The sequence below is a fragment of the Schistocerca nitens genome, chromosome 7 (genome assembly GCF_023898315.1).
Source record: "Schistocerca nitens isolate TAMUIC-IGC-003100 chromosome 7, iqSchNite1.1, whole genome shotgun sequence".
In the NCBI taxonomy this organism is placed as follows: Eukaryota; Metazoa; Arthropoda; class Insecta; order Orthoptera; family Acrididae; genus Schistocerca; species Schistocerca nitens.
Genome location: NC_064620.1, coordinates 440,786,243 through 440,930,421, shown reverse-complemented (window position 1 = coordinate 440,930,421; position 144,179 = coordinate 440,786,243).

Here is a 144,179-nt window from a genome sequence, read left to right as displayed (position 1 = left end):
AGCCAGGAACGAGTGGAGGGGCAGAGATTGGAGAAGGTGCTGGGAGTGTTGCAGGGTGGGGGCAAGGGCAAGGAAGGCAGTGTCATCGGCATACTGGAGAAGGTGCAAGGGAGGTGAAGGCGGCAGCATGTCTACGATGTAAAGAAGGTAGAGAAGGGGGGAGAGGACGGGACCTTGGGGCACACCTGCAGAGGGGTAGAAAGTGTAGAAGTCCGTGTTATGGATGGTGATGTAGGAAGGACGGAGGGAAAGAAAGGAGGCGATCAGGCAGACATAGTTAATAGGAAGGGCGAAGGTTTGGAACCTGAAGAGGAGACGCAAATGCCAGACATGGTCGTAGGCACGTTCAAGGTCAAGGGAGAGGAAGATGGATGAGCGATGGGTGTTGAGTTGTTCAAAGAGGAGGTGAGTGAGGTGAAGGAGATGGTCATCAGCAGAGAAGGACAGCCGAAAGCCACATTTGGTAGTGGAAAGGAGGCGTGGAGATGCTGTGAATGCGTTGGGTGAGGATGGATTCCAAGACCTTGCTGATGACTGAGGTAAGGCTGATGGGACAGTAGGAGGAAACAGCAGATGGCGGTTTGTCAGGTTTCAGGAACATCTGGATCCAGGAGGTGTTCCACAGGTCAGAGTAGAAGCCGGTGGACAAGACCACATTATATAGTTTGGCCAGGGTGGAGAGGAAGGAGACGGGAGGTTCATGGAGGTGATGCTAGGTAACACAGTTGTGACCAGGAGCAGTGTTGCATTATGCGTGGAGTGTAGAAATGATATCTTGAGTAGTGATCGGGGCACTGAGTTCCGTGTGTGTAATGTTGTCCAAGTACTGGAAGCCAGGAACGAGTGGAGGGGCAGAGATTGGAGAAGGTGCTGGGAGTGTTGCAGGGTGGGGGCAAGGGCAAGGAAGGCAGTGTCATCGGCATACTGGAGAAGGTGCAAGGGAGGTGAAGGCGGCAGCATGTCTACGATGTAAAGAAGGTAGAGAAGGGGGGAGAGGACGGGACCTTGGGGCACACCTGCAGAGGGGTAGAAAGTGTAGAAGTCCGTGTTATGGATGGTGATGTAGGAAGGACGGAGGGAAAGAAAGGAGGCGATCAGGCAGACATAGTTAATAGGAAGGGCGAAGGTTTGGAACCTGAAGAGGAGACGCAAATGCCAGACATGGTCGTAGGCACGTTCGAGGTCAAGGGAGAGGAAGATGGATGAGCGATAGGTGTTGAGTTGTTCAAAGAGGAGGTGAGTGAGGTGAAGGAGATGGTCATCAGCAGAGAAGGACAGCCGAAAGCCACATTTGATAGTGGAAAGGAGGCGTGGAGATGCTGTGAATGCGTTGGGTGAGGATGGATTCCAAGACCTTGCTGATGACTGAGGTAAGGCTGATGGGACAGTAGGAGGAAACAGCAGATGGCGGTTTGTCAGGTTTCAGGAACATCTGGATCCAGGAGGTGTTCCACAGGTCAGAGTAGAAGCCGGTGGACAAGACCACATTATATAGTTTGGCCAGGGTGGAGAGGAAGGAGACGGGAGGTTCATGGAGGTGATGCTAGGTAACACAGTTGTGACCAGGAGCAGTGTTGCATTATGCGTGGAGTGTAGAAATGATATCTTGAGTAGTGATCGGGGCACTGAGTTCCGTGTGTGTAATGTTGTCCAAGTACTGGAAGCCAGGAACGAGTGGAGGGGCAGAGATGTCAGTTCCATCATGGACATCTGGGAAGAGGGAGTAATCAAACTGGTCATCATGAGCGAGAGGGTACTAGGGGGGTGGTTTAGATCCGGTAAGGCGGTGGAAGGCTGACCAGTACTTAGACAAGTTGATAGGTAGAGTAGCATTAAGACGGGTGCATGTCTCTCGCCAGTCCCGGCATTTGTTGCTGGAGTTGCTGGTGGCGTCGTAATGTGTCCCGGCCACGTGTGTGAAGGAAGGCATGATATAAATGGCAGGATTCACGGAAGAGGAGGACGGCCTGTGGGGGTAAAGTGGGACGGTGCGGGTGGATGGCGACGGTAGGGATGTGGGCCTCCACGGCCTCAGACAAGGTCTGCTAGAGAAAGGTGGCTGCACAGGTAATGTCATCAGGATGGTGGTAGATGAGGGGGTGGATATCGATCCGGGTGGTGAGGTTATTGCGGTAGGCATCCCAGTTGGCACGGGAATAGTCATGGACATATTTCGGGGGAGGGTCGATGCGAGGGTCAGGACGGGGCGACGGCTGTCTGATATGGTGAGGAGGACAGGGAGATGGTCACTGCCAATAGGATGGAGGACGTCCACTGCTACGCGGCCAAGGAGACTAGGGGAGGCCAGGACGACATCGGGAGTGGTATTGGATTCGGGGTGGGTGTGTTGGGGAATGGGAATGAGGTCACCTTGGAGGGTGGAGAGGAACCGATGCCACCACCATAGCTGGGCAGCAGAACGACTATGGATGATGAGATTGGAAGCGATCATGCAGGAGGAGAAAGTATGGTCAATGTGGGAAAGGAAGTCGAAAAGAATAGGGTCCGAGGGGCAGACATAGATGGTGGCACAGGTAATTGTAAGGCCAGGGAGGAAGAGACTGACGATCAGGTGTTCCATGGGAAGGAGGGGTTGGAGCCCAACAGAGATCTGACAGTGGTGGCCAATCTACATCTACATCTACATCCATACTCCGCAAGCCACCTGACGGTGTGTGGCGGAGGGTACCCTGAGTACCTCTATCGGTTCTCCCTTCTATTTCAGTCTCGTATTGTTCGTGGAAAGAAGGATTGTCGGTATGCTTCTGTGTGGGCTCTAATCTCTCTGATTTTATCCTCATGGTCTCTTCGCGAGATATACGTAAGAGGGAGCAATATACTGCTTGACTATTCGGTGAAGGTATGTTCTCGAAACTTTAACAAAAGCCCGTACCGAGCTACTGAGCGTCTCTCCTGCAGAGTCTTCCACTGGAGTTTATCATCTCCGTAACGCTTTCGTGATTACTAAATGATCCTGTAACGAAGCGCGCTGCTCTCCGTTGGATCTTTTCTATCTCTTCTATCAACCCTATCTGGTATGGATACCACACTGCTGAGCAGTACTCAAGCAGTGGGCGAATAAGCGTACTGTAACCTACTTCCTTTGTTTCGGATTTCACTTCCTTATGATTCTTCCAATGAATCTCAGTGTGGCATCTGCTTTACCGACGATCAACTTTATATGATCATTCCATTTTAAATCACTCCTAATGCGTACTCCCAGATAATTTATGGAATTAACTGCTTCCAGTTGCTGACCTGCTATTTTGTAGCTAAATGATAAGGGATCTATCTTTCTATGTATTCGCAGCACATTACACTTGTCTACATTGAGATTCAATTGCCATTCCCTGCACCATGCGTCAATTCTCTGCAGATCCTCCTGCATTTCAGTACAATTTTCCATTGTTTCAACCTCTCGATACACCACAGCATCATCTGCAAAAAGCCTCAGTGAACTTCCGATGTCATCTGCACTACTGGAAGGAGATTATCGGAGTGGTGAAGGAGGTAGGGCAATGTGTCGATGGGATGTTGGGGCTGGAGAAAGGCTTAGTTCAGGTGGAAGGCATCCACATGGTAGGGTGTGAGGGTATGCATGAGGAGGTTCTTGTTAACAGGAAGGGAGTGGATGTTGTTGAACAGGATACGGTGCTGTCGCACCACAACAAGAACTTAGACGAGGGTGTTGAGATGGGAGAAGGTGAAGTGGGCTTGGTTATAGGAGTAATTGGCATAGGTATTTACGTGGAAAACGGAGCAGGCAGCGAGGGATATCTGCTGGAGGGCGTGGGGGCGCTGGAAAGGATGGATGTTTTGGAGGATGCTCGTAACGAACCTAATGATGTCCTCAGCAGTGGGGGATTTGCCAGGAGGAGTGGGGGCATCCAGAGAGTGGACGGGGACAGTGAGTTCAGGAGTGGAGGGGGGAGATCAGGCATTGCACTTCTGGGAGTAGGTGGAGTGAGAAAGGTTGCAGGTGTTTAAGGAAGGAGGGGTCTGGAGATTGGGACACTGCCAGAGGAAATGCGCCTGTTTGCAGTGTGGGCAGACTGGGGCCTTGTGGCACACAGATGTTAGGTGTGCATTGTAGGGCAAACATCTCTGGCAGCAGATGGAACAGGGGGGAACAGGAGGCGTGCACCTTGTAGCGGCGATGAAACAGGAGGGCACCCTCCTTTAGGAGAAGGTCTATAGAGGAAGCATACTCAGAGAATACCTGCATAAGGTCTGTGGGGCCGGCGGGACTGTAGATCCGGTAGACAGCACGCACATCTAGGTAGGGGTGTGCCTTAAGCTCTGCAACACCTCCCCATCCGTGATCATTGGACTAATCTGAGGTGGCGTGGTGGTTGGGGCTGGTGGGAGGAGGAAGTGGGCTGGGCAGGGTGAGGGTGGCCTTGGGACCGAAGTGGATAATTGGGATACGGGCAAGGATATCAGTGTGGAGGGTAGGGCTAGTGGATTTGTTGAGGGCAGAGTCAAATCGCAGGACAAGGAGGGAGATGGCGGTGGTAGGATAGTACTTACGGAGTAGGAGAGTGAGGTTCCAGGCTTCCAGGAGGTGGGTGTCTGGGTAGGAGAGGATGTAGGTGTGGATAGGTGAAGTGGTAGAAGAAGCTGGAGGGGAGGGGTGAGATCCATGTGATCTTCAGGTGGGCATGAGGGAGGGGGGGGCGGCAGGGGTTTTCTTGGACCTTGTGGATTGGGTAGGGGTGGTGTTGGGGCGTTTCTTGGGAGCAGGGTGGGAGGCAGATTGGGGGACGGGAGTTACAGGCAGGTGGCAGGAGGTGGAAGGCCCCATTGCTGTAGCTGGTGGTTGTGGCGGCGGAAGTGTCGGTTGGTGAGAGAGAAATTGCAGCATGTAGTGTGGCCCTACATGCCACAACCCATGCTGGGGTTGTGGACGCAGGAATCGCAGGGGGAGGAGTAAGGAGAGGGAAGTGATCACTCCATGTAGCGGGAGTAGGTGAGGCTGTAGGGGTGGAAGTGAGAGTGAGCGGAGTGGGGGGTAGGGATGGACATGAGGGGTGGAATGGACACGGGAGGGTTACCCTGTGCACAGCACGTAATGGTGGTAGCTGAAGCAGAGGGAGAAGTGTAGACGACAGAGGTGGTGGGATTGGACATGGTAGCATAGAATGAAGCGACACAAGACGAAGATGAAGACTAACACGAAGACACAGACGATGAAAGTGTCCAGGTGGAGCCCACGGCCCCGCCCTGCTGCTGCGGCAGCGAAGGACGGACGTCAGCTGCGGTCTGGTGGAGCCGGCGGCAGCAGCAGCAGCAGCAGCAGCAGCGAGCACCAGGAGAGGGCTACACGACGACCAGGCGGCGGCGGCGGCGGCGGCGAACTCCGGGCGGCGAGTACCGCGCGGCGGGCAGCAGGCAGCAGTGACGGCGTGCAGACAGAAAGACGACAGAACTGGCTGGGGCCCTTCCGAATCGACGATACACTCTTAGTGCAGCCCAGGCAGAGTAATTCCTCGACTCGGAACTGAGGGAATCCAACCCTCGAATCGTGGTGAGAACGTCCTACGTTCTACAATATATAGCTTGGCTGCAAAAGGCGGGTGTAACGTTGATGTTCAGTGCAGCGTTCTTTCACGGTGCGTGTGGTTTTACCTATGTAAGCTATACCACGTTGGCATGGTTCAATATTTTCTTGATTATCCAGTCTTATTAAATGTGGTCACGCCACTACTATGAAATTTTATATTTCTTCCGTACCCTAATACTAAGATGCCTAAATAAATGTAAAGGTGTCATTGGGATATAATAACAGAAATTTAATGTTGCAAACAAGCCTGCTTGTTGCTTCAGATGTTTAGCTTGCAAGATCGGCTTTTATACCTGAACTATCGTTGCTGTCGATTCTGGTGAGAACAAATCTATGACTTAACTGTTCACAGAAACTCATTCTCTGTCCTACCTTCCTATTCACAACGAATCATACTCCCAATATCATTTTCTGCTCCTAGTGATATTACTTTACACTAATCTGACCAGAAATCCTAGATTGAGTCTCTGCAATTCCGTTTCAGATTTTTTAGCTTCCCTACCACGTCCAAATTTCCAACATAGCACTCCCCGATTCGCAGAACGCTACGCTTACGTTGGTTGTTCTATCTTTTTGTCATGGTCACTCCACCATTGGTGTTCGCCTCCCAGAGATCTGTATGGGGGACAGTTCGAAATCTTTTAGCAATGGAGAGATCATCAAGACACTTTTTCAAGTAAAGACCACGCCTCCTGCGGAAACACAGTATGTGTCTTTAATGCCTTTACACCCTCATGCCGTCGACAATACTGATTTTTCTGCCTTTTACCGGCAGTTTCCCAGCCAAAGGGCAGGCAAGTGCCCTGTCCACTCTTCCGGCATCTTTGGCAAGGCTGGCTGTTAGCAGCGCATGATTGACTGATGCTAGAAGTCTTTGTCCACCAATGCTGATGATCTTTATTCAAAATTCAAGCAGTGACAAGCTTTGAACCCAAAACTTATCTGTTGTTGTTTATAATATTTGTAATGTGTGTCTTATCAACTTAAAATTATTGATTGAACACTGCGTGAGCTTTAAATCAAAACTGTGTGTGACAAAACCTTTTACTTAATAATGCGTCTTATTATCATTAATGTGTAGCTTGTACACTTAAGCTGAAGTAATATCTTTTATTTTATGTTTCTCTCTGTATGATATTTAGTGTGGTTTACTAGTTTCGTAATGATTCGAAAATCTTTGTTAAGCTGTGCCAACTGCAAATTCAAAGTCACTTCCAATCTGTGTTTTCATAAAATAAATTATACTCTTTAATGCTGCAAATATACAATGTCTCAATGAAGTATTAGCAACGCAACAGCAACTACTCTAAATTCTGATTACACACTATCGCCAGTGCATTATGAGGTGGTACAGGCAAGCTACACTACATTAAAATATTAATATTAACTTCGTAAATTTGATTAAATGTGTATAATGCAGATTGCTCCAAACTGAATCTGACAATCTACAAGTAAAATTGAATACAAGGAATGATGTTAGCAATTTGTAGAATGGCTTCCTCATCAAACAATCACAACACACTGATTTACTGTCGCATATTGAATCAGAATTACGTGAAAATTTACGAATCACTATAATTTCCTAACTCCACCTCACAACGTTCGTTTTGGCCCTGCGATTAATTCTTACTTGCGCAGTGGACGGCTCAGCTCTACTGAAAACTTTTTGAGGGAGCTTGATTTTCCGGAAAGAAATCACGCCACAGCAAGTATACTTAAAAATTAGGTCGTTTCCTTTTTTAAGAGCTCCTCGTACTGGTTCAAAATGGTTCAAATGGCTCTGAGCACTATGGGACTCAACTGCTGAGGTCATAAGTCCCCTAGAACTTAGAACTACTTAAACCTAACTAACCTAAGGACAACACACACATCCATGCCCGAGGCAGGATTCGAACCTGCGACCGTAGCGGTCGCGCGGTTCCAGACTGTAGCGCCAGAACCGCTCGGCCACCAGCGGCCGGCTCCTCGTACTGGATACTGCCAGCTGACCATGCAGTAGTGCAAGGTATGTCAGTTGTGTTAGGAGCAGCATTCAACCTGTGAGGAGAAATTTATTGAACTGTTGGCAAATCAATGACAAGATTGCTTTAAACTGAACCCGTAATGCGATTTCAATAACACCGAAATGGATCATATTAAGTTGAAACAATGCCGTTTTCATAAGCAATGAAAACTGATTCAGAGACATAGTATTTAAATTACGAAATTTACTCTTTGCATTTCTTATGAAACACTTTTAACTGAAAGGGCGAAGGTCAAGCATAGTTATCAAACTCTGAACACATGACCGATAATTTTACAATGGGTACCATATATTGCTATTGTTGACTGGAATAATACCTCTCCATTACGGCAATATGCGGAAGTTAAATGAGTAATACTTGCTTGCAGTCGATAAGAACTTTGTTCATGTTACCTCTTTTTGAATGTACAGTCACTCCATGAAAGCATCTCGTAAAGCATACTCTGTCCTCCGTTATACCAGAGAGCAGCTCAAAGAAAAATCCTTCTTTATTCGCTACGTCCGCCATCGCAGTTCCTCGCTCACCGACGACTCGACACAGACTCTCGCAGCAGAATGATAGCGACGTTGTACGCTCCAAACACAACCTGTGACATCGAAAGAGTAATAAATCACTCATTCATTCTGGTATCTAGAGACACTTGGAATGGCAAACATTCTAAACAAAACTGCCTTTTTCACGATATGGGATGTTTCAAATGTTCCATGGATACACAGTTCTCAGCTATGGACGATCACTAGGCAATTATGTTTACGCATATTTCATGAATTGGGCATATGATTCGGCCAATGTAGGCTATGCCATGGTGAATTGTATACTGTAGATTTTAGCCTTCTGCAAGCCCAACTCATCCCTTACTGAGACGAGGAGAGTACAGGTCACTTTTAGTAACCAGAAGATTAACATAATGTTTCTGGAGGACTGTGGCTAGTTTAGAAGAAATGTTTCTCTGGACATGAACAGTTAGTTCTTCCCTTTATATTGTAAGTTGTTACGTTTAGATCTAATCTTTGTTAAAGCTATCCTAATCTGATGTGAAGAATATTGATTTTCTTCGAACACAGTATTTGTGTGTTCCAAATTTGCAAGGCTGCTTCTACCAGACACAAAATGTGCCCAGTGCACTAGCGTTCGAAGAACACCCATAGTTTTTGAAGGGTGGAAACAGCTAAAGAGCTGGCGAGAGAGTATCGCTGGCAGTTTTTCTGGAATCGATGCAGCTACTTCGGGCCTCTACTTCAATCACGTAACGCCATTTCGCATGCGTCTCTTTGTCAACGCCTCTTCGTTGTCGCAGCTATATACAAGACTATTGTGTTCGCCAGCAGCCTTTGCGCCTCGAAGTTGTAGAATCTGAACTGCAGTATAATTAGTGCAATTTCACATACGCAATTCCACAAATGAACAAATGAAGGTTGCTTCAAGTTTCAGAAATGTCATCGGGCCAATCGGAGAATCAGTTCGTGCATCTGCTGTTTTAAACGTTCCCATTATTCCATAGCTATCCAAAATAATAATGATACAAGGACGCTACTGCAGCTTCGTTTGACAAATTACAAAGAGAAGTCACAAAAATAACCAGGAACGGGCGTATTAAAATTGTTTCAAAAACGAAGTTGAGTACAGAGAGTTTGCAAATTCCTATGATATATCCCGAATGGGAGCTTATGACACTCTAGTTTCCATAATATAAGAACCTGCTCGTAATATAATCGTTTTTCTGTCTCACGTCTGCTATATGAAAAACCAATAATAGCGGATCATGATTTTGAGAATAGTAAAATTTTAAACCAATTTATCAGTCTGGTAATAAGTATCTTTAAAAATTAGCTAAATCCGCCCGGACAGGCCATGAATGCCCAACGGTACCGACCGGCCGCCGTGTTATCCTCAGCCTTCAGGCATCACTGGATGCGAATATGGAGGGGCATGTGGTCAGCACACCGCTCTCCCGGTCGTATGACAGTTTAAGAGACAGGAGCCGTTATTTCTCAATTAAGTAGGTCCTCAGTTTGCCTCACAAGGGCTGAGTGCACCCCACTTGACAACAGCGCTCGGCAGAAAAGATGGTCACCCATCCAAGTACTAACCCAGCCTGACAGCAATAAATATCTTTGCTAACCTTTACATTAGTGGAGAACGATACGACTGTCAATGAGCGAAAAGCCATTGAGTGTACTGAGAAACGGCATGGCTGAATTTTTCCATTTACCTTAGCAATAACTATGTTTATTATACAGCATCTGCACATGTGGCTGGCATTGTATTGGATCATGCAGAGTGTGCCAGTACACTTCCCCTCACATTTAACTCAGTTTTAGGAAGCCTGACATTTCCTGAACTTCACTTTATTCTTTACTAAATATAAAGTTTGTGGTATAAGCCCGTAACCATGGGAGTAGCTTGTTTACTGTTAGAGTACAAGCTTTCTTCATCACATCACTAGAAGGGGATGGGTGGTGGTCTCAGTGTCCTGACCGCCTTTTAATCCAGGAAAAGATCCCCAGTGCTAATTTGATGGCATGCTGAGTGGACCTGGGGCTGTTCTCTTAGGGATGGAACAGCTAAAGATCACTTACCCTATCCAGGACTGAACCACAGGACTCGAGTCTAGTGCTATACCCGGTACATCACCATGGCCACTTACTAAATCAGTTACATAACCAAAGCAGAGTGTTTCTGCATATTTGAGTATGTCTGTAACCTCCTTACAACCAAATCTGTCACAGAAACAGTGACCTCAAGAGTACCAACACTGTGGGGTTTATAGCCTCCTTGCTTCAACAGGAGCAGAGATGTGGGCAAAAACCGTGTTTTTTCAGCCCCTAGTGTATAGGCTGCCCTGCATGACAGACATGTTGTATGAGAAAAGTACCAGCCTGAGAAATCAACCTGTTTTACAGTGCATCCTACATGTGTGAAACAAGGAATTGATTCCAGGGCCACATAAATTTGTCACAGGAACAACAGACCTCAATAGTATCAACACTGTGGGGTTTATAGCCCTCTAGTTGCAACAGGAGCAGAGATACCGGCAAAAAACGTGTTTATTCCAACCCCTGGTGTATAGGCTGCCCTCCATGACAGATATGTCATGTGGGAACAGTATCAGCCTGCCAGATAAACCTGCTTTACAGGGCACCCTACAATTGAAGGGCAAGGAACTGGTCCCTGTGCCACTACATGTAGGCTGCCCTATATGACATGTTCTGGGTGTAGTATTGGCCCACTCTATTGAACTTCATGGGAAGTACTGCACCTACCAGCAACCACAGCTGCAGTCAGGTTGAGATGAACACAGGGAGGCACAGACATAGCAAGAAGGAGAAGGAGAGTGAGGGGGAGAGGGGGAAGATGCTTGAGGGTGGTGCAAAATGAAGAGTGGTAGTGGTCAAGTATAAATGAAGAGGTGGAGGCAGATATGAAAGCAGAGGGGAGGATTAGGATATGGCCAGAGGAAGGGGGAGGAAGATATGGTCAGAGATGGGGGGGTGTAGTAAGTGGAGAAAGGAGGGGGAAGGAGGTGGAGGAGATGAAGAGATTGAGAGTATGGGGAGGGGAAGATGGCCAGATACAGATGAGAGGTTGAGGTGGACAGACAGAGGGAGGAAGAAGTGAACACAGAGATGTGGAAGAGGAGCTGTGTTCAGTACATATATTGAACTGATATGCAGGTGAAGCTATGGGGAAAGTCTAGTATTATGATGATGATGATGATGATGATGATAATTGTTATTATCATTAATAGTGTTGTTGATGTACTATGGAAAGTCTAGTATAATGATGATGATGATGATGATGATAATTGTTATTATCATTAACAGTGTTGTTGATGTACTATTACATATTTGTGATGCTGAGCATTAATAACGTCGTGTTACATCCGAAGTGAAACAAATGCATAAATAAATAAATGCCTGAATATTCTGTTCTCGAATGGAACCCAAAAAGAAAGACTATACCCTTTTTTATGGGTCCATTGTATTTCTCTGTATCTAAAGTAGTGTTTCTTCAGTCGTTTCTGACCGAAAGTAGCTCTCTGCGAAGAATAACGATTACCAAGCAGATCGTTGAGAACCTCTATGATGCTTCCACGCCATCTATACAAAACCAGACCAGTTATACTGCTCACCTTTGAATCACTTGTATCTCTTGCGAATACACGTTAGCGACCAGCGAAAAACAGAAGAATTGGTCGAGCGACGCCTTTGTAAACGATTTCAATTGTACGTGGATTACACTCTCTCAAGCTTCTTCCACGAAACCTGAGTCTGTCTCCTAACTTCACCACAGCTAAATTCATTCCAGCTTAAATCGCTTCGGGTAGGTACATTAGCAAGTTGTTTAAAAATGCAATAACTAACTAGGTCAAAGTGAATGCCTATTGCTCATTCCAGCAGCAAACGAGGAGCTGTGTGGTTGCTCATGTAGCTTGGTAACGGAACCTTTTCTTTCTTGGGCTGCCTAAACACACCCACTACAGACCCTCAAAAGCTGTATTGGGTTGATGCATAAGTTAGTAGCATTTTTCCGTAAGTTTAATAATGACGAAAGATAAACATAAGAGAGACTTTAGTTATCAATAATACTTTCCCCTTTACTATTTACAACCGTCTGCCAAAGCTAGGGTAAGTTTTCAATAACTGTAGAAACCAGATGGCTCCTCGAGCCATCTTCGGAGCGCATTTTCACCCAGAAAGGAAGTTCCTTTAAGATATCAATAAATACCAAAAAAGATGAAAATCTTAGAGCGCAAGATCAGGTAAATAAGGCAGGTGCGGAATGACTTCCCCATCCCACTCCTGTACAGTGTTTTTTGTCAGTCTTTCAGAATGCGGGCTGGCCTTATCGTGGAATAGCGTACAGTCTTCCTGGTTCTAAGCACTATGGGACTTGACATCTCAGGTCATCAGTCCCCTAGAACTTAAAACTACTTAAACCGAACTAACCTAAGGACATCACACACATCCATGCCCGAGGCAGGATTCGAACCTGCGACCGTAGCGGTCGCGCGGTTCCAGACTGAAGCGCCTAGAACAGCTCGGCCACCAGTGGCCGGCAGTCTTCCTGGTCGTTGTGCTTGGATTAAATCTGCAAAACGTCTGTTATTGACAATAAATATTAACAGTGACCGTTACACGTCGGGGAAGCAATTCGTCGCACATTACACAATCGCTGTTTCACTAGATGCACAACATTATTTTTGTGGTTAAGCGCAAGGTTTTGTACTCAGAGTAGATGCTTTGTTTGAGCTCAGCCATTCCTTTATTTTACTTATGTTAGCATAAAGACACTATTTCGCTTCATCTGTAGCGATACAGTATAAGAATGGTTGGTGTTGTTAACTAGGCAATTTATGAAGAGCAAGCAGATATGCACATATGGCCACCCCCTGGTTATTATGATTTTTGGCTTACAGCATGTTGTGCCCATACATTCGATTTTTGAACCTTTCCCACTACACACAAGATGGTGGAAGGGTTACTGTTCATCACAGTTGCCAGTTCTCTAGTACACTGACGTGGATTATTGTGGACTAATGTGTTTAAACGATCTCCCTAAGGTCTTCCCGAACGTGGACAGTCACCAATGTCAAAACGACCCTCCTTAAAACGAGAAAACCATTTTCTTGCCGTCCTTTGTCCACTGGCATTATCCTCATACACGGCGCAAATGTTTCTGAGTGCCTCCACCGCTGTCACCTCTGTACTGAACTCAAACAGAAGAATATAGCGGAGGTGTTCCGATTTCTCCACTTGGCACTTCATTTTTTAGCGTCCACAGCTCCACTCACTACCTCCAAACGATAAAAATGACAGTATGTAAACTCAAATAGCGAAAGTGAGCTACAAATAAAAAATGGCAATCGATACATGAACCCATAGCAACCGGAATACCAAGGTGCAAAACAAAAACGCTACGAACTAATGCACTAATCTTATAACAGGAATTTAGAAACAATCAGAATAATGGAGTTTTCACACTCAGTATTAGCCTTTTGTTAGCCACCGAAATTACACTACTGTTTGAGAAAATTAGAATACCAGTAAGGAGCCTTGTGACTACCGTTAAACTTTTTCCACAGTTGGAGACCAGACAACACATAGGTGGTTAAAATTATAGAGTTGTACATGCAGTCTGACAGAGAAAATTCAGCACCGCGTGAAGCAGTGATCCAATCGGAAACTCTAGAGATCTTGGCACAGAAACTCAGAGGACCTGGATAAGTTGCCGGGTAACACACTGCCAATTGGTTTGTAGGCGTGTGCAGAGAGTATCGTCAGTCACTGCAGAAGGACCAGAAGTAACAAGTTCCCGACCGATCATATCTCTAACGATTTGGCTTTTGACAGTGTGGAATGAGGGAAGTTAAAATGTGAGAATATTTCGTTGGAAGGGAAAAGTCAATAGCGTAAACTGTTCAGAGACCAGTCTCTGTTTAACGAGTCGTGACTACAAAGAGCTGTCCTGTGCTGATTGGAATAATAAGCTAAATTCGTTTTTGTAGGGTCCACTTCTGCAGACTCATTCGTGGTTGAGTGTTGTAACTGTTGTTTGGTGTAGGAATTTGGTACACTCTGTCTGAATTGAATGTTCGACTCAGAAACTTGTGTAGTTACGCACACAATGAGGTAGTAGTGTGGTGCATTATAATTGTAACAGTTTATTTAATTTCGCACTGGATAACAGTAACTCGGAAGCGATGAGTAGTTTTTTGCTAGCACTAACGAATTAAGGGACGTATTGATTGGTTCGTTCTACAGTATGTTCACTCAGTACCAAGATCTTGCCTCGAAAGTTGAGTAACAATTAATTGGAACCATTTACACATACAAGTCAAGGCTTTATCACTACATTTTTTAAGTTTAACTTTAAAGTAGGAACAGAGAGAGGGTCGTGATCAGTCAGCACCTGAGGAGGCATAATTTTGCTTTGATTTGTTTAAATTTCATGGCATGAGATGGTGGTAGCACGTAGGTTCCCTCTCTCTCCCTCTCCCTCTCTCAATCACTTAAAAAAATATATCGGACCGTTTACTTGGGGCTTAAAATTTTTCGGTCACTTGTTCACTATCATTGACTGCTTCTGTATGTTAAAGCAGAAATAAAGTTGACGTGTGTTAAAGTGAAATAACATTCCGACTGTTATTTACCATGTAATAGGAAAGAAAGAAAGCTAAAGATATTTTCCCGTCAAGAAAGCAAAAGAATTATTTGAATGAAAATTACAAAAAGTAAAATTAAAGTAAATTTTAGTGAATGACCAGTCAGGGACTTTTTTGACGTTAAAATTTACCTGCGCGAAGGCACAAACCGTAGAAGAGGTTGTAGTTAATCAGTAATATTAACGAATTGTTCTTGAGTTAAAAGATTACAAAATATTGTAATCAGGCCTCCTCACTTAAGCATGTAAAATAAATAAAAAGATAATAATATTGGACGGTTACTTGAAAGATAAAAGAACGAAATAAACCACGTAACAAAAATATTGATTTCAGTACGAGAAAGAAAGAAACAGAGAATTTTTTATGAGACAATTTTATCGCCGTCTGAGCGATCTGGTACATCTCTGGATTTTAAATTTCTTAGCGTATATAAATGTAAATATTCAGGTCTTTAACTACAGTTGTATCTTAAATAATGATTTGTTTGCTAGATGTATCAGGTAATAACGTAGCATCGCAGGCAAAAGGCAATTTTCAATTGTGTAATTAAATGGAATATGATTCGATTTCATCTCACGTTAATGTTAAGTGCAAGGATATAGATTAAGCCACTGCGTATATAGAAGTATTTCCGGATTATCATTTCCATAGGAATATTTATTTATTAGTAACAAACTTGATTTGAAGGAGTTACACTGAGATTCCGAATTAATTATTAGATTTCAGTAATTACTTAGGGTGAGAGTAGAGCTTTCAACGTCAGCCGTGACCTACAAAGTAGTAGGTTCAGTTAAATACACTTTTGCAAGCGACTACACGCTAGTAAAGTGGCATCATCTAGTTAGGCTTTGTAACGCTGGAGTCAATTGTAATATTAGGATTTATCCTCCACTGACGATTTCACGAGTACAAACAAAGTTTGCTGGAACACTGGACTTTTTTATCACTATCAGTTCAGATGCATTGACGTAATGTTGTGTGCCTACGATGTTAGTAACTTAATAATTAAATGATCTTGAGCTGGAACACAGTAACCGACGAATAATCTGGGCTTTAGCACACATTTATAGCTTTGACGTGTGCAGTAACTATAAGTCCCTGGGATCTGCCCTGCTACCCCCTGGAGTTCGCTTTCGTCACCTCCTTCAGCACCTTGATTTTTCATTCCCTGCAAACTTTACAGTGGGCAGGAGCCAAACGCCACCTTGACTCCAGGCTCAGGTTCCCGTTCACCTTGACGACAGCTCGCTCCCAAAGGAGGTTACCACAGCTTCGGTATACCGCTCGTGGTTTGTCAAACTTCGTTCGAAGTTCATTAATACGATCATCATTTATGCAGATGGCTCTAAAACCAATGTCGGTGTCGGGTGTTCTTTTATTGTCGGGGCACACAGTTTCAAATACCGGCTCCATGGCCGTTGTTCGGTCTTCACAGCTGAGCTATTTGCCCTCTATCAGGCTGTTCTTTACATCCGCCGCCACAGACATTCTGCTTATGTCATTTGCTCTGATTCCCTGTGCGCCATCCAGAGTGACTCTCCGGTTCACCCTTTCGTGCATTCTGCTTATGTCATCTGCTCTGATTCCCTGTGCGCCATCCAGAGTGACTCTCCGGTTCACCCTTTCGTGCATTCTGCTTATGTCATCTGCTCTGATTCCCTGTGCGCCATCCAGAGTGACTCTCCGGTTCACCCTTTCGTGCATTCTGCTTATGTCATCTGCTCTGATTCCCTGTGCGCCATCCAGAGTGACTCTCCGGTTCACCCTTTCGTGCATTCTGCTTATGTCATCTGCTCTGATTCCCTGTGCGCCATCCAGAGTGGCTCTCCGGTTCACCCTTTCGTGCATTCTGCTTATGTCATCTGCTCTGATTCCCTGTGCGCCATCCAGAGTGACTCTCCGGTTCACCCTTTCGTGCATTCTGCTTATGTCATCTGCTCTGATTCCCTGTGCGCCATCCAGAGTGACTCTCCGGTTCACCCTTTCGTGCATTCTGCTTATGTCATCTGCTCTGATTCCCTGTGCGCCATCCAGAGTGACTCTCCGGTTCACCCTTTCGTGCATTCTGCTTATGTCATCTGCTCTGATTCCCTGTGCGCCATCCAGAGTGACTCTCCGGTTCACCCTTTCGTGCATTCTGCTTATGTCATCTGCTCTGATTCCCTGTGCGCCATCCAGAGTGACTCTCCGGTTCACCCTTTCGTGCATTCTGCTTATGTCATCTGCTCTGATTCCCTGTGCGCCATCCAGAGTGACTCTCCGGTTCACCCTTTCGTGCATTCTGCTTATGTCATGTGCTCTGATTCCCTGTGCGCCATCCAGAGTGACTCTCCGGTTCAGCCTTTCGTGCATTCAGCTTATGTCATGTGCTCTGATTCCCTGTGCGCCATCCAGAGTGTCTCTCCGGTTCAACCTTTCGTGCATTCTGCTTATGTCATGTGCTCTGATTCCCTGTGCGCCATCCAGAGTGACTCTCCGGTTCACCCTTTCGTGCATTCTGCTTATGTCATCTGCTCTGATTCCCTGTGCGCCATCCAGAGTGACTCTCCGGTTCACCCTTTCGTTCATTCTGCTTATGTCATCTGCTCTGATTCCCTGTGCGCCATCCAGAGTGACTCTCCGGTTCACCCTTTCGTGCATTCTGCTTATGTCATCTGCTCTGAGTCCCTGTGCGCCATCCAGATTGACTCTCCGGTTCACCCTTTCGTGCATTCTGCTTATGTCATCTGCTCTGATTCCCTGTGCGCCATTCAGAGTGACTCTCTTGTTCACCCTTTCGTGCATTCTGCTTATGTCATCTGCTCTGATTCCCTGTGCGCCATCCAGAGTGACTCTCCGGTTCACCCTTTCGTGCATTCTGCTTATGTCATCTGCTCTGATTCCCTGTGCGCCATCCAGAGTGACTCTCCGGTTCACCCTTTCGTGCATTCTGCTTATGTCATCTGCTCTGATTCCCTGTGCGCCATCCAGACTGACTCTCCGGTTCACCCTTTCGTGCATTCTGCTTATGTCATCTGCTCTGATTCCCTGTGCGCCATCCAGAGTGACTCTCCGGTTCACCCTTTCGTGCATTCTGCTTATGTCATCTGCTCTGATTCCCTGTGCGCCATCCAGAGTGACTCTCCGGTTCACCCTTTCGTGCATTCTGCTTATGTCATCTGCTCTGATTCCCTGTGCGGCATCCAGAGTGACTCTCCAGTTCACCCTTTCGTGCATTCTGCTTATGTCATCTGCTCTGATTCCCTGTGCGCCATCCACAGAGACTCTCCGGTTCACCCTTTCGTGCATTCTGCTTATGTCATCTGCTCTGATTCCCTGTGCGCCATTCAGAGTGACTCTCTTGTTCACCATTTCGTGCATTCTGCTTATGTCATCTGCTCTGATTCCCTGTGCGTCATCCAGAGTGACTCTCCAGTTCACCCTTTCGTGCATTCTGCTTATGTCATCTGCTCTGATTCCCTGTGTGCCATCCATAGTGACTCTCCGGTTCACCCTTTCGTGCATTCTGCTTATCTCATCTGCTCTGATTCCCTGTGCGCCATCCAGACTGACTCTCCGGTTCACCCTTTCGTGCATTCTGCTTATGTCATCTGCTCTGATTCCCTGTGCGCCATCCAGAGTGACTCTCCGGTTCACCCTTTCGTGCATTCTGCTTATGTCATCTGCTCTGAGTCCCTGTGCGCCATCCAGATTGACTCTCCGGTTCACCCTTTCGTGCATTCTGCTTATGTCATCTGCTCTGATTCCCTGTGCGCCATTCAGAGTGACTCTCTTGTTCACCATTTCGTGCATTCTGCTTATGTCATCTGCTCTGATTCCCTGTGAGCCATCCAGAGTGACTCTCCGGTTCACCCTTTCGTGCATTCTGCTTATGTCATCTGCTCTGATTCCCTGTGCGCCATCCAGAGTGACTCTCCGGTTCACCCTTTCGTGCATTCTGCTTATGTCATCTGCTCTGATTCCCTGTGCGCCATCCAGAGTGACTCTCCGGTTCACCCTTTCGTGCATTCTGCTTATGTCATCTGCTCTGATTCCCTGTGCGCCATCCAGAGTGACTCTCCGGTTCACCCTTTCGTGCATTCTGCTTATGTCATCTGCTCTGATTCCCTGTGCGTCATCCAGAGTGACTCTCCGGTTCACCCTTTCGTGCATTCTGCTTATGTCATCTGCTCTGATTCCCTGTGCGGCATCCAGAGTGACTCTCCAGTTCACCCTTTCGTGCATTCTGCTTATGTCATCTGCTCTGATTCCCTGTGCGCCATCCAGAGTGACTCTCCGGTTCACCCTTTCGTGCATTCTGCTTATGTCATCTGCTCTGATTCCCTGTGCGCCATCCAGAGTGACTCTCCGGTTCACCCTTTCGTGCATTCTGCTTATGTCATCTGCTCTGATTCCCTGTGCGCCATCCAGAGTGACTCTCCGGTTCACCCTTTCGTGCATTCTGCTTATGTCATCTGCTCTGATTCCCTGTGCGCCATCCAGAGTGACTCTCCGGTTCACCCTTTCGTGCATTCTGCTTATGTCATCTGCTCTGATTCCCTGTGCGTCATCCAGAGTGACTCTCCAGTTCACCCTTTCGTGCATTCTGCTTATGTCATCTGCTCTGATTCCCTGTGTGCCATCCATAGTGACTCTCCGGTTCACCCTTTCGTGCATTCTGCTTATGTCATCTGCTCTGATTCCCTGTGCGCCATCCAGAGTGACTCTCCGGTTCACCCTTTCGTGCATTCTGCTTATGTCATCTGCTCTGATTCCCTGTGCGCCATCCAGAGTGACTCTCCGGTTCACCCTTTCGTGCATTCTGCTTATGTCATCTGCTCTGATTCACTGTGCGCCATCCAGAGTGACTCTCCGGTTCACCCTTTCGTGCATTCTGCTTATGTCATCTGCTCTGATTCCCTGTGCGCCATCCAGAGTGACTCTCCGGTTCACCCTTTCGTGCATTCTGCTTATGTCATCTGCTCTGATTCCCTGTGCGCCATCCAGAGTGACTCTCCGTTTCACCCTTTCGTGCATTCTGCTTATGTCATCTGCTCTGATTCCCTGTGCGCCATTCAGAGTGACTCTCTTGTTCACCCTTTCGTGCATTCTGCTTATGTCATCTGCTCTGATTCCCTGTGCGCCATCCAGAGTGACTCTCCGGTTCACCCTTTCGTGCATTCTGCTTATGTCATCTGCTCTGATTCCCTGTGCGCCATCCAGAGTGACTCTCCGGTTCACCCTTTCGTGCATTCTGCTTATGTCATCTGCTCTGATTCCCTGTGCGCCATCCAGAGTGACTCTCCGGTTCACCCTTTCGTGCATTCTGCTTATGTCATCTTATCTGATTCCGTGTGCGCCATTCAGAGTGACTCTCCAGTTCACCCTTTCGTGCATTCTGCTTATGTCATCTGCTCTGATTCCCTGTGCGCCATCCAGAGTGACTCTCCGGTTCACCCTTTCGTGCATTCTGCTTATGTCATCTGCTCTGATTCCCTGTGCGCCATCCAGAGTGACTCTCCGGTTCACCCTTTCGTGCATTCTGCTTATGTCATCTGCCCTGATTCCCTGTGCGCCATCCAGAGTGACTCTCCGGTTCACCCTTTCGTGCATTCTGCATATGTCATCTGCTCTGTTCCCTGTGCGCCATCCAGAGTGACTCTCCGGTTCACCCTTTCGTGCATTCTGCTTATGTCATCTGCTCTTATTCCCTGTGCACCATCCAGAGTGACTCTCCAGTTCACCCTTTCGTGCATTCTGCTTATGTCATCTGCTCTGATTCCCTGTGCGCCATCCAGAGTGACTCTCCGGTTCACCCTTTCGTGCATTCTGCTTATGTCATCTGCTCTATTTCCCTGTGCGCCATCCAGAGTGACTCTCCGGTTCACCCTTTCGTGCATTCTGCTTATGTCATCTGCTCTGATTCCCTGTGCGCCATCCAGAGTGACTCTCCGGTTCACCCTTTCGTGCATTCTGCTTATGTCATCTGCTCTGATTCCCTGTGCGCCATCCAGAGTGACTCTCCGGTTCACCCTTTCGTGCATTCTGCTTATGTCATCTGCTCTGATTCCCTGTGCGCCATCCAAAGTGACTCTCCGGTTCACCCTTTCGTGCATTCTGATTATGTCATCTGCTCTGATTCCCTGTGCGCCATCCAGAGTGACTCTCCGGTTCACCCTTTCGTGCATTCTGCTTATGTCATCTGCTCTGATTCCCTGTGCGCCATCCAGAGTGATTCTCCGGTTCACCCTTTCGTGCATTCTGCTTATGTCATCTGCTCTGATTCCCTGTGCGCCATCCAGAGTAACTCTCCGGTTCACCCTTTCGTGCATTCTGCTTATGTCATCTGCTCTGATTCCCTGTGCGCCATCCAGAGTGACTCTCCGGTTCACCCTTTCGTGCATTCTGCTTATGTCATCTGCTCTGATTCCCTGTGCGCCATCCAGAGTGACTCTCCGGTTCACCCTTTCGTGCATTCAGCTTATGTCATCTGCTCTGATTCCCTGTGCGCCATCCAGAGTGACTCTCCGGTTCACCCTTTCGTGCATTCTGCTTATGTCATCTGCTCTGATTCCCTGTGCGCCATCCAGACTGACTCTCCGGTTCACCCTTTCGTGCATTCTGCTTATGTCATCTGCTCTGATTCCCTGTGCGCCATCCAGAGTGACTCTCCGGTTCACCCTTTCGTGCATTCTGCTTATGTCATCTGCTCTGATTCCCTGTGCGCCATCCAGAGTGACTCTCCGGTTCACCCTTTCGTGCATTCTGCTTATGTCATCTGCTCTGATTCCCTGTGCGCCATCCAGAGTGACTCTCCGGTTCACCCTTTCGTGCATTCTGCTTATGTCATCTGCTCTGATTCCCTGTGCGCCATCCAGAGTGACCCTCCGGTTCACCCTTTCGTGCATTCTGCTTATGTCATCTGCTCTGATTCCCTGTGCGCCATCCAGAGTGACTCTCCGGTTCACCCTTTCGTGCATTCTGCTTATGTCATCTGCTCTGATTCCCTGTGCGCCATCCAGAGTGACTCTCCGGTTCACCCTTTCGTGCATTCTGCTTATGTCATCTGCTCTGATTCCCTGTGCGCCATCCAGAGTGACTCTCCGGTTCACCCTTTCGTGCATTCTGCTTATGTCATCTGCTCTGATTCCCTGTGCGCCATCCAGAGTGACTCTCCGGTTCACCCTTTCGTGCATTCTGCTTATGTCATCTGCTCTGATTCCCTGTGCGCCATCCAGAGTGACTCTCCGGTTCACCCTTTCGTGCATTCTGCTTATGTCATCTGCTCTGATTCCCTGTGCGCCATCCAGACTGACTCTCCGGTTCACCCTTTCGTGCATTCTGCTTATGTCATCTGCTCTGATTCCCTGTGCGCCATCCAGAGTGACTCTCCGGTTCACCCTTTCGTGCATTCTGCTTATGTCATCTGCTCTGATTCCCTGTGCGCCATCCAGAGTGACTCTCCGGTTCACCCTTTCGTGCATTCTGCTTATGTCATCTGCTCTGATTCCCTGTGCGCCATCCAGAGTGACTCTCCGGTTCACCCTTTCGTGCATTCTGCTTATGTCATCTGCTCTGATTCCCTGTGCGCCATCCAGAGTGACTCTCCGGTTCACCCTTTCGTGCATTCTGCTTATGTCATCTGCTCTGATTCCCTGTGCGCCATCCAGAGTGACTCTCCGGTTCACCCTTTCGTGCATTCTGCTTATGTCATCTGCTCTGTTTCCCTGTGCGTCATCCAGAGTGACTCTCCGGTTCACCCTTTCGTGCATTCTGCTTATGTCATCTGCTCTGATTCCCTGTGCGCCATCCAGAGTGACTCTCCGGTTCTCCCTTTCGTGCATTCTGCTTATGTCATCTGCTCTGATTCCCTGTGCGCCATCCAGAGTGACTCTCCGGTTCACCCTTTCGTGCATTCTGCTTATGTCATCTGCTCTGATTCCCTGTGCGCCATCCAGAGTGACTCTCCGGTTCACCCTTTCGTGCATTCTGCTTATGTCATCTGCTCTGATTCCCTGTGCGCCATTCAGAGTGACTCTCCGGTTCACCCTTTCGTGCATTCTGCTTATGTCATCTGCTCTGATTCCCTGTGCGCCATCCAGACTGACTCTCCGGTTCACCCTTTCGTGCATTCTGCTTATGTCATCTGCTCTGATTCCCTGTGCGCCATCCAGAGTGACTCTCCGGTTCACCCTTTCGTGCATTCTGCTTATGTCATCTGCTCTGATTCCCTGTGCGCCATCCAGAGTGACTCTCCGGTACACCCTTTCGTGCATTCTGCTTATGTCATCTGCGCTGATTCCCTGTGCGCCATCCAGAGTGACTCTCCGGTTCACCCTTTCGTGCATTCTGCTTATGTCATCTGCTCTGATTCCCTGTGCGCCATCCAGACTGACTCTCCGGTTCACCCTTTCGTGCATTCTGCTTATGTCATCTGCTCTGATTCCCTGTGCGCCATCCAGAGTGACTCTCCGGTTCACCCTTTCGTGCATTCTGCTTATGTCATCTGCTCTGATTCCCTGTGCGCCATCCAGAGTTACTCTCCGGTTCACCCTTTCATGCATTCTGCTTATGTCATCTGCTCTGATTCCCTGTGCGCCATCCAGAGTGACTCTCCGGTTCACCCTTTCGTGCATTCTGCTTATGTCATCTGCTCTGATTCCCTGTGTGCCATCCAGAGTGACTCTCCGGTTCACCCTTTCGTGCATTCTGCTTATGTCATCTGCTCTGATTCCCTGTGCGCCATCCAGAGTGACTCTCCGGTTCACCCTTTCGTGCATTCTGCTTATGTCATCTGCTCTGATTCCCTGTGCGCCATCCAGAGTGACTCTCCGGTTCACCCTTTCGTGCATTCTGCTTATGTCATCTGCTCTGATTCCCTGTGCGCCATCCAGAGTGACTCTCCGGTTCACCCTTTCGTGCATTCTGCTTATGTCATCTGCTCTGATTCCCTGTGCGCCATCCAGAGTGACTCTCCGGTTCACCCTTTCGTGCATTCTGCTTATGTCATCTGCTCTGATTCCCTGTGCGCCATCCAGAGTGACTCTCCGGTTCACCCTTTCGTGCATTCTGCTTATGTCATCTGCTCTGATTCCCTGTGCGCCATCCAGAGTGACTCTCCGGTTCACCCTTTCGTGCATTCTGCTTATGTCATCTGCTCTGATTCCCTGTGCGCCATCCAGAGTGACTCTCCGGTTCACCCTTTCGTGCATTCTGCTCATGTCATCTGCTCTGATTCCCTGTGCGTCATCCAGAGTGACTCTCCGGTTCACCCTTTCGTGCATTCTGCTTATGTCATCTGCTCTGATTCCCTGTGCGCCATCCAGAGTGACTCTCCGGTTCACCCTTTCGTGCATTCTGCTTATGTCATCTGCTCTGATTCCCTGTGCGCCATCCAGAGTGACTCTCCAGTTCACCCTTTCGTGCATTCTGCTTATGTCATCTGCTCTGATTCCCTGTGCGCCATCCAGAGTGACTCTCCGGTTCACCCTTTCGTGCATTCTGCTTATGTCATCTGCTCTGATTCCCTGTGCGCCATCCAGAGTGACTCTCCGGTTCACCCTTTCGTGCATTCTGCTTATGTCATCTGCTCTGATTCCCTGTGCGCCATCCAGAGTGACTCTCCGGTTCACCCTTTCGTGCATTCTGCTTATATCATCTGCTCTGATTCCCTGTGCGCCATCCAGAGTGACTCTCCGGTTCACCCTTTCGTGCATTCTGCTTATGTCATCTGCTCTGATTCCCTGTGCGCCATCCAGAGTGACTCTCCGGTTCACCCTTTCGTGCATTCTGCTTATGTCATCTGCTCTGATTCCCTGTGCGCCATCCAGAGTGACTCTCCGGTTCACCCTTTCGTGCATTCTGCTTATGTCATCTGCTCTGATTCCCTGTGCGCCATCCAGAGTGACTCTCCGGTTCACCCTTTCGTGCATTCTGCTTATGTCATCTGCTCTGATTCCCTGTGCGCCATCCAGAGTGACTCTCCGGTTCACCCTTTCGTGCATTCTGCTTATGTCATCTGCTATGATTCCCTGTGCGCCATCCAGAGTGACACTCCGGTTCACCCTTTCGTGCACCGGATCCAACGGTCTCTTCAGCAGCTGGCGGACGACGATTCTCCGGTTACCTTTATGTGGGTTCCTGGCCATGCCGTTATCCCTTGGAACGAAGCTGCAGATGCCGCGGCCAAGGCTGCGGTCCTCCATCCTCAGACAGCTTCTTGTTGTGTGCCTTGATCTGATTTTAGCAGGGTCATTTGTCTGCGCTTTTTATCGCTGTGGCATGCCGATTGGTCTTCACTTACTGAAAACAAGCCTCAGGCCTTGAAACCTCTCTCCACGGCTTGGACGACCTCTTCACGCCCTTCTCGGCGGGAGGAGGTCGTTTTGGCCCGGTTACGGATTGGACACTGCCGGTTAGCCACCGCCATCTGCTGACGGCTGCGCCGGCGCTGTTCTGCCCATGTGGGCAACTGCTGACGGTACGCCACATTTTAACGTCCTGTCCGAATTTTAATACACTGCGCATTGATCTTGGCCTTCCATGTACTCTGGATGAAATTTTTGCGGATGACCCAGGGGCAGCTGCTCCCGTTCTTCGTTTTATCCACTTGACAAACCTGTCTAGGGACATTTGATTACGCTGTTTTCTTTTAATCCCTCGCCTGTTAATGTGCCTTTTATAGTGTTGTCCTTTTTAGTTGCTGTTTTAACATTGTGCCTCGCAGTGCATTCATAACTTAGTCTGGGCGCTAATGACCACTGTAGTTGTGCGCCCTAAAACCACAAAAAAAAGTCCTTGGTATGGCATTAAGGAGTAACGTATTCTGATATTTATTTTGTGTGAGTGACTACAGTTTTAAGCAAATTTCTACCTTGTTTCCGTTTACGCGAGACAGTGTGGGAAGCGCCAACCATCGTTAGAACGCTCTTCTTACAAATCAGCACAAGGAAGCGTCGATAGTTATTACGTAGATACGGGAAGATTGTTCCGCCATAGTGCAGCCTCCGCAGCAGGCGCCTGGTCCATGTACCCTTGCTGACAGCTGTCCATCGCCGACCAAGGCTGGAATTTGCACGCCAATAGCACAAATGGACATACCCTGAGTGGCGACAGTTGGCTTTTCACGTGAAACACGTTTTATGCTCCGTCGGACAGATAGCGTGAAACGTCCGGAAGCAAACTAGGTTCAGGCCAGAGGAGGGAGCGTTATGGTCTGGGCGCTCTCATAATTCTGGAAGGCACAATGGATCAAAAGACGTATGTATCTATCCTTGGGGACCATGTTAATCGCAACACCGAGTTTATTTTCCCTAGACACGGTGGCATCATCCAGCAGGACAATGCGACGTCTCATACAGCTCGCACTCTATGTGCATGGTTCGAAGAGCAACAGTATGAGTGTACCAGGCTCCTCTGGTCACCAGACTCCCCGGATTTAAGCCCAATCGCGAATCTGTGGGACCACATTGATCGAGTTGTTCGCGCAATGGATCCTTAACTGAAAAATCTGGCACAGCTGGCCACGACACTGGCATCGGCAGGGCTCCACGTCCCTGTTCATACCTTCCATAACCTCAATGACTCCCTTCCTGCTCGTCTCGCATCGGTCTATGCAGCTATTCAGGCTTTTGAAATGTTCAAATGTGTGTGAAATCTTATGGGACTTAACTGCTAAGGTCGTCAGTCCCTAAGCTTACACACAACTGTTGTGCACATAGTTCCACGTAGTCAGCGCGTACACAACTTTCGCAATAGAGCGCGCCCCGCTAAGCACAACAGCGCAGGCGCAGCGCTCGTCCGTCTCCGCACTATGAGATGGCGCTGTCTTAGAGACGGACCAAATTCTGCTTCCGCCGATCCACGTATTAATATGTAACGCAGCCAATGAGATTGCTGCTAACGTAGAACCTTTTCTCCTCGCAGATCACACTCACGGTGTGATACCTGAACGCTCGAGGTATTATAACGAGTGTACAGACCTGCGATTAGTCAGTCTGCATTAGTCTGTACCAGTCTATAGTCAAGTTTCAGTCTGCACCTAATAAGATTAGCATATTCCTGTACATAGCCATGAAGACAAATGTATAGACACTTTTGTCAAGTATCAGAGATATATGTGAGAATAAGATTAACATACCAAGACCAAAGGAACTTCAGATTGTCAATTGTAAATAGCATCCAGAACCAAGTTAAGTTATTTTTATGATTGTTATTATTTTAATAAATGTGTGTGAAAATTAATCAAGTTCTGTTTAAAGTTGGTCACCGTCAATCTGCTACTCTAAGCGTGCAAGTGGCATTTCTATCGTCTGACATAACGGCAGAAGATAAACATGCCACGATAAGACCACGAGACATATTGCTGACACTCGCCTACTTCATTAGAGCGACGAGTCAAATAATCTGATGGTGTGTGTACCGAAGGTCTTACAGTACGCACACCACAACTACTTAACACAATTTATCCTAAGGACAAACACACCCATGCCCGAGGGAGGACTCGAACCTCCTCCGGGGCCAGCCGCACAGTTCATAACTGCAGCGCCCAAGACCGCTCAGCTAATGCCGCGCGGCTCAGGCTTTTGACACGTGGTCACATTAACGTCACTGGGCGGTGTATATCTGAGACGTGTTCGTGGGCGCCACGTCAGGCGAACATGTGGGCTAGGGAAGCAATGGTACCCGTCGCTCTTGAAGAGGACTTGCACATTCCTTATCACATGTGGCAGGATGTTGTCCCCATTAATTGTAGTAGCAGGAGCTGCCTTGGACTCTAAAACCTCCTACATGTAGCGGTTGCTATTCAAATTCCCCTCAGTACGTGGGGAACGAGATGGCACGTTATAGACAATAGCATCCCAAATAATCACACAGCATTTGTCCACTATGTGGCTCAACAATGCTGTCTGTGCGACTGCGTTCTCCACGGTGGCGTCTAACGTGTACACGTTTGTAACCTCCCAACAGTTAAATTCCGTAACCTCCCAGTAAAATTGTGACTAACCTCCCAATGAAAATGTGACTCATACATAACCTTTCAATAAGTAACTGACTGTGAATCTAAACTGTAAAATCTAGACGTCAGCAATGCTGCGTCATGGCCCTGAAAAGTCATTCTGAATAAACTGAAGAGTCTTCCCTCAATTACGTCGCCGGATAACTCGTATATATCTGTCCCTATAAGACATTTTTTCTGGCACAGCCCAGTACAATGCTGGCAACTAGATTTTGTTGTGTTTAAAAAAACAAACAACTGATTTTTCTTTACGATAATTGACATGACTAGGAGAAATTAGTAAAAACTTTAAATTCAGATAAATGACTATCAAAAGTTATCTTTATAAGAAAGATTATTATTGAAAAATTATTGATAATTATTTACATATGACTTTGATGTAACAATAGTAAAAAATGAGTTGTATCAAATTACATATGCATGCGGCAATAAATAATATTAATTTTTGCTTTTACCTTATACTACATCGCTCAGGCACCTCCATCGCTCTCCACGACCGGCCTTGGTAATTCCATACAGAACACAGGTGCTCTCTGACAGCTATACGCCGGCCGCGGTGGTCTCGCGGTTCTAGGCGCGCAGTCCGGAACCGTGCGACTGCTACGGTCGCAGGTTCGAATCCTGCCTCGGGCATGGATGTGTGTGATGTCCTTAGGTTAGTTAGGTATAAGTAGTTCTAAGTTCTAGGGGACATAACCACAGCAGTTGAGTCCCATAGTGCTCAGAGCCATTTTGTCAGCTATACAACTCGACAACTGTTCTCTAAGAGCGACCCGACCTAACCGCCTGACTGCGAGCTACTACCACTTCTGCTGCCGACACTGCTCTCTGGTCTGCGATTCTATTGTAGCATACATATCGCAGGCAGCGCGTGAACACTCCATCGAAGTTGTGTCTGCTCGAGTGCGCTAGTAATAAATTCCTTAGTCATGGACCTCTTACAACGTTCATGTGCACATTTCAGTCTGAAGCGTTGGTGGTTTTCTGATCGATGGAAGTTGACGTAATGGCATGCGAGTCACCAGTCCAGGCTTCAGAAGACGACGTCGAACCACCGACGTAGACATGTCCACAGCCGTTGCAGTGTTCAATGTCGAGGCAACGCTGTGGACTGAGGGGCTCTATTGGTCACGGCCGTGTCATTGAACTAGCAGTCATCCCAAGCTGTCGTCACACTGTGAGTCGAGTACATGTTCGTCGCCGTGTGAGACACTTTTCTGTCCACTGCTTCCACACGCGCCTCGCTGTCATAGCAGTGTTTCCCGTATAAGCCGCAATGTCACGGTATGACAAGCCCATTTCCCGGAGACTAAGCGTTCTGCCCCGTTCGAACTCAGCCACGTGATTATATTGCATTCTTTAACGTCGACGAGACATACCGCCATATGCTTGCCCTGTTCCACTTCATTTGACGACTCTGCACTGACTGACCATGGCGTAACACTGGCTTGTAAACTCACGTACAAGATGGCACAGTTAGGCCCACGTTTAAGCCATCTCTTTGCAATCGTAATCACTTACTACGGTTTCGTTACCCGTCACATTCTGATCTCAATCCGTTCCTTCTTGGTGTTGCTGTTTATGCAAACACTTGCGTGTATTACCATCTTTTCCTTATTAACTATCAAAAGATACATTATGACACCAGTGACTTCTGGGAACCTGAAGAAACTATTTAAATTTGAGAAATGCCAACTTCTTTGTGTACGAATTCAATAATAAGCTCCTCAACAATCCTACTAATTATTACTGTGATAGAAACATTGTTTTTACAAAAATGATACAAATAGCTCTGAGCACTACGGGACTTAACTGCTGAGGTCATCAGTTCCCTAGAACTTAGAACTACTTAAACCTAAGTAACCTAAGAACATCATACACATCCATGCCCGAGGCAGGATTCGAACCTGCGACAATAGCGGTCTCGCGGTTCCAGACTGTAGCGCCTAGAACCGCTTGGCCACTACGGCCGACAGCATTGTTATCATCCAAGTCAGGCAAATCGTAGTATTTAATAAAGGAAGGCGTACCAAATACTAATCATAAGATCTCCAAACACCATGTCGCTATAGAGAACACATGTGAATGAGATGTTAGATGAACGGAGTTGGAGTATAGAGAGATTAGTACTTTAAAGTCAGAACAAACAAACACCGCGGAACAGGCCTCGAAAGCCCAACGGTACCGACCGGCCGCCGGGTCTTCCTTAGCCATTAGGAGTCATTTAATGCGAGTACTGAGGGGCATGTGGTCAGCACACAGCACTCCCGGCCGTTGTCAGTTTCCGTGACCCTTGCCGCTACTTCTCAGTCAACTAGCTCCTTAATTGATCTCACAAGGGATGAGTGCACGCCGCTTCCTAACAGCACTCGGCAGACCTGGGCAGTGACCCCATCCAAGTGCTAGCCAAGCCCGACAGCGATTAATTTCATGTTCTGACAGGAACCGATGTTACCACTGCGGCGACGCTGTTGGCATTGTACAGTCACCATTTGTACATAATAATAGTGTAATTAAATAAAAAGAGAGAATGTCCTGTGAAGAACGGTATTCGACAGGACTGCAATTTTACCCGGCCAACGTTTAAGTTACGTTTTGACACGGTAATGAAGTAAGGAAAAGAAAATTACAAAACAGAAGCAAAATGGGACCGAAGGTGGGGGTAGGTGAGGGCGATTGATTATAGTATTAATCTTCATAAAGGGAAAAGACTTTATAACATAAAATGAGGAAATTACCTAAAAACTGCTGACAGAAAAAGAGATGAAGTGACTACTCCTGTATGTGCGTTGGAGATAAACGAAGTAAAGTTGAAAGTGATTATGAGTAGTGCTGAAGGTAATGAAATCAATACTCAGAACTGTGGAAGAGTGGAAGGGAAGAACCATCATGTCTGGGAAGCCAGACTACGCAAAATACACTCCTGGAAATGGAAAAAAGAACACATTGACACCGGTGTGTCAGACCCACCATACTTGCTCCGGACACTGCGAGAGGGCTGTACAAGCAATGATCACACGCACGGCACAGCGGACACACCAGGAACCGCGGTGTTGGCCGTCGAATGGCGCTAGCTGCGCAGCATTTGTGCACCGCCGCCGTCAGTGTCAGCCAGTTTGCCGTGGCATACGGAGCTCCATCGCAGTCTTTAACACTGGTAGCATGCCGCGACAGCGTGGACGTGAACCGTATGTGCAGTTGACGGACTTTGAGCGAGGGCGTATAGTGGGCATGCGGGAGGCCGGGTGGACGTACCGCCGAATTGCTCAACACGTGGGGCGTGAGGTCTCCACAGTACATCGATGTTGTCGCCAGTGGTCGGCGGAAGGTGCACGTGCCCGTCGACCTGGGACCGGACCGCAGCGACGCACGGATGCACGCCAAGACCGTAGGATCCTACGCAGTGCCGTAGGGGACCGCACCGCCACTTCCCAGCAAATTAGGGACACTGTTGCTCCTGGGGTATCGGCGAGGACCATTCGGAACCGTCTCCATGAAGCTGGGCTACGGTCCCGCACACCGTTAGGCTGTCTTCCGCTCACGCCCCAACATCGTGCAGCCCGCCTCCAGTGGTGTCGCGACAGGCGTGAATGGAGGGACGAATGGAGACGTGTCGTCTTCAGCGATGAGAGTCGCTTCTGCCTTGGTGCCAATGATGGTCGTATGCGTGTTTGGCGCCGTGCAGGTGAGCGCCACAATCAGGACTGCATACGACCGAGGCACACAGGGCCAACACCCGGCATCACGGTGTGGGGAGCGATCTCCTACACTGGCCGTACACCACTGGTGATCGTCGAGGGGACACTGAATAGTGCACGGTACATCCAAACCGTCATCGAACCCATCGTTCTACCATTCCTAGACCGGCAAGGGAACTTGTTGTTCCAACAGGACAATGCACGTCCGCATGTATCCCGTGCCACCCAACGTGCTCTAGAAGGTGTAAGTCAACTACCCTGGCCAGCAAGATCTCCGGATCTGTCCCCCATTGAGCATGTTTGGGACTGGATGAAGCGTCGTCTCACGCGGTCTGCACGTCCAGCACGAACGCTGGTCCAACTGAGGCGCCAGGTGGAAATGGCATGGCAAGCCGTTCCACAGGACTACATCCAGCATCTCTACGATCGTCTCCATGGGAGAATAGCAGCCTGCATTGCTGCGAAAGGTGGATATACACTGTACTAGTGCCGACATTGTGCATGCTCTGTTGCCTGTGTCTATGTGCCTGTGGTTCTGTCAGTGTGATCATGTGATGTATCTGACCCCAGGAATGTGTCAATAAAGTTTCCCCTTCCTGGGACAATGAATTCACGGTGTTCTTATTTCAATTTCCAGGAGTGTATTATAAACAAAGGCGATGTCAGGTACGCTTACAGTCGTGTGAAAACAGTTGTCTCAATCAAAAAGAGTGTGCTGGCAGAAAAATGGCATGAAATTAAAATTTTTGTTTCAGAAACAACACACAAACAGCGTTGTGTAGGAGGAAACATTTATTATGGGGAACTCGACGAAGATAAACTGCAAAGATCTGGAATGTGGTACTGCATAACGATGTTAAAAATTATGTTGGCAGATAAAGTACAGTACGAAGATTCATTAGAAATAACGCACAAGCAAGCTAGCCAACGAGAAGATCTTCCCGTAAAAGGATCAGATTATTGGCACATCTGCAAAGGCGTCCAGTAACAGGAGCAGTAGTGGAAGAAAACTGTAAAAATTGCATTGTGTAAAACACTAGTATTTGACTCTAGTATATGTGTAGGCTTTGTGACAGTGTTACTTGACTGTCCCACAACATGAATGTACAAAACGTGTAAGAAATAGTCAACATAAACTGGAATAAATTACTCAGCACTGGGTAAAGAAATAGAATTAGTACTAGTGACTGCTATCTCATAAATACTTGTATTTTGATTCCATATTTTATATTGCACGCACTGCTGAATGAAAGGCCATTGGGAAAGCAAGTCGTACGTCGGTAAGAGCGAGGAAGGCTGTATAGGTCGTAAAACTCACAAAAAGTTTACCTCCGCGCCATTCAGAGAAATTCCCTCTTGCCTGTCCGAACGCGAGGAGGAGGAAGAGGGAAAACTGCGAACGCGCTGCGTGCAAATGGCAGTGCATTCGCACTGCGTTCGACTTGGTTTTATATTACACATTTCTTAGCAACATAGGTCACAAATAAAATAAATCTTCAGTATTATTTGACTACTTTCGGAGCGTTGAAGACATAGTATAATTTTCATCTCTCACAAACTGCCAGAATACGGATGGGCACAGACAATTTCACAGTTTCGCATTAAAGTAGGTACATAATCGTGACATATATTTAGTTTCTTAACCCAAAAAAGCTCTTTCTGACAAGTATGTTAATGGAAATGTTGTAGCAGTTTGGTAACCTCATCATATAAATGTGGAAACTTTGTCTAAGGAAACCAATGTAGATGTCCTGGTCAGTTTTAACGTAAAAACGTTTGCCATAACTGGAATTACCTTGCAAGCCAATAAGTTACATCTGCACATGCACAGGGACACTTTCAAATGAAGTGGCAAACGGCCTCGAAAACAGCTCAGAAGCATATGCAAGATCGTCAGTGGCCTCAAAATCCTTAAAAAATTATTCCTGAAATTCTCTCTAGGCCACAATGAGTTCATCAACCCTCGCATTTTCTTTAATGTCAGTGAGCTTAGGGTACTGGACTGTCTTTGTGGCCGCCTTGATATCTCTGATGATGCAGTTGAGCCGAGGTTTTGTGTCTCGGTGGCGGGTGATATACCATTCACGGAACAGCCAGTTCTTCACAATGATTGCCTCCAGATGTGTGGCGGCTATTCCTGTTAGATGTGACATCTCTGTGTACTAAACGACGCATGCTGTATGCTGCCAAGCTACCAACACATTTAGTCGAGTATTCTTTGTAACATACGTCTTGTTGCTTTAAACTTCAGTCTGAAGACTTATCTGATGCAGCTCTCTACGCTAGTCTGTCCTGCACAAGCCTCAACAGCTCTGCATAACTACTGCAATATATGCCAATTTGAATCTGTTTATTGACTTCAGGCAGTGGTCTACGTCTACAATTTTTACGCCATCTCCCTGCACTTCTGTCCATTACCAAAGTGGCGAGTCCTTGATGCAAAATGGTTCCAATCGCTCTAAGCACTATGGGACTTAACATATGAGGTCATCAGTTCCCCAGACTTAGAACTACTTAAACCTAACTAAACTAAGGACATCACACACATCCATGCCCGAGGCAGGATTCGAACCTGCGACCGTAGAGCAGCGCGGTTCCTGACTGAAGGGCCTAGAACCGCTCGGCCACAACGGCCGGAAGTCCTTGATGCCTTAGACAGTGTCCTATCAACCGAGCCCTTCTTTCAGTCAACTTATCCCATACATTTCTTTTTTATCCACATTTTACATTTCTTTTTTATCTTATCCGAGCTACATATATAACGCCAGCACTCTTATGCAGCACCACATTGCAAAATCTTCTATTCACTTCTTGCGTGAATTGCTTATTGCCCACGTTTCACTTCATTAGAAGACTGCACACCAAGGAACACCTTCAGAAAAGAGTTCATACCACTTAAATTCACATTACTTGTCAACAAATTCTTGCTGCGTCTGAATTTTATACCCTTTACTTTGGTCATCGTCAGTTGTTTTGTTGTCCAAATGGTAAAACCCATCAATTATTTTTTGTATCACCTCCAAATCTAATTCCCTCTGCCTCATCTGATTCAATCGGACAACTTTTCATTAACCCCTATTGTAGTTGAGATCTTTTCAGAACAGTGCCCATTCTATAAAACGGCTCTTTCAATATCTTCGCCATCAGTAATAGAATTACAGTGTCATCAGCAAGTCGCAAAGTTTTATTTCATTCTCCCTTAACTTCAGTTATCTTTCCAACTTCCTCTTAGAATTCCTTTACTGATGGCTCAGTGTGTAGACTGAATAACATCAGGGATAAGCTACAACTCCATCTCAGTCTCTGCTTTCCGTTCATGTCCTTCTGTAGCACGATTGTTGGGTGAATATCTCCAGCTGTGGCTGGGATCTCTCTCGCCTCTCCTCTGAAGAGTCTGAACAAATACATTATCGAATGATGGGACAAACGCTATCACTATACCCTAGCAATTTGCTCACCTGTTGATCTTCTACTTCAAAGGTCGGACTTCGTTCCTTACAGCAGATGTTTCGTCGCCTAGTAAAAAACTGATTAACGATGAGGGACAGCGGGGAAGCTACAGACCAATGAAAGTGTAGTCTGGAAATACATATGTTTAGAAATGGAAACTTAAATGAGAGATGACCCTACACACGTTTCTTAAACAGTCACTCGCAATAACGCAGCCACAGGGCTAGCAATGTACTGGTTGTTGAACAGGTCAAAAGAACAACATTCCACACGAACGATAATGCCTTCAGTATAAAGACCAGTCCCTAGAGAAAGCGCAGAAATGAATTAACGTGACTCACTATAACGCAAGAAGCTAGCCTTGGGTCACGAATCAGAGTTACAGGGGTCGGACAATAGAGCTTACGAAGCTGTACGTCAGTTTGCAGCAACGATATCTCGCGGTCCAAACGTAGCGATAGCACTGTTGCAACCGTCGTAGTTGCGGCTTGCTTCTTAATCCTAAACAGCAAGACCAGCTCGCCGATGGCTAGAGTCTGCACAGGATACAGTGGCTGATGCGCAGTGACCAATTTTCAACGTAACCGCTGGACGGGTTCATCGTTCGTTCAGGAATGGAGGCCGACAGGGTTTGTCCGCTTTCGGCCGGCTGCGCTGACGGAATCAAGGCGATCGTTCTGCAACCATCATCAAGCGATTTTATAGAAACTACTTTGCAAAAAAAAAAAAAATCAGTTCTGCTTTACTCGTATTAGGCTCATTATGATGTACCCATCATTTCGTCAATGGTCATAGCTACCTGGAAGTAAGACACTGCGTCAGTCCCCTAGAACTTAAAACTACTTAAACCTAACTAACCTAAGGACATCACACACATCCGTGCCCGAGGCAGGATTCGAACCTGCGAGCGTAACAGTCCCGCGGTTCCGGACTGAAGCGTCTAGAACCGCACGGCCACCGCGGCCGGCCCCATTATCATTACTTGTTTCTAAATTTTGTTATCATATTCCCATTTTTCTAAAAAAAAAAAAAAAAAAAAAAAAAAAAAAGAGGAAAGTCGCTTACAGCCTCACTTTCGTCTTGCAGGTGCCACACTGAACAGCAGACAGCTATCACAAAACACACAAGTTTGGCGCTGACATGCAAACGAAATTGACCACTCGAAACGAACGAGACTTAGTATAGGAATAAAACGACAGGGGCGCTATAGTAGACTCACTTGTCTCAAGTAGTCAGTTGAGACACGGGCTTCAATTGGCAGCAGCGTACATTCTCCCAGCAGTGGCAATATGGCCACAGATCCGTCCCTCCGAGTTATGTCTAACCTTTCAAAGTGTATCTAGAAAAATTTTCATTAAGCAACAAATTTAGCGCCACAGCTTGTGGCTTTCTGTAGTGGCATCGTGGGCAACCGTTCACACAGGACGTCACAAATCCTACGTGGTTGTAGAGATTTCAGTATGGCGTCAATTGAAACCATATTGGCGATTATGAATTTTATAGTGCGGGTTATGGTATTAGAGCTGTGACAAGAGTTAAATACAAGGAAGACGAAACCCTAATGTTGGTTCCAAAAACAGATTTCGCAAAGAGATAAATCAGGGACCACAAACACATTTATAAAAGAAATAACACTCGGAGACGAAACTGCTTTCTTCAATGGCAAACTAACCAACAGGTAGCATTTAAATATCTTTTGCAGACACGCCACTCTTCCAAGATTTTAAAATCTTATCGTATTCATTGATAGAGGCATTCTGAACAACAAATTTTTGGTTTAACAGCTGCCACATCACACTCTGGAGCTATTTGCTTCATATAATCCACAATTTGTGCAGTACTTGGTCCCTCAAATCACGAGGTTCACATGACTCGCTTTTTTGGTTATATATACTGAGTATTTTTTTTATTTATTCATCCAAAAATCTTTTAAGATTGTGGTAAAGGCCATTGGTTTGGAAATATTGCACTCAGAAACACACACACACACACACACACAAATATATATACATAGAGGCAAAGGTGGAAAAATGGGCCCCTACTGGTATTATGGGCACCCTACATACACTCCTGGAAATGGAAAAAAGAACACATTGACACCGGTGTGTCAGACCCACCATACTTGCTCCGGACACTGCGAGAAGGCTGTACAAGCAATGATCACACGCACGGCACAGCGGACACACCAGGAACCGCGGTGTTGGCCGTCGAATGGCGCTAGCTGCGCAGCATTTGTGCACCGCCGCCGTCAGTGTCAGCCAGTTTGCTGTGGCATACGGAGCTCCATCGCAGTCTTTAACACTGGTAGCATGCCGCGACAGCGTGGACGTGAACCGCAAGTGCAGTTGACGGACTTTGAGCGAGGGCGTATAGTGGGCATGCGGGAGGCCGGGTGGACGTACCGCCGAATTGCTCAACACGTGGGGCGTGAGGTCTCCACAGTACATCGATGTTGTCGCCAGTGGTCGGCGGAAGGTGCACGTGCCCGTCGACCTGGGACCGGACCGCAGCGACGCACGGATGCACGCCAAGACCGTAGGATCCTACGCAGTGCCGTAGGGGACCGCACCGCCACTTCCCAGCAAATTAGGGACACTGTTGCTCCTGGGGTATCGGCGAGGACCATTCGCAACCGTCTCCATGAAGCTGGGCTACGGTCCCGCACACCGTTAGGCCGTCTTCCGCTCACGCCCCAACATCGTGCAGGCCGCCTCCAGTGGTGTCGCGACAGGCGTGAATGGAGGGACGAATGGAGACGTGTCGTCTTCAGCGATGAGAGTCGCTTCTGCCTTGGTGCCAATGATGGTCGTATGCGTGTTTGGCGCCGTGCAGGTGAGCGCCACAATCAGGACTGCATACGACCGAGGCGCACAGGGCCAACACCCGGCATCATGGTGTGGGGAGCGATCTCCTACACTGGCCGTACACCACTGGTGATCGTCGAGGGGACACTGAATAGTGCACGGTACATCCAAACCGTCATCGAACCCATCGTTCTACCATTCCTAGACCGGCAAGGGAACTTGCTGTTCCAACAGGACAATGCACGTCCGCATGTATCCCGTGCCACCCAACGTGCTCTAGAATGTGTAAGTCAACTACCCTGGCCAGCAAGATCTCCGGATCTGTCCCCCATTGAGCATGTTTGGGACTGGATGAAGCGTCGTCTCACGCGGTCTGCACGTCCAGCACGAACGCTGGTCCAACTGAGGCGCCAGGTGGAAATGGCATGGCAAGCCGTTCCACAGGACTACATCCAGCATCTCTACGATCGTCTCCATGGGAGAATAGCAGCCTGCATTGCTGCGAAAGGTGGATATACACTGTACTAGTGCCGACATTGTGCATGCTCTGTTGCCTGTGTCTATGTGCCTGTGGTTCTGTCAGTGTGATCATGTGATGTATCTGACCCCAGGAATGTGTCAATAAAGCTTCCCCTTCCTGGGACAATGAATTCACGGTCTTCTTATTTCAATTTCCAGGAGTGTATTTGGAAGTACAGGCCATGAATTCTAGAGGAGAGCACATGAACTACTGGAACTAGTTGCCAAACTTCACTGTAGAGTGTGCAGACGTAGTAGCTGTCATGGTTTGTGAGTAGTTGAACTGTGAATTTTTTCGCTGTCATCAAAAGTTTGAAAGGTTAGTGTTTATTTGAATAAAACTCAAATTTCTAACATGTTATTACTAAAACTAAGGTAAGGTACGTATTTGGCTTGTTGTTGGGATGCCGTTTTACATTAATTAACGTCGGTTGCGAACCAAACTAACCGTAGGCAAAATCGATTTTCCCAAGATGTCGAGGGTGGATATATGGGCCCCTTTTGCTGATGGTATTATGGGCCCCGTAAAATTTATCAGATTTTATGGGACCATTTACAAATATTGCTACTCTTTATGTTTTAGATGCCTCGAAGACATCTTGTACCACCAAAAAAATCGAAACGGCAATCGTGGGACAAAGCAAATATGTCAAATGCTATTGTAGCTATTAAAGAGAAAAAAATTGCGTTGAAAAAAGCGGTTAAAGTGTATTCTGTCCCTCGTTCTACGCTCCAAAGGCTTTCACGAATCGATAAACCGGTCGAAGAAATAGTTAATATTAAACTGGGCCGTCCACCGGTTTTACCACAGGGACTTGAGGACGAACTGGTTAAATATCTTCTCATTATGGAATCCAAATTCTACAGCCTTACCAGAAATGATGACTGGCGCATGGCCTACCAGCTTTGCACAAGAAATAAAATCCCTCATCCATTTGTAAAGGGCGAAGTTTCTGGTCGAACTTGGTTTGACCATTTTATGTCACGGCACAAAAATATGCTGTCTATTTTGAAGCCATCCGCAACTTCGATTTCACGTGCTAATGAGTTTAATAAACAAGCTGTTGACAATTTCTTCAGTTTACTTGAAGCTGTGTTCAGTAACTATAAATATCCTGCAGACAGAGTTTTTAATGTAGACGAATCAAAAAATGGCTCTGAGCACTATGGGACTTAACTGCTGAGGTCATCAGTCCCCTAGAACTTAGAACTACTTAAACCTAACTAACCTAAGGACATCACACACATCCGTGCTCGAGGCAGGATTCGAACCTGCGACCGTAGCGGTCGCGCGGTTCCAGAATGTAGCGCCTAGAACCGCTCGACCACCCCAGCCGGCAGACGAGTCAGGTCTTAGTGTCGTTCAAAGAAAAATTTCTCGTGTATCGGCCTGAGGGGAAAAAGGCAAGTTGGTGCATTATCTGCAGCTGAAACAGGCTCACTTGATGCTTATGTGTGTGACTTTTGTGAATAGACTAGGCGTAGGCTGTGAAAATCATTCCACCAGTAGACTAATTAACAATGTTCAGAGTGAATCTTTCTTTCATTATACACAAAAATTAAATAAAATTATTTTTTCAAATTTTTGTTTCTTTTTATTTCAAACTACCTCGGGGCCCATATTACCAGCACAAATTCTTGACGCAACAAACTGCAGACTATCAGGAAAAATAAAATTTTGTTTTAACTATTAAAAAGTTGAACCAAAACATGTAACTATTTGCAGGACATACTAGAGAAATGCTTTATGTTAATTTCAGGTGATTATACTAAAAATAAAAGGTGTTATATAAAAAAAAAAGTAGGGGCCCATTTATCCACCTTTACATATATATTTACGATGAAGAAAATCAAACATAGGTTGCTGTTCTTGTAGTTTCAGAAGCTACAAAACTGTACCTGCCAACCGATGTTTACACTTCCTTCAGTAATACAATGAAAACACTCTGAGATCAAATGAAGTCCAGCAGCAATTACTCCATGATTACTGCAACAGAACGCTTGTATTTGAAATACTGCCACCAGGGAGCTGTGGTGGAATGAAAGTGGCACAATTAAATGCAACCAAGTTTAACTCTGTGTGGCATGACAAAAGTTGCTTCTCTTAAGTTGCACAACAAAAACCAGGAGTTCACACATACAACTGCATTGCAATTTCACTATGCCACTAGCTGTGGAGGCACTTTTGTTGCATGTCTAAACGCGGCTTTATGTACGGAAAGCTGGGACGGCCACGACGCGTTTGTGCCACTCCGCTCTGAACTGCGCTTGTGTCGCGCCCGCTAGCGGCGTATTTTCCGCGACACTTGGTGTGACAGACCCCTGTAGTGGCGTGACAGTGGCGACCCCTCAGGCTTTTAGCGTGGAGCGGCGACAGTCGCAGCTCACAACGCTGTGACAAAATCCGGCTCGTAATCTCCTCGTGTCGTGCGTGGAGTCTGCTGGGAAACTACCGAGGGAGTGCTCTCTAGAGGGTCCGCCTGCGAGTGAGGAGTGTAAGAACGAGGGGGCAGCAGCGGACACTTCTTACGCGCAGGGAAGACGTACAGCAAGACTAGGAAACTACCACTGCCGGAGCAGACAAAACACCCAGACCCAAAACAAGGTAAAATCACTGCAGTAGTCATGTTCGTTGTTGAGAAGCGCATGTCGCACAGAAAATCTTCCTCTCCCCAAATGCTGTGGCTCTGTATAAATTTTGAGCTATGGTCGATTTACTTTAAGCCTTAGAACCCCATTACTTCGTGCTTTGATTACATTACTTAGATTACTTACTTTAATTAATCGCAAGCACAACAAAATTATATAATGCAAAGTGGAAACACAAGAACAGAACACACAGAATTAAGAAGGACTACAGAAATGAAAGCTCGGGCTCGGTATACTAAGGTGCTTAAACAGACTCCCCTGAGGAAATGAACTTTGAATTAAAGAATTCATTACATAAATCATTTAGAAAATTAATTAGAAATGGAAAATCATAAAATCAAATCATTACAACACAGCGTTCAACAACTGATTCCAGCTGTGGAAGCAGCCAGGTGCAGGCCCTCACTGAACTCCAGTACTGGCCACCTGACACCAGCTTTATACACCGTTTACAGCTGTATCAACAGGAATTTCTAAAATAGACGTAAAATGAAACAACCGTCAGACATGAAAATATTTCTGTAAACCACTGAGTTTATATAAAACTCCCTTTAAAAAGAAATCCCACTCAAGATCGGGCCATATGTGACTTTCAACCAACAAATTGATAAATAATTAATACGACCTAAACGTGATAAAACACACGGACTGCCCGAACTGCAAAGATTAGAACGAGCAGAAAAAAAAATTCGATAAATCAAATGAAACTTTAAATCAAGACAACGAGTACAGCAATTAAAATTAACGGCTCACATCTAAGATTTTAAATAGCTGCACTAACTGTTGGCCACTCGAGTAGGCACAGTTTTGAATTAAATGAGCCAGATAATTAATAACACACAAATAAAGCTGCACGTGGCTTGGCACTGCTACTTTACGATTTCAAAATGAACAGTAAAACATTTTTTCAAAAGTAGTAATGCTGCACAGCTAGAACAGCAAATTGCCTCAACATTACACGGAAGCCCGTTCCTAATAGCTCAACACAATTGTATCATAACAATGACGGCATTTAAAGGGAGCACTACTTTCAACCAGTTATCTCACGTGGAAAGCAAGAGATCGTTTACAGTATACTGGTCGATAATCACAGTTTTCAACAAGCAGCCTTGTAGGGACTCCACAAGTAACTTCCAAGAGCCAGTAAGCCGTCCAGTGTGGCTCGACAACCGTGAAGACACGATTCAGCTGACGTCTCCATTTAGACAAATTCAATCCACCACACTCCTTTTATTCTGGACCGTCAACGCCACCTCATATCGTGGCTATACCGACCGGCCCTATCTAAAGTTTAATGTGGCAATGGATACACGACACACCGTGTCTCAGTAAAGGTCCCACATCACAACGAGCGTAGTACGATCTCATTCACACAAAACGAAAGCATTCAAGACTAGCTAACACTTCAGCAAAGGCACAAGACAGTCCGCACCGTCATAACCGTCTCTGAGCCGGCAGACTTACCAACTTTCACTATCGATGCACAACACGCCCGCTTCCTAACGGGCAGCGATATCATTCATCCTCGAGGTGGAAGCAGATATTTGGGATGACTATGGACCGGCTCAAATTTGACATCAGTAAGTGAGAAGTTCTGTATAATGTTGTGTCTGAGCACGGTTCGAACGGCTAGGACAATTTATGTCACAGCTCCGGAAATCTTGTACTCTCCTCGGCTTTTCATCGCCCTGTTATCTAGCGAATTCTTAGTGCAGTCAACACAACGAGTCTTGGTATAATTAATGTACCATGGATTTTCCGTAACGAACATAATTTTGAAACACGGACTAACAGCATCTTGAAAAAACAGCAGCTAATAAGTAAATAAATAAATGAAGGGTCGCCATTATGATTGAAGCTTTCGCTCGTTCTGGGGTCTAGTGAAATCTGTTGGTAATATCTCCACAATCAGTCTTGCCGCTATAATGCAGTAATGGTGTAATGTAGTTATCTCTACCGAAATATTGCCTGAAAAAAGCAGAATACATATTCAGTCACACGTGGATAAGATTTCAGAGTAGCGCAAAGACTGAAAAGTTGCTTTACTTGTGCAGAAATTTAAAATTATGCACAAAACAAAACACAAAACTAAGAACATAGTAGCCTTTGAGCAAAATATCAGTGATTCACTTAGAGTCACTCAGCTCATACCAATACTCGATGTAACGGTTTGTAGGGATATGACATGGAACGATGAGATGGGATCAGTCGTAGGTAAAGCAGTTGACAGACGTAGGTTATAGGCAGCGTACTGGAAAGTTCTGGAATTCTATAAAAGAGACTACTTACCGATTGCAAAACAGTTGCACGTTCCATCTTAGACCATTGCTCAAGTGTGTTGGTCCCATATCAGATACGACTAACAAGGAGTATTGAACTTATACAGAAAAGTCATATGTTTGCCTGAGTCGCGGGAGATCATTGCAGAAAAGCTGGAGAACTTGAATTGCTGACTTTTGAAGATAGACGCAAACTGTTGGGAAAAGCATGCTCAGAAAAATATCAACTAGCACTCCATGGCGTAGAAAAGATCTCCAGATCCTAAAATCAAAGGAAGAACCTAGAGATGACCGTGAAGGTAAAATTAGATTAATTACTCCACACGGAGACGCATTTAGGCAGTCATTCCACAGGCGAATTGAATAGTAAGAGAGCCGAACATTTCGTTCCAAAAAAAAAACGCGTAACAGAATACTATAGTTACATAGAGACATCGGTACTGCTCATCTAAAAATACTCATCACCCTTGTAACGGAAAAAGAAAAAAATAGATTTCTTACACATCACAACAGAAAACACAGAAAATGTGTACCATCCAGTAAAATTATTTACCAGTCAGCGCACAAACAGTGCAGCCTCGGATACCTCCTATACAGATTAAATAGAATTCCAGTCCAAGATCTAAACATAATCATACGGATTGCCACAGAAAGTGGTTACAGAATAAACATTATTCACAAATTGATCCATAAAATTAAAACAAACTGACAGCGAAAACACAACAGTATCACAGGACAACACACTAGTAAAACTCACACAACGCAGAACACACAGAGTACATAAGATGAAGAAACCACAAAGAACAAGAAAACATGTCACAGTCCAACATTTGGCAACGAAACTACACACAGACTAGGAAACAGAATAAACATTATTCACAAATTGATCCATAAAATTAAAACAAACTGGCATTGAAAACACAACAGTATCACAGGACAACACACTAGTAAAACTCACACAACGCAGAACACACAGAGTACATAAGATGAAGAAATCACAAAGAACAAGAAAACATGTCACAGTCCAACATTTGGCAACGAAACTACACACAGACTAGGAAACATTATGAGAGAGAGAGAAGATTAAAAATTCCGATCAGCACCAAAAATAAACTCAACAAAGCACGTATATACCAGCTAACCTGCAAAGACTGTGATTCGATATTGCCTACAACGGAGATACATGTAGAAATTTCAGGAAAATATACTCAGAACATCTAAGAGCACTGAAACGTGACAGCAGACATTTTATATTTGGAGAGCAGCTCATTAAAAACAACCAGCACTCCATGGCGTAGAAAAGATCTCCAGATCCTAAAATACAACAATTATCTACACCATTTTTATCAACAGAAGAAAATGATCACATCCAAAGTGCTGTCACATTGGGTAAAGCAGTCATCAATGATCAAACAGTAGACCTACCCTACAATAAAATACACTCTAAACTACCAGGCAACACAAAACAAAACACACACACATACACACCCACACAGACGCACACAAACACGCACACACACACACACACACCACACACACACACACACACACACACACACATATATATATATATATATATATATATATATATATATATATATATATATATATATATATATATATATATCACCACCACACAATCGAAATGAAAACAAAAGCAACAAATTTAAAAGCTCGCAGACGTCAAACCAACATAAAACTGTGAAACAAACGACAGTCCGAAGCGAATCAGAAACGTACATTGTACAGTGCAACATGTGCCCAAACCACAGAAACACACCAAAACACATTATTCACGTATGAGCAAATGAAAACATGAGTAAACACTGTCAAAATAGGAAGCATAATCCATGAATAACGAACCATCTGAAGCAGTTACCCATTCCAAAGCTTCACAAAAAATTTTACCGATGTTCACAGATCATTCTAACTACTCAAAAACTAGAAGAACACGTTTCGCACACAAAATCGGATCAGGTACAGTTCAGTATAAGGCACATACAGCAATGGTAATGCCAAAAACGAGCATATGCAACGATTGTTATGGGAATAAATAGTTTAAAGTTTGAATTATAAACAAATATGCAATATAGACGATATCCTAGCGTCCCTTATGCTTGCAGGTGGTATGCTGTACTAATTTAGACCTGTGTCTTGATTTCGGTTGGCGGCCACAGGACACATACAAAATAAAATAATAGGTAAAATACATATGTAATTTAAATAAGAATAAACTCCAATGTAACATATTTCCCAAAAAAATAGAATGTGTATGTATGTATTTCAGAAAAATAAAAAAAAACACCTACTGAGGATGCCACAACTGTGGTGAAACATTTTTGGGTATTACAGCAAAACGATAATTGTGTACCTACAAAAAGGAGGACCTATACCTAATTTACTAGTATATACCCTCCGCCATACAGTTCACAGTGGTTTGCACGACATGTACGTAGACATAGAATTTATTCACGTGAACGCAACGACACCTAGTTTAATACGCTTTGGTTAGTTTGTTTTCCTTGTTTCATCTGATTCTTACAAAGCTGATATATCGCTTACGCTTTATTCTAAGACGCGATCAGGGATAAAAAGGCTCATTTGAAATCCATTCGACAAAATATTTGTAGTGTGGTAATCAAATAAAGGAATGTTTCCGCATGTGCTGGGTTGAATGTCAAGTAACATTTTATGAAGGACAATTTCGATTCTTAACTTTACTTAAAAGCCACAATATACGTTTATAACTGTTGCGGCGTAACATCAAGCACCGGCACGTCGGCCTGGCTGTGAGACGACGTCGGCCAGTAGTATGCTGCCTAGGACAACATCACGATAGGAACGGCCCCTATACGAAGAGAATATAGGAGCCGCTCTGCCTAGCCGTGGCCACAAATATAAGACGAGCCGTCATCCAAACGCTTTGGCCGTGACTTATGAACTGATGTGTTTTGCTTGCATTGAAAGTGTATTAACCAAGGTACATTGATTATTTGCATGTCGCCAATTGCTTGCGACATCTCTTTGTGTAAACGCAAAGTTACTGTAATAAACTCCATTAATAAGATTTACTTAAATTGTTGTCTAGCTATTTGTTGTCTAGCTATCCAAGAAAACAGTTTCCTAGGCACCGTATATTAGTGGGAAGGATACGACATTTGACGACGAGGATTCAAAGAAAAACCCCGCGCCTCGCGGTCATGGAATTTTCTTTTGTTTTTTACTGTCTCTCTTGTCTTTTCTTTGCAGGGGTGTTTACTTGCTTTAAGAGTCTCTTCTCATGTTTTTGCTAATCAGTATTTTCAGGTGGCCATAATTTTTTTTGCGTTTGTACTTACTGTCTTGCTTGCCTTGTCTGTTTCTTGCATTTGTCTCTTCCAACATGCCCACCACGCCTATCCCACCCCCTGCTAAGGCTCCACAGCTGCCAGCGTTAGATGCAACACAGCTAATACAGATGTTCCAGTTCCAGACTCAGCAAACATCCACATTGCTCAACACAGTGCAGCAACTACTGACCAACACTGTGCACCCAGCAGAATGAGCAACATCTACAGTAGCTATACCACCTTTTCACCAATTTCAGCAACAAGAAGAGGAATGGCTTGAGTGGTTGCAACAGTTTCAAGCCCATGTTATTGCTCAAAACGTACCAGGTACTGTGAAACTACCCTATTTCTTGTCCACGGTAGGAAGTGCAGAGTTCAGAGTTATTGAGAAAGTATATGCTAACACCACTCCGAGTGAACTTCCGTATGATCAGGTTGTAGGTCAACTAACTAACTATTATGACCAACTACTGAATGTGGTAGAAACTAGGTATAAATTCTTTACTTGTAAAAAATGGTCAGAACAAACTTAGTGCAAGTGGGCAACAGATTTGCAGGGTGTGATGAGGTTATGAAAATTCAAATGTGCTTGTGGTGCTTATGTAGCACGATGTGATCATGTGTGAACTCAAAGAACAGATTTTGAAACAGTCCGATCCACCATTTCAGCAGGTAGGGTAAATACTAGATCAGCATGATTCAGGTGCCCTGTCGGCCGATAAATCTGAGCAGTCAGTAATTTGTTTGGTTGAGTCCCTTGTCTACATCTGGCCCATTCAGCAGCAGCAGCTTGTGCTTGCCACACCACGTAAGCATCTCGCTGAACAGGTGGCTACACAGGTGAACGGAATTAAGTCTTGCCCTCAGCACAAATGTTAAGACCGCCCCTCTGGACAAGCTCAGTGTTATGCTTGAGGCAAGAAAGGACATGTAAAATCCGTATGTCTGCAGTGATACAAACATAAGAATGCAGCTCACTCACTAAAATCTAATCACAAGGCCCATGTCATTAATGCAGTACATTCAAAGTCAGTGAGAGGCATTCGCAAAACTGGCATGCGAGGAATTTCTTCAGTGATATGCCAGTCCAACAAACTTATTGTTCATTTGTGTCTTTGTGGGAAACTTGTGAAATTTCAGTTGGACACAGGTGCCTCTGTCACATTGCTAAATCGTCGCAATATATGAAATGTTAGGCTCCCCATGCCTGTTTACAACTAGAACGCAACTGATGGCTTCTAATGGACAAGACATTCCCACTCTCAGAAAATGTACTTTGCCTACCGTGTATCGCTCGCATACTTGAACAGTGACTTTTACGGTGCTACAATCACGTGATTATGAGAACATATTTGGTCTTGATTCATTTGATTTATTTGGTTTTAATATTCAGGACAATGTGTTGTCAGTGTCTGCATTCCAAGCAAAAGACAGTATAGCTAGCTCGCAAAAAGAGCTCCCAAAACTCTTTTCTGAAGGTTAAGGCGAGGCTAACTATTTTGTTACACATATTACTCTGAAAGAAAATGCTCAGCCGAAATTTTGTCGGCCCAGAACTGTTCCCATTGCATTGTGGGACAAAGTCACTGTTGAACTCAAAGAACTGCAATATACTACAGGTATTGCGCTTATACAAGCTAGTCAATGGACAAGTCCACTGGTTTTGCTCCCTAAATCTTCAGGTCACATTCGCCTCTGTGTTACGAGATTTACCAGTTCCTAGCAATGTCATAGAATTGCAGTCAGTCTTGGGGAAAATGAACTATTATATTCGGTTCTTACCGTGCATTGCTCAATGATCGATGCTTAGTTCAGCTTGATCCTAACAAAACAGTTGTATTGCAAGTTGACGCTTCCTCTTACGGAATTTGTGCAACGCTTTCACACAGATCTGGTGATCTGATGGGCTTTGTTGTTGTCTCAATAGCAGTACGAGATTGTGTATCGTCCGGCGGCTCAACATGGTGATGCGGACTCACTTTCATTTCTTCCGACTGGCCCTTGTACACACTTTGAAGCTTCTGCTGCATCTTGTTGTCACATTTATGCTCAGGATTCTGATTTGCTTCAATCTTTTCCGCTGAACTATAGGAAAATTGCAAAGACTACGGAAGCTGATTCAGATTTGAACACTTTTCTAACATGCATTCGCACATCTTGGCTTCGTTCCTTGTATAGCATAAAGAACTCTGAAGTGCGCCGATACCTTCCACGTCGTCATAACCTCACTATGCAGAAAGGAGTGATTCTTGTTCAAAATGACAGTGTACAGTTACGTGTGTTGACCCCTAAAGCTTTGGAAAAAGAAGTGTTGCAGTTACTTCATCAAGGAGACTGGGAGATTGTTCGTACGAAACAGTTAGTGCGTCGACACTGTACTTGGCATGGTATGAACACCCAAATAGAACGGATGACATCACAGTGTAACGCGTGTGCGGAAAATCAATCCCCTGCGCCACAAAAATTCTCTGCTTGGCCTTAGTCGCAATCACCATAGCAACGTGTGCACATAGACTTTTCAGGACCTTTTTGGAACACTCGTTGGTAGATTGTGGTTGACTCGTATAGCAACTTTCCTTTTGCTGTGCCAATGAACTCGACAACGTCACGTAGCACAATTCAGGTAAAGTCCTCTAATTTTTGCCCCCAAGATTTACCTGAAGTCATAGTGTCAGGCAACGGCCCTCAGTTCACGTCAAATGAATTTGAAACATCCTGTGAACGGAATGGCACACAGCATCTAACTAGTGCACCGTTCCATCCACAGTCAAATGGCGAAGCGGAACGTTTTGTCAGAACCTTCAAGCAGCAGATCGCCAAACTTCGCTCCGCACACACCAGGGATCAAGTATTGCAACTGATTCTCTCCTCCCACCGTTCGCACCCACGAGATGGACAATCGCTGGCGGAATTGCTTCACGGCTGCCGCCATCGGACACTGCTCCAACTGCTGCCCCCTCCTCAGCATCCGGCGCCGAAGGAAGGCCGCAAGTATCACTTCGCATCGCATGATATTATCTTTTATAGGGTTTTCAACGGAAACAGACGGTGGGCGTGAGGCGACGTCGTCCGCCGTCTTGACGCTTGCATGTATCTTCTTTCAGGTCCAGACGGATTTCAGCGCCGACGTCATAATCAACTTCACCACCGTCATATGCACGGTGAAACTTCTGTGTCTCTTCCCCCAGATTCACGGATACCGAGGACAGCATGGTCACATCAGCCGCCACAGGGTGTCACCATGACACCGCGGGACGACCTCGTGGAAACGGGTCCTTCGCCTCTTCCGTCTCCTCTCGTACTACCGATGGATCTGGACCCAACCTCACCGCAGCAGCCGCGCCTTCCACATCTGGTTATTAGCCTCCAGAGCCTTCTGGGCGGACGTTTCCGCCAGAGCGAAGGACAGATGGCTGGGTAGGACCGGAAGCTTGACGTCCCCTGCAGCCTCAGCTTCCGGTCCAGCTCTTGACAAATGCACACACGTAATTAGCATATATCAGCTGTGGCAATGTGTAGATAATACAAAACTGAATCCAACTGGTTTCTCGACAACCGTTGGTACTGCTATCTATAAATTTTCCAGAGATTTTAATGTAAATTTTCATTCTGGAGTCATCAGATAATTAAAATTGCAGTTCCCGTCTTTATCTGTGCTATTACATTTTAAATCAAATACATTGTTGCGGATTAACATAGTTGTGTCATGAAATTGACATAGGTTGAAAAAATGTCATTCAAAGTAAATCGCTCTTTTCATTTACTATTTTTGTTTAAATTTTGCATAATATCGAATTTAAAGAACATTACATTAATACGAGTGTCCTTTTCAGTGTTTCTATGAATAAACGTGAAACAGTGAATAATAATTCCTTGCTAGAATAGTCGCAGAACGGAATTAGGTATTTCGTGAGTAACGGAATATCTCTACCCACTTCTGTTGTCGAATTTACACAAAGTACGTGTTGCGAGAGGGGTGTGAATGTTATAAACGAAGTAATTAATAATCTAATTAGTGTGAATATCATTTTGAATCATTTTTTGACTCGTTCTTCGCTTCTCTTAAACACTGCTAAATATTACGAGACATTAGTAAACATACACATTAATTGTTTATAGTGTGATATTTTTATGGAATTAAGTTAGGGTATCATAGTTTGTAGTAAATTATTCCCCTTGACGTGATCTGTTAGAAAGCATGAAGTAAACGCAACATTTCGGGCAACGTCTAAGTTAGCGGAAGTTGCACAGTGATTGCCAATTGTTAGTCAAAGAGGGAGGAAAGAAGTGCAGAGCGATTCAGGAATGCACCCACCACCTCATTTGGACGCATGATAAGCTAGCAATTGGTGATAAATTTCCTTGAATTAAGAGTGTGAAAATCTTAATATTCATCTGAAGTCTTTGCGTGCCTCCTACAAAATGGCTTGTGAACAGTGCGTTGCTCACCATATTTAGCATATTGGTGCCCATAAATGGCTGCAGGGGTGATTGCCAAACGCTGAGTCATCTGGTCTGCGCCAGATCTCCCTGTCCTTCAGAGTCTGGAATCGTAGTGCCTTTCTCGGCTGAAACATATCCTGGCGAGTGTCTGATGGAAGTCGTTCTATACAGCACTCCCAGTAAGAAGCTAAATTTTAGCGCTTATTTTCTGAGTATGCGCCTTATACATGGTTTCGATCACCAGTTACAGTGATCCTTCCAAGTGTTGTCCAATCAGTCACGTTCTAATAAGGCATCAGTATTCCTTTCACACTGAATTTTAATATAATTAACCAATCATGGAGGTTTTCAGTGCTGGAGCTCAGAAACAGGCACTCTCTGATTCCCATTACCTGTTCTATTTCGCATTTCAGCCAGTAAAGCCTTCTCCACATATGTAAACTCGAATTCTAGTCATTCACTCCAAAATTTATTTGTAATACCAATGGTAACTACTCTTACTGTTTCTTGACAGAGTAAACAACAATTCAGTTAGCTTTGCGCCAGTCTTATGGTTGTGGCCGCCGCACTCTCAAGCACAAAAGAGTCAAATAGTCTCATCTCACTTCACTTTACAGATCTTATCTTCGAGCCGTTCTGTGCCCCGCAGTTCCCAGAATACAGACTTCCTGCAGGGCACAGAGCATTATGATACGGCATGCCCAGGCACTGTTAGCTCGCGACGCACCTCCTTTTCGCCAGTGGACAAGTTATGTTAAAAACAGTCTTTCATTACACAGTAGCTTTCCGTCATTTAGGACGCAAACACAAGCGGTGCCTATCGGGCGTAGGTAGGCCAGCATGCAACACACCAGCCCTGGCTGCTTCTTCTCCTCTCATCGTAGTGATGCCTGTCTTTTAAAAAAAGATTTCGGCCCCCTAATGGCGCGACACTATCTCCGCCTGAGCCTCTGCTCAGAATGTACTGAACAGGATTCCCAATTACATATTAAAAATCCACCAGAATAAGAAATTAATGTGGTGTTTTAGTTGTTACATATGGCAATCGTTGTCGTTGACTTTAACCGTATGCTTCCTCCCATTTGTAGCTGGGAATCAGTTTGTTGAGTATGATTATGGTACATGATAGCTTTGGCAAAAGCGGTACTTTCATCACTGAAGCATACCTATAAAACAAACTGTTATTGTGAAAAATGAAAATGAAATATCTTTTATAAGACAAAGATCCCCAGTTATCCATAGTGAAGTGCCTGTCTTTCTTAGCCCAATCATATCATTGTTTCATCAACCAGGCGTTTAGTCTGGGTTTACAAACAGGTCTGCAACTTCTGCAGCCCAAGTCTGTCAGTCTTCTACGAATTTTTCTGGTATAATTGGAAGCCTCTCCAATGTCATATTTCTTTCTGATACCGTCATATCTTTCGAGACCGTTTTTTACAACTGGCGCATGACATAAGGGGGTAGCTTCTTTTTCTGGCACATGTATCCTTTTAATTGGGTGTCAAGGATTAACTGCTGCGCGACTTATTATTAAAATCAGCTACTGAAGTTTTGGAAATTTTTGAGCTACTTCAAGTTGTAGATAATTGGTTTCAGTAAAGAGGTCTTTAACAACTCCCTTTTTTGTTGGTGAAAGATCTTCAACTGACGTCAAATCTGAAGCTATTAAGATATTATATAAGATTTGTTAAATAGTAATTTGCCACTTGAATACAGCAATCCTACTCATAAAAAATGAACTAAAATTATTTCTCATACACACTTGGAATAAAAATATTTATTCTAACCAATTTACTATTTTATTTTCGATAGTTACGGTGACGATATACTCGTAAAACACTGGATACATGTCTTTTCTTCTATTAACACAAATGATGCCAACATTTCAACAAAACTAAAATCAATTGTTTTTTTTATGAAACTGAAAGAATGCAACTGGTCGCTAATACTACCTACAGTATTCCTAAAAATGTTTTTCTCGTTGAAATTATGTAATATTACGTAATTTCTATAATTTTCTTAAGTGGTCATATTAATTTCGATGGGGCTGTACTTAGATTACAACAGAGCTGTTACTCATTGCATGATTACTCAACGACGATACTTTTCTTTATAGAAATAAATTATTTGGAAGCTATCATGGCGTATATGCTGCTGAAACTGTTTGGGACCTCACCTGTACCGCAGTAGGCTTCACACTGTGTTTCAACGGCTCAAACAACAGCCCAAATATCGAAACAACATATTCGACAAGTGGAATAAGACAATTCCTCGATTCCAGAATGAGATTTTCACTCTGCAGCGGAGTGTGCGCTGATACGAAACTTCCTGGCAGATTAAAATTGTGTGCCCGACAGAGACTCGAACTCGGGACCTTTGCCTTTCGTGGGCAAGTGCTCTACCATCTGAGCTACCGAAGCACGACTCACGCCCGGCCCTCACAGCTTTACTTCTGCCAGTATCTCGTCTCCTACCTTCCAAACTTTACAGAAGCTCTCCTGCGAACCTTGCAGAACTAGCACTCCTGAAAGAAAGGATACTGCGGAGACATGGCTTAGCCACAGCCTGGGGGATGTTTCCAGAATGAGATTTTCACTCTGCAGCGGAGTGTGCGCTGATATGAAACTGCTGTGTGGACCGGGCGTGAGTCGTGCTTCGGTAGCTCAGATGGTAGAGCACTTGCCCGCGAAAGGCAAAGGTCCCGAGTTAGAGTCTCGGTCGGGCACACAGTCTTAATCTGCCAGGAAGTTTCATATTAGCGCACACTCCACTGCAGAGTGAAAATCTCATTCTGGAAACATCCCCCAGGCTGTGGCTAAGCCATGTCTCCGCAGTAACCTTTCTTTCAGGAGTGCTAGTTCTGCAAGGTTCGCAGGAGAGCTTCTGTAAAGTTTGGAAGGTAGGAGACGAGATACTGGCAGAAGTAAAGCTGTGAGGCCCGGGCGTGAGTCGTGCTTCGGTAGCTCAGATGGTAGAGCACTTGCCCGCGGAAGGCAAAGGTCCCGAGTTCGAGTCTCTGTCGGGCACACAGTTTTAATCTGCCAGGAAGTTTCATATCAGCGCACACTCCGCTGCAGAGTGAAAATCTCATTCTGGAAACATCCCCCAGGCTGGGGCTAAGCCATGTCTCCGCAGTATCCTTTCTTTCATGAGTGCTAGTTCTGCAAGGTTCGCAGGAGAGCTTCTGTAAAGTTTGGAAGGTAGGAGACGAGATACTGGCAGAAGTAAAGCTGTGAGGCCCGGGCGTGAGTCGTGCTTCGGTAGCTCAGATGGCAGAGCACTTGCCCGCGAAAGGTAAAGGTCCCGAGTTCGAGTCTCGGTCGGGCACACAGTCTTAATCTGCCAGGAAGTTTCATATCAGCGCACACTCCGCTGCAGAGTGAAAATCTCATTCTGGAAACATCCCCCAGGCTGTGGCTACGCCATGTCTCCGCAGTATCCTTTCTTTCATGAGTGCTAGTTCTGCAAGGTTCGCAGGAGAGCTTCTGTAAAGTTTGGAAGGTAGGAGACGAGATACTGGCAGAAGTAAAGCTGTGAGGCCCGGGCGTGAGTCGTGCTTCGGTAGCTCTGATGGTAGAGCACTTGCCCGCGAAAGGCAAAGGTCCCGAGTTCGAGTCTCGGTCGGGCACACAGTTTTAATCTGCCAGGTAGTTTCAAATTCTCGATTATTAACGACGTTAAACGATTCTTATATATTGAAGTGCTTGCTTCATATCTTTTAAAAATTTGCTGATGAATTTTATTCTGTATCTAAGGCACATGAATAGTTTAGCGAAACTTTACTCAAAACGAACCCGACGTAACGTTAAAAGTGAAGATGAAATGATGAAGTAAATAGTCTCTCGTCTCCATTGAAGGCAATGCACACTTAGCACATTTGTATCGTATTTTCAAAATTTTTCGGAACAAATTAACAGACACTTCGTCAATGTACTGAAGAGTTCCTCCGTCTTATAAATAAAGTAGACTGCAAGCCATTAAAATTCCAAAACCAAGATAACGGCGTGCAACGAACATCAGATTCTCAAAAAGTGTACTATATGCTAAATGCAGACGATTAGCATATCAACGTATCACCTAGCCGTAATTTGAAGAGCAGGAGTCACATTTCCAACTTATTAATGCCGATCTCTGAGACCTATCTTCAGAGTCTGACACCAAATTTCAACAAGATAATGCAAGACTCCTTGTTGCCCCTGCTGGCCTGACCTATCTCTTCTATACGGAGGCTGTTTGACTATTACCCTTCACAGTGTGTTTCCCAAATCGTGTTACGTTCCAAAATAATTTTGCACGGTACGTCACGGATCATGTGTCGCCTCTATTCATTATGATAGAATTACAGTCAGTTATGAATCCAGAAAGTATGGATGTCATAGTAGAGTGCACCATGATGTTACATGTGTAGTACGTGTATTGTTGTAGAGAGAGAAACAAGAAACAGATTTCTGGTGGGGTCTGAGATGCTCGCGTAATGCCCGTCTCTCGTGGTCGTGCGGTAGCGTTCTCGCTTCCCACGCCCGGGTTCCCGGGTTCGATTCCCGGCGGGGTCAGGGATTTTCTCTGCCTCGTGATGGCTGGGTGGTGTGTGCTGTTCTTAGGTTAGTTAGGTTTAAGTAGTTCTAGGGGACTGATGACCATAGATGTTAAGTCCCATAGTGCTCAGAGCCATTTGAACAATTTTTTTGCTCTCGTAATAACATTACAAACGCCAAAGACGCAGAGAAGGCAACGGGAACGGGCAGCTATTCCACATCGCGGGGACTAAATTTAATAATCTCTGCATTTTTAAAAGTTGCCTATATTCATTTATTCGTATTAATGGTCCCAACATCATATTATATAATTTTGATGGCAGTGTAATTGGGAACAGAGACGAGTATAAAGAGCTCCGTGAGTACGTATCGATCTGTACGAGGTCGGTTTGTAAAGGTACAGTTCCGGGAAGTTCAAACTGAACGCTGAATTGTTAATTTTATTCGTGGTTCAGTCACTATAAACAGTGAGTTCTGTTAAGTTTTACAGTGGTTTCATAGTATAACTTGTGTGAGGAAGTACATTATAAAGGGAGCACATTCAGGGTTAGATCTTGTGCAGCTTTGGAGAGCTGCTAGAAGAAAAGCTGTTTTATCACGAGCCACCGGAGGTGGTAGTTATTTAAAGTCGGCAAGGTTTCCGTTTCTGTTCCAGTTTTAAAACCTAGTGCCCTGTTGCGAACACACTCGTGGGGAGAGCTGTTTCGATTTTTTGATGATTGTGGTATACGGTAGCAGTGAGATCGAAGGGCGACTTATTGTGCTGCATTTAGAAGGCAAGCACTTCGTAAGTCATACTGGAACAATTTGGCTTCATGGTACCGCATTGTTAGCTCACCATTAAGCAAGTCGGTTGATTAATACTGGACCTAAAGAAAACATTAACCCGGGTGACGAGCAGTGTTAGTACCCATTTACAAAGTGTCCATACGAGTCTAAAAACTGGGGTAAAGTATTGTAGAGCAGACGCCAAAGCCTGTAGTGGCGTGGCTCTAATAAATGCTGTTTTATTTAGGCTCAATACTATGGAGACAAAATATTATTTACTTTATTTCCTTGTTGGTTAACACGCCAGTTTAGTAACAGGTTTGGGAGACACGGTCAATCGTGCGCAACGATGAATCATGTATGTGGCTATTGTTAAATAAATTTAAATAAAGTTTCGAAAATAAATTTAAGTGTTCCGACTTCGTACTTTAGTTTTTCTAAATAAACAAACATTTCAATAACCCTATCCTATTTTGAAAAAAAAGCAAACAGAGATAAAAAAGAATAGAAAACAAAAAATAATATTTTGCTGAAGTCATTAATGTTTACTAATTAACACACTTACACAGCGATAGTCTTTGAAAAAGTTGGCGAAGCAGCAATCACAGATAATAATATTCGGAATAAATTAAAGCCCAATGACATTCATAATACGATCAGAGAATTAAATAAATCACTGATACAATTCTATAGTGTTTATTTGAAAGGGCAGAGAGTCAAAATAAAAAGCACACGAAAAAGTATTTTGTTGGTTTACTATCAAATAATTACTGAGAGTGTGAATACTGTATCGCAGAGTGGTCGATAGTCTAATTTCTGTTCGCGAGAGTTACGGAGAGCCTCGCAGTGCGATACATAGTTAACATTACAAAACATTTGTTTTATTCTATACTGCCTGATCAACCAGTATCTATATTTGAGAGAAGAGGCTTAACTTGATAGTAATATAATACTAAAGCGAGTTTATCTGATGTTTTGAGCGGTGGTGTGTGAATTAGTAAACGGTACCATAGAAATTTGAACGTGTGTTTAAGGCTACTGGAAGACATTTAAGAGTTTTTCTTCCTAATAAAGTTAAGAAACTTGATATTCTGAAAGTAATTCATTAGTTAATGTTCCCCCATAACATTCCCTATGTGATGGTTGTAATTTAAGACTTTTGTGACTGTAATTCCGAAGTATTTTGTTGAATCCAAAAAGAAAGCAACTTCTCATTACATAATAACATACAAATTTAGAGATGGAAGTAAGTAGTTTACATATTATTGCAGTGATCATGTGTGAAATATGACGTCACACAAGTGCCCTCGACGAGTCTGTAGACACATTCTCGTTCTTTGGTTGAAATTTTCCGTAACATTTCATTATACTTGCACCTTTCGTTCTGAAGTTACACGCTGAATTTTGATCTCTGGAAAATATATTGGTTTGTTGGCATACAAACGAGATTTTAAACACCTCTGCCGGAAGAAAATCACATCGCGTCAAAGCACAAGTTCTTGGTAGTCGATTTACTTCACTCTTCCGAGAAATCATCCGTTGAAATCAAACCTATCCTATTAAACATTCACACGACCCAGTTCAAACTACAATAGCTCTCTTAATATATTGCGATATGCATTTTCGGCACCATCTTCGGGGAAGTACGGTCCAATTACGCCCTCAGCCCAAATGCCACAACACACAGTCATACAGTGCGTTGTGGGTGTAATAGCTTCTCCACAATTATTCGAGGCTATCCGTGCCTCAAACTCTGCAATTTTGCTCGTTTACGCAACCGATCAACAGAAAATGCGCCTCACCAGAAACATTATTGTCTCGATGAAATTTTTGTCCCCTCATAATGTCTGTTACCGAACCTGTATCCATTAACTTCGAGTGGGAATTCCCTAAGGTATTTGGGTCTGTCGAGGCACGAGGTTGTTTCATACTTCGTCACCATCTCTGTACTTGTATCATGGATCGTCAAACTTCGTACCGGGATGCCAGCTGAGCCCGCTCACCCAAGGTTAGACGGTACACCATGGTCCGCCACTGATATTCACAGTGATATAAATGAGATATAATGCACTAAAGTCTGCCATTGTAAAGAAGAATATGATTTGTGTTCCATGAAAATTAGTTAAGTATTAAAAATGTTACAAATAATTTTCAGTATGGAGTCAATTCTCTCCCCGCCCAGCAGATTAAGAGCAGCAGAGGACCTATGAGACTTCTTTAGGGAATCCCAAATATTTCAGTTTTACTGTGTGATATCCCGTCATTTATACGAACTGTGACTTTTATTAAAGGAAGTGGCTAAACCAGACGCACAGCTAAGACGATAATCGACAAGTATGCAGTTCGATCAGAAACCGTTTGTGATTCGTTGAAGAAGATGGAGGCTCCTTCTCCATTGTTTATTAAACTGAGCACGTGATCTGTAATGATCATGATATCGACGCGACTTAAGCTTGAAACCTTCATTCCGCCATCTTCGAGAGCTTAGGAGAGAGTATCATTAGGTCCAGGCACGATACAGCGTTTCCACATTGTAGTCGGGAAACAGTGCGCTCCAGCCGGGCGCTGACTGTGCACCGAGCGTCTAGACTGCGTCCGCCGCGCCGCAGCCACAATCCGCGCTCCGGTGCGTACTGAAGTGCGCAGGCAAGCCGCCGCGAAAAGTGCAAATACACTCGGAGGAGGCGCCTCTCTGGCTGGATACGGGAGGTGGCGAGATGCCGCCGGTTGAGTCGAGGGACGGGGCGGGAAGAGTGGGGAAGAGGAAGGTGCAGCTGAGGAAGCGCCGCGGCGCCCAGGAAGTTAAACACTGGACCACTAATTAAACGCAAACACTGTAAATTGCTTTCTCCCGGCGCTGAAATGGACGAACCGAAAACATCGGAAACGGCTTGCAGCGCCATAGTGCGGGTGCTCAGTCAGTCACGATGAAACGGGAGATAAAGCACCCTGGCGGACGCGGATTATACCCAAATAAACAGGGCATCGCCATCGTTTGCAAACGTCGCTGGCACTGAGAATTTTTTTGCTGATCTTCGTCACTTATCGAGTGAGCAGCGAATTGATCTGTTCTGACTGCGAATCAAACAAGTGCTATGAAGTACACAGAGGAAAATTTGCTGTGACCAACAGCAGTCTGACAGAATACACCAGGAAAAGTGTACTCTCCAAATATTTCATAGTTATCGAAAGAAGGTTTTTGACAAACCGTGGTAGGCAAACAGACTAGCAACGTATACATCCAGTCACATTAATGTGACCACCTGTCAAAAGTCTGAGTAACGACAGTTTGCATCACTAACCACTGTGAGACGAACAGGAAGGAAGTCAATGAGGTTCTGGAAGGTACCGACGGGGATGTGGAGCCATACCGACTCCAGTGTTGTGACCAGCTGTGCTAGAGTTCTCGACTGAGGACTCATGACGCATACAGCCCGACAGACGTGTTCCCACAGACTCTCGATTGCATTTAAATCTGGATAGTTTGTTGGCCAGAGAAGTATGGTAAACTCATCCTGGTGTTCTTAGAACCACGCACATACTCTTTGAGCAGCGTGACAAGTTGCGTTGTCCTGCTGGTAGATGCCATCGTGCCTAGGAAAAATGAAATGGATGTTCGGGACGACATGGCCCCAAGGACAGATACATATTTGTGTTGATCAATTGTGCCTTCCAGAATGACGAGACCATCCAGAGAATTCCACTACAACGTTCCCCAGACCATAACGCTCGCCCCTGCGCCATGCACCCTTCCGAAGATTATTGCGGGGTGTTTGGTTTCGGACTTTTCACGTTGTACACGCCAACGGCAATCTGTCAAATCGAGTATAAAACGTGATTCATCTCTAAAGGTCACCTGTGGCCACTCAATGGAGGTCTAGCTGCGATATTGGTGTGCAAATTCCAGCCAACGTCACCAGTGAACAGTGGTCAGCATGGGTGCAAGAACCAGGTGCCTGCTGAGGAGGCTCATATACAGCAATGTTCGCTGAGCGATGGTTGGACAAAAAATATGGAAATGAGCGTTTGGCGTCATTGGCCGGGAGGCCCCTTGTGGGGCAGGTCCGGCCGCCTTGGTGCCGGTCTGATTACATTCGACGCCACATTTGGCGACCTGCGCGCCGGATGGGGATGAAATAATGATGAAGACTACACAACACCCAGTCCCTGAGCGGAGAAAATGTCCCACGCAGCCGTGAATCGAACCCAGGCCCGTAGGACGGCAATCCGTCACCCTGAGCACTCAGCTATCGAGGCGGACATGGCTGGACAGACATTGTTGGTGGCCCCTTGATTCATTTGGGTGATCAGTTACTCAATAGTTCCACTTTTTTTACCCGCACTAATCTCTGCAGCCGTCGTTCAACCATGTCATCTATGGTCCATGATGCACGACGGTTGCCTCGGCGCCGGTTTCGGATAGCGCCATTTTGGCATGCACTGTAAAGTTCAGCCACGGCGACATGCGAACGGTTTCCAAACTTAGCCGTTGCAGAAATGTTTATACCCTAGGCCAAAAGCCGTGATTATGCTCTGTTGGACTTCAGATGAATCTCTCCCTTTCCCCTTTACGACAAGGACTGTACTATTACCAGTGTTCCCTCGACACTGCTAGAGGTGCCACCTGTCGCCGGGGAGTGGTTATTGCAGTTTGTCGTCGAACATAGGCGGCGGTCACATTAATGTAACCGGACGATACATTAGTGTCTTCATTTCCACTATTGTTCAACGTCTCCCCGAGGCATCACTGCAAATCCGGGTGAGATGGACTGCACAAAGTTCTGAATGTTGGAGTCAACGGTTTTCAACAATTCCTGCAACGAAAACCCGCATATGTTTGCTTCATTGTATGCGACTCGTTCGTGACGCTAGGCGCAGTGTTCCAAGCGCCACTGACAAGGGAATCTTCCCATCACACCTCCCTCAGATTTTGTGGTAAGATGGCCCAGTGGACAGCCCATCAAAAACTGAACACAGATCAAGAATGAAAACAGGAATCAGGTGTACTGATCTGTGAAAAAAGAAGAGAAATCGAAACAGTGAACGGTCCAAGATCGAGATGTGCAACATTCAGCGAATTGTGTAACCACGGTGTCATGGTTATGTGGTCACGGAGTTGGACTACAAACGGGGAAATCCGTATGCAAATCTTATGCGTGCCACTTATTATATATATATATATATATATATATATATATATATATATATATATATATATATATATATATATATATATATATATATATCTCACAAAATTGTGAATTGTCCGTCCAGTCACTCACGTGTCTATTCGCTGTATTCTAATTTGTGTCTCTGTCGTGGTGTAACGACCGTTTACAACAGAGAGGTGTAAGGAAGGGACCCCCAGACATACGTACCTAACATTTGTCCTACACAAGTACCACATGTTATGAATATTGCGTTCCATTTTGGAAGTTTTGACTCTTGAATTTCTTTGTTGAAACGCACTTCACACCGTTTATTTGTTGTTTTCATTTCAGTGAGAGATCTATCCGGCATCTCGTGTGGTCTCACTATTTATCACATTTACTTGCGACGGTAACGTATTCTTTCCACATCAGGTTATTTACGCCTTTATGTATCGATGTTTGACTTGATCCTCCCAAGTCTGTGCTTCGTCCTTGGAACCCGTGTCTGCAGATCGAAGCGTACGTGTCCAAAGCAGTTCTCGGTACCTTGCCTGATTGCAGATATTGGGATTTCGGAAAGCACGATTGGCATACATTTTCAGGAAAATTTCATACATTTGGTCGTTTACTTGTCCATAATTATAAACATAATATTAATTGTGATAGTAAAAAGTAGCAAAAGGCCGTATAACACTGGAAGTTCAGTAAAGGTGCATGCAAATACCCATGTCTTCTCATCACATTATCGTTCTAATGTAATATGGACGAAATAATATAACTGCTGTCGGATTTTTTTTTTAGGAATGATGAGCGTGATATTAAAAGTACAATCCTATTTATTTTTTTCAGGTAGGAGGACGTGAAGGGGAAGGCCAGGAGGGTGGGGAGGTAGGGGAGGGCGGGAAATGGGGGGAGGGGGGCGTGGAGGGCAGAGTGGGCAGGGGTCTTAACCCGAGACCTAGCCACTGTGTCCCCCTCGCCGTCAAGGGACTACGAACGATGAGGTGAAATCAGGGGCGGGACCACTTTTATTTTTTTATTTTTATTTTTTTAATACCAGAACTAGCATACGTGCAACTAACACCGCGTCGTGCACTAAGTGAACAAAACAGATAATCCCGGGACTTTCTTAGGCCGAGGCAGTATACATGGGGAAACAGAAAATGAGCTTCATACACGACGCAGAAGGGCGTGCAGCTGCTCTCCTTACGCTTCACCATCCAGGTATCTCTTCCCGAGATTACTGCCCTCCAGGAAAGTTGTCAACCTTTAATTATCCTTGGGACTGAGGGGTGGCTAGAACCAGAAGTAAAATGTTCTGAGATATTTAGCGAGTCTTGGAATGTTTATCAGAAAGACAGATTAGAGACCGTAGGATCATTGCAGTCGGCAAAGATATTGCCTCTACTGAAATTGAAATTGAGAGGTTAGTGAAGTTATCTGGTCGAGCGTAACAGGTCTAGGTGAAACCAAGTTAACTGATGGATGTTTTTACCGACGACCCGACTCCACTGTGACAGTTCTAGAGTCGTTCAAAGAAGTTCTATGATCAGTTGTGCATAAATACACCGATAATGCAATACTAGTTGGTGGTGACTTTAACCTACCGAGTGTAGACTGCGGTGTGTATGGATTCGTTGGAGGGGGTAGAGACAGACAGTCTTGTGAAGTACATTTGAACACGTTTTTCGAAAACTTTCTTCAGCAGCTAGTTCCGCATCCCACACTCAATGGAAGTAACTTGGACCTTGTAGCTACAAAGAGGCCGGATCTTATCGATGGCGTCAGTATAGAGGTGGGGATTAGTGACCATGATTTCATCAAACGACTATGGTTACGAAGGTTAGTAAATCAGTCAACGGTGGTAGAAGAATGTTACTGCTAGGAGAATCTGGTAAGTAGTTGTTAGCATCTCACTTAGACAATGAACTGCAATCGTTTAGTTCCAGGATCATGGACATAGAGGAATTGCGGGCAAAGTTTTAACAAATTGTAAATCGTACTATGGATAAGTAGGTGCCTAGTAAATGGATGAATGATAGGAAAGACCCACCGTGGTTTAATAAAGAAACCCGGAAAACGCTGGGGAAGCAAAGGCTGTTGCACTCTCCCTTCAAAAGAGGACGCGCAAATGACGACAGGCTAAGATTATTAGAGATTCGTGTGTCTGTGAGATCTATGCGCGTAGCATACAACAGCTACCACTGTCATACCTCGGCTAAAGATCTAGCGGAGAAACCGAAAAAATTCTGGTCCTAAGTAAAACCGTTAAGCGGGTCTAAGGCTTCCATCCAGTCACTCGTTGACCAATCTGGTTTGGTAATGGAAGAAATCAAAAGGAAATCCGAAGTTTTAAATTCCACGTCTAAGAAAACGTTTACACAGGAAAAGCGTACAAACGTAGCCTCGTTTGACCACAGCAGATAGTCCCGTATGGACGACATGGTAATAAACGTCCCTGGCGAAGAGAAACAACTGAAAAAGTTGAAAACAAATAAGTCGCCAGGTCCGGATGGAATCTCAATTCGGTCATTGGCCGTTTAGTTAGTTTGCATTTATAGCGAATCTCTCGATCAGCAAGAAGTGCCACGCGACTGGAAAAAAGCGAAGGCGAGTTATGTATATAACAAGGGTAAAAGAACGGACTCGCAAAATTACAGACCAATAACCATAACAACGGTTTGCCGAATTCTAGCGCATATTCTGAGTTCGAATACAATAAACTTCCTAGAGACCGAAAAGCTCATGTCCAAGATTCAGCACAGCTTTATAAACCATGGCTAATGCGAAATCCAGCTTCCTCTTTTCTCACATGACATATTGCGAACTATGGATGAAGGCCAAAAAGCAGATTCCGTATTTCCAAATTTCCGAAAAGCAAGTATCCCTCTTCAGACTGTTAGCGAAGGTACGTGCGTACGGAATAGGCTCCCTTGTATGTGACTGGCTCGAAGACTTCTTAAGTAATATATCCCAGTCTGTTGTCCTCGATGGCGAGTGTTCATCGGAGACAGGCGTATCATCAGGAGTTGCCCACGCAAGTGTGGTAGGACGTTTGGTATTTTCTATAAACATAAATGATATGACAGACGGGGTGGAGAGCAATCTACGGTTGTTCTCTGATGATGCCTTGGTGCTCAGGAAGGTATCGTAGATAAGTGGCAGTAGGTTGACACAAGCTCACCTAGACTAAATTTCTAGTGGTTGTGATGAAGGACAGCCTGCTCTTAATGTAGAAAAATGTAAATTATTGTGGATGAGTAGGAAAAACAAATCCGTAACGTTCGGATACAGCATCAGCAGTGTTGTGCTTGACACTGTCGCGCCGTTTAAATATCTGGGTGTAATGTTGTGAAGCGATGTGAAATGGAACGAGCGTGTAAGGATTGTGGTAGGGAAGACGAATGGTCGACTTCGGTTTCTTCGGAGAAATTTAGAAAAGTGTAGTTCACCTGTAAAGGAGATCGCATATAGGACGCTAGTGTGACCTGTTTTTGAGTACTGCTCGAGTGTTTGGGATCCGCACCAGGTCGGATTGAAAGAAGACATCGAAGCAACTCAGAGGTCAACTGCTAGGCTTGTTAGCGGTAGGTTTGATCAGCATTCAAGTGTTAAGGACATGTATCGAGAGCTCAAGTGGGAATCCCTGGAGAAGAAGACATTCATTTCGAAGAACGCTACTGAGAAAGTATAGGGAACAGGCATTTGAAGCTGACTGCACAACGATCACACGATCATTTCACGTAGGGAGCAAGAAGATAAGAAGCGAGAAATTAGTTCTCATACGGAGGCATCTAGATAGTGGTTTTTTCCTTGCTCTGTCTGCGACTGGAGCAGGGAAGGAAACAACTAGTTGTGGTGAAGGGTACCCTTCGCCATTAACCGCACGGTGGCTTGTGGAGTATGTAAGTGGATGTAGATGTAGATATAGGTGCTCTTTTTACACCGTTCGTGTTCTCCTCAGTTCAGTCAATAGGTATCTTCTCCTACCTGTTAATGATCCAGCTGCGTGGCGAGAAGCGTAGAGCACTTCTTATACTGACGTACTTATACTGACAGTACTTTGGGTTCCGTACAATCTTACAATGATGTTCTTGTGGTTAGTGCCACAAGTTCAATACATCTTTAGGTCCATCGTGAAATAAATAGTTCACCGCGAGACCATGGACCGACGTGACTGCGTTGGTTTTGATGCACGGGAAATACAGTTCATCCGGAAAAAGTAGAAGTCTAGGTGTGATCTGTTCCTGATCACTCGTAGAAAGAATGACAAAATTTTTCGCACCAACGCCATACGTCTGCTACGCCGCATCTGAGACGGTGCTCGTCCGTGCCTGGTGTTCCACATTCCGCCCATAGTCACGAGTCCACCAAATGCATCTTGTGTTTTCTCGATAGGATGACCTGTTTACCGTTGAGTGTGACATACCATGTTGGTCGGACGTCTGTATCCAGAGTAACCGCGTGCATCGTCCTCCACTCCACCTTCCATCTAACATGAGGGTCCTTGGCCTCCACGACATTGGGTTGATGACTCTGTCGTAGGGCGCGGTGTATTTCCCGTGCGTCCTGTTTCGTTGTTGATAATGCGATGTACACATAACTGTGCTCAAGGTGAATGTGGCCGAAGTAGCAAAAAGACAGAAGCATGTCTTGCGTCCTCGGTGGGGTGTAAAGGAGGGCGGGGCCAGGGACTCCAGCAGCAGATCCCTCAAACTTTCCAGGCGGTGGCCCCACAGCTTGATGTGCGAGCTGACAAACAGGACCACCGCTCTGTCGTGGACGTGACTAGGCCAAAACCTATCCTATGGGGGGAAGATTCAGTGATCCATAATTGATTTTGAAGAGTATGTCTGTACTGACGTAGGCCCCAGATGCCGCTAATATACGTCGAGCTATCAATACCGGTATTAGAAGTACATGCTCAATGTGTGAAATGCGTGGTGCTAGGTAAATATTGACAAAGTGTGTCCTTTGAAGAATGTCGAGCTTCCGCAGACGAAGGTTGGCGATCTTAACCCGAATTTGTAGTTACAAGTGGTGGCTGTTAAGGCCGCAGTGTACGGTATGTCATCATGAAAGTCCACTCCGAGACATTTGACAGCACCACTTAGCCGTAAGGGGTTGACGCACCCTGGGGCCAACTCGTCTGTCCGGCGAGACGTTGACAGAAGCTGCAAAGAAGCGGTTCCAGTGCCAGGACATAAAGTAAGCTCGGCAGACGGCACCGGTCTGGAAATCGGGAGAGAGAGCTTGAAATGCCTGTTGACAAGCACCTGAGAGAGTACGACGTCTGTAAATTGCTGTAAGTACGGCACGAGTTGGAGAATGGACGTAAGGTACACGTGATCCACCCGATCAAAGGTTCGGCCAAAATCTAGTGAAACCAGGGCTCCCGCGATGCGGCGTGACGTCACTAGGGCTATTGTTACGGTATCGACACAGTGCTTTGTTTATGTTATTGATGCCCCTAAGGAAGCCTGATCTGGTGAGATGCCGTGAGTCAGGATCGGCCGTATACAGGTCGCTATCACTCTGCTGAATAACTTCATGTCGCAGTTAAGGAGTGTCAGCGGGTGGTAATCATGTACTGGAGCGCCACCTGTCGGTTTGTGGACTGGTACAATCACTCCTTCAGCGAAGGCTGCGAGAAGCGGCATCGCAGAGGACGTAAACCTCAGACAGATTTCCCTCAACATGGGAGACATTGAATACCGAAAAGTTCTATAAACATCCAAAGGGAGTTCGCCGGTGCCAGGACTCTTGTTCGACGCTCCTTCACATATGGCGTCGATAACTGTGGAAGAGCGCCGTAATCCAGTCGTCACTGAGCAGAGTAGAGTCGCGCGGCTGTACCAATATCGCGTTGCGTGGTGAGGCCGTCCGCAGTAGTGAGGGCCTGCATCAGCGCCCACGTCACAATTTATGAGAATTTGGTTTTTCGATATAGGCAAATGAGATTTTAAAAAATGTTGCATTTTTCTATCAATTAAATTAAGATTTCCTTTGCTTTAATTTCTTAAGTTTTTTGATAGCTCAACTTTGTTCTCCATTTTTTTCCATTGTATTTACGTACAATTTAGTTTATGGATATAGAGAAATGAGATTTTTTTGGTTTGGGGGAAATGTGATAATGGATTCTCGGTCGACATCCTGGAAATTTCACTCGGAAATGCTCTTTGGTCGAGAACTCTCTTAGACATACTACTGGAAAGCAACGGCGACTACGCCTGGCGACACTTCGAACGAAATTCGGAAGGCACGTAGTGTGCACCAATCTAGTCCTCTATGGTCAACGATAAGCACCCCGCTGTAGTCGTCAGAGTGCTGTCAACAGCGTTACGACTCACGTCATTGATCATCTGCAGTAGACGACGCTACTTCTGATGGATTGGTGGATACCGACTATCTACTAAGGTTCTATTTGGACCACGTCACGGGTAAAGAGTTGGATTTCGAGATCGGACTGGGACTGATCTTGATGGATTTTCTGTAGAAACGAGCCGTAGCGGCTCAGTGACAACGGACGTGAGTACTATTTTCGACGGAAAAAAAGCACACGCTCGCAACTTTGCGGATGGGACGCAAACAAGACATCCTAGCCGCTCACTTGCCAGGCATACTCCCTTTAATGCTAATCACATGCATCTCTGAAGCGTAAAACTTGTCCGATTTTCTCGAAATTGTGTAAGTAGTATGCTTTTCTACTTGCACATTACGTTGCCCTAGTGGTCTATTAAAAGTCTACAAAGACTGGAAGTAACTCCGTGAGCCGAGCGTCGTGGCCTCCCCTTGCTAGTCAGTGACTTTAACTTCCGGATAAATAAGAAAACCATAATCCATCAGATAGCGCTCTGGCTAAAGGTTTACTGGTTCCTACAAGACATAGCGCGTCAATCCTCGTACGCTGTCTGTCGTACTGTACATTACCTGTAAGTGATGCAGGCGGACTCGCCAATATAACATAACTAATCGGAAGTTCTCTAATGTACGTCCTGTGTGCTGCATTTTGCTGTTCTTAAATCGGCCGTTTCCGCTTTGATTACTTCAGGAGCAGATTCTGTACGTGGACTATCGCTTGTATTTCTCACACCTACAGCACCGATGGTGAAATTATTTATTTATTTATTTATTTAACCTGGCAAGATTAGGGCCATCAGGCCCTCTCTCACATCTAACCCGACATTCTACTTATTTTACATTCATATGTTTTAGTGGGCATGTTAAACTGCATCTAGTACAAAAAGTGAAATAAACATTTTGAAAGGTACACCTGGAAAAATACATACATATAGAGTTTATATTCTTAGATCACAAGTACTGTTATAATTAGACATTATTGAAGAGACAGATTTTAGATAGGAGTGCTGGCAGCAGGGAGTATGAGGGAGACTCATGGTGAAGGGAGGAGAAGAATAGAGACATGATGAAACATAATTAAGGAAATATAAAGGAAAAGAAGATTGCGTGGCTAATAGAGATAGATGAAGAGGAAGGCATCTCAGGAGCAAGATAGCTTTGCTATTTGACAGATGAGGGGATTGCCCTTGTACATTAATTTTGTGGAGAACTTTATGAGGATGATAGTAGGAAATGCTTCAACTTCTTCTTAAAAGCAGCAGGAGATTGAATTTTGCGGTAGGTAAGGGGCAGTTTGTTCCAGAGGCGGACAGCGGCAACTGAGAAGGAGTTTGCAAAAGTTTTTGTTTTGTGAGTGGGCACAGTTAGGATACCAAATAAGAGTGACCTCGTGTTTCGATTATGATGACATGACAGGTTTTTGATCTCTGAAGCAAGGTGCCTGCGCGACGAGGAGTCGGTGGAGTAGACATAGAGTGTGGTAGTCACGCAATTTGTCCGGCCGCAGCCACCCTAGCTCGGAGTATGAAGCACTAACATGATCATATCGGCGAATGTTGCAGGTGTAACGCACACAGGCATTCATGGTTAGCTCTAGCCGTCTTTTGTTTTCACTACTCATGCCTTGTTGAATCACATCACAATAGTGGAGGTTCGGTAGAACGAGTGCTTTCACGAGCTAGCGTTTCAAGTCCTGTGGAAATATGTTCCGAAACTTTTTGAGAGCATAGAGACAAGCAGACGTCTTTCGGCACACTGCGACTGTATTCTCCGCCCAGTTGAGATGCTCATCCAAGGTTACACCCAAGTTCTTCACTGTTTTCTGATATGGTATTGGAGTACCGTCGAGCAGAATAGGAGGTAGCCGTTCGCGGAAATCTGAACTTATTAATTTCTGATGGGCTATTAAGATTACTTGCGTCTTTTTTGCATTTAGTTTAAGCCCCAGGTTTTTCGCCCATGTCACTACTGAAGACAGATCATCATTCATCTGAGCGATTGCAGTGTTTACATCTTCAGGTCTGACGCTTAGGTAGAGCTGGAGGTCGTCGGCATAGAAATGATATTTACAGGAGGACAGAACCGACGAAATATCGTTGACATATAAAGAAAACAAAAGTGGTCCTAAGACTGATCCTTGGGGCACTCCCGAGGAAACATGTTTCCAGGAAGATTTTTCATTTACGCAGACAACACATTGCTGTCTGTCTTTTAAGTAGCTTTCAAACCATCTCATTGCACTATCAAAGAAATTAAGCTGTTGCATTTTTCTGAGCAATATGTCAAAGCTAACAGTGTCAAAAGCTTTGCTGAAGTCCAGTAGCGTCAAAATTGTTGCCTTTCGATTGTCGATGGCATATTTCAGGTCATCAGTTACTTTAATTAGAGCAGTGTTTGTGCTGTGATGTTTACGGAAACCGGATTGAAATTTGTCATATAGGCTGAATTCATGCAAGTGTTCAGTGATTTGGTCATGAACAATATATTCAAGTGCTTTGGAAACAGCAGGCAGTATGCTAATTTGTCGGTAATCACTAGGCAGTTGCGGGTTTTCGATCTTAGGGATGGGTCGAATTAGGCTTCTTTTCCATGCAGTGGGATATATTCCGCTCACGAGGGAAAAATTAAATATGTCAATAAAAAAAATGTACTTCTCAATGCAATGTATGACGGTGCTACATCATTTATTTCAATTATTTGGAACGTTGGAACAACTGCAAAAAGAATATGACAGTTATAGAGATAATTCACAAAAAGAAACAAAGAAAAGATATGCAAAAGAGATCAAGCAAACCGATAATGTAGCAACCTGCCACACAACGTGACACGGAAAAGACAACGAACAACAAGCAAGTGCAAGAAACACTAATATGTCAATAACATAAGAAAAGGATACATATAATGATACTATACCCAGACAATACGGATGCAAAAACAATAAAAGACACAATACATATACAGAACCTTCAAAACTGACTGACCAAAGAATGCCTCGAAAGCGGCTTTATAGTGCGATTCAGGAGAGGGCCAATTGCAGAAAAGAGGTCCATCAGGTTATTAACATGAGTGCTGAGATCAGAGCAACACTCATGAAGCAGTAAAAAGTATATTTTTTTCGATTTCAGTGAAAGAATTCCTTGTAGAGAGGTGGTGCAGCCAAGCCAAGTTCTTGATCATCTGGCAAAACCTTGTGATAAACAAGTATTAATACATAGACATTGTGGGGAAGAAGGCCACGTGAGAAAAGGGTGTTATAAAATCAAACAAGTGGCATTATGTACAATGCAAATTTAGGGGTAAAAACTGCACGGGGAACAAACATGAATCTCAAGCGTATCAAAACCTCCTAAGAAGGCAGATTTTAAGAACGAATTAGGATAGGCATCTCAAAGCACTAGAAATTAATGAGGTCTCTAACGACGCTATCAAGCGTCTGCTATATAAAAAACATTAAACACCACAGAGGTAGAGGAGTGACGCAGCCAGAGAGAGGAATTTATGGAAAAAAGTGTGCATTAAGTACTATAGAAGAGAACAAGCTACAAAGAGAGAGATTCAAGTACTTTCGAAAAGCAGGAAAGAAGTTTTTGGCGAAACTTCGGTTCAGAGAAGTTCATTTCAGAGACGTAAGTTCACAGGCTAATCTAAAAGTGATATATGAAACAGACTAGAAGGATTTTGGACAATTGTATGTAGAACGCGATAGCACAGTACCTGAGCAAAATACTGCGATGCCTACAGAAGCGAAAGAAGATTCGCCAACGAAGGATATGGATCTGCATCAAAAACATTACGAGGTTCATAGCCAGTTAGTACAGGAAACAAACACCTACTACAGAGAAGTAAGCAATAGAATACAGATCAGAACGGAACAGATCTGCAACAAATGAGCATACGAAACGTGATGGAACTAGCTAGGCTGAAGGGGCAATGCCGCTTACTACAGCCTTAAGACATCTGGTAAGGAAAATGCACCGAAAAGGAGAATACATTACTTTCCCTATACATGATTTCAAAATGAAGAGTCTGTCAACAGAAGTGAAAAAAAAATGGAGAAGTTACTGAAACAGGCTTCTGCCACAATAAATGAATTATTTTCCTTAGAGTAGATGTACAAGCATGAACGTATAGCACTGGATTACACACGAGAACTGGCAGATTCTCTAACATATGACCCATTATCCTGAATGGGGACAAAAATAAGACAACTTAATGCCGTGAGAAGAGATAGCTTGTACCGAGTGAGAGTCATGTGAAGTCGGCACCCGACTTTCGAGAAATATATATTTTTGTTCAGAGTTCTTGATAGGTGTGCCATAGTTCTAGAGTTCTCTGTGCACAATTTGAATAGTTCTACAGAATTTCGCGAAGAAAACAATAAATCTTGAAGAATAAATTAATTGACAGATTTGCGAAAAAAATTAATAACCACAATTTTCAATAGCTCCCGAAGAGTTGTACAGAAAGCCCTAACGACATTTTTTGGTGCAGATAACAGTTTATAAGATAATTGCAATAATAATGGACCCACTTCCACAGGCATATGAAGCTGGCACCAGACTTTCGAGAAATAAACATTTTTTTAGAGTTCTTGATATGTATGCTATAGTTCTAAAGTTTTCTGTAAAATTTTTTTAATTATTCTGCAGAATGTTACGAACAAGGACTACGATCACGAACCATAGTAACTGAATAGCTGTGAAGCTGGCTCTGAGCACTATGCGACTTAACTGCTGAGGTCATCAGTTGCCTAGAACTTAGAACTAATTAAACCTAACTAACCTAAGGACATCACACACATCCATGCCAGAGGCAGGATTCGAACCTGCGACCGTAGCGATCGCTCGGTTCCAGACTGTAGCGCCCAGAACCGCACGGCCACTCCGGCCGGCTGTGAAGCTGGCAACCGATTTTCGAGAAATATACATTTTTAGAGTTCTTTACGAAGATGCTACAGCTCAAGCGTTCTCTGAACAAATTTTGAACTGTTCTGCAGAATCTGACGAAAAAAAAATTATGATCACATATCTGACCAGCCGTGAAGTACATTTTTTCTGGGTTCCTTGTAGATATACTATAGTTCTAGAGTTCTCTGTACTAAATTTAAATAATTCTGGAGAATTTCACGAAAAAATATTAATAATCGGAAAAAAGTTTAATGCTGAAAAAAATTATTTGCCGATTTGCGAAAATTAAACTGTGATCACAGTTCTGAAGAGCTCTCCACATGTTCTCCGGAAAACCTTAATGATCACATTTCTGACTAGCCGTGAAGTACATTTTTTCTGGGTTCCTTGTAGATATACTATAGTTCTAGATTTCTCTGTACTAAATGTGGTGTCACCGCCAGACACCACACTTGCTAGGTGGTAGCCTTTCAATCGGCCGCGGTCTGTTAGTATACGTCGGACCCGCGTGTCGCCACTATCAGTGATTGCAGACCGAGCGCCGCCACACGGCAGGTCTAGAGAGACTTCCTAGCACTCGCCCCACTTGTACAACCGACTTTGCTAGCCATGGTTCACTGACAAAATACGCTCTCATTTGCCGAGACGATAGTTTAGCATAGCCTTCAGCTACGTCATTTGCTACGACCTAGCAAGGCGCCATTATCAGTTACTATTTATATTGATTCATGTACCGTCAAGAGCGACGTTCTTCATTAATGGATTAAAGTTAAGTATTCCACCAGCTACGTCCGTTTTTCTAAATTCTAATTTCCTTGTCCTGTTCCAGACCTCACGCCAGCCTGCGTGAGCTAAAACGCGTGCCTTTCGGCCTCCTTCTAGTAACACGGTGTTGGCTCTCCTGCCAACCAAAACACTAAATTTAAATAATTCTGGAGAATTTCACGAAAAAATATTAATAATCGGAAAAAAGTTTAATGCTGAAAAAAATTATTTGCCGATTTGCGAAAATTAAACTGTGATCACAGTTCTGAAGAGCTCTCCACATGTTCTCCGGAAAACCTTAATGATGCATTTATGGACAGATAAAAGTTTGAGATAATTCCAGTAATGAGGGGCCAATTTTCACTATCGAAAATTTACGGAATCGCCCTAGAGTTCTGATAACAGTTCCGATCAGAGTTCTGAATAGCACCCCAAGAGTGTTTTCGAAATACCTAATGTAATTTCTTGGGAAGATATTTATAAATGTAATAATGTGGGATCCACTTCAGTAACATATAGCTTTTCGATCGGAACGTGAGCGTCACTGCCCTAGCTGTGATCGGTGCGTGTAGGTACAAGTGGGCACACACTGCGTTGACTGTCGTTACGGTCCAACTTCTGACAACCTGAGAAGTCTAACGGTAGTTGTCATTTCTGGTCCACTTATTGCGTTGTATTACAACAACTTCAAATTAATTTGCTACTCTTTGCTACAATTAAGTACCGGATTTGACGATAGTTGTGTCTATAATGTGCTTTCGCGAACTTCCGTTACTTCGGTGTTCGATATACACTGGGATTTGATTTTTCAACTTTTAGCAAGTGCGAACTTCTGTTACTTTTTTTCACAGCGTTCAGATGCGTCATATAATTAAAGTACCTTTTGTACCTTCATATGTTCATCCTGGGGTTGGAAACAGGAACAGGGGTATGATCTCGTTCGCTTGCAGCAGCTAAAGGAATAACTGACTCACGCAATTTCATCGATTAATCTATGTAAATTCAAAAAAGTCAAGCTTATTGGAGCACAAGCATCAGTAGTTGGAAACTACGTCCTCGATGAGAGGGTTAAGTGTTGTTGTGGACCCCGCTTATGGTATACTGCACTATGTGATCAAAAGTATACCGAAACCTCCCAAAATATACGTTTTTTATATTAGGTGCATTGAGCTGCCACCTACTGCCAGGTACTCCATATCAGCGACCTCAGTAATCATTACACATCGTGAGACAGCAGAATGGGGCGTTATGCGGAACTCACGGACTTCGAACGTGGTCAGGGGATTGGGTGTCACTTGTGTCATACGTCTGTCCGCGAGATTGCTACACTAAGCATCCCTAGGTCCACCGTTTCTGAGGTGATAGTGAAGTGGAAATGTGAAGGAACACGTACAGCACAAAAGCATACAGGCCGACCTCGTCTGTTCACTGACAGATACCGCCGACAGTTGAAGAGGGTCGTAATGTGTAACAGGCAGACATCTATCCAGACCATCAAACAGGAATTGGAAACTACGTACAAGTACTATGACAGTTAGGCGGGAAGTGAGAAAACTTGGATTTCATGGTCGAGAGGCTGCCCATAAGCCACACATCACGCCGGTAAAAGCCAAACGACGCCTCGATTGGACGACTGAACAGTGGTAAAAAGTTGTGTAGAGTCACGAATCACGGTACACAATGTGGTGATCCGATGGCAGGGTGTGGGTATGGCGAATGCTCGGTGAACGTCATCTGCCAGCCCGTGTAATGCCAACAGTAAAATTCGGAGGCAGTGGTGTATGGTGTGGTCGTATTTTTCATGGAGAGGGCTTGGATCCCTTGTTGTTTTGCGTGGTACTATCACAGCACAGGCCTACATTGATGTTTAAGCACCCTCTTGCTTCCCTCTGTTGAAGAGCAATTCGGGGATGGCGATTGCATCTTTCAACATGTTCGAGCACCTCTTCATGATGCATGGCCTATGGCGGAGTGGTTACACGACAGTAACATCCGTGAAATGGACTGGCCTGCACAGACCTGACCCGAATCCCATAGAACACCTTTGGGATGGTTTGGAACGCCGACTTAGTGCCAGGCCTCACCGACCAACATCGAAACCTCTGCTCAGTACAGCACTCCGTGAAGAATGGGCTGCCATTCCCCAAGAAACCTTGCAGCACCTGGTTGAACGCATGCTTGTGAGAGTGGAAGCTGTCGTCAAGGCTAGGGATGGGCGAATATCATATTGAATTCCAGTATTACCAATGGAGGGCGCCACGAAATTGTAAGTCATGTTCAGCCAGGTGTCCGGGTACATTTGATCACATAATGTACGTCTGAGGGAGTGTGTCGTTCGGTGAAGAAAACTCTGGGCCAGATTTCTGGATGTGAAGAGTGTTTGTGTGTGAGTGTGTGTGTGTGTGTCTGTGTGTGTGTGTGTGTGTGAGAGAGAGAGAGAGAGAGGGAGAGAGTACTGAGTGTTGATTGAGAGGAAACCGAAGAAAGACCAAACTAATGAAAAGTAACAGAAATGAGATTAGAGAGATAAATTTAAGATCTAAACTGGTAACCAAGAAGTAGACGAAATGGTGGAATTCTGCTACCTTGGGAGTAAAAATAATAGGTTTCAGACTTAGCAGGGAAGATATAAAGTGCACACTATCATGGGAAAAGAGAGCATTCCTGGCCAAAACAAGTCAACTAAAATCAAACATGAGCATTAATTTGAGGAAGGAATTCCTGGGAATGTACGTTTTGGGCACACCATTGTATGACAGCGAACCATTGACTGTGGGGAAACGGAAAAAAAAGAATAGAAGCGTTTGACATATGGTGTTACAGAAGAATGTTGAAAATTAGATGGAACTACAAAATGAATGAAGAAGTTGTCCACAGAATCGGCGACCAAAGGAACATATAGAAAACGATGACAAGAAGAAGAGGCAGGATGATAGGACACGTGTTAAGATATCAGGGAACATCTTACACGCCATAAGAAGAAGCTGTAGAGGGTGAAAACTGAGGGGGAAGACGGATAGTGGAATGCATCGAAGAAACGACTAAGAACGTAGTGTACAAGTGCCACTCCGAGATGAAGCGATTGCCAGAGGGTAGGAATTAGTAGTGGGCTTCATCAAACCAGGTGGAAGGTTTATGACAAAACAAAAACTACTCTTCGTAGTTTGGTCTTTAATCTTCCACAGTGTGGGCCGGCGGGTAAATTTAATACGCTTCGTTATTTAGTTTATTTGACAATTTTCTGCTATTTTTGCATACGACGGCCTTTTACAACAATCTGAAAACTATTTGTGCAACCTGCCAAAAAGCGATGGAGACTCCGTAGGCTTTCCCAGCGTAATAAGTCTTGAAAGACTCTTCGGGTTTGCTGCCGGATACTAAAATCAGCTCCGCTGCTGAGTCCCGCTGAGAACTGAACCAGTTCTCAGAGGAACTCAGCAGCGAAAGCATCGTTCTCCTGAAGATGACGAACAGTTTCATCGCCAAAATATTGAATCGTGTTGATTTTAGTATCCAGCAGCAAACCTGAAGAGACTTTCAAACGATTCAGAACTTGCTTTTAAACAATTTTCAGTCCACAAGTCCAGAATTCAGCCCGCCGAAACTGAAGAATTATGTAGAAAAGTCAGGAACCATAACGGTAAATAAAATTCGACGCTTAACCGATCAGTATATTCTGAAACGGAACATAACTGACAGTGATGGAATAATCTCCCATGCTCGATGGGGACGGAAAAATAAACGCTTCCTCCTAAACTGCTTCCAGCTTTGGCAGCAGCATCCAGTCAGCACCCTTTATGGCTACAAAATTATTTATATAGTTGTTAATTTAAGTCTAAAACGATCCCAAATTTTCTCTGGGTGAAACTATCCTTTATGTATGTTCTATAAATCCTTAGCCCGATGACTCTTCATTTTGAACTCTATAATTTTTCAAACGGCATGGAGGGTAGATGGCGGCCTCTGAACTGTTTTAATTTCTGTATCTGTGTAAAATTACAACATTATCCTGAAACGTAGTACACCATCATTATTATACACCAACATTATTACATATGATTACTGTAGCAGTGTCACCTTGGCTTTGTAGCTTAATAACAAAGTTTGTTAATCTAACTCGTTTTAAAAAATTTAGGCACGAAAATTATATTTTCTTGATAAGTCAAAAGTAGATGAGGTAGCTTCATGAAAACTTCTACGACATGTTCTTATAATAAACTGAACCTAGTTCCAGAAGCAAAACTCTCTAACTTTTATATTACATGCATCTAAAATTTCGAAAAAAGTACTATAATTCAAAAAGTAAAAGAGGTGGTTCAAATGGTTCAGATGGCTCTGAGCACTATGCGACTTAACTTCTGATGTCATCAGTCGCCTAGAACTAACTAAACCTAACTAACCTAAGGACATTACACACATCCATGCCCGAGGCAGGATTCGAACCTGCGACCGTAGCGGTCGCTCGGTTCCAGACTGTAGCGCCTAGAACAGCACGGCCACTCCGGCCGGATAAAAAAGGTGGTTTCATGGAAACTTTTACCACCTGTTATTATGATAAACTGCATTTAATTCCAGAAGTAGAGCATTTAACCTTAATCCTACGTGTGTCTTAAAATTTTACAAAGGTGGAATTATATAGTAACTAACTAGTGGATCATGTTGGATTCACCCTATTTCACCTTTTCATAATCTTACATGATCTTAACAGGTATTAAAATAGTATTTAAACATTTAATTTTACATAAGTATATTGTGTAGTCTCTTTGTTAGCGGCTCACAGTATACTACGCTCTTTCGGAGCTTGGCAATGGAATGGGAAAAATCAGTGCTTTACTCGCCACACCAGCGCCGTTGTTATAATACGACGATAATTACTTTCTCGCAAGATGGATATAGGGGTAGTTGCTCAAAAGTGTACACGATTGCAGATTAAGAGTTATTAGATGTAACTGCAGTGTTGTGATATCTCATTCTAGTTTCCATTCAGTGGCGATCCTGTTCTTTTTGTCATTACGTGCTTTTGTTTTACTTTAGCAACAATGTCCCATTTGGTTTTAGTTTCACTCTGTGATTCTATTGCAGGTGCAACATGCTTTAGCCTGACGGCAGTTACCTGATGCCTGGTAGCAGAAGATAAACTACATATGACACACAGTGCAACGATCTTAAACGTACGTACTGTGTACGGAATATGGATTGAGAAAAAATCGAAGAAAGACAGAAGTAATGAGAAGCAGCCCAAATGAGAACGGCGAGAAACTTGACAGCAGAATTCGTGATCATGAAGTAGATAAGGAAGTATTCTACCTAGGCAGCAAAATAACCCTTGTCGGGCAGCGCAAAGACGTAAAAAACACCAGAGTAGCACTGACAAAAAGGACATTCCTGGCCAAAAGTAAAAAAAATGGCTCTGACCACTATGGGACTTAATTTCTAAGGTCATCAGTCCCCTAGAACTTAGAACTACTTAAACCTAACTAACCTCCGCACTACGAGATGGCGCTGCCATAGAGACGGACCAATTCTGCTTCTGCCGATCCGCGTATTAATATGTAACGCGGCCAATGAGATTGCTGCTAATGTAGAACCTTTTCTCCTCGCGGATCACACTCGCGCAGTGATACATGAACGCGCGAGGTATTATAACGAGTGTAGAGACCTCCGATTAGTCAGTCTGCATTTGTCTGCACCAGTCTCTACCAGTCTGCATTTGTTTGCAACAGTCTGTAAGAGTTCTACATTTGCCTGTACCAGTCTATAGTCAAGTTTCAGTCTACGCCTAATAAGATTATCATATTCCTCTACATAGCCATGAAGACAAATGTATAGACACTTTTGTCAAGTATCAGAGATATATGTGAGAATAAGATTAACGTACCAATACCAAAGGAACTTCAGATTCTCAATTGTAAATAGCGTCCAGAACCAAGTTAAGTAATTTTTATGCTTGTTATTATTTTAATAAATGTGTATGAAAATTACTCAAGTTCTGTTTAAAGTTGGTCACCGTCAATCTGCTACTCTAAGCGTGCAAGTGGCATTTCTATCGTCTGACCTAATGGCGAAGATAAACACGCCACGGTAATACCACGAGACATATTGCTGGCACTCTCCTACTTCGTTAGAGGGACATGTCAAATAAGCTGATGGTGTGTGTACTGAAGGTCTTACAGTACGCACACCACAAGGTTCGTACATGGGAGGAATACGTAGCGGGCAGCGTCAATCCAGTCAAAAGACTGATGAGTCAAAAAAAAATGGTACGGTCACATGTCAAAACCATGATCTTCAGGAATTTAACTCCCAGTCTCTGGATCTGTAGCCCGCATGGTTTGCAGGTCCTACAAAATTGCCAGCAGTATCAGCATAATTCAGCGACGGACCCTTCTCGGCGGAACATCAAGGGCGAGTTTTTCCGACCGCGACACAGCTCGGTTCCATTTCAGGCCTGGGCAGTATCTTATTCGCAGCGCGGCACGAGGCACGCGCTCCCGGAGTCGTAAGCCACTCGACTTTGCTCTCCCATGGTTAAATATTCATTGCCTTCTGCGAGCCGTCACGGAACGGAAAGGAGGAAAAGCGAGCCGCAGCGCGCGTCCGCACAAAACACTTGTCGTCACGCACATTGCCCCTGTTGGACGACCCGCGGGTCGGGTCCCCCAGGCTGAGCCTCGCTGGCTGGCTTCCCCCCCCCCCCCTCTCCATTCCGCTTCGAGCTCGTACGCAAAGTCCTGCAAAAACAGCTCTAAATTACGTAGACGACCGCGTTATGGCCTAGGAGTAAAAAAAAAAGAGGGGGCGGAAATATTGTGCACCGTCGCACCAGCCCGCTCCCACTCCACTAGTTTCACGACGGCGTGGAGACAGGGGCACATAAAGCGGGACAGGCGACAAAGAACGGCTGTATTAATGGCCTCTTTTTGACACAAAGCAGTGCGCCTACGTGGACATTCACTCGGCGCCATTCGCCCGGATCGTAAACGTGTTTGAGAGAGTGTGTGTATGTTTGTGTGTGTGTGTGTGTGTGTGTGTATGTTGTGTACGCCCGCGCGCAGGTTCGAAAATGTATATGACCTATACGGGAGGTTGGGCACAGGTACACAGAGGAACAGAGGAAGAAAGAAAACGAAAAGAGCGAAAATGGTGGAAAAGAAATTGTCGGACAAGGTAAAACCACTGAAATAGCAGGACCGCACCGGTAGGCGAAGTGACGTTAATGGCTTGTTTAGCGGACTCGTATTTGTGCAACAAAACGGAATCGAGCGTGCGCCACAGGTGAAAGTGAAGTTAACTCGCGAAGTAGTGAACGGACTCCTCCGTTTCGCTGTTCTCTGTTAAAGCTCCGGCAGCCCTGCGTGAAATCTGGTTCAACGCTTCGCTGACTACGTTAAGAGGGCGCACAGTGTATGTGGATCGTTCAGGGTGCGTGGCATGGACGATGAACGACGTCCACGTGGCTAAGAGTGCGTCCCGAAATAAATCTAAGTGGTAGCACTTTTTTTTGTATATTGTGAACTCTGGCACAATTACTCGTACGAGTTCTAACGAGGTAAACAGGGTGTAAGTAGGCTGTTTAGGTTTTGATGTTGGTAACGCCACGTAGCGCTCTATATGAAAATCACACCAAAAGTTTAATGCATAATTTTTACGTAGATTTATTGTTTTTCAAAGTAAACCTTAAAAATCTTGCAAGTACATTCCTTCCTCGTCAACCCATCTCCGCCACCAATTCCCCAGTTCTCATGGGGTCCTGGAAGGTGTCACTGGCAACCTCCTGAAGGCAGTGCATCAGAATCTCTTTTGCCCTCGCCAGTGATCCGTGGTGGTCAACCTTCAAGTTCTTTTTTGGTTAGTTTTTTAGGTAGTCTTATGTTTCATGGATCTTTTGTACAATAAATCGTAATGATGCGGAACGAGTCATCCCACATTCAAATCACAAATTTGTAAATATGGATACATGCTGAATAGTTATAACAACTTTTTAATTAGAAATATGCAGATATTGGACAGTAATTCCTACCTTTTACACGTAACAACACTATAAATTATTCTACACATAGAATGAATTATCAAGGAGAAAATTTTTCAGCTCGGTTTTAAGTTTTACTTTTGCTGTCTATCAGACAATTTGTATCACTTAGTAAACGATCAAAAATTTTAGTTGCAGCATTATGCACCTTTTTTGTGCTAAGGACAACCTTTGGAGTACTGAATGTCATTTTTCCATCTGATATTGTGATTGTATATATCATTGTTTCTCTTGAACTATAGCTGGTTATCTACAACAGAGTTAATGAGGGAATAAATATACCGTGAAGCAACAGTCAGACTGCTCAACTACTTAAACAGATGTCTACAAGATGATCGTGGTGGAGCACCTTTATTATTCTTAAAGCAATTTTATGAGCAATCAAGACTTTCTTTCTGAAAGATGAGTTACTCAGAACATTATTCTGCATGGTATTATAGAACGAAAATATGCAAAGTTTCTCAAGTTATTGATTTGTCTCTCCCCAAGATTTCCAATGATTCTAAGCGCAAATTCGGCTGAACAAAGTTGTTTTAGGTGTTCCAAAACGTGCTTTTTCTAGTTTAAATCCTCATCAATATGGATAATTAAAGATTTTGGACTTTGTACCCTCACCATGAGCTACACTTACCATTGGTGTATCACCTCTAGATGTGCAAAACTGAATATGTTGTGTCTTTTTAAAATTGAGGGTGAGACCATTCGTAGTAAATCAATGACACTTTTAAGAACATTGTTAGCCATTTCTTCTGTTGCTGTATGTAGGCTTGGATTGATTTCAGTACTAGTCTCGTCCGTTATTTTATATTAGATGGAAGATCGTTTATATATATGAGGAGTCTTGGAGAACCCCATACATGATTTCTCGCCAGTCTGCAGAACATCTCCTCATTACATTAGTTCGCTTACTAAGTACAAATTCCTGCATAATTTTGATTAGATGTCATATTATCCATTGGTTGCCTGTATCAATTCCACAAAAACTCAGTTTATCTAGGACAATACTGTGATCCACACAGTCTGATACCTCAGACAGGTCACGGGGAATACCAAGCGACACTGTTTTGTTGTTTAGTACTTGCAGAATTTGGTAAGTGGACTTGTAAATAGCATTCTCAGTAGAGCAATTCTTCTGAAACTGACCCCCATCTCTCATGAACCACCAATTGCAGTGTCACATATTTCACGGACACTATCTCGCCTTAAGAAGTTCTTTGTGGACTTCACTTATGTCAGCGCTGGCCTGCTGAGTGAGCGGCTGCAGAGAGCCCATGATGTTTATTGCGAGGCCATCCATAAAATATGATGGAAACTCATCTACCCTGGTTTCTTGGCAAGTAGTCTGACATTCAGTGCTTGGTGCTCTTCTAGATTCAGTCGCGAGAGCGACCTGGTATTTGGTTGTCAGCCAGAAATATGTGGATCGCCAGAGGCCCCATTCCATACATATGACAGATTCTCCATTATGTCCCCAGTGCCATCTACCTGATATAGACAACAGTGTCTGGAGGATGGACCTGCCATGGAGGTGTGGAGGTTGACAAGGCTGGTGTTGGTCCTCATGCAGCGAATGGCCCCTACAGCGGTGACTCTTACACGCCTTCTTATACCAGATATGACGATTTATCCATGAATGAAGTTATATGGATCAAGAATTTAGGCATATTGTATCTTTAGCATGAATGACAAACACATCCTCGCTTTTTGGACATTCCCATTAGAACCATTCATTCATCTACTGCCAATACTGGGTAGTCACTTCTTGGACACTCCTCATATTTGGGGCGTGACGGGTGTGAGAAGTTAACCTGATGTGCATGTCAATTTTACTTAATGGACCCGAACAAGTGACAGAAATATATGAACCCTTTCTTCGTGAAGATGTGCCCAGCCCTAATGGTGGGTTAGAAGGATCCAAGAAAATGTTGATCGATGGTAGCAGCGGATGTAATGTCTAATGTTGGTTCCGCCGGAAGAGCGGCCTTTACGTTCTGTTTATGCTTTAATTTTGTACTTCATTGTTTAATCACTTTCTTTACTTCTAGAAGGGCAGTATTATACGAATAAAAATGTTTACTTAACCAAAGAAAAAAGAACGCGTCTGCTAGCGTAAGGCGGGAAATCCAGTTCAGGTTCCAGTCCGGCACAAATATACACTTTTCGTCATTGGATTTATTTCAATGCACACTTTCAGATGAGACCTGAATTTCTCTTCTATCATATATACAGTGTGTAAGGAGTATATGTGCAGATATTTCTATTGGTGACTGAGGAAGGTGTACTAACATTACATCTGTATTTACATCATTTGCTAATAATTATAGCCATTACAAGTCGTAAATTTTTAGGTTGGTCACTACCTCCAAAAATATGTGGCAAGAGCAAGCCGTTAATGCTTATTTTCCCCTGGTCAGTAGATCAGGTGTTCAAGTGTGGACACATGAATGCAAAATGGTCAATCTACTCTGACACCTTGTGATATTATTGGATTTCAGACTTTTGCATATGAGAAAAGGACAGCCATCGAGCTGTAGTTTGTAATGATACTAAGCATGACAACGCGAGAGTAAAGAAACGAAATCTGTTTATAACGTGCGCCTATATCAAGACGCGCGGCCAGCGTTTAAAAGGTACTTTTAAACACAATGACTCGCTGGGCGCAGATATTTAAAATCATTGCCGCAGCGCTTGATAGCAAGAAGCTGCGAAACAGAAGAAAGAACAATTTATCATTTGTTAGGAAAATTCCAGAGTCTTTATAGTTAGTTGTACTTCTGGTCGCCGATATGTTAACATGTACTTCATTACTTTTGATGTTTGGTCGCCGACTTGTTAAGACGTGTTGTGTAGCACTGCTACGAGCTATATTTCATTTAGTGTGAAAAACCACGTTATCACCAAGAAAAAAAACGCTTTTGAAACCTTGTGACGATAAAAAATACTTACGCGAACGCCAGGACATTTAATTTCTACAAAATATCACACATACAAAAGCAGCGATTGTTGGACTGCTCCATGTATGAGAAAAACATAAAAATGTAAGATTTGTATTCATTGTAAATTTGTTAATGTTTATAGTTTAACGCCTTTGTTCTTTGAGAATATATTGATGCTTCACCGTACAGAAAATCTATGCTTATTCTTTTCTTTAAATTAACCACAATTAATGTTTACGTTTAAATGAACTTTGTTACAGGTTCGCTCTTTATCGCGATGTCTCGATTGTATTTGGGAGACCATTAATGTGTTCAGTTTCCGATCAGACTACTTTTATACAAAATTTCACTGTTTTGCAATTCATTTCCATTTTTTTTATTATTCAAATAGGTCCCTTAGGTAATTTCATTGAAGAGTCTGATTGCGTGAAAGCAATCCGGGTTAAGAGGTTATTTGAGAAACTATTTTCGCGCAATCAATCTGTACGTCTCCTGAACACAATCGAGAACCGACGCATCGGCGATCATTCATTAATTTTTCTCTCTTTCCAAGTCGTACCAAAAAACGGCCAAGGAGAACTGCCGTGAGTACGCAATCTAGTGTTATCTTGTCGGCAAACATTGCCATAAATTATCATCATCAATGTTATATTTGGTTAAATGTGAAAAACAAAACCTTGTAACGCTAGATGTGGCGCCCGAACAGGGACTTGACTAAAAAACTAATTTGTTCTTTTTATTTTCATGCTACCATCTGGAGAAAATTGGTAGCCAAAACCAGTGATAAAAAAAGGACGCATATGCAGAAAATCGCAGTAAGAATCCACAACAGCAATAAATAGCAGCGCGCAAGACAACTAATGTGAGTACGATTTTTCATTGCGTTTGAAGCTTTGCGTACCGAGCATTCAGTCGGCTCGTGACATTCACTCTCTACGGTTTTTTCCTTTTCCTCAAGCAATTTAATTTCCAAATTTCTGTTTCCTTTTGCTATTAGATCCGCCTCTATCACATCATTTCGCTTACAATAGTTAGCAAGAATTTCCATTGTTGTGCATTTTAGTGAATCACAATGGCCGCTATCTGTGCCAGTTTCAGTGCTCTATAAGTGTTTTTCATTTATTTTGTCACTCCCGTTGCCATATTGGCATTTTCGTGTGTCAGAGTTTCAATTGTTTATAACGCGCAAGCAATATCTGAGAAATCAGGACGCGAAATCCTTGGCGCACCTGACAAGTGAAAATCATAATTTAAAAAAAAAAAATATATCTTTTGTAGCTCGTGCAGTGTAACTACTTTAAATTTACGATGGCTGATGAGCAAACAAGGCAACTTAGACCGCGCGTGGGTGTAAACAAACCTGAATCTCGTAGTGAGGGAACAACAGACGACGAAGCGACACGTGAGCTGTCGGCGCCACAGACCGCGTAGCAGTCACGTGATTGCTCAAAAAAAAGCTGTCAGATATACTAAAATTGTTTGCTGATATGAAAACCAGTTTTGAAGCAAACATGGCACAGCTTACAAACAAGAGTGATAACATTGAAGCTCATATGGGTAATCTTGACACTCGAATGGGACAGTTAACAAACCAAAGTGACAATATTGAAACGCAAATCAGCCAGTTAGCAAATCAAAGTGACAGCAGGTTCAACACTTTAGAATCAAGGATAGAGGACACTCAAGTGCGAATGAACAATATAAATTCTGTTATTACCGACATCCAAGCACAAATCAAAAACTCGAATGACACCATGGAGGAAAAAATTAAAGCCATTACCACTGCTTACGCAAGCGAGCTAAATGCAATCGTACACGCAAAAATTGATAGTGTTCTTTCGATGGTGGAATCCGCCGAGACCAATGTTGGTACCAAGTTCACAGATATGCAGGCCCAAATAGATGTGTGTAAATCAACTGCGAGTGACTCTTTGAAACATTACAGTGATGTTTCAAATAGAGTAAGCCAATTGACAGAAGGTGTCAACCACGTTGGCGAGCGAAATATCCAATGCAAATCAGCAAATATCCGATGTCAATATCGACAAAAAGATCGCAGATGTCAGTACATTGTCAGCAAGGTACACGCTGAAGTAAAGGGTACGGTTAAATCTGCTACAGCAGAAATCTTAACCGCTCCCGGTGCTTCTGGTGACACTTTAACCAGTGAATTAGGTGAAATCAGACGAGCATTTAGCCACGATGTTCCGGAATGGAAACGTCAGCTAAGCAATTATATAGATCAACTGAAACGACAAGTTACGGAATTGCAAGGTGACAAAGTGAGTATTCGCTACCGCCAGAACACGATAATCGTCAATATCCCGAGTGTCAGGTACAATTCTCACCAACAGTAAATAATACGCGTGAAGAAACTTCCACGTCACGTAGTCATGCCGATCAACTAACACTCGTTGAACTAATGCGAGACGAGAGTGTGCTAAAACACAGAGTTTTTCAGCCTTTTATACCTGAAAAACGAAATATACATCCCATGGTATTTCTAAAATCATTCAGAGGTGCTTTTCCAGAATCATGGAATGACAGACAGCGGATACAGTTCATCTTAGGCTATGTACACGGTGAAGGATCAATTTGGGGTACAGAAATAATAGACAAATGTCACACCTACGCAGATTTTGAAAAGCATTTTTTGAATAAATTCTGTTCAGGTATACAACAAAGACTCCGAAAGGAGTTTTACAACGCCGAACCTTTCAACACCAAAGGAGGAGATTTGAGACGTTATTTTGAAAAATAACTACGTAAAATTCAGTATTGGGACACGCCCATTTCAACCAATGATGTAATCATGATCTTAAAGTCAAAACTTCCTGTGTCAATAAGAGAAAAACTAGTTAATGTGAGTGAAGAAGACCTAGAAGCCTTTCTTTCTGTTCTTGACAATTTGGGTATGATCTATGACGATGTGCGTGCGAGCGCGCGGAATAATTATAATAATGGACCGCCCGCTCCGCAGCAGCACATAACGAATTGCGTCAATGGAATGTCGTACCAACATAACACGGGACAACCAAACGCTCAGCCTTACGGCAATCATAACAGTTTCAACCTCCGTAATGGAAAACAATATAACGAATATCCACACCAGAATAGATACAATCCGATTTATCAAGACACACAGCAACAATACGGTAATTCACCGATAAATCACAACGGTAATTACCATTACCAGAACAACAAGACGAATAATGAAAATCGTCACAAGGGAAAGAAATGGAACAATTATAACAGACCACAACAGTACAGTCAGCCGAGTCACTTCACTCCCTCTCACCAAATGAATTTTTCACAGCCGAAAAATGCGACATTTTCTCACCAACCCAACCAACAGTTCAGGAACAATAGTCAGGACAATTCGTCGCATGCTTTTCCTGACACCGCCGGTCATAATAGCCAAGGAAATCCGACCATTTTCTACACACAGGCGAACCAAGCACCAAACGCGATGTCAAATAACACGCAATCAAGAGATGCACAAGTCGTATGGGATACGAACGCAAATTTTCGACCTGGTATGTCGCAAAATACTAGTCAAGTAAAAATAACTGACATTTCAGCTCCACCCCAGTCGGAAAACCATTAACAGCTTCTTCAGGCCTCCACGGGGAAGCTGCGGAACCAATGGGGGGCAACTTCATTAAAATACATATCAACGTAATTAGATACGAAGCGGCAGAGACTTACGGGACGACCTATTAGACGAAAAGAACACCTACGAAAACAACGACCTTTGGGAAAACCAAGTACAAGCGTCAACTCTGATTCACATTTATGATATATCAATCATTGCCATCATCGACACAGGTGCAAATATTAATGCTATGTCTATGTGTGTATATAAAAGTGTGCTCTGAAACAAAAATTCCTTCACTTCCTGTACAAGGATGTACTGTATCCGGAGCAGTAGGCTCCCTACTACAGAAGGTTAGCTTGCAAGTACAAGCAACAATACAATTTAAATCCGACTGTATACAGTGCACATTTTTAGTAGCAAAGAACCTGTCAGTGCCATGCTTGTTAGGAATGGACTCTCTACGAAGAAATCGTGCCATCATTGATTTAGCTGAAGGTAAGTGCACGTTAAGAATAGATGATAGGACACTGGTCATACATCTAATGAGAACCAAAGTCAGGATAACCAACCTGGAACGTAAAGAGAAAAAACGTAGACTTTCTGACAGGCAACATTACCACCGTGCGCTTGACGAGTTCAGTGACGTCAACAATGACCCTGACTTATTGCCAACTGCCGACGAGCTACGCATAAAAATTGGGGAAACAGACGGACTCGACGACAGACAGAAGTATGAACTACATGACCTATTATCAACATCTGTGAACATTTTTTCCAGAAAACCAGGTATCGTAGCAGACTATGAATTTAACATGAGAGTGAAACCCCATGATACTTTTTGCAAAACAACCTATTCAGTTCCGCAGTCCCGTAAAGAAGCCGTCAAACAAGAAATACGTAAAATGCTTAAGTGGAAAATCACAGAACCGTTCAACTCTCCCTACAGTAGCCCGTTGTTACCTGTTTTCAAACACGATGGAAACGTCAGACTTGTCTTGGACGCAAGGAATATTAATAAAATCATCATTCCAGTATGGACAAGACCAGAACCAGTGGAGGAACAACTACAAAAATTCCATAGTGTGAGGTTCTTATCCTAAATAGACCTCCGAAGTAGCTATTGGCAGGTGAAACTATCATCATCATCGAGGAAGTACACAGCCTTTATCTTTGCCGGCAGATCCTATCATTTTCGTGTAGTACCTTTCGGTCTCAACATTAGTTCTGGTGTTTTTATTGCAGCACTTGATCATGTGCTAGGACCAGAGTTACTTGACCAAGTCACCGTCTGTGTTGATGATTTACTGATAGCAACGACTTCCTGGGATGAATATTTAACTCTCCTACAAAAGATCTTTCAAAGATTCTCTGATTTTGGTGTTACCGCAAATTTACAAAAATCCAAATTTGCCAAGAAAGAAGTCAAGCTTTTAGGACATATAATTTCTTCGGAAGGAATCTCACCTGATCCCAGCAAGTTAACAGCAATAGAAAATTTCTCTGCGCCTTGCACTAAAAGGCAACTAAAAGGTTTCATTGGATTAGCTTCATTCTTCCGTCGCTTCATTCCGAATCAATCAATGAACAATCCCGCATTGTTAAATTTGCTCAAGAAAAACGTCCACTGGATGTGGACTTCTGAATGCCAAAAAGCCTTTGACAAGATCAAAGAAGCTATTCTAAAGAGTAACATTTTAAGTCATCCAAACATGAGTTTAGATGTCTGCATTTCTTGCGATGCATCGTTTCAAGGATTAGGTGCATGTTTATTTCAAATAGACAAAACTGATGGGCAGGAGGAAGTCAAAATAATCAGTTTTGCCAGTCGGGTCTTAACCGAATGTGAGAGATCATATTCGGTAACCGAATTAGAGGGATTAGCCGTTGTGTGGGCTTTTCGCCGCTTTAATTACTATATTTATGGTCACAAAATCAGAGTATACTCAGATCATCAAGCACTGAGCTTCTTATTCTCTTGCAAACTGTATCAGCTTCTTATTCTCTTGCAAACTGTATCATCCTCGGCGTACTCGATGGTGTTTATTTCTACAAGAGTATGATTTTGAAATTATTTGCGTAAAGGGCAAGAATAACATTATTGCTGATGCATTGTCACGTATGCCGGAAGGATTACCGGAGCCTACTGAATTAATAGAACAGATTTCTAATCACAAAATTCTTCTTATGAAAGATCCTCTACATCGGAGTTAATTTTTGCGTCTTTGCCGTCAAATGAATACTCTTCAAGACACAGATAGCAATTGGCTAGAAATTGAACAGCTTCTTCAAAACAACCCTGATCACTCGTTGTCAAAATTTTATAAAGTACACAATGGAGTTTTGTTTCACCGAACTTCTCTATTGACAGGGAGGTGGTGTGTCTGTATTACTAAAGATTATGTTGAACATCTCACCTCTCCTGCGGTCACTATGGCCCAGAAAAATGCAAACGCGTGATTTCAACATACTGCTATGTACCTAATCTTCAAAAGAAGGTGCACCAATTATTAAGAAATTGTTCCATTTGCCAAAAGGCGAAACCTTTCAACTTGTCAAACGCCTTACCTTTAAACCCGATACGCACAGAAAGACCAAACCAAATCGTCAGTTTGGATTATGCAGGTCCACTTCCTCAGGGAAGAGGAGGTGTGAACTATCTGGTGGTATTGTTAGATCTTTTTACCAAACACGTGAAGCTCTATGCAATGAAGTCATCTAATATACTTCCACGAATTATACGTATTGAGAAAGACTATTTTCCTCGCTTTGGCAAGCCTGAAGCCATGTTATCTGATAACACATCAACTTTCGTGGGGAAACGATGGAGAAATTTCCTTGTAACCAACAACATCAGACAAATTTTGATATCCCGGTACCGACCGCAAAGTAATCCCACAGAAAGAGTATTCAAAGAGTTCAATCGTTTCATACGAACGTATATTCCAAACCAGCAGACACGGTGGATTGATTTCGTCACACCCTTTGAAGAGATTGTTAATAATTTACCTCACACATCAACTGGTTTCATACCATCAGAACTAGTCTCTAAACGACTAGAAAGAAATGAATGGGTAGACCCCATCCCAAAATTACAACATCCTGAAGTAACATTAGACGACAAGTTAAGACAAGCTCTCATATCTTTAACCACTCATGCCAACCTAAGAAAAAAGGCTCATGACAAACACATTAGCAAAGTCTTATCGTATCGTATAAATGAACGAGTGCTATTAGAGACCCACTTCAAACCATCTTTGATTCATCATAAGAATCGCAGGTGGCAGCACTTGTATGAAGGACCATATATTATATTAAGAAAGCCGCGCATTGGTTGCTATCTATAAGCTGACCCTGTATCTGGACGAATAAAAGGATTGTTTCATCACGCAGACTTGTAGAAATACCGAGTCAACCATTGAATGTTAAGTTAAGCTGCTAAAATAAAATATACACACACTATAAGTTGTCATACTATGTGTGAAGTACCAACGTATGTAAGAGTAATGCACAGGACTAACACCCCGTCGACCTGCCACAACAAGAGAAGTAATTTATATGAGCACCTGAAGTAAAACATATTTATTGTAGAAGAGCAAGATTTGCCTTAAATGTAAGTTAGTTTTAAGTTAATTGAGCCATGAACGGCCACAGCCGAAAGAGCTAACAAATAAATATTATAGTAGGGATGTGCTAAGTGTCACATGCTACCACTAGTTTTAAGTATAGCAAAGCTCTCTCCTCTTGAATGAAATAAATTAAAATGATCATTCAGACCAGAATGATTGCACGTAGGTAAAAAAAAAATTGATTAAGGTCGCTTACTCTAATGAGGTAAATGTTATGTTATGCATAAGGAGTGTGTGACAACAAATTTTATGAGACCACCTATGAAACGCAGCAGGCAAAAAGCAGCAGCTTAGCATATAAGAATCAAGTAAGTCAATAACGATCCAGGTAGCAGGAAAGAAGTGCGCAACTCAATTATTTTATTATAATACGGAGAAAACCGTGTACGCTCATAACAATTTTACGGCACAGTGCAGCTGAAATACTTACAAAGATCATTTATAAATAAACTAATTTAGTACTAGAAATATCTATTTCAGGTCCTCGTGATACGACGATTTTTTTTTTTTAGAGAACCAATTTTACGTTACATGGAACAGAAGATAGTTAACAGACACAGTTCACTGCTAATGCATGGTTTAAGTAATTTTAGATATGCATAGAAAATTGTTTAGAGAGCTGGATCAGACGACACTGAAACTACTGTATCGATTTAATTATACTATTTGTCATGAAAAACTAAGGTGATAATAATTTATGTTAAGCTCATCATATCATACGTCATTAACACTGTGTCTTCAAATCTCTTCACTCCATAAAAGTCTTCTGTGTTTTCCTCTAATCAGTATCCTCACCATCCTACCTTATCCAGTAGAGAAGTGAATTTTACGAGCTGGTTGCATGATTGATACATACAGGCTATACGAATGGATAGTCGTGACACATTGGTTGTCGACGGGCTATGCTTATTCTCCGCAAATTGCGAGTTCAATTAAGATTTGTTATGTGCAATAACACCAAGCTTCCCAATTTCGCTAATGGTAGTTAGAACACGAACTGTTCATCACAGCCGGCCGCGGTGGTCTCGCGGTTCTAGGCGCGCAGTCCGGAACCGTGCGACTGCTACGGTCGCAGGTTCGAATCCTGCCTCGGGCATGGATGTGTGTGATGTCCTTAGGTTAGTTAGGTTTAAGTAGTTCTAAGTTCTAGGGGACTAATGACCACAGCAGTTGAGTCCCATAGTGCTCAGAGCCATTTGAACCATTTTGTTCATCACATAAACGAAGCCACATTGACTATGTCTTCAAACTAACGACGTAATAGAAAATAAAAGAGCTGAACTTGAGAAAAGAGTAACTATTGTAAAAAGAAAAGAATAACAAGATTTCGAACAAAGTGTAAACCTAAAGTGCCTTGGAAGCACAAACTACGAACTAGAGACACGCTTTTCATCAGGCCTTGTAGTCACAGAGACTAAATATTTCTTTGTAAATAATTTTTAGACATGATATGTATACTAAATGTTAACTGTACTTTGTAGTAATAATGCAGTCAGTAATAAATGGACACGTATATGCTGTTGCGTGTGAGCCGACTGTAGACAAGTAATTAATGGACACGTATAAAAGTGGTGCGTGTGAACCTTAACATGACGACCAAATAAATGTGAACACGAATTAATAATAACGTGTGAACTGAAAAGGTGATAACTCCAAGGACACGTGTGAAATACCGCGTGTGAAGTAATGTTATAAGTACTTGTACCACGAAACCACGATGTAGAAAGCCGAAGAGTGAAAGTGAATAAGTGTTGTACTTACCACAAACGGTACTGTACGCCTTTCCACGGACACATTCTTCGAAACAGCTGTGAGAGTCGCCGCATCTGGCTGCTTCCGTAATCCAGAGTCGATGAAAAACTGTGTAAAAACTCACACCACGGCTAGTAGACACCAAACGCTCTGCTTCTCGCAGAATACTGCTGCTACCGTTGTGGAACTGCCAAGTTATTATCACGTTATTGTGACCAACGGACGTTAACACTGTGTACGCTGGGCGCTCAACAATCAATTTTTCTTTGCACAACGAGCGCGGATGCCAAATGTGTTTGAAATGCATTCAAAATAAAATATGATAAAGCAACGAATTAAGCACTCATGTACCTTGTGAAATTATAAAGACACTAATCGGAAGAGTCTTAAATTCGATTTTGACAATTGCTACCGAATTTACTGACCAGGCCGAGTAATGACGAAAACGTGTCGAACCAAATAAAACCAGAAAAATAGATAAATATGAGAACTAAGCATTCCTAAGAGAATGAGGCCTTATGTACATAAACAATTGTTATCCTTAACTAATCCAATTTTCTTGTAGACTAAGTTATTAGTATGTAAGCACATTCTAATACAGATTTTTTTTGTATTTTTCATGTACGAAAACATAAATGGAATCACGGACATGTGTCAAGTGAAATAGAGACCGCCACCATACGGCTCTACATGTTGCAGAACCAATCTTCCAGTTCCTGACCCACGACGTATTCCCAACGCAACGTCACACCCCGACAACTACTCCAACTTCCACAGTGAAAGTGATGCCCTACTTTTCCTCCACTGTGAAAGTGTAATCAATTTCCCCACTCAAGTGCAGTGCTATCATTTATATCCGAAGTTCTACCACTCCCAGTGCAACTCATACCTACCCAAGTGTAGTGAAACATTTTTTTTGCAGGTCATGAAAGCCACAAATAAGTAAAGTGCTACGTATTTACTGCAAGAAATCTTCGACGAAACAACGAGAAAAATATTCCTGTAGTATGTCATTGTAAAACAAGAATGTCAATTTTTTGTAACATATCTTTTCCACGAGTGCACACAGCACCCAGACTTCCTGCGAAGTCAAGTAATTTATTTCTTTGTTATTTTTTAATATTTATTATGCCATGTATAATGTATCTATGTATGTGTATCTTTATCTTAATTTCATTATCTTTTACTGAGAAATGAACATTTGTTATCCTTGTACAATACATTAGAAAGAGCACAGTTCAATTGTCATGTAGTTACCCTATGGACAAATTACTATCAATTTCAGTCGTACGAATATACTTACCTGATACTCTGTATGTTAACCACTTTGCCTGATGTAGTGTGTAAAATCTGTTGTAAAGAATTTTTGCAAGTAATACTAACTTGTTTCACGAAAGCAATAATATCCCGACTACGCGTGAGTCGCGATGATCCTGACGGAGTCATCGCTCCTCACGCGGGAAGCGTGGATTTCAGACATTTTGCATATGAGAAAAGGACAGCCATCGAGCTTTATACAAAATTTCACTGTTTTCCATTCATTTCCAATTTTTTTTATTATTCAAATAGGTCCCTTAGGTAATTTCATTGAAGAGTCTGATTGCGTGAAAGCAATCCGGGTTAAGAGGTCATTTTAGAAACTATTTTCGCGCAATCAATCTGTACGTCTCCTGAACACAATCGAGAACCGACGCATCGGCGATCATTCATTAATTTTTCTCTCTTTCCAAGTCGTACCAAAAAACGGCCAAGGAGAACTGCCGTGAGTACGCAATCTTGTCGGCAAACATTGCCATAAATTATCATCATCAATGTTATATTTGGTTAAATGTGAAAAACAAAACCTTGTAACGCTAGAAGCTATAGTGGCACAGTACGACCGTGTGGAAAGCTAGGAGTTGTTGGTTGGAAGACTGTTCGATGCAGAGAAAATACCAACCACCACACTGATGTGTGTACATATTAAGGTACCACATATAAAAACATTTACGCTTATATCCTGTATATATGGGTGCTGAATGAAAATATGGTGTCTGTTCTTGTGGACATATTCAAAAGAACAGACACCACACGTAAAAGCAATATATATATGTGCCTTGATGGCAAACAATGATGCCCTCTGTGCAGATGTACACTACGTCTGAACTCTTGCGATCAGGTGAAGCTGCGAGCAATGAGGATAATGGACAGTGGATGCTACATGTATAGTGTGCAACAAGTAGAGAATTTGGGTTGGACGGAGAGCGTGCCCTCAAAGCGGCTAAGGCGACCGCTCACAGGAAATTCGGGTTCGCGTCTCGGTTCAGTTCCAATTTTCAGTTGTCACCATTGGATTTATTTCGGTGTCCCATTCCAGCTGAAATCTGAATTCCTTTTGCATTTATATGGCCGTTGAAACAAAAAGTAATGTCTGTTCTTTCGGATAAGTCAAAAAGAACAGACACCACTCATATAAATAATTCAGACAATATAGACGTCCGTCCATGAGAATGTCTACCTCCATCACTGGATGGCTAATAAGTAGTGCCGGGATCCCTACGCAAACGGATGTAGCATGTATGTTTCCAAGTTTTTGCCATTTCTGGAATACGTATATATTTAGAAAATTTTTTTCACTGTAACACCAGAATTTAAAAGTCTATAATGCATATTATTTCATTTCTTTGGCTTTAATGCATAGGTTACAATGAATTTTGTTGGTTTTTTTTCGTACGATTTACGATTTAAGTTCAGAACGAGAAATTTCGCCAATTTTCTTACAGTGTTGAAACTGCGGACGTCGGCAGAAGTCAGTATACTTCGTGCCATTGCTGCCAATTCTATCTATCGACGGTGACTGTTACGAATCGCTGTACTCGAGCTATGCAGCTCGAAAAGTATGTTGCCGGCACTGCAAGGGCTACAACCCGGCTTCTTACTTTTTCACGCAATCGCCTCGCAGATAAAAAAGTTTAGACTATGGCCTAGTTATCATTTTACAAGTGAAAAAATTAAGCAATTTTGCGCAGGCCGTAACTTGGTAGGATTGTACTTAAAATTCGGCTACAAGATGTCACTAGAGCATTTACTTCGAGCGTTCACTCCACTACTTATCTTTATTATCTAACAGTATTTGCAAGTGTTCATACTGGTTCATTTATATTTAACACGCATTACTTCAAAGAGCAGCATATTTGAGCATGAGATTCTTCATTACGCCCTTTCACTTTGCTTTGTTACTTCCAAGCTGCGTTTCACATTTTTACTATAGCGGATGATCGGCATGAGGTTACGGTAAGTATTTCTCCCCACATCACCCCTCACCTTTCGAAAGAGTGTGTGCTCCTTTCTTTCTAACCGCAAACCAGAGACTGTATGTAATGTTTTAAAATGTAGCAGTAATCTGATATTCTTACTTTTTGTAGGAATATTCTGGTCAATAAATTTAAATAAAAAAAGTCCTGTTACTATCAAGGGGTGCTGACCCATATATACATATCAAAAAGAGTTTTGCATCAGCCCGGTTCCCAGAACTCCCGGAGATAGACGTTGACTTTGGATATTGTATCACAGACACAATCCCTGTGACTGTTCAGAGATGTCACTAAATTGCCCAAAGATGTAAACAACCGGGCATGGGGAGCACCTATTAGGCGGAGGGGGTCCGATATAGCCGATCAGTTCCAGTCGTTCCACCAGGAAGGAGGTACACGGCTCCTGTTGTCTGTAGTTCTACCATGTCTAGACGGTTAATACCCGGTTCGATCGCGGTCCGCATTGTTCCTGTGTGTCAGGAAGGGCTCTCAACAAGGGAAGTATCCAGGCGTCACCATGTTGAATAATGTTCTTCGTGCAGCCTCAGGACGTCATGATACGACTCAAATTTTGCACAATAGGCCGCATGATGCGTAACTTCACTTTCGACGTCCATGGCGAAGTCCATATTTGCAACCACGACACCTTGCAGTGCGGTACAGATGGGCCCAACAACATGCCGAATAGACCGCTTAGGACTGGCATCACGTTCTCTTCACCAATGAGTGTCACATATGCCTTCAACCAGACAATCGTCGGAGACGTGTTTGAAGGCAACCCGGTCAGACTGAACGCCTTAGACACACTATCCAGCGAGTGCAGCAAGGTGGAGGTTCCCTTCTGTTTGGGGTGGCATGCTGTGGGGCCGAAGTACGCCGCTGGTGGTCATGGAAGGTGCCGTAACGGCTGTACGATTCGTGAATGCCATCCTCTGACCGATAATGCAACCATCGGTAGCATATTGGCAAGGCATTCGTCTTCATGGACCACAATTCGCGCCCCCGTCGTGCACATCTTGTGAATGACTTCCTTCAGGATAACGACATCGCTCGACTAGAGTGCCCAGCATGTTCTCCGGACGTGAACCCTATCGAACATGCCAGGGATACTGAAAAGGGTGGTTTATGGACAACGTGACCCACCAACGACTCGGACGGATCTGCGCCGAAGCGCTGTTGAGGAGTGGGACAATCTTGACCAACAGTGCCTTGACGAACTTGTGGATAATATGCCACGACGAATACAGGCATGAATCAATGCAACAGGACGTTCTACTTTGTATTAGAGGTACCATTGTGTACAGCAATCTGGACCACCACCTCTGAAGGTCTCGCTGTATGGTGGTACAACATGCAATGTGTTGTTTTCATGAGCAATAGAAAGGGCGGAAATAATGTTTATGTTGATCTCTATTCCAATTTTCTGTACAGTTTCCGGAACTCTCGGAACGGAATGATGCAAAACTTTTTTGATGTGTGTATGATGAAGGCCGAGAGACCAGTAGGAACCTTTTATCATAACGTAAAGCACATTACATGTTTAGCCAATGCCCTATATCGAACAGCTGAAACAGTACGTCTAAAATACGATGATGTGAATACGCTGATAGCTTGCACCAAGTAAGTAAATCAGATGCGTAAGATATACATGTATGATAATTTTGACAGCATTAATTAACTCATATGCTGACTTTTTTCCCTATTAATTATATATATTCGTATTGCCGATTTAGAGATATACTGTCAGATTTGGATTTGCCACCACAACCTACGTTGACCAGCTGGTGCACAACATAAATACTGCCATCTTTTACTGTGATAATCGTGTTGAATATAAACGTCGTTAACAGATCTAAATTCCCGCAGATTTATTGAAGTTAACATTTTTTTGCTTCATTGTATTGAGAAACCTTAAGTTGCTGTCTCACAAGTGATTCACTTTTCGGTGTTCGTGATAGACACTTCTGAAGCCACTGATGCAGCTTGTTAATGCGCAGGTGACACTCATGAAAACAAATTTTAAGTAGGATTTGATTCATAAAAATCAAAGTTTGTGGATTTTCCTGCGGCGGTAATTGGGTTGGAAATTGTTCAAGGTTAACAATTGCGCCACAGCTGTACAGTGCTTTTAGTGACCGAAATCTTACACGACTGAAGACCCTATACACTTGCTACACTTAGTCTCATCTTTATGTGTATCTGAAACCTGGGAACGAAGTTTTTCGTGACGGCACTTATATGTGAAACATTCTCGGCATTCTTGCCACGTCAGTTCTGGATAAAATAAGATTTTATCCAGAACTGACGCGGCAAGAATACCGAGAGTGTTTTATATGTATCTGAAACCTAAAGTAAAACTGTGGTTGTAACCCACTCCTTTAAACAATTGCAAAATTAAAAAATTAAAAATCAGAACCGAAAAATCGCGTCATGTATATGTCTAAACTACTAGTAGGCAAACATATACCGTAGGTGGACCGTCATAATAGTATCCCAAATTGTGGCTGCAAAGAACCCCAACTTTCAAGCTTGGCCAGGGAAAACACCTCTGGTCCCAAAATTGCCACCGGGAATGCATGCAGTCTACAAAAATAAAGCCACCATAAGACACTATGTGAAAGTCACGCAGTAGACCAAAATTAAATTAAGTAAAGACCCCAGGTTGTTTTTATGTCGTAGACGTTTCACTTTGTTTTATGTACGCTCAGTCCTCAGTGGCGATTTTTTGGGATGTTATCACATACCTGTGCGATTATGAAACAAAAAGACCAAACAGTGAGTGACACGGGAAAATTTATCACGCTTGAAGAAGACACCCGAGCAAACCCAAAGCTAGTATAATATTCACTGTGTTCTTTCCTCCAAAGACGTGAGTCACAGTGAATATGTGCCTCAAGAACCAACATTTAATGGCCAGTTTTATACCCAAGCTCTTGCCCAGTTGCTGGATGGGGTGAAACACGTCTGGAAAGACATTACGAAGATTGGACTTTGCATTAAGACACTGTGCGGAAGCAACACTTCGCTCAACATGCAAGCGTTCCCCACCGGAAACTGGGGGGAAACGCGGCCTCGGCTGCCGCACAGTCCTGATTTCTTTTTGTTTCCGAGAATAAAGAGAAGTTACATGTAAAACATTACAGGTTAACATCTCACCTTATGGGAAAAGGAGAAGTTCTTACATACAGAAGAACACAAGTTCAAAAACATTGAGCAGGTTGATTTTGTGATGATCAGCACATAGATGCGTGTGCTTGTGAATTAATACTGAAAAATATTAGACGTTTAATTGTAACTGTATATAGATCCCTTCTGGGAAATTTTCAACTTTTTATATGGATTTTGGATTCCTTATTGAACTATCTGTCACGCAACAGGAAACATTTAATAGACTGTGCTAATTTCAATGCAAATTTTCTTAAAGATTTTCTCTAATTTCAACTTCGAACAGCAATATACTGAGCCGAACTTCCCGCACTCTTGATAGAGAAGTCGAATCAATCTGTACTGTACCCACAGTATAACCAAATGTTAAACAGCTAGTTTCATTACTGACCAGAATGCAGATTATGTTACGGACATTAATGCAATTCACCAAACTTATTCCGCCTGTAATTTCGTCAAGAAGTTATCATAACAGTGTCAAGGTAGAGCGACAGTTGTGTGGCCATTCCAAAGAAATATAAACTGCGAATTAAATTTAAAAATCTACAACAAACTTTTAATTAAGACCTATTGCACAAAGAGAGTCCTTTAAGAAATAGTTAGACTTCATAAGACGATAAGAATAAGACGTAAGGAGAGCTCCGTAACAACAATCATAATATTGTCAGAGGAACCTTTTATTCTCATCCAACCCAGAAGAAATACAAACTTGGTATCCTGTAGGTGGCACGGACTGAGAGGAAATGAAAGTTTGATGGGCGCGGAAACATAGGGGCCCTTTCTTACTTGAACCTTACCTTAAGAGTCACACAGGTGGGGCTCAGAAGTGTCTGGGTCTGAAGGAAAATAGCCGAAACAGTTAAGACTGCAACTTTCGAAACACTTTTGACAGAATATGGTCTAGTTTTTACTCCTTTCATCATCTCACTCTCCTTTATAGGGTGCATGTGCTGCAGTTTGATAGGTTTTTACACAGGCTGACAGTAGCATAGTCGTTCTGATCGTGTTTTTTGATAGCACAGTTCTTACGCAAAATGTATGTTTCCGGCGGTAGAATCCTAATGTGGTCAGCTTAAAAAGTCAGTTCTTAACAGCGTTCCTCGAAAAGAACATCATCTTCATTCCAGTGATTCCCATTTGAGCTACCTGGTAAGTGAAATCCGAATTCTGAAAACAAATACTCACCATGCAAAGTGACTCTCATTATCAATTTAATGAACTAGCCTATCAATTTGATATCAATAATATGCTTTCTGGCAGGTGGAATTGATGGTTATGATATCGTGGATATTATTCTTGAATTGGAGCGGTAATCAGGCGTTTTTCTCGTTGTGGCGATATCTTTTAATGGAATTTCAATCTCCCACCTACACAGGGAGAGACTACCATGATAATAAAATCAGATGTATTACCAAATTTAAGACGTGATACGTAGCATAAACCTGATATTTACAAATTCACTGTGCTGTTACCTTAAGAGACTTCATCTGTGGCGAGGTATTTGGTTACTTTAAGCGAGTTCAAAAATGAGGGGGCATCTTGTGACAGAGGTAGATCTTAGCATTCTGACATGAGCCAAAACCGGTGTGGCCGAGCGGTTCTAGGAGCTTCAGTCTGGAACCGCGCCACCGCTACAGTCGCAGGTTTGAATCCTGCCTCGGGCATGGATGTGTGTGATGTCCTTAGATTAGTTAGGTTTACGTCGTTCCAAGTGCTAGGGGACTGATGACCTCAGATGTTACGTCCCATAGTGCTCAGAGCCATTTCAATAATTTTTTGAGCCAAAAATGAGTTTAATATTCTAGTCCTGTGATGCATGATGTAACAGACTTTAAACTGATTAGAACATATTTTTTCTACCTGATGAGAAAATACTTATGCCATACTGTTACAGGACTTTTACAACAATCAACGATACTTTAGAGATGTGACAAATCGAATATGTCCCAATTTCTTCTGTCTTCGAAACTAACTTATATAAAAGGGAGAAATACGGATTTCACATGAGATATTCAAGGTGTATAGTCAAAAACATCGCTATCTTGGGTTGAGTTAAGTGGATTTTTTTTAACTGGGGTGTTTATGTAGTGGTGGTGTTGGTTAGAATTACTGCATATATCCATGCCACAGCTGGTCTTGCAGTACACCGAGACTTGGGGCAGGGGTGGTGATGGGAACTCAGAAAATGGGATTAACGGATTAGCTCAGCCTGTGACGGGCAGTTAGGTACAGAAAAATGCGCTGACTTGTCTGCTCTCACCTGCGACAAGGGGGGCTAGCAAAGTGACCAGTGTGCTGGGTGAGTGGCGATAGAAGTGTACATAAGTGTTGTGAGTATACTCCGTGGAAAATAAAGCTGTTGAGTTCAAACATTGACAGTGTTGGCACTGGGAGTATTGATGGCGTTCTATTTCTTACCACCCCGCTTTTCCTGGAGATCCTCCATGGCAGGTGGTTCTTTCTCTCTGCCTGACATGTGCCTCCACAGCTGCGGCCATGGGCTGTGTTAACCCCTATGGTCTCTCCTGCCTTTGTGCAATGGCAATAGTTGCCGGGTGCCCCGTGTGTGGACATCTGGAAGGTGAGTATGTGAGATGTCCGAGTATTTTCAGTGATCTCAGACATCTAGCCGTCCACAGGATCCTATTTCTCAGTACATTGCAGTGGTATTTGTTGTTCTGGTTACTATTCTTATCACATGATAGACCCTTTCCTCCCTTCTTCTTCACCGTGGTGTAACTGAGAATAGCAGCCAACATCCTCAAATGCTTTTTTAAAAAATACGCTCAGCGGACTTGTAGTGGTCAGAAATCCCATAACTGTGATGTTATAAATTCATGTCAAATCTAAAACTGCAACTATCACTTTATACATCACCATTAAAACCCGTGACGTCAAATAATAATAGGTTTCCATTATTTAATGAAATTTCTAGTCAAAAACACAACACTATTGTTTATGCACACAAAATACTGTGCAATGTCGGTCTTTCTATTTCGAGTAGTTTTAAGCTCTGTTGTGTGTGTGTGTGTGTGTGTGTGTGTGTGTGTGTGTGTGTGAAGCAAATTGTTTAAACACCTATATAAACGATTTAAATAATATTTCCTGTGTCGCATCTTCTGAAGCAGCATTTGAAGAGTTTTGTGACATCTTCACGATACATGTGTGTTTGAAAATGTCCTGCACATTACCTAACGCCAAATATGATAACTCCTGAAGTAGTCTGTTTTCAATGGCAAGTGTTCGATGAAGAAAGTGCACCAGGAAGACTGGGGCAGCTTAGAGCCCATCGTAGAATGAAAAAGTGTAATTGTTTAAATAACCCATACTAGTTTGTATGTCATCTGCAAAGCAAACTACATCTCTCTTTCTCTCTCCCTCACTCTCTCTCTGTTTGTATACAACATTTAGTTCTGATATTTTTAAAGTGCATTTTGAGTCAGGCTGCTTTTAGTTTTGTGTCATCGTCAATTTGTGTGTGTGAAATAGCTGTCGCATCTGCCTTATATCCCCTAATCACGATCATGTGACCGGAAATTCATTGTTTATTGACTTCAGCAGTATTCTTGGATCGATTCCCAGTCAGGCCTTTGCTTTCAAAGGAACTAGTCTTACGTGCACTGGTACCCAACAGGTTGGTTCACACATACAGACATAGGACATGACCACCTGAGATGGCGGTGGACCTCAACAGGATGTGTGCTTTTGTTCCAGGAATTAGTTCAGTGCTTCACTGAGCTGTGGGGCAGCTGACAGCTGATAGTGGTGTCATGAGCCCGCTGGTGCTTCCAAGTCTGCATCCCGACTCCGGGCAGCTTGCGCAGGTGGCGAGACATGAGAATGTATTTCAGATATTTTTAAGTGATTTATGACAGTGTAATTTCGTGTTTCTGTATATGATTCGAATGAATAAGTTCCGCAGTTCCACACACTGCAATCAATTTGCTGACAATTTCTTTAAATAAACTATATTACAAACAACATTTTGTGTCCTGTAAATTGTTTAAATAGACAGTATCCATACACTGCAGCCAATTTCCCAAAAAATTCTTTAAATGAATATATTAACTGCCTTGTATCCTATAAATTGTCTAGGTCAACAATATTCCACACATTGCCTAGTCTACCAGAAATTGTTTAAACAATATTCCATACACTACAATCGATTTAGCTCCAAATTCCTTAAATAAATAAATAAACTATTTTCTGTACACCGTTTTGTATCCCATAAATTTTTTAAATAATCAATATTTGTCATGTTGCACTTGTCCATTCCAAATTGTTTGAACAATAATCCATACACTGCAATCGATTTCCTGTAGATGTCCAATACCCTGAGTCTTTTTCCATCAATTTGCTGGTGAGGGGGAGGGGGACGACTGGGGGATTTCCCAGAGGGTGGTTAATTAATTGAACAATTTAATTAATTAGTCAATGAAATTGATATAGTGTGCTGGTATTGGCAAGGGGAGTTAAAGAGTTGGTGGAGGGGGATGGGAGGGGAAGGAGGGGGGTTATGGATTTCTCAGAAGGATGGATTATCCCCAGGGGGTCATAATCCACTTAGAACAACAATAAGTTAAGGACCCATCAATCAAAAGAGAACAGTAGCTTTGCCCCAGAATGTTTGCTTCCCCTGAATGGAAGCAACCAAGAATGTTTGGTGATGTTACTGTTGCCCTACTACTTCCACTATCTCCTGTGCATTTCTCAGTGGAATTCAGATTGAACTCTTACTATTACTGCCCTTGTTTCTAATTTCACAGAAGGTTGTTTTGATTTTTGTATAGGCTAAGGTGCTCCATCTAACAATCGTTCCTTTTTCGATTTCTTCACACTTTTCAAGCAGCCATTTCACTTCAGCTTTCCTGCACTTCCTATTTATTCCATTTCTAAGGTACTTGAATGAGGACATTCATTAAGTACTGCAACACTTCTTTTCTGTAAGTAGATTGGTTTTATTCAGTAGTCAATTGACCATATTATTCCCCACTGTTTTGGTTGTAAAAACCAATTTTTCAAAATAATCTCCGTTGAATGTGATAACCTTATGCCCATTACTGGGAGGACCTTTATGTCCACACCGTAACTGAAACCGCCGAGTCCACGTGTGCCCGATTCGTAATAGTAATTAAAGTATACGAGCCGCGCGGAATCGTACTGTTTTTCGTAGTTGAGGAAGAAAATGCCTTTTAACTATGTACACTTCTCCCTATGGCCTTCATACAACTTAGTTTCTTTAAATAAACGAATTCACAGTGACCGGAATAACACTCGTATTCCTCTGGCAGGCGAAAGTTAAAAAAAAAAATAGTGTTACCTCGTTGGCCTCGATGCTGTTCGCTTCTCAAGCACAAAATACTGTCGCTAACTTATTCAGTAGAGTGTGGATTTACATCGTGTGTTACTATTAATGTTATTATTGAAATTAAACCACAAGAAATAACGAAATAACTTTTGAGTGCAAGGCTATCGTCTACTTTGGGCTTCTTCCCAAAACGCAATGTGGATGGGGGGGGGGGGGGGGGGGGGCTCACAAATTTCACACACAGTATGGCCTACCTGGCATCAGATCCATCCACACCGCCGTAGCAAAAATCAAATGGCTCTGAGCACTATGGGACTCAACTTCTGAGGTCATCAGTCCCCTGGAACTTAGAACTACTTAAACGTAACTAACCTAAGGACACCACACTTATCCATGCCCGAGACAGGATTCGAACCTGCGACCGTAGCGGTCTCGCGGTTCCAGACTGTAGCGCCTAGAACCGCACGGCCACTCTGGCCGGCCCGCAGTAGCACACCACATTAGACCGAAAGCTTACCTTGGCTGAGACCCACTGAAAGAAAAGTTATTTCTAAAAAATTGTTTTTGGTCACCAGGTCTGAAGGAGCAATTTAGAAACTTTCTCTCAGTTAATATGAGTTTTTACAGTACCTTAAATGGCTTTAATTACTTGTAATTGAAGTGAATTTACTCTGAAACAATATAGTAGCAAACTGAAAGCTGCTGTGGCCAACTTGTGGCAGCCATCTTTACTTTCAGCAAAATTTACGAAAAGTAGACACTTTTAAAGTAAAGCAAATTTAGATTTCAAACAGCAAAACTTCATCAAATTTGACGTTAAGTGATTTTCAGAATGCGACCATGGATTCTTAAGTACACTATAATCAATCAACAGCTTTTTAAAAACGGTTTTCTTAAGAAGTGTGATGCAGTAATAACATGGCAGATTTCAATTATTGTGCGTTTTGGATGTCGTTTTGAAACAAACAAATTTACTTTAACACACAAGTGACTTTTATACAAAAATGACAAGGAAACATGGAAATGGTGATAACTTGGGGTTAAATATCCTCAGAAATGCGTTTAAGAAGGATCTATTTCGTTTTAGACCAAAACTGTAACTGTAACACTCCGCATACACAATGTTAGTTAAATGTTTCTTGCCTTGAGCAGCTTTCAGTGATTGAACTGTGCTTCCTGCAGAATAATTTCGATCGGCTCTTCACGTCTCCAGTGATGGAATTATGATAGCCACACAACCTGAGGTAGCCATCTTTACTTGATTATGCAGATTCCATTACACGAAACAGTCGGAAACTCTTGCTTTCCGAACTTAAAATTCTTGGGACGACTTTAGGACATAAATTCCGCTGTCGCACGAATAGTAGTAGCACTTTTTGCACGTTATTAGCACTGTTAGAGCCATACATCGGCTGACATGGCACAGCACGACGTGCACACTGTGAAGGCTCCACCACAACTAACTGGTTTTCGTATCTTTTCCCCCTTGGCGCAGCTCCCGCCAAGGTCTTCCACACAAATGGCCATGTAAAACCCAAGATGGATTCCGTATTTGTTTTCTTTAAGTTTGTTTAAATGAATTACAATTTAAATAACCCTGAGCTTGTTACAGTCAGTACAACTATTACATCGTATAACCACAACATTTTGAGTTCAAAAAATTATTAACTCTTTCGTCATTTCTATCTCTATGTTCAAAGAAGGTATTCAAAAAATATACTACTTTCTCATTCATATTCCACTTATGTTAAATCTTCAGTACAGTGTATCGATACTTCAACACTCTAATACAATTACAACGAAGTTTAAAAAAAAATTTATTTAACTATGGAGTCATAGGACCACTCTCCTAGCCGTTGCGGACATGGACGTGGATGAGGAAAAACAGTCCAGTAAAGTTATATAGGCTCCTCTCAGTTGCGCAGATTTGTGTTAGGGCTTGCATTGTCATTGAAATGGAGAAGTACATCTGCGTTTTGAGGCGACAAATACGCTGAAGTGGTTTCTTCATTTTCCTGAGGGTAGCGCAATACACTTCATAACTGATCGATGTACCATGAAGGAGGGCATGAAACAGAATGACCGTTTCAGAATCCCAGGAGACCATCGCCAAAATTTTACTGGCTGAAGGTGTGGCTTTGAACTTTTTGTTGGGAGGTGGAGTAACTTCATGGGTTCCCGTTTTGCTTCCGGTTAGAACTTCATGAAACTGTGAGGGCTGAGGCGGGAATATTCCGTGATGTTCAGCAACAAATTTCGCATTTTTTCAACCGAAATTGGCACAGAAAAAAATTTGTTGCATTGCGTATTTAACGCCCCTCTCATTTCTGTATTCCAGTGTTTCCCTGATCATTTTTTTTTTTTTACCACCTTCGTACACGGATCATCTAAAGTATTTCTTCCGTTACCCATGGCCCTTCGCAGTTGCCTTCCTTGTACCTACATTTTTTCTTTACAATTTCTGTGATTGCTCTTTTTAGATACGTCCATTCTTGTTGAACTGAACTTCTTACTGAGGCGTTCATTATCTATATCCACAAAGAACTTAAAGCGTTTGCCTTCCTTCCCTAGTACTTCCGTATCCCACTTTCTTGCACACTGACCCTCCCCGACTAGTCTCTTAAACTACGGCCGGCAGAAGTGGCCGCGCAGTTCTGGCGCTGCAGTCTGGAGCCGCGAGACCGCTACGGTCGCAGGTTCGAATCCTGCCTCGGGCATGGATGTGTGTGATGTCCTTAGGTTAGTTAGGTTTAACTAGTTCTAAGTTCTAGGGGACTAATGACCTCAGCAGTTGAGTCCCATAGTGCTCAGAGCCATTTGAACCATTTTTTCTCTTAAACTACAGCCTACTATTCACCGTTACTGAACTGTGATGTGAGTCAATATCAGCTCCTGGTTACGCCTTAGAATCCTATGTCTGATTTGGTAATCTCTACCTGACGATTATGTGACCTAACTTGAAACTTCCCGTACCTCCCGGCCTTTTCCATGTATATCTCCTCCTCTTGTGACTCTTGAACAGATTATTCCGTATTACTGGCTAAAATTTATTGCAGAAATCAATTATTCTTTTTCTTCTCTCATGCCTACTATAAACCTTGTATTCTCCCTTACCCCTTCTTCCACTCCTTTCTCTACATCCGCATTCCAGTCCCTCATGACTATTAGATTTTCACGTACTGAATTACCCATTCAATATCCTCATACATTTTCTCTGTTTTCTCTGCCCATTTATCTTCTGCTTGCAACGTCGGCATGTATTTCTGAGCACTTTAAGTTTATTAGTTTATTTAATGCGTTGGCTTCAATTGTCTCCTGCACCCCCATTCCGTGTTTTTAGGGGAAGATTTCCAGCACAAGAGGAAGAGAGTGCCCTGAACCTGTCTCTTCCTCTCCCCCCCCCCCCCCCTCCCCCGGTCACCGGTCATCTCTTACAAAGCCGTTGGCATAACAAGGGTGACTTCTTGTGCTGGAAATCTTAGCACGCCATTGCTGACGATTTTTTATTTATAACTTAAGGAGTGGCTGGAACCCATGATGTTTTGATAACTACCCAAAGATGCTATCCCTATGCCATTGGTCCAAGTTATATTTTCTTTTTTGGAGCCGACTCTGGGATTGTGCTGAGCTTCTATCAGTATATTTGCAGGACGATTATAAAGCACATGAAACATTTCAAAACATCGGTGCATATAAATGACCGGGAACAACGTAACAAATGATAGATTATATGAAAGACAGTGTTTATAAACCTTTTGTGTGTCCGCCCTTCGTCAACAGCGCGCATCTAATCGGTAGTCCAGTTCTGCCTACACTCGACTCAGCACACTACGAGTGACCGTAAGAAGAGCTGCTGCGATGCGATGTCACAAGTCATCGATGTTCTGCCCATCCTTATTGTAACCGCAAAAGAAAAGCTAGCAAGGCGTCAGGTCCGGTGACCATCTCATTCAGATAATCGTGCACAAATTCGGAAATGTGGTAGGGCGACATCTTGCTGAGAGATGAAATCCCTGCTATTAATTTCAGGTCGTGGCAGGAGCCACACGTGGGTCATGTCAAGACACGTGATACCACTGACAGTTCTCTCAACGAAGAACAAGAGTCTATAAACTTGCCTTATTATATTCGACCGAAGGCTAGTAAACTTTGAAATTCCAGACGAGTTCGATAGTTGCATGTGGATTCTTTGTCCCTCATATGCGTGTGTTGTGTGGGTTGACCATTCCCCAAAGATGAAAAGTGGCTTCGTCACTGAAGATTAATGTGCTTGGGATGTTGCCATTGTTTATGGCTTGCAGAAGCTACGATTTGTAAGGCTTCACTTTTTCCACACTACTTGCTGAGTGACGTTGTTTAGTGCTGCAGTAGCTCGATAAGTAGACTTTGTAGGACTTCCTAACATCACGTCCCTCACACCGTCCACTTTCTGTTCTGACACACCGGTCAGCCCGAACATTTTGCATCGCACAAACCACCATCGTCCTCGAATTTCTAGTATCACTTCGCTGTGCTCGTGTAAATTTGTGGTGTCTTGTGAAACTTGCTACGGAAACCTCTAGGAACGCTCACTACCGCTTGTAACGGGCAAATTATAGCACACAAAATACTTTCTCTGCCTGGTTCGCAGCCATATTCAGCAACTGCAATCAGTGATACACCTTTTAGCGGCTTTCAAAATTAACTTTCAGGCACCATGTTCAAACACCCCTTTGGAAGTTTGCCTTTCACGTACTGTATCTTATGTTAAACCATTCACTTACACTGATTTTTTAAAAACATATTTATGGAATTTATAATTGTCCTGCACACATTTCATAGTATTGTTACTGGTGGCCGGCCGGGGTGGCCGAGCGGTTCTAGGCGCTACAGTCTGGAACCGCCGCACCGCTACGGTCGCTGGTTCGAATCCTGCCTCGGGCATGGACGTGTGTGATGTCCTTAGGTTAGTTAGGTTGAAGTTGTTCTAAGTCCTAGGGGACTGATGACCTCGGAAATTAAGTCCCATAGTGCTCAGAGCCATTTGAACCATTTGTTATAGGTGTGTCTCTAATATTCCGCTGCAGATGTGTGCTAGGTACAATTTACCCTGTCGTTCGTTCTAGATCATCGTATAATATAATTTTTCCGTCACTTAACACGCCTCATACAGTCTCCAACATCCCACTCGTTTTCTGTTTGTACCGTCACCCAGCCTTGCAGTTCGTCCAGACTGTTTGGCATGGGAATCCGACTGGTAAATAAACTATATGAAGATGAAATCTGTTCTTTCGGACATGTCCTAAAGAACAGATAGCATCTTCATATAGTTAAGGCTAACCGGCCATTGGCCGTCTTCTTCTGTGCTGGATGCACATGCATTGCCCGAACTGTTACGAGACTCGGTAGGATTGTCTGCCGCACGTAATGAGTGTAATGGGCAGGGGCACTACGAATGTAGTGTGGACATTAAATTGGGAATGTGGGTCTCACAGGGAGCTTGCAAGAGATAAATCCCAGCAGTCGCACTATCCTCTGTGCCCTCGGTGGCTCAGATGGATAGAGCGTCTACTATGTAAGCAGGAGATCCAGGGTTCGAGTCCCGGTCGGGGCACACATTTTCAACTGTCCCCGTTGATGTATATCAGCGCCTGTCGACAACTTAGGGTCTGGATTTAATTATCATTTCATGGTAAATAAAGAGTCCAGACACAATAATGTGCCCATCAGCTATGTTCCACGTCAACGAGGAATAACCACTCACAGAGGCAGGTGGCAGAACTATCAGTGGAGGGTATGATGTGTGTCAGTGGGGAAAGTGGAAAACAGTTCAGTTGTTGTCGCAATGCGGAAACTGAGAGACTTAGCTGACTTCCAAGGAGACATGATCATTGGGTTTCGGGCCAAGGGTGGAAGCGTCTGCCAAACGGCTGTTAAATAAATTGTTTACGTTCGCTGTGGTTAAAGTATGCCGTGCATGGTAAGATGGCGCTATCCTAAACCGGCTTTGAGACAACTGTGGTGCATCTCGGGCCATAAAGACAGGGGTGAAAGATTCAAATGGTTCAAATGGCTCTGAGCACTATGGGACTTAACATCTGAGGTCATCAGCCCCCTAGAACTTAGAAATATTTAAACCTAACTAACCTAAAGACATCACACACATCCATGCCCGAGGCAGGATTCGAACCTGCGACCGTAGCGCTTGCGCGGTTCCAGACTGAAGCGCCTAGCGACAAAGTCATCAAATACACTATGTGATCGTTTTTCTCAAACTGTCCCATATCTGATGTAAAACTAGAACCGAAAAGGCAAATCAGATTGGAATAATTAATCCCCAGTGATCAATGAAACATGTATTAGTACCAGTGATTGTCAGTACTTAACTAACGTAGATTCCATTTTCAAACTGAATTGCATGTTCACCTAAATAAGAGACCTCTACTAAAGCATCTTGAACTGGGCTACCGAGCTTGGGCACATCAAGACAAATTGGTTAAACACAAGGTAAAAACCGCTACGACTGGGTATCGTAAATAAAGCAGAAGTGGCTTACTGAGGTCCATCCTCATTGGCCATAGACAGAGACAGAAAGAGAGTACAACACAGCCACTTTAGCCTGCACCTGCAGGTTAACATGGTCGCATCTATCCACTACAGCAAGATGAACTGTGGGGAAGTCGAGTCGTTTTCACCGAGATTCAGTAATGTCCAGCTTCATTCTGAAGCTTGGAGAAATGCGTGGTTCCCACTGTGCTGTCTTACAATACATTTATTCACTACCGGTTTAGACCATGGAATATTTTCACAGTGGAAAAGTATCTATTGTGGCGACTTCACATGGCATACATGCTATTTAATCAGGGAAGTATACGCCATTGCTGACATGAAAGTGTAAGAAAATCGTTATCACAGCACCGTTGCACAGGCTTAATCAAGCACAAACCAACGTTGAGTTATGAAAAGGTCTTGTTGGGCATGAGCTATGGTGCTGTGGTGCTCTTACATATTTTCTACGTTACTTTCTGTTTGGTTAAGCCTGTATTACGACGTTCAGTACCAACTTCCTTACGCCAGCAAGCCAGCAATGGCGTATTCTTTCTTGGTTAAATAGCATGTATGCCGTCTGAAGTTGCCACAATAGATATTTTTCCACCGTGAATATGGTCCATGATCTAAACCGGTAGTGAATAAATATATTGTAAGACCATCACAGTGTGTAACATGTATTTCTCCAAGTATATCGATGCTGTTGACAGACATCTCAAAAAAATTTGCGTACATTCTGAAGACTTGCTTCCACTTTAAGGATCAATGTGCTTTCTACTCTGGCTGTGGATGCAATCGTGTACCCTTCCGTAGCACTTTTTCTCTCTTAGTTCTAATTCTTTGACAATTATGATACAACTTACGCGAATATACTCATAATTGGCACCGAGTGAGGTAGCGCAGTGGTTGGCACATTTGACTCGCATTCGGGAGGACGACGGTTCAAACTCACGTCCGGCCATCCTGATGTAAGTTTTCCATGATTTCCCAAAATCGATTCTGGCAAATGCTGGGTTGGTTCCTTCGCCAATGGGAACGATGATCTCATTGTTTGGTACCCTCTTTCCAAATCAACCAATTAACCAATCGTAACTTGTTTATCTCGATACATGTGATTTGAATTATATTCGAGATCCCTTTGCCCATGATTGCCAAATCCTTAGACCATTACTGTCTACGCAAGCAGTCTTAGTCGTCCACAAAAAAATTATTACCCCTCAATTCAGAGATTCCCTTCCACCCTTAATCTCAAACAGAAATCACCTTTTCGTCTTCTACAAAGATAATTTTGTATCATCATCTAGACTGGAGTGAACACACAATGCAGTCTGGAAGACGGTGTCAGATCACTTCATTCACTGCATAAATATAAAAAATCATTTCCTCACGAGCTTAAAAACAACCTCATAGAGTCAGTAAGACTTCTCATCTTTGTTTATGGGTATCTTATTCTCCGAGGGCTGTCCTACGAGAGCTCACATCGGTGGAACTGACGATGAATGCATGTGTGCGACACATTTGTGATATATGCTATTTCGGTGATGTAACTCTTGTCTATGAATAGTTTCATGGCTGAGTGCCGATAACTGCAGAGACTATCATACACTGTGTTTGCACTCCTTCCTATTTATCTTCAACCCTTACACTACTACCTTGACGACACAGCAGAAATACTCTTTTTCAACAAAGTAAAATCCTTTCTGTAGTATTACACAATGCTGCCATGTTCTTTCTCTAAATCATTTTCTGTTTCAGGAACCCGATTTTGGAACAATCTTCCTCAAAACGTTAGAGAAATTAAAATCCTTTCAAACTTCAAAAGACGGCTGATCGCTCACCTTCTATTACAATAGCTATCATTTCTTGCAGCTCACACTCGTCAGCCCTCCCTCCCTCACTCTTTTTCCCTCCCCTTGTCTACAGAGCTCTCCATTGAAATTCTCTTCTTTCCTAACAGACATTGTCACTTTCATTTCAATCCTCTCCTCTTTCAATATCCCTTTCATTCTTCTAATACCAAACAAGGTTTTAAAAGTGCTACACTAATCTGTATCATTGTTAATGCCTCCATTATTTATTATTATTAGTGTTAGTATTATTATTATTATTACAAATTATCACTTTTTATTAATAATGCAGATTATCATTTTTGAGTGGGCCTTAGCATCTAATTAACAACATTATTAATTCCTCCATTATTTTATCATTATTATTAGTGTTAGTATTATTATTATAATTGTTATTGTCAATTTTATTTTTAGTAATAACGCAAATTATCATTTACTGGTCAGATGTAAGAGAGGACTTTAAGGCCCTAATTTGGTCAAGCTAAATTAGCAATAAATAAAATAAATAAACAAATAAAATTTTCAAACCATTTATCACGCATTTTAATGTAATCAACTGAGTTAATTATGATTCTTGTTTAATATCATAGGCCATAATTTTGCAGAACAACGATTTAATCATGTTAGATAAAAGCGGCTGTTCCCCGACATTTTCGTTTGTTCCGCGGCTGTCGCGATACAAAAATCGCAAGTCTCAAGTTCCCCATTGAAATGGGGAAAGTGGGACTATGTTGTGCGACTTATTATTGTCATCGCGTTTTCGAAGTTGGTTTCTACTTGCGTGCCATAGAGACAATACTCAAAATAACTGAAGATTCTAAGGCCCTTCCAACTCTTTGGGAGAAATTGCAGGACTACGAAAACAGGATGAATATTATGGAGAACTTGTCCAAGAAAATACGAAATGTTTCAACATGACACTGGAAAAAACTCCAATTTAAACTCACAAGTCATGACAGAACACAAGAATCTGTGCTAGTCACAAAACCATAAACTGCGTGAATGGGTCAAGAGAGGCAATTCGAAGTAGAGATGAATTTGTAGTTTACAGATATCATGTTACGAATAAATTAAAAAAAAAAACAATAGAAGAACCCAAACCAAAATTTCATTAGACGAGCAAGAAGTGAAATGATGACTAACTTAAATCTGTATGTTACCCCCAATCCATTCCTCACCATCAAATCCTAAAGCGGAATTATCAATCACTCTCTTTTGTCTCTTTCTTTCCTTACACATCATAACATCGTGAAACTCGTATCCAGAATTCAGAGACCACCCGCAACGAAACTCTACAAGTATTGTTAAGCAAATTGCAGTAAGAAATGTAAAAGTAGCTGATAAAAATGTATTATTTAAAAGCCACTATTGAAATAAAATACACCATCAATAAAAATAGTAATACTTTTTACCTTTATAAAGCCTTTCAGCGAATAAATTATGACTTCATAGGTTTCTGTGAAGATACTTGAAACTGCTTGTTTTGAAATACTAATTTTTTACATCAGGCTGGTGAAAGATTTACTACTGGAAGAAACCAGAGTGTGACTTGTAGCCTGACCAAAATTAGAGAGTTTTTCCTAAATGAAGCGGAATCTTTCAAAATATTTTCTCCAGTCATCTGCAGAAAGATTTAAAAATCGGAAAAGGACATTCTTAAAGATATTCTGAAACCCACACCATCCTGTAGTTTTAATTTTTCGAGGTGATTCATGGCAATAGTAATGCCTTCAGAAAATAAAGTTTTCCTCTAATAACGAATAAGTTAACGTCTTTTTTATTTTTTAATAATATTAAATGAGTTAGAAACAAATTAAACCCACGAAAAGCAATTTGTTGGTGCATCACGTTCTGATTTCAGTAGTGCAGACTATTCTGAAGGCGTGAAGAGAGAGCAGCCGTTTTCAGTAGTGCTGTCATTGGCACATGTATGATGGGCTTCGCAAAGCGACCATTGAGCGGGAAGAACAAGGCTGACAATCTGATGCAGACATTTGGTGAAGTGCGGTGAAAAGACGTGACATCGTAGCAAATGAGCGTTTGACTGGAGGCACATGTCTGATTTGACTAGAGGCGCCAAAGTGATTGATGCTTTTGATATGAGTGCAACTCGTTAAGTAGGACCATAGTTAAAATGCACTTAGGGCAAGATGCAATATCAAACAATGATGCATAGTGTTATACGTGCAGATGTGTGTTTCCATGACAGCAGACACTTTATTAATTGCCGTGACTAGATTAGTGCTGTGTTTCAACTATCTTGTTTAGACTTACTAATACACTCTTGAACCGCTAATGGTTGGCAAACAAAGGAAATTATTTGCATATTAATATTATCTTACAGCTGCCTTATTTCATCCTGTTCCTACGTTATGAATTTCGAAAAATTTAAATAAGTTTTGTTGCATTTACCTTGTGCTGACCGTAATTATGAATTTCTAACTTGTCATCTACATTTTATTCTTCTAATGTTTTGCTGATCAACATACGAAACTGATTAATTGAAGTTGGTTTGCTGTCTCTGTATAAGATATCTGATATGGTTTATACTTAAATCATTTACATAATTAACATTTCTACATTCTTTTTGGCATTATGAATCATTTTAAAATCATTTTATGCTTGTGTTTTCATATGACAATTATACATTCCCTTGGTCTCCAAAATTAAAGCAACAAACGGAAATTTTCCAAGGTTGTGTTTATTTTGTCACAAAACAGTATAAACAGATGGTAATAAAATAGAAACAATGTAAAGAATACAGAACGTAAAAAGCTGAAACATGCTAACAGTAGGCGAAAATTTTCTTCGTTTTTTTCAACTTAACAGATCTGCACACCCATTCTGACAACTGTTTAATGTGCTCACTATGGAGTGAAACCACCTCTGGCTGCAGTACAGGTCTGGCAATGACGGAGCATGCTGTGAATAACGCCATCAATGTCATGTTGAGGCAGTAACGCCCATTCTTCCTGTGGAGCTGCTCGAAAGTCTTGGTGGATGCTGACTTGATGCAACCCATCTGCGTAGTGCATCCAAGACATGCTCGATGGGATACAAATCGGGAGACTGAGCACGCCACGCCATGCGTGCAGTATCTTCCACTTCCGAGAAAACATCAACCACTTGTGCTCTTTGAGGTCGAGCATTATCGTCCATCAGTACGACGCCTGGGCGCACAGCACCTCACAACAACTGTACATGAGGTCCGAAGAGCTGGACATGACACCTGTCAGCAGTTAAATTTTCCGATTCATCCATACAATCAATTCACCGAGTTATCAACACCATTAGCTATCCTATTCGATATCGGTCTCTTTCCACGGTGCTCGAGTCTTGAAATCGTGTTCAACATTGTCTTCCGATCCGAACCCGTAGGAGAATCCCTCTCCAGACCACACCGGGAGCCACCTGTGAAAAGAACATTGGCCTACTCTTCGGACGTCCAGCTGACTTGTTGACGACTCCACTGCACCCGTACCCTTTTGTGAAAACGCTTCTCAGCCACACATACAGCAGGTCTCCGACAATAAATGCCACTGTCGAAGCCTTCTCTTCACCGTTTGCGTCGATATAACACGTCCAGTGGATGCCGCGAGGACAGATGCCATTTGTTGCTCAATACTAAGGCAGTACCGTCGTGCCCTTACAGCCACATAACGGTCCTCTCTTTCTGCTGTCAGACGTGGTAGGCCCTTCCCAGGTCTTCATGATACAGTTTCGGTGCCTATAAACTGCTGCCACATCCGAGAAACAGCAGAAAGATTCACGTTAAGCCATCAGGCCACATGAGTTTGCGACTGTCCTGCTTCCATCATTCCTATGGCAGTCCACCGCAGAGTGTTTGGTAGGCGTCTTCTCTGTGGCATTCTGCACTGTATCAGACTATATACACAGTAATTGTGGATGTGAGACTATGCAGCAAACATTACTCGATTTGATAGGTGCCCTGACGTCATTGTTGGCGTGCTTTTCCATTGACCGAAATGCCATCTTCCATGCAGAACACGATCGTACGGACATCTGTTGACAGTCTGTATGATTATATCGTGAGTTAGACACAGGACGGGGAAATGGCGGTTTGTTGCTTTGATTTTGGACACCAGCGTAGATCGTCAAGGCAAGCTAGCGTTGTCAAGAATTCATCTAAAAATTTTGGACCTTGAATGAGTTGGAGTGTTGTGTTACTGAGGAGATATGCAAAGTGCAAAGCCGCGAGTGAAGACTCAGCCACAAATTTTGGTCGAGGTGGATAAACTTGTGGGAAAAAGTTCATAGGATTTGAGTTTTACGTTATTGTGCCTTTACCTGCATTTTTCAAAGATGGGTGGGGCTGTATGGATCCCACGTCGATGCGCTTACTGGAAATTGATATCAGCAGTTCATTTACAGTGTCTGCGATATCTCTGATGTTCTAGAAAGTTCTGGAATTTAAAGACTTGTGTCAGCAGCCAAGGAATCCAAGGTAGACTACGTACACTTTTGAGAGTTTGTAGTGAGTCGGTGGTCAAGAGTGATGATCGGTCTGCGGCCCAGAAGTGCCGAAAAAAGATTAATTTTGACGTTTAAGTAGTTTGAAATTGATACGGAGATGTATTTGAATCGTGATACTGATTGCATATTTGCACTAAATGATTTTGTAAAGCTAATTGTGAAGAATCATAGGATATGAGCAGTTTGCAATTGCAGAGTGATGTGTGGATGGCAGCTATTTGTAGCAAATGTCAAATCAATTTCTTAGTATGCGACTTACTACGTAACTGGGGTGTAGGAAGAAGTCTGGGATAGTTTCCGGTGAAGTAACTAAGTAATTGAAATATTCTTAACGAGAACTTGATGAAAGAAACCGAATTACGCAGCTGAAGGACTTCAACTGGTTCAAATGGCTCTGAGCACTATGGTACTTAACATCTGAGGTCATCAGTCCCCTAGAACTTAGAACTACTTAAACCTAACTAACCTAAGAACATCACACACATCCATGCCGAGGCAGGATTCGAACCTGCGACCGTAGCGGTTGCGCGGTTCCAGACTGAAGCGCCTACAACCGCTCGGCCACTGCGGCCGGCCAGCTGAAGGGCAGGATGAGTAATTTTGGACTATATGAGAAGTTGTTGAGAGCCTATAAACTTGTTACATGCGAAATAATAAACTGTTTGAGTAATCCTCACCATTTCCAATTCCCTGCAGATATATGTTGCAGTGTGCACGCTGATTTAGGCACACAGTTCGGGTCAACAGGTGCCTACGTAACTACTGTATCGTAGTCTTGCAGATTCAATGAAAATCATTATTCACAATTATATAACTAGCGGTTTGCAACAGACGTATAAAAATGTTTATTGTATGCTGAGACTAGCAGATGCTCTTATTGCAGTGTAAGGTGACGAAACAGTCTCACATTTTGAGCGACAGACATGGTCTTACTACTACGAAACTTTATTTGTTATTTACCCCAACATTAGTCAGTTATTTCAACAGGTACATTGTCTCTTGAAGCGTTCTTCTTAGTTCTTTTGGCCAGCTGTTATTATTGCTTCACTTCGAGCGCTGCAAAAATAGGTTCCAGACGAAAGCATCAATCCACCAAGTTCTACCACTATAAACTTAGCGCCGGCAGGGCCATCGCTAAATATCGCGAAACATCTGTGATTCTATGAGTACATATATGGTCCACAAGGCACCTTACGGTGTGTGGCGGAGGGCATTTTGTGTACAATTGTCACTTCCCCCCTTTCCTGCTGCAGTCGTGATCGGTTCGTGGGAAGAAACCTTGGTAAGCTTCATTGTGAGCTCGAATCTCTATAATTTTATGTTCATATGCTTTTCGCGAGGTATACGCCGGGGGCAACAATATGCTGACTGATCCTTCTAGGAGAGTGTGCTCTTGGAATTTTGAGAGTAAACCACAGTGTTACGCGGAACGCCTCTCAGCCAGTATCTGCCAGTGGGAAAGATGTATCATCACCGTTACGCTTCCTTTACATCTATGGCTGATCCGGAAATGAACGCTATAACCGATTTCTACTAATATACCAAATACATGTTGTTTTCAATTATACTTTCGCTACTTGAAAGGCCCTCCAAGACAGTGATCTTATGGTAACGGAACTTTGTGGAAGCATTTGTAAGGACATGGGGAAGAAAACTAACGAATAAACCGTCGAAAGGAACGTATTTTAATTTCCACGTGAGACGGTAACATTTGTTAATTGTGTACCAGGTTCATCTTGCAGGCTACAAACGTTGCTCAATGTGACGACCCCCTGCATCCACGACAGCCTGGAACCGCACTAGAGATTGCTCTACTGTTGCCCGAAACAACTGTGGACCGTGGAATGTTCAGCTGTCGTGACACAGCTAGTGCACGGCTTGAAGTTAATTTGAAGTTACGAATCATGTTCTTCAACCCCGGCGAGGAAAGAAGACCTCTTCGTATTCCTTTAATGCGTCGATACTCTTGAAGAGCAGCAGCACTACTACTGTTGTTTCGATAAAACAGCTTTACAAGAAAGAAAGCCGTGCTCAGCTTATCCAGAAACTTGTTGGCTGTCTGCAAATGTAACGCACATTGATGCTTGTATTTGAACCCTACATCGCCTTACAAGTGCCGATGCCTGACATCAAGTCATGACACTAAAACTACTAACAACGTAAACCCAGCAGCGCACAGTCTGAACATTATTCCTATAAAGTTGATTACCCATACGGCAAATAGTTTTCCGTCTACACTGGCTCAAGGAGTATAAGTTTAATTGTAACCATCCTGTATACAACCACCACTGATACTGAATGGTATAGCCGACGAAACAAAGGATAAAAGATATTTTTATGACAGTAGTTATTCCAAGGTACTGTCATTATCCGTAAAAAGACAATCCCTTATTCACACAAGAAAGAATTTACAAAAATCAAAATGTGATAAAAATTAAAAGGAAAGAAAGGGAACTTGAAACTGGACATCTGATTTACAGTATTATTCATTTATTATGTCATACGAGTGAAGATCCCATGTCTGACAGAAAACAAAGATGCAATTTAAGTGACATCAGATATTTTCACGTGCATTTAAAGAACTGTGCATCCTACATCTGCGACGGGAATATCGGAGAACCTGTAGCATAGGATTATATACAAATCCCTGAACATCAGAAGCATTCCATGAACACGTATATCATTTAACCTGCTCTATATGCCTTTCAAAAACATTGTAAATGACTGAAAGACGCGGTGATATGGCTCGGCTACAAGCTGATACGTATCTGTTACAAAATAAATAAAGAAATAAATACGGGTCCACAGTAATCATAATACATCGCATGTCCCTAGAGTAATATTATAAATCAAAAGTATTTAACAGTAATTATGTTTGTGTCAATTTTTCCTTACGGATGTCGTAATCAGCCCATTGCACTAATTTAGATACTATATCTTACATTTGTGCTGTGATATAACTCAACGTTAATATCAGGACAGTATATGGATAAGTTCCAAAGCTGATTCCCTATGGAGGCTCCAGTTTAAATGAGGGCAGTGCAAAAATATGCATTCGGGGTGCCAATGTGAGTTTCGTATGGCGCTCTTCGCTCATATGAAGCTGTCGATATTATCATTTCTTATTACATGTGTTGTTTAAGAAAGTCAAGCTCCCAGGATACGCTGAGATAACTTCATTCAATTGAAGGTTAATTACGAACAGAATGTAATATCCGCGTTTTTATTTATACACTTCAGGGGAGCGGAGTGACGAAAACGTACTTCTAATTTACAAAAAGTAAACTTTTTCGAAATCTAGATACATTGCCCTCTTTTTACTTTACGTTAGAAATCTTGAGACCCTTTCAAATGAGAGTCTTTCTGATGAAAATTGGCTTGTTGTGGCCACGTACTTGTGCTTTAATCAATGGCAACCATTTCGTCAGTGGGATAATGAAGTCAATCGTCAAGTGCTTGTGCCGAATGTAGAGTTCTAAAATCCTAAGTATGCTAAATATTACACATGTGAGGAAGAAAGAGACTGGATTCGTCAACTTACATGGCAAGTTGTTAATATTCAAAGCTCTCAGTCACGTACGTAATAGTAACACATTTTGTGCTTTTCTGTCGCCTTAGTCTTTATTTTACTGTCTGTATTGTTTCCGTGATACATAGCAAATTTTACGCGACGATTGTTTCTCCTAAAAGTTGAGATGTGACTTTAGTAATGACATTTACTTATCTTGAAATCTGCTGATCTTTCGCTGGCGCGTTTAACGCGGTGGATAAATATTTTCATGTTCTTAGATGTAATTTACCTGCAATTCATTCCGCATGTTGAAACAAGGTGTAAGCATTGTAAATAATCTGATTTTAAATTAAGTAGTATATTCATGCCTAACACTGATACGGAGAGTGTTACAAGAAAACTGCGCAAGAATAACCTTTAGAAACTGGCTCGACGTGGCTTAAACCACGTGCCTTAAATAACCTCTACAATAAATCACTATACATTCTCACGTTCTTGGTTTCAAGTATTCTACGAAATTAAAATTAAAACTGTGTTAATTTGATGGATTTAGTAACGAAAGAAGCATTCTTCTAAGGTAAAAGCTTACAATTTACAATAATTTTAAGAAGTTATTTAGACTGTAAAGTTAAATGTTATGTGAGCTGTAAAATACAATAAAATTCATTTACAATAACATTAGACTGATTCAAAAATGCTTTCATCGATGTTTTCATCGATATTAGATAGGATACATTAATCGCAACAAAAGATTCTTATTCAAAGAATCTGTGAAGTATTAGTACCTGCATTGTTCAAGAAGTGACGAAGATGAAATGTTTTATAACTACGTAATTTCGTGAATATTTTAACAGCTCAATAAAATTATTTAAAAGCAAGTTACCAAGAGTATGAGTGCTAGTAGTGTTCATATGCAAAACTGAAACTTTTCTAATCTGAATAAGTACAATACACTATAAGGGTATTGTAAATTCTGGTTCACTTAAAATGGTGTTGTATCAGTTTATTCACAATGTGTGACAGCATTCTGTGCCACGTTACAGAATTTTCTCCCGCGAGAGAGACCAAACATTCCATTCAACGAAGGAAAATTAAGGGAAAAAATTCGTGTAGCTGCAAATTTTTGTACGCTATTAGGGGTTACTTTCATGAATAACATACTTAATAAATATCCTGACCGGAGAGTGTGAGCTTGGTGGTTGGTTGGCGGGGAGAGGTGGGGGGGGGGGGGGGGAGCAGTGTGGTGTTCGCTGTGTTATTCAGTGGTTTCGTATTTAACTAATGTGTAAATGGAAATGATACTCTTATTTTATTACATTGAGTAATTACTAAATAATTTTTCTCCCGGCTAAAGATTTGATCAAGTTGCTAAAGAACTCCAAGTTAACGTCGTGTTAAGTGTTGTCTGTAAGTTGTGTAAGTGTTATTAAATCACAGTTCATACAACAGATTCCTTACAACTATTGATTAAGATGGAAGCAGTTATCTTCAGCAAAATGATCGTTAAAACCACCGAATATCAGCCGCGCACAACGCTGACGTATGTTGCCTGAAACAATATTCTTCGCAACTCGTGCGTAATTAATTTCGGCTCCATACATCAGCTAGAAAAGTTTTGTTATAACGATCGTGCTATGAGCACTATTTTTAAAGAACCAATCTGATTTGAATTATTTTCATTAAAATGAGTTCGGGACCACCGGTGCACATTTATTTTTACACATTTGTATCACCTTCGGCATTTATGTCTGCAGAGTTGTGTAATTTGAATTTGCCGTTGAGATAATTATTAAGATGGCGGCAGACAATTGATAGAGACTTTCTATTGTTAGACCAAATAAGTATTTTAACTGCTTATTAAACTTTACAGAAACTTTACTTTCGTATTGTGCACTATTTAGACTTCATCAAGCAAACATTTGATTTGTTTCTAAGGAAAACACAGACAAAAACGCGATACAAATCGCTATCATCAATGGCTGCGCTCCTTGCAGCGGAAAGAAACAATTAACACAGATAATGCTGACTGAGAGGGGAATTACAGTTACAAATAATTATTCACTCATGTTTATAATAATAATGAACTCTATTTTCAAGTAATAATTAACAAATAATTACAATTTCTTAACAGACCTCAGTTTGATATGCGTCTTGCATACTGAACCTACAAAAGCCATCCAACAAAAGGTAAAAAAACAAAAGAAGACAATCGCAGATCATAAAAGGAATTTACAATTATCATTGTCTTTGTATGATACACATCGATATGTCTAATTACATCATAGAATATTATATAAATAATTAATATTTATAAGTTTTATTGTTTTTTTCATACGTCGAATACATAATGTTTTTAACTGTTAGAGGCATAATTTCCTCTCGTCGCACTGTAGCAAAAAATTTATCATGTGTATGTTACAGCAGGGAGGACGCTTAAAGTTCACTTTTTCTTGTTTTTCTTGACTGTCTCGGAAACCGCGGCTTCTAGCGAAAATGTTCCCAGTACAAAATACAAATAGATTAAGGTCGATAATTGGTAATATTCAAATGTATTTCTCTTCTGCTAAAACTTAACAACGTGTCTCGAAATAAATGCTCTCCTCAGTTTGTGTACTGATAACTAACATGTCCGCGGTATTACTGCCAAATATGTATCTGCCTTAAAATATTTCTACAGTGACATTAAGTAATCTCGTTCCGTTGACTTTAACTTACACGTTCAAGACATTGCGATGTTTCTCCTCAGAAATGGCTACGTCAGTTATTCCTGCATGTCAAGTTTCCTCGATTTGTTTTCTGTGTGCAAGATTTCCAGTGGCCGTGCTGTTCAAGGCGCTTTAGTCTGGAACCGCGCGACCGCTACGATCGCAGGTTCGAATTCTGCCTCGGGCATGGATGTGTGTGATGTCCTTAGGTTAGTTAGGTTTAATTAGTTCTAGGGGACTGATTACCTCAGATGTTAAGTCCCACAGTGCTCAGAACCATTTGTACCAAGATTTCCAAGTCTTCTTCTATTTGCTACAAGGATACATGATTCGCAACAAATGATTTTACATGGTTTCTTAATCTGAATGCATCTTTAGGTTCCTTGAAAGAAAATGGTCCTCCTGTCTATCCAAAATACACTGTAAGACAAAAAAACTCCGCACCACGAGCAAATTATGCGAATGGAATGGAAATCGGTAGACATGATGTACATGCACAACAAAACAAATGATTAAAATTTAAGAAAAAGTGGATGATTATTTAAAACAAAGAGATTCGCAAACTGTACCTCAATGTAGATTCTCTGAAAGAGGGTAATAGGAAAAATGACCTTGAAGTATTACTCAGTTCTTTCAATTTGACACCCGTTATTGATTTTCCTACTCGGGTGGTAAAGGATAGCAGCTCACTGATAGATAACTTCTTTATAGACCAAGATAAGTTTAACCAGATAAATGCTCAGCCTGTTGAGAATGGTCTTTCTGATCATGGTGCACAGCTAGTTACAATATATGACATAGCTCCGTTCAGCAATACTAAACAGTCCTCCAAAGTGGTACGTTCAGTCAACGATTTAACAATTGCAAATTTCAGGGAAAGCCTACAGCAGTTAGACTGGGATGAGGTGTACCGTGAACCTGATGCCAATTTAAAATATAATTTATTTCATGACATTTTTGTAAATGCATTTGAAAACTGCTTCCCCAAGAAAATAGTTAAATATACTCGTAAGAAACCTTGTAAGAAACCATGGCTTACTAAGGGTATAAAAATATCTTGTAACCGCAAAAGGGAAATGTATCTGACAGCAAGAAAGAGTAGTGACCCAGAAACTATCAAAAATTATAAAAACTACTGTGTTATATTAAGAAAAGTTATTAAAAAATCCAGGAGTATGGGTATCATGTCTGAAATCAGCAACTCTGATAATAAAATTAAAACAATTTGGAATATTATTAAAAGAGAAACAGGTCAACCAAGAGCAGAGGAAGACAGTATTACCATCAAATTGAATGAAAACTTTACGAACAAAAAGTCAGAAGTTGAAAATATTTTTAATAATCATTTTCTAAATGTTGTGGATATAGTAGGATCCAGGTGTTCATTAGAAGATGCTAGGCTGTTAATGGAAGAGGCCATACCTATGCAATTTGATACAATTGAAATCTCACCCACTTCTCCCTTTGAAATTAGGAAAATAATAAACTTGCTTAAAAGCAAAAACTCACATGGAATTGATGGCATTTCCAGCAAAATACTAAAAGCTTGTTCTCAACAGATAAGTAAGATTCTCAGCCACCTGTGTAATAGCTCTCTGGAACAGGGCATTTTCCCTGATAGACTGAAATATGCTATTGTTATACCTTTGCATAAAAAGGGGGATAGATCTGATGTCAACAATTACCGTCCAATCTCCCTTCTAACAGCTTTATCCAAAATTTTTGAGAAAGTAATGTATTCAAGAGTAGCTTCACATATCTGTAAAAATGAAGTACTAACAAAATGTCAGTTTGGTTTTCAGAAAGGTTTTTCAACAGAAAATGCCATATATGCTTTCACCAGTAAAATTTTGAATGATCTGAATAACCGAACACCACCCATTGGGATTTTTTGTGATCTCTCAAAGGCTTTTGATTGTGTAAATCATGAAATTCTGCTAGACAAGCTCAAGTATTGTGGCATGAGTGGGACAGTGCACAAATGGTTTAATTCGTACCTAACTGGAAGAGTGCAGAAAGTTGAAATAAGTAGTTCTCGTAACATGCAAAGATCAGCACATTCCTCAAACTGGGGAACTATCAAGAATGGGGTTCCACAAGGGTCAGTCTTGGGTCCTTTGTTGTTCTTATTATATATTAATGACTTGCCATTCTATATTCATGAAGAGGCAAAGTTAGTTCTCTTTGCTGATGATACAAGTATAGTAATCACACCTGACAAACAAGAATTAACTGATGAAATTGTCAATACTGTCTTTCAGAAAATTACTAAGTGGTTCCTTGTAAACGGACTCTCACTGAATTTTGATAAGACACAGTACATACAGTTCCGTACAGTGAATGGTATGACGCCATTAATAAATATAGACCTTAATCAGAAGCATATAGCTAAGGTAGAATATTCCAAATTTTTAGGTGTGTCCATTGATGAGAGATTAAATTGGAAGAAACACATTGATGATCTGCTTAAACGTTTGAGTTCAGCTACTTATGCAATAAGGGTCATTGCAAATTTTGGTGATAAACATCTTAGTAAATTAGCTTACTACGCCTATTTTCACTCATTGCTTTCATATGGCATCATATTTTGGGGTAATTCATCACTGAGGAATAAAGTATTTATTGCACAAAAGCGTGTAATCAGAATAATAGCTGGAGTCCACCCAAGATCATCCTGCAGACATTTATTTAAGGATCTAGGGATATTCACAGTAGCTTCTCAGTATATATACTCTCTTATGAAATTTGTTATTAACAACCAAACCCAATTCAAAAGTAATAGCAGTGTGCATAACTACAATACTAGGAGAAAGGATGATCTTCACTATTCAAGATTAAATCTAACTTTGGCACAGAAAGGGGTGAATTATACTGGCACTAAAGTCTTTGGTCACTTACCAAATAGTATCAAAAGTCTGACAGATAACCAACAAGTATTTAAGAAGAAATTAAAAGAATTTCTGAATGACAACTCCTTCTACTCCATAGAGGAATTTTTAGATATAAATTAAGAAAAAAAAAGAAAAAAATATTAAAAAAATAAAAATAAAAAATAAAGAAAAACAAAAAACACAAAAAAATAAAGTTGTTATATTAACTTAAGTATGTTGTTAAATTAACCTAATTCTGTCATGTATTGGAAAATTCGACTCGTTCCACATCATTACGAAATATCGTATTCATGATCCATGGAACTAGTATTAATCTAATCTAATCTAATCTAATCTGAGCAAGTCAATAACGCGTTAATCTACATCTGTCCCTTACGATAGCGTTTTTTCGGCTTGACATTGATTGATACAGTTGTTGGATGTCCTCCTGAGGTATGTCATGCCAAATCCTGTCCAAATGGCGTGTTACATAGTCAAAAGCATGAGCTGGTTGGAGGGCGCTGCACATAATGCTCCAAACGTTCTCAATTGGGGAGAGATACGGCGACCTTGATGTACAAGGTAGCGTTTGACAAGAAAGAATACAAGCAGTAAAAAAGGTTGTCACAGTCCCTCTTCCCCACATTTCACCCCTTCGTTTGACAGGTCTGCAATGGAGATCAGAACTGTGATACCAGCTTTGAAATAACTCAGTTGTCTTATGAGTGTGCGTGGAAAACATTTCGTCACATATCAGTAGGGGGACTAAGTTCATTCTACGCCAATCTGCATTGTTGCCAGCTGTATCCAAGGCGGCGGCGATGACGTCATCCAAGATGGCGTCCTGGAGACTTGGTGACATCACATGACATCATCCAGGATGGCGGCGATGACATCATACAAGATGGCTGATTTTGGTGGGAAGATAGGTCAATTAGGCTACCTCTACTAACCTAACCCCCCTCCCCTCCCCTCAGCTCCTACAGAAAATTGTTGGGAGTTCAAATACCATCAGGAAAATGCAATATACCTCTACTAACCTAAGAAAATGGCAGGAAAATAAGGTCACAGGCAACCTCCACTAACCTAAGTCATCCGACCACCAGGTCTTCCTAGGAACTGGCGGGAAGTTTGTGTTTTGGCGGTAAAGAAAGGTCACTTGGGCTATCTCTACTAACCTAAGAAAATGGCGGGAAAGAAAGGGCAGTTAGGCTATCTCCACTAACCTGTCACCTGACTGCCACCTCTTCCTAGGAACTGGAGGGGAAAAGGACTCAGCCTGTGCTGGACATAAGCCTTTATTTTCCATGCACTATTTGTTTAGACAATTAGAGGCAGTACTGCCATCAAGTGTAGTCGCAATTGCGTCCGTAGTCCAACTGACCTAGTATACATTATTGCCACCAGAGGCCACTGTCATCCATTCTGTGATGTAATCGCTGATGGCGGTGTGGGGTGGGGGGAAATGGTGCGAAACAGTGTGGTCGCCATGGGGTCTGGAGTTCAACTGACCTAGTACATAGAACTGCCACAAGAGGGCGCTTTTGTCCATTCCATGAAGTAATCCAAGATGGTGGGGATAAATGGAGGGAAACAGTGTTGTCTCCATAGGGTCTGGAGTCCAACTGACCTAGTAAACATTACCACCACCACAGGGCAATGTTATCCATTCCGTGATGTAACCCAACATGGCTGTCTGGAAGGAAACTGACTCAGCCTGTGCTGGGCTGCTGGAGAGAGGTAGGTGTGTACTTTATTTATTTTGGATCACTTTATTTAGGGATGGATTTTAGATAGTATATTTATCAAACTGATACAAAACACACGCTCTGACGTGCTTGGGGTCATGCCACACAGACTATAGGCTTGCAGACTACTCGTTAGTTACTGAAATAATGCTCTGCAGACACACAAACAACTCCTAAATTACCGAAATAATTTAAGTACACAGCACACAGAGATGCAAACTCCTTCTAAATAATGCAGTACACTGATGTGCAGACACAAAATCAACTCATAAACTGTCGAAATAACGCATAGCACAGCCTACAGACCCACTCACAAAATAATGAAAGGACATGCAAACAATGTGCACAGGCACTGCCCCCCTCCCCCTGGCCACTGGACCACACAGGTGCCCGTTCAGGTCCCTCAAGCATGAGGCAGCGACATCCCTTTCATACTTGACACCTGCGAAATTCCTCTCGAAATACGTGATCACCTAGGCACCATTACTAATGTGACCAGACATGAGCGAAGACCTATTTGCAGAGCACAGAAGCTCCAACAGAGAGCACATTGTCAAAGCCGCGAGCCAACGCCAGATGCAGGCCAGCACAGGCCATCACTCTCAAGCCACTGCTGCCTACAGTGAGCAGGTGTAAGTTGTGTCTATTTTTGGATATATATTTAGAGTTCTTCGAGTGTTATACTGACGTCACAGAACTCCAAGAGACGCTCACACTGATCCCATATGTGATATACCTATTGGCAGCATGTGTGTTTACCATTGCTGATGTCACAAAATAGCAAAGGGTGCATTGCTCCTAGCGATACTAACGGAACATGCCAGCATGGCTAACACATCATGCAAAATGTTCGTTCTGCTATCAATCTACATCTCATAAACGTTAAACGTTCTCACCACCAAAAGCCTGTGCACACTCACGAGCTGGCCATTGGGGCTGAGCAGTTCTAGGCACTGCAGTCTGGAACCGCACTGCTGCTACGGTCGAAGGTTCGAATCCTGCCTCAGGCATGGATGGGTGTGATGTCCTTGGGTTAGTTAGGTTTAAGTAGTTACAAGTCTAGGGCACTGATGACCTCAGATGTTAAGTCCAATAGTTCTTAAAGCCATTTGAACCACACTCGTGAAGACACAGTTAATGATAAAACCATTCTTGCTGTTTGGAAAGAGAGCACTGTCTAAAAACAGATGTGGTAGGAAATTACGCAAACACAATTCTAAGCACTGTCTTACAGAAAAGAAAAATGTGGCCAGAATTTTCGGTATCCTACAGCTACAGGTCTGGAGATGTCCTAATGCCACAGTGGTGGAAGAGTGATGGCATCCCCACCACAGATGGATGGTCCATTTCAACTTGTCTTTGAACACTTGCTTTCTTAGAACTTTCCGTACATACCTAACATCCATCTTGTTCCATCTACAAGATGCTCCTACATCCTGGCACAAAGGATGTCTTGTGCGAGAATAGAGCATTAGGATTATTTTTTACAGATCACCATATTGCGTCAACAATTAAACCCTGCAAATTGGCCTATAGATAGTTAAATACGGAAAGACTCTTACTCAATTAGACTGCTCTCCCTCTGATAACAGGAGCTTAAATATTAGAGTGCAAAACAGATCTCCAAACCAGCAATATATCACCATGTACAATGCTGATGTAGTAAAAGTACAATTCATATCCTGCTCCATACAAATCATTTGTACGTATACCGCGAAGACAGACAGCACTGTATACACTCCTCGCAGCACTAGATATTTCCCTGAAGGTCGGCGGTCATCCACCCCCGACAGGTGACCAGAGCGCCCTCAGCGGACCGAAGTCACTCTTAGAAATGTTCTACAAATTCGAGTTCATTCCCTCTCAGTACAAATGAGTTACTGTTTCTGGTCCAGATCTGCTTGCTTGCTTGCTTTTTCTACACCCATCTCCAGACTCTGGTATTACAAGTAAACATGTATTTTCGCATGGTTTGCCATAATATTACACCATTTTTGCGGTACTTCTCGATATCAAGCACACAGCAATATCCTGCCGATCGCTCGCACGACATAATTCCGAAAATATAGACTAGAAATTATTTCTCTACAAACCCAAAACTTTAGCTATGCGTGGCGTGCTGTAAACCACTGACTAACTAAAAACTTGTCACGTCTGTGAAAATATTTACTCGGAAACTTGAAAAAAATAGAGAAAACAGATATTTCCACTCGTGAATACCGATGTCGGTGATGTAGCAGATTCCAAGTCATCCCTGTAATTTACAAAGTCAACTAAGGACTTTCTCATGTCTAGAGAACCAGCAAACGTGTCTTCAAAAATGGTTCAAATGGCTCTGAGCACTATGGGACTTAACATCTGAGGTCATCAGCCCCCTAGAACTTAGGACTATTTAAACCTAACTAACTTAAGGACAACACAAACATTCATGCCTGAGGCAGCATTCGAAACTGCGACCATAGCGGTCACTCAGTTCTAGACTGAAGCGCCTAGAACTGCTCGACCACAGTGGCCGGAAAACATGTCTTCCACATGTTAGATGCACAAACCACAATCGATCTTCTCTCAGGTAAGTAAAGACGCGAAATCTGCAGAATCAGTCAACCGAACAATTAACATGAGAGGGAATAACAGACAAGCGCAAACACACCTCCATTCAACCTTCTCAAATTTCTATACGATCACGAAAGATATCCAACACATATTAAGTATTAGTTCGCTATTTGGTCGTCTACAGTCCAACAGGGTTAAGTCATCTACATTCCTACACTCCAACAGGCCTCTCCATTTGGACAGATCCTACCATTAATGGGAAACATGAATTATCTCCTCACAGGTCACTGTCGCTGCACGCCAAGCATGCACAGGTAGAATCATTATCCTAAGAAATGGGACACATATATATTTTATCCCTGTACCTACAACTAAATACTATGATCATGGTCTCAGTTGAACGACATTTGACAATGAGCTAAGTATTGTAAATACAACCTGTTGATGGAAGCGGCTCTGGAAATAGAAATATCAGTACCATTCTTATGACTTGATGTACTCTTCCCTTTGCTATCACAGTACTCGATGTGAAATCCATACCTTCCTCACGAATGTACATGTTCATTTCTTTTGCACGTGTTGGATCACAAACACATGCTTTAAAAGCCTGATGCTTAAGGTGAACCTATCACGCACCCCCTACTACTAAGTTTAATACTTTGTCAATAACTGAGCGCTGGTGATACGAAATAATACTGACCGAATAGCGATGATGGATGGACATGTCACATAAGCGTTCTTGCGAGTGCTACTACCATTTCTTAGAAAGAGAGGTTTAATCGTCTTACAAACCGCCAGATGTTAAAAAACCCGATCCCAACGACTACTGTATGTTACTATCACAAGCGGTCTTGACTCTACATGTGCATACAAGTTTCCTTGTTAAAAGCTATATAGGCTTTATAAATGCAAGTATGTCGTTACCTACGAATCACATGGTTTTTCGAGGCAAATACCCAGACGGTGATCAGAGGAGTGTATATTATCAGACCAGTAGTCGGGATACACGTAGCCCACGATGCATCTCTTACAACATCAACCAGCACACCATGTACTACTGTTTGTGATCCTTCTTAATCAGTCATCGCCTATAACTCAGTGGATATATCGCAGAACCACTGACATGGTATCGAAACAGAATACATTACAAATATTGGAGAAATATCTAGTGGCGGAGGCGGGAGGTGGTTCCAAATAGCGGTTTCATACTATGTTCCTCAGCTGAATCACTTTCAAAATTCAGCGATCTTATGACGAGGTTGCATCTTGGGCTACATGTAACCGGACTGCTGGTCTGATAATATGCACTCCTACAATCACCGTCTGGGTATTTGTCTGGAAAAACCACGTGATTCGTATGTAGTGCCGTACATGGATTTATAAGGCCGATATAGCTTTTAACAAGGAAACTTGTGTGCACTTGTTGAACCAAGACCGCTTGTGATAGTAACATAGTTTTTTAACATCTGACGGTTTGTAAGAGGATTAAACGTCTCTTTCTAAGACACGGTGGTAGCACTCGCAAGAAAACTTATGAGACATGTCCTCCCAGCGTTGATTTTCGCTCAGCATTATTTCGTATCGCCAGTGATCAGTTATTGACGAAGTATTAAACTTAGTAGTAGGGGGTGCATGATAGGTCCGCCTTGAGCATCAGGTTTACAAATTACGTATTTGTGTTCAAACATATACAAAGGAAATGACTATGTCCATTCGTAAGGAAGGTATAGATTTGGCATCGAGTACTATGATAGCAAAGGGAAGAGTAGGTAAAGTCATAACAACGGAACTAATATTTCTATTTCCAGAGCCACAGCCGTCAGCAGGGTGTATTTCCAATACTTCGCTCATTGCCAAATGTCATTCATCTGAGACCGCAATCGTACCAGTTAGTTATAAGTACAGGGATGAAATATATATGTGTCCGATTTCTTAGCATGATGATTCTACCTGTGCGTGCTTGGTGTGCAGCAACAGTAACCTGTGCGGGGATGATTCATGTCTCCCATTAAAAGTAGGATCTCTCCAAATGGAGAGGCCTGTAGGAGTGTAGTAATGTAGATGACTTAACTGCGTTGTGCTCTAGACGACCAATAGCGAAGTAATACCTAGTACGTGTTGGATAGCTTTCGTGATCGCATGGAAATTTGAGAAGATTGAATATGGAGGTGTGTTTGCGCTGGTCCGTTATTCCCTCTCATGTAGATTGTTCGATTGACTGCTTCTGTACATTTCGCGCCTTTATTTAGCCTATGAGAAGATCGATTGTGTTGTGTGAATCGAGCATGTGGATGACACGTTTGCCAGTTCCCTAGACATGAGAAACACCTTATCTGACCTTGTCAATTATAGGGATTATCAGGAATATGCCACATCACCGACATCAGTATTCACGAGTGGAAATACCAGTTTGTTCTTTTTTTTTCAGTTACAGCGTAAATGTCTTCGCAGACATGACAAGTTTCTAGTTAGTCAGTGGTTTACAGCGTGACTCACCTAGCTAAAGTTTCAGGTTTGCAGATAAATAATTTCCTGTCTATATTTTCGGAATTATGTTGTGCGAGCCATCGGTAGTATACTTCAGTGTGCTTAATATCGAGAATTACCGCGAAAATGGTATAATATTATGGCAAACCATGCGAAAATACATGTGTTCTTATAATTCCAGAGTCTGGGGATGGGTGTAGAAAAGCAAGCAAGCAAGCAGGTCCAGACCAGAAACAGTAACGTTGTGCCGAGGGGTAACGAGCCCGACTTTGTAGAACTGTTCTGAGAGTCACTTCGGTCCGCTGAGAACGCTCTGGTCACCCGTCGGGGGTGGATGACAGCTGACCTCACAGGGAAATATCTAGTGATGTGAGGAGTGTATACGGTGCTGTCTGTCTTCGCGATATATGTCCGAATGATGTAAAATGGCTGATTTTGTATGGCGCAAAATACGAATTGCATGTTTACTACATCGACATAGGATGTGGTGATATATTGCTGGGTTGGAGATCTATTTCAGGCTGTAATATTCAAGCTCCTGTCCTCAGTGGGAGAGCAGTCTAATTGAGTTAGAGTCTTTCCATATTTGAAGATCTGTAGGCCACTTTTCAGGGTGTCATTTGTGGTGCAATATGGTGACCTGCAAAAAATACAATCATGATGCTCTATTCATTCACAAGACATCTTTTGTGCCGGGATGTAGGAGCACCTACAAACTAATTCGAACAAGATGGAGGTAAGGTATGTATGCAATGTTCTGAGAAAGGAAGTGTTCAAAGACAAGTTGACACAGACCATCCATCTGTGGTGGGAATGCCGTCACTCATCCGCCATTGTGGCATTAGGACATCTCCAGACCTGTAGGATACCGAAAATTCCAGCCATATTTTTCTCTACCGTAAGAGAGTGCTTCGAATTCTGTTTGCTTACTTGTTTTGATTTTTCTCCCGTGTGTACTTAGAGAGTGCTCTCTTTCCAAACACCAAGAATGCTTTTACGATTAACGGTGTTTCCACGAGCATGCACAGCCTTTTAGTGGTGAGAACGTTTAGTGTTTATGAGACTTAAATTGATAGGAGGACGAACATTTCACATGATGTGTCAGCCATGCTGGGTATGCGTGCATGGCTAGACACAGCTCGCATGTCCCATTAGGATCGCTAGGAACAATGCATCCTGTGCTATTCTGTGAAGTCAGTATCCACAGGCAATACATCAGCAATGGTAAACACACATGCTGCCCAGAGGCATTTCGCGTATAAGACCAGTGTGAGCATGCCTTGGAGTTCTGTGATGTCAGTATAACACTCGAAGAACTCTAACTGTATATCCAAAAACAGACCCAACTTCACTGTCTGACTGTGGCAGCAGCAGCATGAGAGTGATGGCTCACTCTGGTCTGCGTCCGGTGGTGGCTCATGGTGGCGTCGATGAACGTGCGGCTTTGGAGCATCTGCGCTCTGGAAATAGGTCTTCACACCTGTCCGGTCGCATCAGCAATGGTGCCTAGGTGATCACATATTTCGAGAGGAATTTCTTAGGTCTCAAGTATGACAGGAATGCCGCCGCCTCTTGCTTGAGGGACCTGAACGGGCACATTTGTATGGCTTAGCAGCTGCCAGTGCATCCTGACTTCTGTGGGCGGGTGTGGTAGCCTCCTGTGTGGTCAAGTGGGCAGCGGGTGGCGGGCGGTGCCTGCACACGTTCTTTGTGTGTCTATTGCACTATTTTGGGAGCAGGTCTGTAGGCTGTGCTATGCTTTATTGGGAAAGTTTACGTGTTGATTTCGTGTCTGCGCGTATACTGCATTACTTAGGAGGAGTTTGCATGTTTGTATACTTTGTACTAATATTATTTCGGTAATTTAGGAGTTGTTTTTGTGTCTTCAGAGTGTTATTCCAGTAACTACGAGTAGTTTACAAGCCTGTAGTCTGTGTGGCGTGACGTCGAGCATCTCAGAGCATGTGTTTTGTATCACTGTGATAAATATACTATGTAAAATACATCCCTAAATAAAATGATCCAAAATAAATACACTCCTTCCTCTCTCCAGCAGCCCAGCGCAGGCTGAGTCATTTTTCCTCCAGACAGCCATCTTGGGTTACGTCACGGAATGGATGACAGCACCCTCTGGTGGCAGTACTAAGTCAGTTGGACTCCGGACCCCTGGTGATCACACTGTTTTGCACCATTCTCCCTACCCCAGACCGCCATCAGCGATTACCTCGTGGAATGGACGACAGCAGCCACTGGTGGCAGTACTGTGTACTAGGTCAGTTGGACTCTGGACTCCAAGGCGACTACACTTGATGGCAGCACTGCCTCTAATTGTTTATATAAATAGTGCAAGGAAAATAAAGACTTATGTCCAGCATATGTTGAGTCCTTTTCCCCTCCAGTTCCTAGGAAGAGGTTTTCGGGTGACTTAGGTTAGTGGAGGTAGCCAAACTGCCCTTCCTTTCCTCCCATTTTCTTTGGTTAGTAGAGATAGCACAAGTGACCTTTGCTTACCACCAAAATTCAAACTTTGTGCCAGTTCCTAAGGAGAGATAGCGATCAGATGACCTAGGTTAGTGGAGGTAGCCCTGCCATTTTCTTAGGTTAGTAGAGGCTGCATTGTGCTGATGGAATTTGAACTTCCTGCCATTTTCTGGAGGAGGGGAGGGGAGGGGGGTTAAGGTACTGTAAGTATCCCAATTGACCTATCTTCCCACCAAAATCCGCCATCTTGGATGACATCATCGCCGCCATCTTGGATAACATCATGTGCTGTTGCCAAGTCTACAGGCACCATCTTGGATGAATCTGGCAACAGTGCAGAGTGGCGTAGAACGAACTTAGTTCCCCTACTCACGTCCGTACAGAATCTACTCGAGAATATTTCAGGGGGGTGGGATAAAGGCTGTCAATGAAACCACCACTGTCTTTGGGATGTCGAATAATACACATTTTTGCGATCGAAAACGATAGTTTGCAGTGCGATGAGCAAAATGAAAACTTTCTTGACAATATTTGATACTGCTGACATGTCCCTTACACTTCGACCCTTTTTTAAAAACTTCTTGATGAAATATATCGCTTCTCCCAGGACTAAGCAGGATCTTGACGCTGACGCTCACGAATCCAGATGTCTTCCTGCTTCCATGCAAAAAAAAAAAAAAATATTATTTTAAAAACGTCGTAGTCTAGGAACCCCTTTCGATTGCACTGCCACGGCAATTTTTGCTGTGGTGTGCAGGATGGAACCACTATGCAGAGTTCAAAACCACTTGACGAATTTTGAATGTGATCTAAAGCAGCAAAGCGTTCTTTGGCTTTTACGCTTCTGTCGGTCTTCTGACAGGTTTGACGGGGCCCGCCACAAATTCCTCTCCTGTGACAACCTTTCCACCTCAGAGTAGCACTTGCAACCTTCCTCCTCGATTGTCTTCTGGATGTATTCCAATCTCTATCTCTCTTTGCAAATTTAACCCTCTACAGCTCCCTCTAGTACCATGGAAGTTATTTCCTGATGTCGTAACAGAGGTTCTATCGTCCTATTTCTTCTCCTTGTCAATGTTTTTCAATATTCCTTTCCTTTCCGACTCTGCGGAGACCTTCTCTATTCTTTATTTTAACATTCCACTTAATTTTCAGCATTCTTCTGTAGCATCACATCTCAGATACTTCTGCTCCATTTTCCCCAAAGTCCTTATTTCACTGTCATACAATGCCGTGCACCAAACGTACATTCTCCGAAATTTGTTTCTCAATTTAAGGCTCATATTTGATTCTAGTAGACTTATCTTGGCTGGGAGTGCCCTTTTTGCCAGCGCTAGTCAGCTTTATATGTCCTCCTCACTCCTTCTGTCAAGGGTTTTTTGCTGCCTACGTAGCAGAATTCCTTAATTTCATGTACTTCATTATCACCAGCTCTGGGGTTCAGTTTCTCGCTATTCTCATTTGTGCTACTTATTTTTTTTCCGATGTACTCTCAACATATATTCCAATCACTGTTTCGATGTTTACATACACTATTCTAGTCTGTAACTCATCATAATGCATGTAGCGTATTTCCAGCTTCATGCCATCAAGATATAAAAAAGTCTAAGAAATTATGGTTGTTTACTCAGGATTAAAAGAGGCAGGCCATAATATAGAGGTATGTTGAAAGAGCTTATTCCAATCTGTCAGCGTGCTAGCTGCAGTTGCTAACAGGATTGGTTCTCAACTCTCTCTCTCTCTCTCTCTCTCTCTCTCTCTCACACACACACACACACACACACACACACACACACACCGTACACACCGGTATATCAGATTTTACTCCCCTATAATATTAATTTAAGACGAAAGAATGTATATAAAAATGAAATAGAAAATGGGGAACAAACGGAAAGTTGCTTTTGTTAATCTGTATGTTAAAATATGTTTCATATTACTGGTTGGCAAAGAACATCTGACCGGTCAATCATCGTCCCATATCTTGAGACTGAGCACACGGGAAACTGATGTGGATGCTATGGAGACCACAGAACCTTCACAATAAGCAGTTGTTTTCAAACCGTGAAACTGAATAATGTACTTTAACAAAGTGAATTGTTGCTTTGTATTCGATCTGGACTAACGACTTTTGTTGCACTTAGGTAGAACTGCATTGATTTATTGTTTTATATCCTGATGGTTAGGTAATACAATGAGACTCATTTCTTATATTTGTCATGAAGAATATATCAGTCGTTTAACTTGATATTGCCTTCATTGTCTACCTGACTAGAGACAGACAACAAATACCGCAAAAGGCTGCCACAACACAGGCACAACCACTTCCCTCGCTTCTCCCATGACTATGCAGGACCTTGACGTTGACGTTGACAAACCCGGATGTCTTCCTGCTTCAGTGCAACTTCCTACTGTGCATGTTAAGCGTCAGCCTATAAGCTGGACAGCCGCTATACGGGGCGCTACGAACTGCTGACTGCATTCTTTCCGCCTTGTACCGCAGGCTGGGAACTCCTTCCACTGTCAGGATCAAAACAGTATGCACCACAGACACTCACATATTCCCACACCAACAATCACACAATTCAGTTCAGTACCCGCACTCAGCTCAGTATAGTATTCCGACGTAGTAGTTACTATTTGCGGAGAACTAAGAGAGTATCTACAATTTTACATTCAGATATAATTTCAAAGTCATTGAGTGACAACAAAGTTGTCTAGATTTCATTAAATTAGTTTTAGGACACCAAGTGCCATGCATCAAATTATGCCAAAGTGCCATTTTATAAAGTACTTTCCACAAATGTTAATTGTTATTTCTGATTTGCCACGTTTTTGTTATAGCGCCGCACTGTCAGGCAAGTTTTTAGTAATTATACGGTGCAATGGCAACCTTCAAGAAAGTATTGCAGGGAAACTCTTTTCTCTTCAAGAAAAAGCCCTTGAACGTTGGCTCACCAGGAACATACATTAAAGAGCGAAAGAAACTGGCACACCTACCTAATATCGTATAGGGTCCCCGCGGGCACGCAGAAGTGCCGCAACACGACGTGACATGGACTCGATTAATGTCTCAAGTAGGGCTGGAGGGAAGTGACACCATGAAATCCATAAGAGTAGGAAGGGGTGGAGATCTCTTGTGGACACCACGTTGCATGGTATCCCAGATATGCTCAATAATATTCACGTGTACGACGTTTGGCGGCCAGGGGAAGTGTTTAAACTCAGAAGAATGTTCCTGGAGCCATCTGTAGCAATTCTGGATGAGTGGGCTGTCGCATTGTCCTACATGAATTGCCCAGGTATGTCTGAATGGACATGAATGGATGGAAGTGATCAGACAGGTTGCTTACGTACGTGTCACCTGTCAGAGCCGTATCGAGACTATCAGAGTTCAATATGACTCCAACTGCACACGCCCCACTCTTACAAAGCCTCCACCAGCTTGAACAGTCCCCTGCTGACATGCAGGGTCCATGGATTCATGAGGTTGTCTCCGTACCAGTAAAAATCAATCCGCTCGATACAATTTGAAACGAGACTCGCCCGACCAGACGACATGTAAAGAGTTCAGTGTCGGTGCTGACAGACCCATCGAGGCGTAAAGCTTTGTGTCGTGCAGTCATCAATGGTACACGAGTGGGCTTTCAACTCTGAAAGCCCTTATCGATGATGTTTCGTTGAATGGTTCGCACGCTGACACTTACTGATTGCTCGGTATTGAAATCTGCAGAAATTTGCTGAGGAGTTGCACTTCTGTCACGCTGAACGATTCTCTTCAGTCGTCGTTGGTCCCGTTCTTGCAGGGTCTTTTTCCAGCAGCAGCGATGTCGGAGATTTGATGTTTTACCTCATTCTTGATATTCACTGTACACTCGTAAAACGGTCGTACGGGATGATCCCCACTTCATCGCTACCTCGGAGATGTTGTGTCCCATCGCTCATGCGCCAACTGTAAAACCACCTTGAAACTCACTTAAATCTTGATAACGCGCCATTGTAGCAGCAGCAGCCGATATAACAACTGCGCCAGATACTTGTTGTCTTAAATAGGTGTTGGCGGGCACAGCGCCGTATTCTGACAGTTTACACATCCCTGTTTTTGAATAAGCGCATGTGTACCAGATTCTTTGGCGCTTCAGTGTATAATCGGCGGCCGCACCTCGACTCGTCCATCACCAGTAATGGAGGCTGAAGCTTTGACAGTGCCAGACACTCGTGTAGGCGAAACTTCAGGAAAATGTCGGCCGAAGAAGCCGAGACGGAAGGTAACAGGCAATTTGTCAACAAATGGCCACGAAAGATTTAACAAATTTGCATTTATGTATTGCATTAGTAACATTAGTTTACAGCAACTAAAACAAATCAGACTGTAAACATAAAGACACTCCTAATAATATCGTATCGAATCAGCATGGTTCGTAAATTCCTTTGACAAAATGAAAAACATAGACAGAGTCACACAGCGGTACGACAGTCTGTCGTTCTCTTTTCTCTGTCCTCTGTGGCAGAAATACTGAATTATCACAGCCAAAGAGTTTCCTGTGCTACAGAAGAGGTCACAGACCTCCCTACAGGATTGTTTTATGACTGGAAAACGGACTGGACTTTTAAGCCCTGTCGGACAGGAAAGTGTAAAAGCGGTGGTTCATCCAAGCAGAATTTCATAGGTAGATTTGTCTTTTATTCCGAACGTTATCACTTGAGGTCAAGGCCCCTATTACATCGAGATGTGCATACGAAAGCACCGTAAAACAAACAAGTGAGCGCACAGGCAACATACACACACACACAATTTTGGTGATCGCCTTCAAATGCCAAAGGGCAATATGACGTCGTAGGGAGGACGTACGCAACTGTACGGGATGAAATGAAATCTTGGCTCTTTTGCTGCTTATTTCCTCCTGTCATACGTCGCTCTTTGATCTCGGGCGGTATCACGTGTTTCCTCCGCGCCCGCTCTTCGGCCGCGCGCACACAAGTGCGCAGGTTCCGCCCCTCCCCTCTCTACCTTTGGGGAGACCCTTCAGAGACTCGCTGCCGCGGTCTGGGTCGGTATATGGCGCGGCGTAGCGGGAGGGCCGGCTTATTCCGGCGCTCATAAAGCCAAGTCCGCACCTAACAAGTTGGCGAACGTGTCATTATAACTTCGCCGGTCGCCTACCGGCTGGCCTAATAAATCTGCGGCCAGCCCGCGTTTTACTGTACGCAGGACGGAGCGGCGGTCACCGGCAGCGAGGCGGTCTTCTGACCCCTGCTGCCCGATATTACGCTCAGTTTCCTGTCGCATTTCAGCTACGACATTCTGTTATCTATATCATACATTCTTTTCCTTATTTGTACACCAGTTGGAAGCGACCTTTCAGATGTTGAAACATACTCACTCCCTCGTGTGTTGTTATTTTATAAATGTCAACTGTGATCGTGTAATTAATGGTTAAGCAAACAGACTTAAAGTTATTCACTCGTGTCCATAAAAATCACAGTTAGTATGACTGCCTATACTAACTACCACTAAGATGACGATGTGCACTACAGAACTGCCACATATGCTATTTGTGATTTGACAGGCTACTGGTAGCCACCAGAATATGATAATAATGATATCAACATGGAATCTGACTTTCAAAAGATCTACAAGGATCGTACTGTAATAGGATGACCAGAGTGAGTGACGTGGTCGAGGCTGTAGGGCTTGGCTGGGTAGAAGAAGGTGGCTGTTTTTAGCAATCTCCCTCTTTATTGTTGGTTCTTGCAATACAGTTTCCAGTAGCTCAGCCCCACCGCTCGTGTCGTGGTGGAGACGTGCTGATGTGCACAGCCCGGGGAACGCGGCGCCGTGCACGGTTAGCAGCACGAGGCCCGGCCTAGCTCGCCTCCTGCAGACGCTGCGGCTCGTGACGACGCCGAGAGTCGCCGGTGCAGCAGTGGGCATTGCCCTCCGCCGGCCGGTCCTCGGGGACAGCGTCACTGATGACCACGACGTAACAGCGACCGAACGCCCAATCGGTCGAACAGATGCCGACGCCCACCTCTGATGCCCTTAAATAGTGCAGACCGCTGCTGAATCCGCTGGTTACGCAGCGCCGTGTTTATTAGAATGATCTCGATGAGTTGGCTAACGCCCGCGCCTGCGTAATTCTGCTAACGCTGCGTTCTGCCTGTTGATGGCTGCCACGCACGTACACACATACCGACGCTCGTTGCGAAACTGTGTCACCTGCACAACGCGCCGGCCAGCCTTTGTCCTCCGCCTGCCGTGAGGCTGGCGCATCGTGCACTGAAACACGCTAAATCACAATTTCGCACCGTATTTCCTAAAAATAGCCCCTTGTCCTCTACAGTACGAATAATTATCATCAACGACGATCTCAATTGCAATGGGAAATGCTATGCACAACAGCATACGTTGGCTAGAAAATCAAATACTCGACATCACCACTCACAGCAACAAAATAAAATCTTCCAGAAATTACGTAGAAACATTTAATAGCAAGGTGCTTGTCTGCACATTTGGATAATATTTATTTTAAGTCGTTCTGTCAGAGATGTGATTTGCTCTCGTGTTTAACTGACATTATTAATCAGAGATAACTTCTGTACATAGCAACCTACGGATGTAAAAAAAGGATGTAGGTGACACTACAGCATAGACCATACATGTATAATATAGATTGCACGTGTCCCTGTCTCTGCTGTGACTCGGGGCAGAAAGCCGAGCCCTGTCTTAACACGCTGTGTGAAGTGGAGCTGACAGTTACAGTTTCTTCCCATTTATAACTGAAATCAAGCACTGATTTTGACAATTCAGTTAACTATAGTGCTACTGTTACTGTCAGGTATTTACACAAAATAAGCACATATATTTTCTGACTTTTTGCTAATCCAGTACAGATACCGAAACTACATCGAGACAGGAAGCGTAATATATTACAAAACGCTGAATAAATTTGTGTAGTGAGGTAGATATTAAGAACATGTCGTCTTAAAATCTTAGTTATTCATCAAGTTTTGCATCTTGAGATTTTCATCCGTTTGTGAAGTGTCCAGGATCAAAATAAGACTTCTATGGGCACATATGAAGGTCATTAATTATGCTGCTAATACAAAGCACAAAATTTGATCTGTAACGAAATTACACTGAATATGGAGACTCCATAGGGATGTGGAATGAGTCAAGATCTACAATAACAATAAGCAAATTGTAGACTATCTGTATTAACATTAAAGCAACTACCTCCATACTGCATAGTTATATTCATACCTACAGCAGTTAATTAATCAAAGTAAAAAGAAAGTTGCTACTTTCAAAAAAGCTTCTGCATCCACAGTTACACAAAATGCTTGCTGTTGGCTTTCCACTGGGAGCTTAATACTAACTTGTGCATCTTCATATTTTCGCGGCGCAAATACTGATCCATGACACTTCGGGCGTGCAGCCGCATAAATTTGATTACTTCTTCTAATATTTCGGCTGAATACCGTCCAGCCATCTTCAGAGTGAGCTGAGGTGACTGACAGTCCAGCACTTGGTCCATCCTTTGAAAGCCGTGGACCGCACCACTGCGCATGCGGCCACAGATACACAAGGCGCCAGAGACGTTAATCGGCGGCAAAGCCGTATGGCATATGCATGGAAATACATCTATGGCTGCGCAGATGATATCAAATGGTTCAAATGGCTCTGAGCACTATGGGACTTAACATCTATGGTCATCAGTCCCCTAGAACTTAGAACTACTTAAACCTAACTAACCTAAGGACATCACACAACACCCAGTCATCACGAGGCAGAGAAAATCCCTGACCCCGCCGGGAATCGAACCCGGGAATCCGGGCGCGG